Source organism: Enoplosus armatus, chromosome 11 (assembly GCF_043641665.1).
Source record: "Enoplosus armatus isolate fEnoArm2 chromosome 11, fEnoArm2.hap1, whole genome shotgun sequence".
Classification (NCBI taxonomy): Eukaryota; Metazoa; Chordata; class Actinopteri; order Centrarchiformes; family Enoplosidae; genus Enoplosus; species Enoplosus armatus.
Window position 1 is genome coordinate 10,596,198 of NC_092190.1, and position 124,405 is coordinate 10,720,602.

Genomic DNA, 124,405 nt, shown 5'->3' on the forward strand with positions numbered 1-124,405 from the left:
AGTATATATAGTATTTTGAATATATATAGTATATACCTTAACCTTAGAAAGTTTTGCTACACTTTATATATTTACATTTTCTCTTTCAGGGGATTCTGCACCAGCTGGTCGAAGCCGCACAGATAATAAGGTAGACCTGCCAATATCAATGTTTAGTCTATTTTTATTGAGCATGAATCTTCATAGTTATCAGTTCCAGCTTATCATGGGACTGCTTCAGTCAGTCAGAGGTGCTGCCTCATTCGATTTGCATACTGGGTGAACATTCATGCATGGCCTCTGTTGTAAAAGAAACTTTGGGGCAGTTTATTTCATCTGCAGGAAGTTATAACCACTTACCACATCAAAAACATGCTGGTTGCAGTAGCACTGTATGAAAAAATTATGTGTAACATATGTTCAGGACTGAGGAAAGACCATCTCACTCTGTGCATTATCTCATGACAGCCTAACGAGGATGTAACGTATGCCTCTATTGACCACAGCACCGTCAAAGGATCAAGAAGAGCTAGAGCTACCACTGACGATGATTGTGACTATGCAACAGTTTATATCCCAGAAGCACTTCAACCTAAACGTGTGTCTGAGTGCTCATCTAAAGACGAATGTGAAGACGATTATGTGCTCATGGGGTAAAAAGAAACAAGAGGAAAAGTTCATTCAGTCTATTGCAAGACGCAGGATTGGTAGGTAATATCAAGAGAGTGTCTAATATTTTGTAATGGCATCCAAGAAGTTGTTTCCAGTTGAACTGTTAATCAAATCTTCAGATCTTCAATCAAGAAACTGTGGCAAAATTAAAACAACAAAGCCTCCAAGGTCAACACCAGCTGGTGGTGGAAAAGCCAAGATGTTTCTCTTTACTGTTGAGGAAACCTCAAGACTGAACACAACTCTGGTGTTCCTTCCTCAAGATTTGACCTCTTTACAGAAGAAACTCAACCTCAGGAGGAGAATCTGCAGCACTTGATCTGATTTGCCTGGATTCCTGAAACATCATGGCATCAGCGCATTATTTGGACTCAAAGGAAACTGGACTGTGTGTTTGTCTTGAAGAATTTTTGCCAATCATACAAAAGGTGTGAAACATCCTGAACATCTTCAAGAATAGGAACGGCGCCCAATCCAGTAGCTTCTGACATACACCATACTAGTTACACCATGTGTGTCAAACCTTTATGTGATTATAGCATTTTCTAAATAACTCTGATTGCATACATTTTTATTTGCAGAAAAACTTGTCACATGGTGTAGTCAGTGTGTGTACGCAGAGAATTTAAATTTTACTCTCTTTGTGAAGTTTAATTGGCTAAATAGCTTTCCAAAGTCAATGTTTAATTGGAATTTAATGTTGCATGTATTGTGTCCTTTCCTGTTAGTATACAATGGTAAAGTATGTTTATATTTTTGTATATTAACTGCTTAACAGTATACTATGATGATTGGTATGTAGTACGCACTGTATAGAATTAGTATGTAGTATGGATTTTGGACATAGCTTTGGTGTTTGGAATCTTTACCCATCATGTAAGAGGTTATATCCGTTATGAACATCTCCAAGATCCAAACCCAGTAGCTTCTGACAAACTCCAGTTTGTTACAGCATGACCTGGTTGACTGAGAATGTTAAATCTTTAAATCATTTTGATATAGAAAGATTAGGCTCCAAAATTGTTGTATTTACTTTCAGCTTTCAAGGGGTGTGTGTACTACAAAAGTGGAAGAGATGTTGTACTCATGTTGTTTTTTCACCATGAAAGGAAAAGAAGTGACTTCATGAGCAGGTTGACTAATGTGTGTACAAGTTTGATCTTTATCTATAGTCTGTTTTTGTTGAAACAGAGTCAAAACTTTGTTCCACCATTTTGCAACATAGTGCTCCTGAGAACTGCTGCACACCACCCAAATATACTACAAATAGATATTTAAGACTTGAGAATTTATATTTTTTATGTTTTGTATGTGTATGCAGAAAACGTTTTTGTCTGTGCCCTTATTTATTTATATATTTGACTGGATGCATATGAATTGGTAGAGCAGTGTAATTGCCTTTGTTTCATTGATCTTTTTTTGTTGACTAAATGTTTACAGAATACCACTTTTGTTCATTATTCTGTCGTATTAATCCACTGCATCACTGAAAACATTTGACAGTCATAGCAATAATCCCTTTGATTTAAGACCAACCCTTCAGTATGGTTCTTTGCTACATTTCAGAGGGGAAATCATTAATGGGCTCGCCAGAAATGGACACATGAAGAACTAAGAGAGTAAGTGTACAGAAAAAAGGTCTTTTCTGTTCAACTAACTAATCAATGTGAGGGTAAGACAATTTTTACTTGCTTCAGTGTACGATTTAATAGCAGAATTCAAACAGAAAGTTTAGACCCTGGCTGTGGATTTGGTCCCCAATCACTTACACTGGAAGTGCATTAGGAAGGCATCTCTTAAAGGCCAGTATGAACAGGAGGAATTATTACAGCAAGGAAAACCTGTTTCAGTGTAAATGTGGGTACCTGACCATTGTTTTAATAGTTAATCTTGAGAGATTGTGAACCCAACCTTTCAGCAGTTCTAGATTTGAGTGTGTATTAACATGGACTGTGATACAGCTCATGATCATGACGATGGACTATGTTCCAATCTCCACCAGTAGATGGCAGAACAGTTCTAGTTTCCATTTCCTATTCACCTAATCAGTTTCTTCAAGAATGGGTTCACACTCATTACGAGAGTATTGAACCAAATTCTAATACTCACCATTTATTTGGATGGTCCAGAGCTGATAATCATCAAACAGGTGGGTGTTCAACCAAGTATCGGTTACTTTTTTGCAGCACATTGCAAAACAATGTAATGTAAACAACTGACTGCTTTTCACACTTTGTGTCACTCTATTGTAACGACTGACACATTGTCACGGAACATTTTGGGAAGAGATGTATTTTTAATACACGCAGTTACATAATTATACATTAAGGCAAAACATGAATACTTCACATGATATTGTCCATATTATCTTGTGGCAATCACTGAATTACACCTGTCCTTCTCTACTTGGCACCTTTACTGGATTGACAGGAGCAAGAGGTGAACATCTCTTCACAGTTAATCTATAAATATGTGTAATAATACCAATACTATTAATCATCCTCATCTTTATATACTTGCAGCTCATGTATTTGTACATGTATTTCATGAGAGCATGAAAAGTCTTTAGTTCTGTGTGCTGCGTCCGGCTGAAGGCGGTGTTCTTTCCAAATCAGCACTTCATTTGCAGTTATTGTTAATGTACTCCATGAGACCCACACACAGAGTAGTGGGCTGCATTTACTGTGAAAGGGTGCCAGTGTGTGTCATTAGGTACATTCCCTGTTCCATCAGTCAAGAGCACAGAATTAAACTGAGAGGCTTCCCTCTCTTATCGGAAGTCTTTCATCTCACACTCATAACTCTTTACTATTTCCCCCGTTCTCAGTTTCACAGCCTTCAGTTTCTCACAAAGAGCGGAGTGTGTGTGATGCATATAATGTGTATGATTTTATGTGAACAAATCTGCAGATGAGTTGTAGATAGAGTTCACACGTTGAACATAGCTGGCGTAGGGCTCCACTTCCTCCACATCCTCTGTCTGAAAAGGAGGTGTCATGAACAATACTTAACAGTGTGCACTGAAACACACAGAACTATGAACTGCAGAGTTACAGAAAGATTACCTACCGGTGGAGATTTGGATGGTGAGATGTCGCACTGCTGGCATTGCCTGGCAAAAAAGTGGATACACAAACCAGCTCAGTGACTCAACAAAACTAGTAGTTTATACTACTGGTATGCAAGTAGACGATGTAAAACATTTTTCATCAAATGACAATTCATACCTCAATGTTATTAGTTTCTTTTGTGCAAAAGATAAACCTCCTGCCAAAAACCCAATGATCACCACAATAATAAGGACACACAGCCAAGGAACATAACCTGCAAAGTGAAGATTAAAGGTTTGTTAATCTGCTGGACATCAATACAATACATTACATCAATTTACAAAGTTATTAATTTAGTTAGTAATTTACCACTATAATATAAAACATCTTGTCAATGTTGACCCAAAAAACATAAAACAAAATAATCATTTAAAAGTATTGCTTCTGCTCTAAACCCAGAGTTAAATCTTTTCTCTTGTGTTATCCACTCTGCTAAAGCCTGACCTTTTTTGTGTTCTGGTACCAAAGTCTTTTCCTCTTTCCAGTACAGGTGACTGAAAGCACAGCTCAGGTTTGTTGGATCCATTCCCTCTGGAAGCTCCAGGCGACTCTCGACAGTCCAAAATCCATGTGAGTCGAGCAGTGTTTCCACAGATGATGAGTTTCCCAAATTACTCCAGCTGATGCTGGCAGCAGGTTTTCCTCTTTCCGCTTTGCACACTGCCACCATCTTGTTGTCCTTATGCTCTAACCAGGCTGATATACTGGGAGGAACTGAGCCACGGAAGACAAAACAGGAGAAATGAGACTTGCTGAGAACTTCCGCTTGCTGTATTAAAAGGTAAGTTCAACCAAATCCATCCAAAGATGCATTTGCCCTTACACCAAATAATACCTAACCATGCAGATAAAGTAGTTTTAATTTGCTTGCCTTTGCACAAAGTTTTACTTTTTCACTATTTCGTACATTGAGTATAAAATAGTTTAAGATGAAAATCTTCAACAGTGAGGTTGGTGCATTATACAGATTAACAGGGAAATTGTGTCAAGAAAGGCATATTGCTATTGGGGTTTTCAAATGTCACTTTTCAGTGATTTTCACAGCAGTAACACATGTCACTAGAGGTAAGCTGAATTCACTGTTACATTTGGGTGAAGTTACCCTTTAAGAAGTTAACCTTATTGATTACATGTTTTTTTTAAATCATCCATCTTTGAGTCCTACCTGTGATAGCCACGTTGATCTGATAATCTTCACTCCCTCCTCTGTAAACCGACTCACACTTGTAGACTCCCACGTCATAATTTGAAAAGTTTGGGATGTGCAGGTATGACTGAGCGCTGGATGTGTTTCGGAGCGACTTGCCATCATTACAGGAGTCTTTAATTCGGCCATCATTGTCAAAGCCTATCTTACAGACGCTGTATTTCAGGGTTATTTCCCAGATAACATACATCATCTCATTCCATGTTTTATTGCTGCATGTCAGGTTAACATCACTCCCCACGTTGAAAGCTGAATTTCTGACAACTGAAAAAAAAAGAAAAGAATAGTTTCATTATTTTTGCACATACTGGTGCAATGATTGTGCTGAAACAAAAAGATGATAGCATGAATAGTAACACAGATATAACTTGAGGCATGAAGAATGACACAGGATAAAACAGTGATAAAATAAATCATGTAGTTGTTTTATGTTTGTTACAACAAAATATGCCCATATAGAAAGGTGTTATTTGAGGATATGAGGAAACCTTCTTATCAATTATTTTGGATTAAACAGTGGATAAATATCAGTCAGAAATTGTTAAATTTCATTTAAACTCAACTGAAACCCAATAAACTGGGATCTTTAAGATCAACGATGCAATGCTAGCAAAATCCAAACATTATATTTTTTAAGATCTACTGAATGAAAACAAGTGGCAAACATTTGGTATAGCCTCTTAATGTTTTATAATTACATTCCAAAATAAAATAAAAAATAAAGACTAAACATTTCTTATTCAGAAATAACTTGTTTTTTTAATTCTTTAAATTTATTTCAACAAAAAAGTGCTTAATGTCTGCAATGAGGATTAACAAGGAAAGGAGGGATAAAAACATTGGCTTCAACTTCCTGTGCCTTCACTAGTCTTACTTAATATTAATAATCTAATATTTTACTCATACTGTAAAATAGCTGGAGAGAAAAGGGGGGAAATTAGTTTACCATAAACTTTAGGAGGAGAAGTGGTAGAGTTCACAGGGGTGCTTTGATTAGTTCCTGAGAGAGGTGGATGTAAAAACATTAGTAAAACAGTCTGTTTTCAGTCAGAAAGCAGCAGTTAGAGATTCATTCTGAAGTGTTCAATCAGCAGAGCAACAAGCAAGGTGGTTTATCTGTTATTTAGTTTAGTTAGTTTTAAGGTGTGAAGCGATACAATTAAAGCTGTTCAGACATGTCCAACTGCAGCAGGGCTAAATCACAGACAATTGTGACAATATACAGCATTATTTGCTGAAGGAAATTGTTTCTTGAGCTTTTGTAAAACAAAAAACTTATCTGGAGTAAGGAAATCATTGACAGTAAAACATATATAACAGGCAAATGTTATTGTCATAATATCCCCCATTTACTTGTCTACACTGTAGAAGAAGCTCACGACTTTAGCATTGTTATTTCAAAGAAATGAATCGGAAAATTCAGGATTCATTGGCCGAAGTTTTCGCTGCTGAGTGTTATGGGGGTCTGAGACTTGTTTACTTCTGGATGTAAGCAAAGCACAATGCATGACATGGAGTAGTAAAACCACAGACCTCAGGCAGAAGTTTCTCTATTACATTTCAGAGACCCCACAGTGGAAAAAAGTTGCATCAAAGTGTGAACCTGATTTGAAATCATGATTTCCACTGTAGAAACAAGTGGCAGTGTGCCGCTTGTTCATTCAGAAAACAGGCCACAACCTTTTCATACACCTGTTATGGAACAATTGTCTTGCTTGTCAGCTTCTGCATTACCCCACTTCCATGAATGTTCTTTCCACTGACTGTCTACACTGCGAGTCACAAAGATGTAACAGAAATCTCACAAGTACGAACCACCAGATTTACACTTTACTAGTTTACTTGTTGTTAATTTCTTCTTCATTCCCCAGATGTAGGCGATGATCCGATGATGGAAGGAAACTCCGCTGATACTGACTTTTCACATAATATTCTTTATTTGCATCAAAGATCAGGATCAACAGGCATGTGCATCTTGACCTGTACAGCACCCGTAGCCGAATCAGTACTGCTGCCTCGAACACTGTTCAAACTCATCTTTTATACATTTAGGCATACATGGGATCCTACTATAACACGAGTCTGTAAACTTATGTCTCCCTAGGGTCCCTCAGTACCCCAAAACCGATGATAGACAAGTTATTTGCACAGCAGCCAAGGGGTTAGGAAAAGAGACCTCCATAACTCCTACATACCAAGGAGACCTCATCCAAACAATAATGAAGTATGGGGCCCCAACATCTGTTTAGTTGTTCACCTGGAACATTTGCATACGTGGCAACTTTGTACTGTATATAATTTTATGAAAAGACTACTTTTATGAGTAGTGTCAAATAATACACATCATACTCATCCAAATATCACCCACGTCACAGATCACACAGTAATGAACTGTATACTGCATGATATTTGAGGTACATTTCATGCTAATGACAATACATTCACACAACATATTTACATATAGTGTAAAGTACCGCAAATTCGTACAGTATATAAATGACTCCATTCATTTGTAGTTGTAATAAGATGTACCATACAATGTACAAAAGTCCTTACGAGGTCATCATTGTGGAGGTTTTGTGCCCCTCTAAAAAAAAAAGTTTGTATCTAAAAACTGTATCTTCAACCACGTGCAAGTAAAATGTGTTAATGTCCAAACCTGTATTCGTGCTCCATGCTTCAGACGACAAGAGGATAATGGCTGCATAAATCCACATCATGTCCCTCATCTCCAGCTGTCCTCAGGTTGCTCTGTAAACTGGCTACCCCAGTGCCTCTCACACCAGTAAGAAATACATCAAATCTAGTCTTTAACTAAATCCTCAGTCCTGAACGCTGTCTACAGTAACATCAAAACTTTAGAGTTTGGCCTGGGCTACCATGTCAGAAATATAAAAGACATGTGACTAATACGTCCCTCCCTTCTTCTTTCTCTTCCCGTCTCCAAACCGCTTTCCACCCAAACATCTGCCTCTTTCTCCCACACACGATGATGTCTGATAAGTCAAGACACAAGTTTCCTTTCTTGCTAGTCACATGATCACCCTCTTTCAAAGCAGTGTGAACACTCTGAGATAGACACATATACACATAGTATAAAGCAGACACATTAGACATATTCACAGTATGGATTTGTATTATATCATTCATAAAATCTTACATGGGTTTTGCTTCCTAGGTATAGCCTTACTCTATATGAATGCCTTGCTACCTGGGGTACACATATAGCTAAAACTAATGTAGTGTAATACAACAACCCTGCAATAAACCCTGTCTTCTTTAAGGTAAAAATGTTCAGGTTTTGTTGAAACTAAGACAGAGGTGTTGATTCTTTACAGACATTTTGGTGGCTGTAGTTTGTGGTGCTGTTGGCATTATACTGAGAGGTGTTTCTAATATTTAGTCTATCCTCATTGATATGAATGGTGTGGACAAAATATCAGAAACACCTTTCAATATGACACCATAAAATGTAACAGCAGCACAAACTATACAGCCTCCAAAATTACCATACGGTTGAATCACAACTTAAAAAAGAAAGGTTTTATCAAAACACCAACAACGTTGCCAGAAATCCTAAACTAAAGTTATTATAACTTTAGTAGGATTTCTGGCAACGTTGTTGTATTAGACTGCTTTAGTTTTAGCTAGTTTTTAGATAATAAACTGGTCTCTAAGTTTACAGTTATTATAGATTTAAGAAGAAATTTTTCATGCTGTATAAGGATAATTAATGACAAAAGTGATTGTTTGTGGTCTCATATCTACTGGTGCAAGAACAAGCCATTTAAAGGTTACACATTCGCTTTTTATGAAGTGTTAATGTGGTTGTAGGCGTTATTACTGATTCCATCCCGTTTGCAGATCACAGATCAACAGACAGCTATGCATTTGGTAGTTATCACTTGTGTATGTGGTTATGATCTGCATTCTCAATGCGGAGTTTGTGGTTCATGAGTACATCTTGCAATGAGACATCTTGTTATTAACCAAGATGTATCTCATAAAATCTACAGTTGATGGTTTAAGGCTGTCAAAAACAAAACTGGCACTAATGTGAGGACGTAGTACTTGCAATAATCTAGGCTTTAACCAGGCACAAGGCTGTTCTTCTTTTTTTGAGATCTAACATTAGACAGTGCTTATTTAACATATAGGCAGCAGAAGTTCAGCTGACAGTGAGCTGGCACACTTGGCACTAAAACTAGCTTTTCCACAGAATTGCAACACCTTCCAGCTGTGAAGTAATGTTGCTTTGGTCAGCTGTGTTCCTCAAATCCAAAAGACTAAGAAAACCTGACATGCAATTTTTAAAAAAAACTTTGAGAAGGAGAAAAATACTGTGTGTGTGTGTGTGTGTGTGTGTGTGTGTGTGTGTTCTGTTTCCTTTTGATAATGCAGACTTCCTGTTGATGACAAAATCAACTTTTTTGGCTACCCAAAAATGTGCTCTGAGGAGTAAAGAAAAAAGTGAGATGTATGAAGTGAAACACTTAAGATGTCTTCTGGAAATTAAAAATAGCCCCCAAAACATAAAGATCTACATTTGTACTTAGCGGAGCAATGACATTTTAAACACTGACATTGAAAATGTGTGCAAATAAATGTTATTTTACTATTAAAACCGACACCGGATTAGTACTTTGATGAAAGCATGATTTATTTTCACATAAATAAAGTCACATACTATACTGCTCCCTGGTTTAACGGAAAAAATGTGTTGTATCAACACATTTCAGAATGTGTATGCAGTTTTTAATTTTGAGGTATTGTACTCTCAACAATGCAACAAATACTTGACATTATCGTTTATTGCACAAGGGTTATAATTATAATAACATATCAACTCTAAAACGTAAGGCGAGTTGCGAAGGGAGAGGAACCATCCAGGAACCGCTGTTTCCGGAAATATATTTCCCCACTTGAAAGTTTTCTCGTCCTTAGCGTTAAAACACGAGAGTCTTGTATATATTATATTGTGGTTATAGGTTTATGTTAAGACCATTAGTTTTAATAATCCCCTCTTTGTGTTTGAGGAATACATGTTTTTTTCAGTCAGTTTGGTACGGAGAATGCCTTCGAGACCCATAAGCCTCAGCCACCGTCTCTATGGAGAAGAAGTCTGTCAGGGACACACGCGAATCAGAGCTGTAACAAAGGACGCTTCGTCGTTGAAGTTGGAAACAGAACATCGTGAAATAGATGCTGCCGAAGCCGAAAGTAGACTGATTTATACCAACTGATGAACGTGTTATCAAGTTCCTAGTACAAAACGTAGATTTTAGCGTCAGCATGCAGTTAGCGACGCACGCGCCTGAATTGTATGTTCAGTGATTGGATGATTCTTACCGAGCTGTTTCTTGGGAGACGTAATTGTATTCTCCCCTTACGTTGTTCGGTACATAGCGTGTAACTTTTACTCTTTTCTTTTTAACAAGGAACCACATATGTTCAAACACAGTAGGTCATCGGTTGTTTCATATCCACAAAGCCTAGATTTTCCAACTGCCAGTCACGTGACTTCTATGCAGGAAATGAAATGAGTAGACCCCTCCCACTTTCAAACAGTTACCGTCTCCATGGCTACGTTGTTAAATACCACATAGGCCCTTGATATCGCTGTCTGCGAGAGAAATTCATTGGAATATTTATTTTAACTGAAATAAATAAAATGAGCATATATGTCACTCGCACAATTCCTAAGAAAAATGATGCTAATAAAGTTGTTCAGCGGCAGCGGGTTTATGACTACTTGTATGGTAAGTAAACTTAACTTACTGCCAGCCGACGCGAGCTAACGCTACCATTTGAAATCTTGCTAGCTCTTGGTGGACTTTAGCTAACTAGCTGAATTGTTTTGAACCGCAGATCCAGTTTACACCGTGTCATCGCAGGTAGACCATGTCAGGTCCAGCGTCAAGGCCTATGCATCTAAAGACCGAATTGTAAGTTGTGTCCATATTTGTCATACAGCAAAATATTGATTGTGTTGCTAACATTAAAGAAAGGTCATGTCATCAGATAACGTTAACTAATAATTAGGTTAAGCCCTGGCAAAGTGTTATATCTCTTTAATTAAAAGAAGGGTAACTTTACCATAATTAACTATTTACTATTTACTATACTATAAGTACCAAGTCAAAGGCAACAGTCTCTTTGGCTCAATAATTCTTAAACACAAGATATTATCTTGGGATAAACTCTAATGTTATTAGCATGGGGTTTGTTTTGTTGAGTTTTGTTGCTTATAGCTCTTAAGAATGCACAGAGAGTTTTTTTTTAAATGACAAGGTGTTGTCTTCAGTTGTTTACAGGTAAATCCACCTAGATCCACCAATATTGTTTCTCAGTTGTTACTTTTGACACGTTAGAGCAAAGAAACGGACTGAATTAAACACACTCGCTGACAGTATTTCTCTTTGCCTGTATCAGAGAAGAGTGCCTGAGTTTGGGTCTATGTTCAGTAACCTGTCCCACCACCCACGGTATACTGTTCAAATGGATCCTGCAGACCCAGTACCGGCCTCTATTGATCGTCGCTGGCGAGGCCACTCAGAACAGCGCAGAGAGGCACTGCAGCAATTGGCTGGGTAACACGAACAGACACTATTTAATGAGCAGCAGCAGTTACTGAGTTGTATAATCTCTGTTAATCATTACAAATATAAACTGTGTCTGTTTTTTTTTGTGATTTTTTATTATCTTCTTGACAGGGTTATCCCAAATGTTCAGCCATGGCTGAAAAGGGAGGAGTGCCATGTGACGGGAGCTGATCGGTGGAAATACTTTAAACGGTTTGATTAGCCAGCCTAATCTCTATGAATATGGTGGAATACAATCATACTGTTCATTTTGCAGCAGTTACCTCTGCCTGATACTATGACAGTTTACAAAAGATAATAGCCAAGCTGCCCCGCTTTCTACATTAATTATTGACATAGGCTCTGACGTGGTGTTCCATTTTGTTTCCTTTAGCCCTCTGATTCCCTTTGCACAGCAGGTTCCCCCAGATGTGATTTTTGCTTTGCCAAAGTAAGTTCAACAGGTTCCTCGCATTTCTTCATTTGCCAGCCATTTCTGTTGAGACCTTTTGCTGGTAGAGGGTACATTCTCTCTTTTTGTCTCCTCAGAGAGGACTTTGTATTCACTGGTGGAAACAATCTTGAGCAACAGCCCACCCACTTCACTGTGGGGGTCCAGACAGACTACAGGGAAAGTGAAGCTCAGACAGATCCATACAGCCCTGATTATGTGGTACAACCTGGGACAACTCCCTCAGAGCTCCTGCAACTGGCAGCTTTTACTTGGGGTACTTGATTAACTGTTCAAATCTTAACCATTTATAGACTATAATGTATAATTACCTTATATCTCCAGCCTTCCCACTGGTGATCTCAACTGAACAGTCTACCTATACCTTTAGTGTCTTATAATTAGCTTTCCAATGCCTCGCCTCACCTTGGCAAATTACATTTAAACCCTCTCTGATGACAATTCCCCTCAGGTCGTGGACTGCCTGCAGGCATGGCAGAAGTGGAAATGATAGAGCGGGCACGTGCCAAACGAGCTTGGGAGGCCATCCTTCCTCCACTGGATGACCTCAGTCAGCTGGACAAAAGGAGACGTATGATGGAGGAGATGGAGGCTAAAGAGTGGGCTTTCAGAGAAGGAGAAATCCAGAAGTGAGTGGTGCTTCGCCTCAAACGCTATTATTTTTATCCCTAACTGAAAAAAACAGAAAACCACCACTTACCTAAAATGTTGTTGGTGCAGTGTTTGCCACAGATTTAAACCACCTATTAGCACATACTTCTTGGCCAAGTAGTAATATATCTGCCATCACAAGTACCCCACAGCAAACTATAAAGTCCCCGAACTTGTGTTGCAGCGTGCATTGTTGTCTTTTATGGTACTACCACGGAGGACTCTGAAGTTGGACATTTTCAAATTGTACACACACTGGCTTTAAAGCAGCTATAATCAGTACTATTTATATTTACAGTGGATCAAATTATTATGTGTACATGTGAAAGGGGTCACTTGTAATGAACTCACAGAGAATGACACTGTTTGGGTTTTCCAGCTGCAGCCAACATCACTCTTTTGGTTCTTTCTCACCGCTCTCGTCAGTGTCATTTACTGTACACCCAGTGCCAGTGTTGTGGTCATAGCTTGTTTCTGCTGCCCCCAAGTGGACAAACAATTTGCTATTGGAGGTTTAAGCAAAGTGAGTGCATGCTGACACATGGGTTCTTCCATTATAAAGGCAGTTTTTCTCATCAAAATGCCACAACCATAATACGACTTGGGGTAATATACGTCTAACGAAGAACGGTGTATAGGATATATCCAGTTCTTAGCTTTTTAGGGAATCTTGTTCCTGCTGTGTTTCTCATGCAAAACCTGCCCTTCTGCACTGCTCTCTGTTTTTGTGGATGGTGGACAGGTTGCAAGAGACTCGTCTTGCTGTACTGGAGGGCCTCTTGAAGCAGAGGGACGAGGCCCAGAAAGAAGTCACAAGAGAGAGACTGAACCAGATATATTCTAAGCGTCAAAAAGACAAGGAGACCAAGCTACACAAGATTCACAATGACTACATCAGGTGTAAGGCAACCACTGCCTCAAACATAATATTCGGATCATAAATGTATTAGTCAAGGCTTCGTTTCACTCTTTCTCATCTATCTCTTCTTTTTCATTTCTGTAGCACTGAGAAAACTGGAAGCTAAGTGGAGAAATGTGGAGGGGAAGCGAGAGCGACGTGGCATTGTCAAAGACTATACAGATCCTCAGACATATGCCACTCGCAGTGACACATTCATCAGCAGGAACAATGAGTTAAAAAGCCACTACTTAGACACATATGAAGGTCTGAATCTAAATGCTTTTGGACAAATAGAATTTTGCGGGTAATTTCCATAATAACACCTCAGAGACAACAGTATCTCTTTATTGTTAAGGTAACTTTTTTGTCAATCACAGGCTTGCTAGAGCTAGAGGCTGGACTCTCTGCCTCAGTCCTCAAGCCACGGGTGAAAAGAATCAAACCCAAAGTCAACATCATGAAGGATGCCATCAAGCCCCCTGTGAACAGAGCAGTCGAACTGATGAAGACATACAAGGTAAAACAAAAAGAAATATGTTCAGTAAACATATCACTTGAGTTCTAGATACACATGGATGACCAACTGTGGCTCCACAGGCGCTGAGGGAGGAGGAGAACGAGCAATTGACAAAGAAGTCCTTGCGTTTTCTTGTCAAGAAGGAGAAGCCTGTTCCTCGTCCTGTCACTCCCAGAGTGGAGGAGCCACCAGAGGTCAGCTGATGTCTCTGACTCTAATGAACACTGACCTTGTTCATCCTACATGTATTTGAGATGCTATTTGTTAATTAATTTATATGTCCCTCATTAGGGGGATGAGGAGATGGAGCTCGCAGTCATCCACTTGCAGAAACTATTGAGAGGAAGAAGTATCCAGTACGAGGTCTGAACATTCCTACATGCATGTGTGTGTGTGTGTGTGTGTGTGTGTGTGTGTGTGTGTGTGTGTGTGTGTGTGTGTGTGTGTTTACCTGCATATCTGTGACTTTTTCTTATGCCTAAAGTGCCCACAGAAATTTTTGCATGTGTTTCAAGTTGTAAGGACATCTCTATTCATTTCTGTCTATGTTGTTGTACAGATGTTTAAGGGCAAGGAGAACCATCTAGAGCTCATCCAGGAACTGAGAACTGTAAATGCCCTGCAACGAGAGGAGCAGGAGCTACAGAAAGCTGACAAAGGGATCGTAATAACCCTGAAAAAACAGAGAGACAAACATAGACACCAGGTGAAACACAGACAGATTCACATGTGAAACTTGACAAATTCCAAACAATCTCATTACGCCTTCTCTCTCCCCACCCAGAGCACTCAAGAGGAGGCATCTCGGGCCAGAGTGGTAGGTGCAGAGCTTGAGCACTTGTTCGACATCTTGTCCAAGGAGCTGATTCATCTCCAGGAAGAGCACAGGATCCATGCCTTTACACTACTGGCTGAGAGAGACCGTCGCCTACGAGAGGCTGAGGAGAGTGGGAGGAGACAGGTGGAGGAGCGCAGACGCAGAGAAGAAGATGAGATCTTCAGACAAGTGCGTACATGTGTACATGTTTAGCTATGAATGTGTTATTGAGGTAATTCTAAAAGTAAGATGTGTGATTGTCTGTACATGTTTTAATGTCCTTAACACTGTGTCACAGGTGGTGCAGGTACACCAGGAAACGGTGGATTTGTATTTGGAGGACATCATCCTTGAGACCTTGGAGCAGACAGCTGACCAGCAGGCCAGAGAGGAGATCCACAGGAGGGCAAAGGAGGTCAACGACATCGCTTATGCCATGGAGGACAGGTAATGGATTCCTTAGCGTGTCTGCTGATGCTTTGTATTCAGAAGTAATTCAAACCCAAGCATAATAAACAAATCATTTGTATGTGTGTGTGTGTGAGTAGCCGCAACAATCTTCAGTCGGAGGAGATTGTGTCAGAGTTGGTGTACAGTTTCCTTATCCCAGAGGTCGAGAAGATCAGCGTCAGACAAAGAGGTTTGGGAGATTTTTCTGTTTTACACTGTATTCACACATTAAATTATGAGTAGACAGTATTTGTAGCAATAATTAAAAACACACTCTTAAAAGTAAGAGATAAATGCCCTTTCTAAGCAAAAACAAACAGAAAATGACTCTTGAATGATGAAGTTGTGGTTTCTCTCTCCCAGTGCACCAGAGGCAGCATAGACACTTGCAGGCAGCTCGGAGTATCATTCAGGGGTCTGCAGAGCCTTCTAGGATCCTTCGTAGTACTCTGGGGGCCTCACAGTCGACCTGTCTCTCTTTAAGAGCCTCAAACCGAGTCCTGGAGGAGATGTTCAACCAAGTGGAGCAGGGGAAGGAAGCAGAGCAGCACCACACTTAAACTGAGTGAAGGACTACAAATATAAAAAGTGTATTGAGTTGCAGTCTGATGTCTAAACTTGTTGTTTGCTCATATTAGTAAAGTATAAGTTTCATAATCATCATTGTGGGTTTATGGGTTAATTATTGCCTTTTGATTATTACTACTTACATATGTTATCTAGAATCTACACTATATTCCCATCTTGTCTGACAGGATCCAATATGGATATAGGTATTGAAGATACAGGGTTCTCAGTTACTCATTTTGATGACTTCTCTCTTATTTTAACAATTTACATTTAAAATTTTAAATGTTAAACCTAGTATCACTTTTAGAAATGTCATGATGTTTTGCAGTTCTCTTAAACAATTTCATTGATTTTTTTGTGTTGTGTTACAATGCATGTTAACTTTCTCAGCAAATCTATTAAGCAAACAGTTAAGTATATATATATATATTTTAATACATATCACATACAGTAGGTATCACATTCTCAGAAAACATATTTCATCAAATTATATGTAATACAATATCATGTCAGGTATGTTAAATGCAAGAACTTATTGCAGTTTGCTTTAAACGTCCTTTTTGGCCACTCCCAGCACCGGTACAGTAATTACTTGAATAGACTCGCAACTAAATCCAAACGGCGGGTGGCTTCATCTGGATTTTGCTAACAACGGTTCACTTGACCGCAGTAAAAACCTTCCTGCCACAGTTAGTCAACAGACCTACTAATGACTACAGGACAGTATTCAAAATATTAGAGGAAACAGTCAGGACAGAATTACAAGAAAAGATGATTGGTGACAGGGAGGTTGGGGTTAACGCGACATAAATAAAAAACAGCCTACACATAATATACCTCACCCACCTGTGGGTGGGGGTTGCTGCAGCACCCTCAGCACCTCTCCTTCCCGTGGCTGTGTCAGTTGCGCCTCACGTTCATTAATCAACAGTGGTCAGTGAAAACTTTCCTCAATACTCAATACATTTTCACACATTGCAGTTTAAGTTTTAATCAGTCCCATTTGTTTCTTTATGCTTTCATACCAAGGCGATGCGCCTTACGCGGGCATTGTATCCCAATGGTACCCCCCCCCCCCCCCCCCCCCCCCCGGTCGCGTCCAGCGGGCTGCAGCCAGAAATACTTGTAGCAACGAGCCCGGTATCTAACAGCAAACAACACGTCAAGCAGGAAGAGCAAATGCGATACTCGTTCTCACCTGTTGACTGTTCAGTAAATCCAGAATCCACCGGGATTAACTGCTGCGAGGAGAAACCTTGTGGACTACAGACAGCTGTTTGGACATCTGGAATCACCAAATCAGTGAGTTGAATGATCTCGATCACTGTTGTTTGATTAAAACATGACCTTTAATCAGCTAAAGGAGAGGTAGGAAAAGTAGGTTTCACACTATTTTAGGGGCGACAGAGTCTCTTACATGTTTGTAACTGATTGAAAATGACACTTTGCTGTGTCACAGCTGCTGCCGGCCAAGTCAAAGACATGATTGAAGATGTGCGTTACCCAAACAAGAATTGGTTTTACGAGCTACTTATTGAGAATGTGCTTTCTTAAGTGAAAGTAATGGGTTACTCGTGGTGTTTGTGCACGGTTTAAAGACACAACACATCACACTTGGTTTACACTTACAGTCCATACAATACACAGTATGCCTGGTTTCAAAGTAATGTCATAGATGGCTTGCAGTGTACAGGATTCATGATAGGGTGATTTGATTGATGTATTTATTGACACGGAAAATACATGTTTTTTTAGATAAGAAAATCTTTCTTTAGGTCTGTTTCAGTTCATTTGCATTCAACAAGACCTCAAAACCCTTTTAACCCATTAGTCTTGTTGCCATTTGTCATAGCTATTCACTGTCCTGCGACACTTCATGTGTTGTATGAAATGGTTCCCAGTGGTGATCATTTAGCCTCAGGGAATGGATTGAGATTAAAGGCGTTTAATAGACTTAAATGTCTCCACTAAGCCCTTATTCATACATGTTTATGCCTCATTGCACCTTTATTCAAAAATGTAATGGAGAAAGAATATTCAGTCATAAAATTGTTGTCTTATGTTTATATTTGAAGGCAAGAGCATCACGGCACAGCCTTGCAGATCATATGTCTTCTGTAAATTAGTAGTGATATGGTTAAAAAGTTAAGCTTGATCTCACAGTGTTGTTTGTGCGTGTGGCTGTCAACACTAACACCTCACTTACCACAAACCCTGGCACTTCTTACAAAAGCTAATGCTGCATTTGGAATGCATTTATATGAAGTTAGTGATGCCAGAATCGTCTAACCGTCCCTTAGGTGAGAATGAGTAAGAAGGCCACTGGTGTGGAGACCATCCGAGAAGCGCTCACAAGGCAAAAAGAAGATGAGGATGAGGGAGGAAAGGAGACAGAAGATGAGGAGCCCAGAGCCTGCGGTGTGTGTGGAGATCTGGCTAAGGGTTACCACTTCAATGCCCTGACATGCGAAGGCTGCAAGGGCTTCTTCAGGTGAGGCTGGACACTCACTCTTTTCCTCTCTCACACATGCTGCAGCTTCTCCCTCATAGCTGCTGTTGATGCTCCATTCTGTGTTCTTACTTCCTAATTGTTACAATATTTATAACAACGAGAGAGGTGACGAAATGCTTCTCACTTTCTGTAAATATAATAAAACATAGAAATAATAGTTTTCTCAGTTGCTTAAGCACATTTTCTGAAACACTGTTACCAAAAAGAAAGTACGATCATCACATGAATTTAAATTTATACTGCGCCGCACAACATGTCATCCCGCTCCAAGTGCTCATTCATGTTTGAAAAGTACATAAATTAATTATGATTGTCTATATTATGAATATTTTTGGGTTTTAGACTGTCAGCCGTATAAAACAAACAATGTGTAGACGGCACTTTGTTTGACATGTTTATAGACAAAACAGTTAATTAAGTAATGAGCAGATGAATCGACAGATTAATCCTGTCCTACTGTACCTCACATCTGATATGTGCCTTTACAACACACATGACACAGCTATCCCCTCTTTGTCCCTGCTGTGACGTCCTCACATGTTGCATGTACACGTCTGTCTCTTCCTGTGTGACCTCCTCCTCCTCTTACCAAACCACCACATATACACATCTACCCTGCATGAGTGTTGTCCTGACTGTTGGCTGCTCCATATTCAGGTGCATAAAACTCTAACTAAGAAACTAACAAAAAAAAGTTTTCCCCCTATAATGTTTGAGGTTTCCTCAGTTGTTGCGATGTATTGATTTGTATCTGACAGTTGTGAGAATAGGGTTAAACAAACGCCAAAACTGCTTTTCATGCAATCAACAAAATCACATAATGGAGTCGCTGTAACAAAAAAGTCTTCAGTCAAAGCAGCAAAAAGAGGAAAAAAATGTCCTTTCTTACAGTCATTAGTGGTAAACAAACCTGAAAACAAAGCTTTCCATTTATATCAGGACATAGATTTTCATTCACGTCATATATGTAGTATATTGTGTATATTCTCCCTGGTCAGACATCTTGGATAAAAAGTGAGTGACAAATGCAACCTTAACACGACTTCAGTCAAAGGTCAAGTCCATGACTTCAGTGAGTGTGACCTGGACACGAGTGTGTAAACTTCCCATAAACATGCCGGAAGAATTCTCTCATTTAGTGAGAAATGGGAAGTATTGTATTTTGGAAGACAAAACACATTGATACTATTGATATTGCATTTTACATGACACGCATCCCTACCATCAGCTGACCAACGCAATGTGCCCCATTACATGCACCTTTATACTGATTATGAAATCAAACGTTTTGTATCTTTGTATATTCAGCAACAGTGAATGATCCTACACAGCAGTTCAACACTTCTCGTCATTTTCATGTGTATCTGATAGTTGAAAAGTAAAGAAAAGAACCAGAAATCAACAGTTAAGTGAATGCATTTGAAGTTTTGACCTCTGCATCACTGCTTTGACACAATGGAGAAGAGCTGTAACAAAATGTGACTACATGACTGACTACATGTAGTATTGGCATCATGACATTATCAGATTACTGGAAATATGAGACAATTATGAATCTGAGTCTGAGAGTAATTCAGTTCAGTAGAACAGCAGTGTAATCCAAGTCTTACCCAGTGCATCACTAAGTCAGCAGAAGATATATACATATGAAGAAATGCATATTGTTACACACTGATGTGTTTTGAGAAAGATAATTTTAATGTAGCAAGGCAACTGTACTACATTTGTTTATTTTCGACACAGATGTTGGAGGTTATTATAACATATAAAAGTTATAATGGCTTGGATGTTCCAGTTAAAAGTGTTAATCTACAAGAACATGTTGAATATTTATGCATCTAAAGCTGCATGCGGTCTGAACCAGTAAATTTGAGGGACGTGAAATGAAAACAATGAGCTGAAAGAGGCCAAAAATCTCCGTAGAGCTGCAGCGTTTGGTTTGTCACTACAAACAGCCCCTCTCACATTATCTGGTTTGGGTAAATATGTTTCATTCCATAATTCTCAGTTGTGTTTTAATGCATGTGATTTCTAACTTCAGATCGATGTTTGTAAGCTGTTACTTGGTGGATTTTTAAATCATTTCAGACGTGCCATAAAGAGGACATCGCCGCTCTGCTGTCCGTTCCTAAATAAATGCAGTATAACCAAAAACAACCGGCGGTCCTGTCAAGCCTGCCGCTTCCGTAAATGCCAGGCCATAGGCATGCGCAAAGAAAGTAAGTAGCATCCAGATACAACAAATGATCCCTTATTATTTTACGGCAAACCTTTATTTGTGACTTTAAAATGTATATTTTTACATAAAAGTGACAGCACTGCAGGAGTGATTTACAGGTACAGGTATGTTTTTGTGTCCTTGCAGTGGTCATGTCTGAGAAGGAGGTATTAGAGAGGAGGGTCCGAATCAAGAAGAAGAAGATGCTCGACACTCCAATACAGCTTTCATCTCAACAAGAGGAAACCATTCAGGAGCTACTCTGCAGCCACCACAGCACATTTGACTCAGCATTTTACCGCTTCAGTGGCTTTAGGGTGTGTGAATAACAGCAGGCTTGTTTGAGGTGTTGTCATTATCATTGTTTTAACTTGCCTGGCTGGTGTTTTCCTTTTTTCAGCCTATGGACAGAAACATCCTTCCTGTGAGTGAGTACAAGCAGTCTGCAAGCGAGCCCTCGTATGCCTGCTCCCTCTCCTCCTCTTCCTCCTTCTCGTCCTTCACCTCCTCCTCCAGTCTCTGTGGTTCCTCTGGAAAACAAGAGAACCAGGAGGGCGAACAGGTCAAAAAAAGTGTTTTCACTGCTCTTCCACACGTGACTGACCTCACAACTTACATGATCCAGGACATCATTAGTTTCTCCAAAAGTCTTCAGGACTTCAGGTAAATTTGTGCCTCAACGCATATTCAAATATGTCTCAGTGGGTATGTTTGTTATGACTAGTGTCTCATTCACCATTAAGTGTGTGTCACACTGGTTTCTCACAGGTCTCTAACCATTGGGGACCAAATTGCTCTGTTGAAGGGAGCCACATTTGAAGTTATGCAGATCCGCTTTAACATGGTGTTCAATGCAAAAACAAGCAACTGGGAATGTGGCCATATTACATACTGCATAGATGATGCTGTACGAGGTGAGGTTACTTACATAAACAAAAGCCAAATCACGCTTTTATATATTCAGAGGGGTAGGCTTGGCTATTTCTACTGTACAGATGAGTGCATGCACATTACCAATAACACTTCACAATTTGCACAGATGCAGATTTGCACTGCATAACATTCTGTGCAAATGTTTTAAATATCCACTAACCTTTGAGGGAAGATTGCAAGATTCTCATTTTATGAGAATGACAGACAAGTCATATTGAAACGTGTGGGCAGCACAAGCTGTAAACACAACATTGACATATTATCACCTCATAAAGTGTATATGGTGAACGTTTTGACAAACAGCTGCCTATTAACACATCTAGCACACACAGAGCATCATCATCATTCACTTGGAGTTGTGTCTTCGGCCACCTGGTGAATATAAGTCCAATATTTACTCTCCTTTTAGCTCTGTTTTTGGTCTCCACCAACCCCTGAGGGAAATATCTGGTTCTTTAGCTGCTAAATGCTCCGCTTTGTTCACCAGCTAGTTGCTAATTGTGTCTGTCTGCTGTTTGGTTCTGAGTACAGGTGAGTTTATCAGAGCTTTTTTGCTAAAAAAATAGCTGCCTGCTGCATCTGTAAACAGCGCTGATGAGAGCCGTGAGACTGAACCATAACGGTAAAGTTGGGAGCTGAAAGAGACTCCATAGAGCTGAGGGGTACTGCAGAGTCAGGTGGTAAATCTCTGGATTTGTCAATATGAGCAACTAATTTCACATAGAAGAAGAAATTTGATCCATTGTTAATATAAAAATATTGATTATTGCAGCTTTAAGGAAAGGGTTGAAATTATATGGAGGCAGAAGTGCCACTGGATTTGTCAGTGCATAATTATAATCAAGTCTTCAGAACTGTACTTAATTCATACAAAATACATTCAGTGATGGTTGTAGCTTAACCAGTATGTATTGGAAATACAAAAGCATTGGATAGATGGGACAGATAAGTGTTTTAAAGGCACAAATATGATCTGATGCTTCTTAAAGATTCAGCAGCTCGGAGGTATGTACTGTATGTGAGGAATCTAGGTTATAGTTGAAACCAAAACAAAAGTAGCCTAAGACATGTTAAGTGCCTCTGATTTACAGATGTAGTACATTAGTACCGTGAGTGTAAATGTCATACTCTGGACATGTTCATGTTCATGTATGATGTATGTTGTATTTCTTATTTGTGAGTTGTCAGACATGTAGTAAAATGTGTGTGCACCTCTTATCTCATGTTCTCAGAGGCGTAATGTGACTCCTGACGCGACTCGCCAGAATGTTGTCAAACTGGTGTTGTCTGAAGAAATGTAGTTGGCATTCATTCATTGTCTTCTAGCTTTATACTCACTGTCTTTGGCTGGCAGACAGTCTTTAAAATGTCTCTCAAAGTGCTAATGGAATATTTACAGTAGGAGTAGGAAATAATTTAGGCCACACAGAATATTATTCTGATTTCTGGGTGTCTGTTCAAAATTCATGTTAGGACACTTTCTTAATTACCAATTACCAATGAACTCACTGGTCAAAAAGACCTAACCATGGGATAAACTGACAACAAACAAACTCTTCAAATGGGTGATGATGTAAAGACAGCATCTCATTTTGTCTTTTTGTAAAAAGTCCTGGTATAAGGATGATGGGGCACTCCAAGATATCCTGCCATATGAAGTAAGTGACTGGCAGATGATACAAGTATTCAGTGATATTAGGACAACAGGGCATCTTGTTCAGAGGAGCTTACTTACCACTTACAATTTGTTCTCCATGAAAACTTATTTTATCGGGACAAAGCCTGCATTCACATAATGGCTGAGGCTGCAGACTGTTGGAACATATATTGGTTGGTGCCCAAAAAAACCCAAAATGACCTGTAATAGCTGCATGATGTACATTTCCACAGAATTATTTCCCAAAGTACAACATTACAGTCATGCCAGAATTAATCATTGAGTGAGAACAGCCTTTCTGTTCTCACTGGCAGAGGATGGTTCAAGGCTATATTAGCTGCTACTAGCATAACACACCTTAATCTCCTACCAAACTGTCAGTGGTCAAGTTGCATTGTGGGTAATGTAGTCACAGGACAAGGAAGAAGAATGCATTGAATGAATATCTCTGGTTCTGCTGCACCAATTTTTGTTTTCCTAGTCTTCTCTAGTCCATCTCTTTCGTGTCATTGACCTCTGTTCACCTGTGTTTTGTAGCGGGCTTCCAGCCGCTCCTGCTGGAGCCTCTGCTCAAATTGCACCACACACTGCGCAAACTGGGCCTGCAGGAGGAAGAGTATGTTCTCATGCAAGCCATGTCCCTGTTTTCTCCAGGTAGCAGCAGGTCTTCATCAGTTCATCCCAGTCCTTGCTAATCAATCATTTATAAACCCTGTTAATATTCAAACCCTAGAAAACAGTGTGTGCATTTGTACACAGCCAAATAATAAAACTGTATTTTCAGAAGTTCTCAGGTTCAGGTTGCTTCGGATCAGTCGAGATTTGTTTTTATTCAATCTATCAGACCGTCCAGGTGTGCAGCAACACAGCGTGATTGACGAGCTTCATGAAAACTTGGCGCTGACACTAAAAACCTGGATTGACTGCAAGAGAACAGGACCAGAAAAACAGTGAGTGAAATACCAAGTGCCACTCTCAGTCGAGTCCGTCTGAAACCTTCCTCAGATTGAACCTCCTTTGTTTTCTCTGTGCCTCCAGTCTGCTGTACCCCAAAGTGATGGCCTGTCTCACCGAGATGAGAACAATGACTGAGGAGTACAGCAAACAGGTTCTGCAGATCCAGGACATCCAGCCTGACATTCTCTCTCCTCTCATAATGGAGGTGGTCAGTAAAAACCCGTTATGACTTCTAATACTGACTGTACAAACTGAAAACCCGCTGAATGTGCTCATTGATTCAAATGTATTTCTGTCGTGTAATAGTCTTGAGCATAGCCCGCACAAAATCCTGAACAGATGAAGATGATCGTAAACCTCACAGTCTGAGTCAGTCAAGTCCTGCTGAAATGAGGAAAGAGCTGTAGTCGCAAAGATAATCTTTGCTTTTTGTATTTGTTACCACAGGTTGTGTTTAGTTTTGTGTTTTGATGCCATCATGTGCAACAGAAATGCTCTTTTTTTTATTCTGGTGAATAAAACTTACTAAAGGTACTCCTCAGACTGAAGTGTGTGCTGGTGCTCCTAGAGTCATTAACAGCATAATAGGACAAACACTGCCCCACTGTGGTCATACTAAGACAAAGACTGATCTGTTGGTGCAACAGCAAAAATCTTGTCTGGATAAGACGTTTAATAAGTGTGATTCTTAGGAGCAGACTGTTGTGACTTCTAAGTTTAAAATGTAAAATAATAATAATCCTATTAATTCCATAATAGGATATATCGTAATAACTATGGTCATCCCTTGACTTTTCATTAGGTCAAAATCTATTTTTTTCCCAATAATTTGGTACCAAAAACCTGCAAAAGTTATGGCATTTTCATCAGTCTCATCTGTACTTTGTTTTTAGAGCCATTTAGCAAATGAGAGCATGCTAAGATGCTTAACTAAAATGGTGAACATGGTAAACACTGAACTTCAGTCATGTTAGCACTGTCATTTGAGCATGTTAGCATGTTGATGTTAGCATTTAGCTCAAAGCACAGAGCTGCTAGCATGGCTGTAGACTCCCAGTCTTGTTATAATATATAATAATAATATAATAATAACTTTATTTATATAGCACCTTTCAAAACAAAGTTACAAAGTGCATTACAATAGAAACAAATAATAAAAGTAAATAAAATCCAAAACACAAGATATAAAACAAAATAAAATAATTTAAATAAGTACAACAAATAAAATCAGTTGAGAAAAAGCCAGTTTTAAGTTTTAAGAAGAGATTTAAAAGAAAATACTGAGTTTGCCTGACAGAGATCCCCAGGCAAATACATTTTAATGTAATTTTAACATTTGGAGGAATCACACTCATGCTGTAGACATCATCTCATGAACTTTTTCATGTTGTATAAGTACTGAGAGTATTTCCTAAATATGCTAAGTGTGTAGCGGCAGCCTCTGCATTTGGCAGCTGAGACCAAGTCTTAACACTCATTTATGCATCACATTCCTTTATGCACATATCCCTGAAATTACATTATTCTTAAATTATTGATGTATTTAAGACCAAAACTCGGAGCAGCTTCATACATATTGGCTCTCACATCCATTTTGCTTTCCAAAGTTAAAAAAGTTTCCCAAAAGTTTTTGGCTATGTGAAGAGACAACAGCACACTTACTAAAAGAAGACGGAACAGACAAAGAGCTTGATCATTTCCAGGCTATCCTACTCTTTATTTAATGCAAATTACAGTACCAGGGAACTATTCCTCAGAGCACGCAGAGGGAATATTTACAGAGGTGCACATTTAGCATACCTTCACAGAACAAAAGAAAACCAACAAACAAAAACAAACAAACAAATGAAATAAAAATTTCAGTCACAAACAGAGGCATTCAAGTAGTAGTACTGTTATACAGGATGTTTTTGTAGTATTTTCTATGATTTTTCTTTTCTTTAACCCCAGTTAGCATAGTAAGCTAGGATATATACTAGTATAATATATCATACTAGCATATATACTTGCTACTCTTCTTTTTTGGTAACCTTTGTGGTGCTTTTATTGAACTGGAGTTAGGGGTAGGGTGAGGTGGTTAAACTTTCTGGTGGTAGCAACACGTTCATGAATGCAAAATTACAGCAAGCAGAAGACAGGAGAGAGGCTACATGACTCGACCCCTTAGGTGCTACTGAATCCCCCCCCCCCGAATATGCAGACAGAGAGAGGAGAACGAGCAAGAGGACAGAGGAACAACAAAATATCCAGAGAGAGAAGAAGAGAGACAGAATACATGACTGCCTCTGAGGATGGCTCATCACAACTACATCTTAGTTTGGCTTTGGTAACAGAACCAACACTGAGTAATACAGACACTGTACTGTATATATACAGTATACGAGGGCTTTTTGAACCCCTGCTGCCATCCACAACCCCCCCCCCCCCCCCGCACCCACTTCATGCACCGGAGTCCGTGCCAGGACTGTGGTTTGTGCGTGCATGTGTGTCCAAGATAAAACATCTATTAAAATAAACACTTGCCTACTGTATCTTCAGTTAAGGAAAATATCCTTACAATTAACCATGTCTGTATATTACAGTAAGTGTGCAATGAAAAAGGGAAAGAGGTGCGAGTGGAGGGGACTGAAAATCAGGTGGAAGAGTGTGAATGTGTGTGTGTGTGTGCATGTGTTGCAGGATAGCAGGACATTCAACAGCACCAAAGGGAGAGTCACAATATCAGGGGGGAAAGGGGTGATGGCAGGGGGGCTGGGTGAGGGGGGGGCAAGGCGAAGGTGTATGAAAGCAAAGGCACTCCAAACTATAGTTACACTATACATGACTAGTTCTTGTTACAATAATACAGCTGTCATCTACTGTACTGTACAGGTAAGATTGAACATATGGCTGGATAAAGCTGATCATCATCTACAATATCCATAAACAACATCAGTTTTGCCCTGATTCTGTTTTTTATTTATTTTTTATCTTTTTAATTTCTTCCCTACCCTTCGTCATCTTTGTTTTTGCTCATAAACAGTACATGGGTCTGCATATATACATACCTTGAACACAACATGGGAAAAAAAAAACCAACATAACATAAAAAACAACATACAAGTCATACAAGTCAGAATTTTGGTGAGGAGCATTTATACTGTATATACAAATTCTGCTTTTTTCTTTTCTTTCTTTTTGTTTTTATTTTTTTTAAATGTAGTGAGTATTCTCTGTAAATAAGACGCTTTCGACAGACTGTACCGAGTGGCTCTATGTGCGGCAGGTGGAGGAGAGAGAGAACCCTAGGCTAACACTTCAGTCAGTGGTCACAACACAGGAGACAAGTCGGCGGTGAGCCAGAGAGAGACCACCGCAGAGGCTTCTCGAGGAGTTGAGGAAAGAAAAGTGTTAAGAAACATCTTGAATTCTTCACGGAGACGGAGAGAAAGAGGAAGAGCTAGACAGGGGACGATGTTTGTCTAGACACTGCACTGTCACAGAAACACTGTTACAGACAGAGTCGGTACAAAGACAGGGAATAGAGCAATGCCCTAAATCCACCTACAGCCTTAATACAGACAATACAGGAGAACAGGGAAGTGACTGCTGGAATCTAACCACACTCCAGCAAAAGAAACAAAACACCACCTTATCTAAATCTATTGTCTTTAGGCAGCAGCAAATATTGCCGCTGCTCTGCCAGATATGAGCTCACCATAAATGATTTCTGAACCATTGTAGTTAATATACATATATCTATATATACTTTTTATACATAAGGAAAAGTAATATATAAACTGTGTATGTATGCATGTTTGTTTTGTATTTGTATGTATATATTTTACAAGCACACAGGACCAGATACATGTCACATCCATCGCACATGGCAATCCAAAAACATCTGCCCAGGAGTACGAAACAAAAATTAAAAACAAGGTCGAGTAAAACAGCTTGCTAACCATTTAAAAACAACCCCAGGCAAAGAAACAAAAACAACCTGTCCAAACGTTACGCCCGCAAGTGGACTGCTTCTTTCCACATACATCAGGATCATCATGCATCCATGTGTGTGCGTGAGGATGTGGGTGTGTGTTTATGAGTGTGTATGTGTGTATACCCGTGCGCGAGCCTCATGCCTTGTCTGCGGAAGTGGAGGTGAGAAGTGAGCGGGCGGGGTGACCCCACAGGTGATCCTAACCATACTCAGGCCATGCACTACAGGAGGAACCAAAGGGGGGGAGGAAGTGGGCCAGGGGACACAGGGGTCAGAGGTCAAAGGAGGAGGATGCAGAAAAACGGAACGATGTGGTGGAGGACAGAGTGGGAGAGGGCCGAGGGGAACAGCTTAGGACTTTTTCTACAGATTGTCCTCTTACAAACATTAGCAGGCTAGCATTGTGTATACATGTACAGTGTACTTTTATCAATAGTACAGTCGACAACACCTCTGGCCCTGCGCTTTGCTTCCCCGTTGAAAGGGAACGGAGAGATTTCTTTGACGGAGGATGGAGTAGAGTTCAAACAGCTGACTGAGGGGCCAAGTCAGGGATAAAAGAGGCAGATTAGGGATGCTTGGTTTGTGGTTGTGGCACGGGGCTGTGGGCTAGCTGTTGAATCCGGACTGCGTCAGCATCGCTCTGCTGTTGTCAAGGAGGAGAGCAGAGCAGAGCTGAGCTGAGCGGAGCTCACCCCCTGGCCGGGGCAATGGAGAGGCCGTGGGCTGGGGTTGAGACCGGGGCAGGGCGGGTGGTCTGTGGGCTCAGGAGGTGGAGTTGGAGGCCGAGGCAGAGGCGGTGGTGGTGCTGGGACCTCGCTCTGTGCTGCTGCCATCTTTGGACAGGAAGGAGAGATGATCATTTACAGTCCATGAATTTATGTACAAGTATAAAGTTATATAAAGTTTGTTAGGAGATTGGCAGAGAAAGAGTGACAGAGACAGTAATGGTAAATCCCCCCTCCTCAGCTACTGCTATGAGTCCAAGAAAAACCCAACTCGACCAACTGGAGCAGCTCAGTGACCAACAGTTACAGGTTGTACTGGGAAGCTCCCGGGTGTGAAACTGAGCCAGTATGTTGCAATATTGTGGAAAAGGTACAAGTGCTCACAGTGCTTTTCAGTGCGAGGTTTAATATATATTTAATAATATCAACCTTTAATATTAACTTAGTTCAAATCTACAGAACTTATTTACCATCAGAGCTAAACACTGTTTTGAAAGTTAGCAGCAACAGAAGTCACAACCAGTTTAATTTAACAGATAACATACATAAAAGAAGCGCCTGTTGAAGGAGGCGTGGCTCTAACCTGTGGTGGCAGAGGCGTTGGTTGGGGTAGAGGCGGCGGCCTGGCTCCGGGCGTGGGCAGGGATGAGTATGGAGGCCAAAGAGGGATTACTGGATAACTCTGAAAGAGAAAGAACAAGTTACCAGGTCATGTTTTTACAAAGTTGTTCTGCAACTCCTGGATGGATAGCAGACATGTCAGCCACCAATGGAAACTTCCCAGAGGTGATATGTACTAATGAGAGACGAAGAGGTGAGATGAAGAGGTAAATGGAGGCAAGAACATTTTTAAATACTTATGTGTAAATACAACAAGTAGGATATTAAATACTTTGTGCTTAAATCATATATAAGCTACCTATTCATAGAAAAAGGCTGAAGAAACAGCAGAAGTTTTGGTTCTAAGTGTGAACAGTTGCTGGTTTACTTAATCTTCTATAATTAACATAATATCTTTGAGTTTTGAGCTTTTTCCACTATTTTCAGACAGTCACCTGTTAAACACAAGACTTAAATGTACAGACATTAGAATCTATTTAACCTAAGGGCTTCCCATATACAACCAATCCATAGTTGACAAATGATTTGAGCTAGCTGTAGTCAGGGAGGGGGTGAGAGGCATCTACATGAGGTAGATGATGTGACAAGTTGATGTGTTTTTCATTAAAGGCCAGCAAATATATATTGGACGCTGCATACCTCAAAACCTGCACAATCCCCAATTTGTTATTTTAAGAACTGTTATTCAATTATATTTGCAACTCAAACAGGACATGCTATCGCCTCTGAGCATGTGTTAATGGTTTCTCTTTTGAGCAACACTTGTGTGTGCATACCCTGGGTGGTGAAATTGAAGAGGGAGGGCTTCTCTCTCCCGTTGGGCAGTTTGACGTTGGGGTCACGCAGCTCGTCAAAGAAGGAGTGTGCACAGGCCTCTAGAGGGGTGAGGCGGGCCGTGGGCGTGTACTCCAGCAGGCGAGAACACAGGGCGATGGCCTCCGGAGGTGTACGCGGCCGGAACACCTGACACAAAGGAAGACGTCAACGGTGATAACATGAAGCATAGTTAAACAAAACAAGACATTCCAATGTTTTTTTACACACACACACACACACACACACACACACACACACACACACACACACACACACACACACACACACACACACACACACACACACACACACACACACACACACACACTGAACTTGTGTCCTCCAAATGAGCTTCAGTGTATGTTATGAAACCTGCTGTACACAGTCAAAAGCAACAGTTTGTATGTAGGGGTATGAATCAATGAATGAATGTCTTTGACTGCTGCAGGAGTGAACAGTAGTACTGACTGAGTTGCAGAGAGCGACCACAGCAGGGCGCCTGAGAGGCCACTAAAAGGACCTGCTGCTGCTGCTGCTGCTGCCTGCTGATTGGATCACCCTGTTATGCAAGAGCTGCGAGTGGGACTGCTGAGGGGAAGTCAGGAAGAGAGAATGTCCCTTTACCGTTTCCCACCTGTTTTATTTTCACTATGACGTAAAACATGCACCAAGATGAGAGCACAAAGTGGAGAACTAATGTGACAGTTTATTAGACAGGTTGACCCGTCAATATCAGGCTGACTGATACAACAGAGCAGAGACGCTGTGCTGTAACTGAGATGACACAGGTTCAACATACTCAACCAACCCGCAAAACATGTTGAACAACCAGTCAAAAGCATCTGCCAAATAAATGTAAAGTTATGTAATGTATTTGCCCCTAGCTGCGTTTAAACTCACTCTGAAATGTAAGACAAAAATTCCTATAGAATGCTACTGTTGAGGGGTGCCACAAATTGTAAAGAACTAAGGTAAAGTTGCTACCTTTGCATTCTCAGAGCTATTGCAAAAACTACAATGGAGCCATATTTCATGGGTAAACACTCCTCAGATTATTTTACAGCAAGTTTAGAATAATTCACATGCAACAGCAAAAAACTACTAAAGATATGAGTTTTATGACAACTGTGGAAGGTTGAGCCTTTGTAGGGTCTAAAAAGCTCAGAGCAGGTGTGGGGCTATTACGGCCCCACGCAGCTCTGTTGGGTGGATGTGATGAGGTCGGATGGCTGTGGAGCGGCATGTTGGCAACACAAGCATGAGACAAAAGATGTGAAGTAGTAAAAGGGCTCCTGTACCTGTTGACTCACCTTAGTCCATGGATGTGCCTTGATCTGGGGGAATTTGAACTCAGTGTAGTTGGGGTTCATCTCACGGATCTGCTCTCGGGTCGGGGTGCCGAGAACCTGGAGAGAACAGGACAGATGGGAAGCAACATTACGATTTTAACTTCATCTTATTATTATTCACTTGTGAAAAAGAAACAGACCCCTCAGTATCGTAGACTTTGAAGACTTTTACACCCTGTGGGTCACCCCGGTCGTTACCTTGATAATTTCAACCAACTGATCCACTCCACTGTCACCGGGGAAGATTGGTTGTCCTAGCAACAGCTCTGCCAGCACGCAGCCGGCTGACCACACATCTAAAGGAAAAGGAAGGTCACCAAAGGGAAAAAGAAGTCAGACACAAGCAAAAGGGGCAGAGATGACTATGATCCACTGGTCTAATGCTACAAATGCACAGTCTGGAGGAGCAGCAAATAATACACATCTGATAATATTCTCTTTGTCGATATGTGTTTATCTTTCACAATCAAATGAATCATGAGGAGACCTCTACCTATGCTGGAAGTGTAGTCAGTGGCACCAAAGATGAGCTCCGGGGCTCGATAGTAGCGAGAGCAGATGTAGGACACATTAGGCTCTCCGCGGACCAGCTGCTTAGCACTACGCACAAAATCAAAGCACATAATTATTATCACCACCATACTCGGCTCCAAAAGGAGGAAAATATGAACCTAAAGAAAGGCCTTGTGATTAGGATTCAACACTAGGATGAACACTTTATAGGGTCCATATGTCTCAAACTCTTTAAAGTTCGACATTTTGGGAAAGACGCTTTTTCGCTTTCTTGCTGAGGGTCATGTCTGTACGCTAAACATGAAGCTACAAAAAAGATTATTAGCATAGCTTAGCATAAAGACTGGAAACAGAGGGAAAAAGCTAGCCTGGCTCTGTCCAAAGGTAAAGAAATTCACCTACCAGCACCTCTAAAGTGCACTAATTCCACATTTAATCCGTAAAAAGACATGTGGCCAGTACCAGTTTTATCGTCATCTCGAGGTTGCCAGGCAACCAGCGAAGACTCCAGGAAGAAACCAGATTCCTGGATAATGTGTTGAGAGGAGCTGGTAGGCAGATTGTTACCTTCAGACAGAGCTAGGTTAGCTTTCTCACTTGTTTCCAGTCTTTATGCTATGCTAAGCTAAGCTAACCAGCTGCTTACTGTAGCTTCATATTCTCAACGAGAAAGCACAATAAGCAAATAAATAAGCACATTCAACAAAAATTAAATTCACTATTCCTTTAAATGGCCACTGCAATCAAAACTTGGATAAAACACGGTTCCTGTGTCTCACCTGCCAAAGTCACAGAGCTTGAGCACGGCGGTCTCTGGATCCAGCAGCAGATTCTGGGGCTTGATGTCCCGATGACAGATCCCAAACGAATGGATGTAGGCCAGGCTCCTGAACAGCTGGTACATGTACAACTACACAAAGAAACACACGCACAGGTTACGACTACACAAATAGCGAGCTCAGTTTTCATTAAAGGGTTTAAGTCTGGAAACAACCACTCAAGAATCTACTTCAGACCCGTCAAGTATACATCTCATCAGTAAATGTTTAGACTACAGCGTCTCACATTGCCTCTTCAACCTCCTCAACCTTGTTAACAACAGGCCTCGTAAAGATAAAATGAAACATGTTTCTCCAACAGCAAGGCCTGTGCCGCCCCTCAGATTCAATCAGAAACTGGTGATTTTGGTGGATGATGCATGGAGATGTATCTATACAAAAACGTATTATTATTATGTTCTTTGTGCAACAAATGTTTAGCCATCATTTACCTATTGTATACCAGCACATCATTTCCTGTACTAATGAAAGAATATTTATATTGGTGCGAGTTAAAAAGGTAATTGAGTGCTTCTTCTGCTCAGTGGGAAGTGGGACTCATTAACTGTAGGTGTTTTTTTCAGTTATTTCACTGAGAGAGGAAAATCATTTAGACTGGTGATGCAATGCGGGGTTTTTTGCCTTCGCAAATTATTCTCACATTTGTTGCACGTGTCTGTCACAGCCAGAGAAATACTTGAAAAGTAACAACTGATCTGAGCGCACGGCATGCAACAAAAACGGACCAGTTTTACAGTGTGGAACAGAGAAGTCATATTAGAGGCCGAGATGGGTTATATACAGTGCTGTGTAAAGGTCTGGTCACCCCTTTACTTATTTGCACTTTGCATATTTTGTTGTGCAGATGTCAGATAAAAAAGTTACAATATCATCATTTGTACAATATTTTCTTTTACATGAAGCACAAATGACACACTTCTGTTTAGTATATACTTAGTATGTAACATTTTAACATACTTTTATTTTTTAATTTTATTAAGTTTATAACTATTTACAGAATGATCTTCTTACTTTAGTGTAAATAACTCATTAGAAAAATCTCAGACAGAAAACAGTTTGTTGGACCAAAACTTGAGGGGTGTCCAGACATTTTCATGGCACTCTACTGAGAGATAGTGTTGATGCTATAAAAAGATACTGAATACATTGTGTGGGAGTTTGATTAAATATCGTCTTTCCCCGGTCTTCTTAATAAAGTGGAGCGCACCGCCTTGACATGGTGATTAGGGACACAAACACACACACTTATATACCTTGACATAAACCATGGGCAGCGTCTGTTTGGCTCGGCTGTAGTGTCTGGCCACTCTGTAGACCGTCTCAGGAACATAATCCAGAACCAAATTCAGATACACTTCATCTTTCTGTTAGAGAGAAGCAAAGACAAGAATATAGAGGTCACACAAGCACACACACAGGAGAATAGTATAACAAAAAATGTCAAACAAAACAGTTACCCTTACAAGACGTGGAGTATGACTAGAAAATTCCTGCAATTCCCAACAATAAAATTAAGTATCACATATAAATACACATTCATGCACATGCCAGATGCCAGATGCCTGATATGTCAATTTATTTTGGAGAATGTTTTCTTCTTTCGTCTCTGCCTGCATTTTCTCTCGTTAGCTGAAAGAAGCTATTTGTGAGCTGATGTAACTGATGTTTTTTTTCGCAGTCTAACTGGGGATCCATTGTATAGGACTCTTCCTCTCGAGGGCAGGAAACACACAACCATGTGTCATAATAGCCTGTACTCCAACAGTGGCCGCAGACAATGACATCATTTCCTCATTTCCTGGTTGGACTAGGCCCGCGTTGGAGGGTGGGGTTGTGCACGTTCAGCTCTGGAGCACTCCGACCCTGAAAAGGATGCTGTATCTGAGGCTTCTCCACCCAATTATTCTGGGACTTCCTTTTTCCTTTGATTCTGACCAGAGTTAGCAAGCACTGAGTCATCGGGTGTTTCCCGTGAATCTATTGTTTGAGACCTACAAGTCATGACTGCAAATCACACTCATAGCTCGTACTGAAAGGAAATAGTTCTAGATACAAAGCACCTTATAGATTCACAAATGAACTTACGTACTCATTCATGCATTCACAGCTAGCCTGTCTGTCCCTGATGGTTTGTAAGGAGGAACAGCCGGGCCTTCAGATGACACAATTTGACCTGTTTAAAGGTTGGGTGATGGGACAGCAACATGCTGAATCTATGGACAGTAGTAGTAGTAGTAGTAGTAGTAGTAGTAGTAGAGTTCTTTGGGCTGATTTGATCACCAGAATAGGTCCCTCTATATATTTCCCTCATCAGCATTCAAAGGATAAGTCTGGGATTATTATAGATTTGACCTCCCTACTCTGACACTCTTCAAGCCCGTTGGTTCCACCTGAGGACAACATTTTGTATTTAAAGTGCAGTCATTTCCTAAAACTGGGCACTGCACTGTAGTGTTTACTTTAATAGTAGTAAACACTGCATTGTCGGGGACTATTTTCAGCTGTGGATGAATACACAGCTCGTGATTATTTACAGCAGCAGGACACTGTATGTGGAATTGACTCAAAATAAACTGCAGTGCCCACGTTCATGGTAATGAAGGAACATGTCACCCAGTGATGTGGCTCATTGATTAGAAGAGGTAAAACACTGCCAGCTTTAAGGCTTCAAACGTTCAATCTGCTCAAATGTCCAAAAGCAGCTCACCTGCAGTGCTTTATGCTGGCTTTTTACTGGTGGGTATTTGCTCTATTTAAGTGATTTTTAATCCAGTCTTAAACTGTACTTTTGTAACACCAGAGTGTTAACTGGCTTCGAGTCATACTGGCACATAGATCTGTAACATAATGTGTTTTGTGGTCACTAAATGTTTGAGAGGATATCACTAGAGAGCTGAACATCACCAGTGGGGAAGTGAACACCTAGTGCCTCATGTAATAGTGTCATTGACCAGTTGGCCAGAGACAAAACATTAAACACACACCTGTGAGACATACAGGGCAAGGCTTCTAACTTAAATTAAATGATTCTCCATATCCTTTTGCCTCTTTCCCTCCTAACATGCAGCTTAGGTGGCGGACAGCTCCCTCCCTGCGGCTCTGCAATGCACAACGAGTGAGCTAGGCCCGTGATGAGCTTCCAGACAGACTGCGTGGTACACTTCTGTCAGCTCAATGCCGTGCTTTGTACCGACTGCTCTCTCCCGCTCACGCTGAGACGATTAGACACACATACGGTGACTGAGTGAAACACAGGGCCGGGGAGGACTGGGAGACAGGCCAACACAAACGGGTGCAGATAACAGTGACGATGAGCAGCATTTCCTAAACAGCTCTCAGACATAGGTAGTTTCGTTTACACACTCGTCTGTCACTGGCATCACCCTCCCTGCTAACACTCTTCCTTTGTGTGCCTCTCTCCTCTAACCATGTGTGTATGTGTGCGCCCATTTTTTCTCCACTAGCAAAACTCCCATTGATAACATTTGTGACGACTAGAGGGCCCACTCCGCCTCCTACTAGCACCACCAAAGCTATATTTAGCCTAGCAACAGGGATGACTCACTTCCTGCCTCACTACAAAGTCACTTCCTTGGCTTGTTCCCAGATGGTTAGCCATGCGGCGATCTGATTTGCCCCTTGCTCACTCCCGGCTAAATAATTCAGCCTCTAATTTGCTGAGAAAAACGCTTGCACCTGAACAACTGGCTCGGCTATCTATCAACAACAATCACCACGAATGGGATTGATGGAATCTGTGCAGTATGTAATATAAATTATGCATGTCAGTTTCCACAAGTGTAGCATATATTAGCATGTGGGTTTGTGCTTCCTGGTCATTTGCCACTTCTCGAGTATAGCAATCTCTCGACACATAAGTCAGCGCTTGACATAATGCATGTGTAAATCCATATGATAAGAGAAAGCTACACAACAGTCAGTGTTAATGAACTTGTGAAATCAAGGAACACAGGCACAGAAAGCGGTAGAGGGACATACGGTGAGTGAATTGGCCTTATTTTGACACACACTAATGAAGACAGTTGCAACCTGGCAGTACAGATCTAAGAATAAGTCTAGAAATATGTGCAGGGGCCACAGCCAGATATATGTCAGGCATTAGCATTACCATCAACTCCTGTGGCTCTACCGACTACACACCAGACCTGGCTCATTACTCAGAAGCAGTGCTGTTCAACCACAGTCTGTCTATCAACAGCGGTATATGTATGTGTGTGTGTGTGTGTGTGTTGGAGTAGTGGCCACTAGAGAGCTACATTGGGATGGTGAGGGGCAGATTAACAAGCTAGGGGGGCCTGGGGCAAAAATAAACTGTTGGCCCACCCAACCACTTTTGCCCCTACTCTCTGTGCATGTGTATGTACCCTGTCATCTTCAAGTGACCGCCATGTAAAATGCAACAAGCAGACTAAACATGGAAGCTTAAGTATCTTTGCTGAGAGCCCCAGAAATTAACCAGTACAGCTAGTCTGCAATACAATTCTGCCCCAGGCAAAATGAAGTGTGAGGTACTTTGAGTAAACCTATATTTATTTATGCACCATGTAAATACAACGGAAATGATTTGAGATTATATTTTATTAGGGCATTAGAGCCCTTATAATTTCATTTTATATTCTGCTTTAGCAATCAACCAATCAAATTACAACAAAGTAATCGCTACCCTGTGAACCTGGTGGCAGTGAACCCTGAAGGTTTGGGGCTCTGGGGCAGTTGTCCACTTTGCCTGGTTGGTTTTCCAGCCTAAACATGAGAGCTCAGTGGATCAAACATAAAAAAATATGTCAGTTGATGTGTCAGTTCTGCTCAAAGGCTGACAAAACGTTGTCAGCACAGAAAAGCAGCTCAGGCAGTTTCTCCCTCCACTGAAGGTTTGATTACCGTACCTATAAGGGCCCCAAAAGCCCCAAGTTGCACATACTGTAATTTGATTAATTGCAGATGTTTAAAGAAAACAGTAAGGTGAAATACCAGCATTAGTGGGTTTGGTATTATTACATAATCTTGTGTGTCAACAAGTAGACTTAAGAGCTTTTGTTTTATATTGCGATTTATATTGTTGCATATTCCTAAATAAAAGGTGTATTTAATACAAATTACAACGCAAGGCAGCATTATTTCAGCGTAGGAGGACTGGTTGGTTTCTGGGTCTCTAAGCAAATAATTAAGCTTCAAATAGTAGTAGTTATAGGGAACCTGACGACAGGTAGGGGTCAACAATTTTTTTCCCCCACAAGGTCCCCTCGTAGGTCAGTCCTGCCATGCCTCCAATGGTTTATGAATTTTGTAATTCATATTGGTAATTTATGTCAATTAACTGATTTTTTGTTTTTTTATATTGTTACAACTGGAAAAAAAAGCCTGTAACTTCATACCATGCTGGCAAGAATGTTGATGTTATGTATGTTGTAGAATAAAGTGAAAGCACTTGTGTGTGTACACAGATGTGATTTTAAGAAGCAACCCCAGCGGAGGGCAACTCTTTGTCAGCTGAACATCTTACATGAAATATCTTTGCGACTACGTATTTTTAAGAGGAAAGAGTCAAACCACTATTTGCCTCCCTGCCTACGCTGTTTGGACCTGTGGCCTTCTGTTTGAACAGTATTATACAAGTGGTTAAAGGGTAAAAGCACACTGTGTGTGTCAAGCACACCACATGCCAGCAGTTACATAAGGCTACCTGTGCACATGCTGACAGCTACAGTAGTGGTAGTCCTAGCCTGGCTCACAGCTGCACTCAGCATGACCCCTCCCATCAGGACACCAATAGCTCCTACCCACACCTGACCTCATATTATCTCTGTCTGACCCTCTGCTTTTATACACATCTGTCATCTATCCATCAACTTGTCTGCAACTCTCACTCCATCCATCCACTAACCTCCCTTGACATTACCTTTTGACTACTTCACTAGCCCACTCCCCCCTCTCTTTTCTCCCTCTGGGCTCTATGGGTGGTAAATCCCCACACCAACAACATGGTGCCAGTCTCCACAATTAGCCTAGAGTAATACAGTGAATGGGGGGGGGGGGGGGGGGTGGATACACAGGAGATGGGGGGGGGGTTTAAAAGGTATAAAGGTGAAAAGCAATAAAAGATAAAAATAACAGTTGAGGATGATCAAAATAACAAAATCCTGTGATTGAGAAAGTCAAGGTGGGAAGGTGACAAGTCACTGCTGTCAGTGTGTCAGTATACCAAGAATTAGCAGTGGTTCCCAGAGTTCAGTGAGCACATGGCATGAGACAAGGGGTGGGAATATGGGTGGAGCTTACAACACGGAGGGGAGGGCTCAGCTGAGTCTATAATTAACAGATACCCTCTGGTATGGCAAATAAATGCCCCCTATCCATCTCTCAGTTGTCTCTCCTCCCACCCACCCTCACCATCACCACCTCATCCCTATAATCCCCCACAGCTTTCCTTGGCCTCAATAGGTGTGCAACATGGAAGCATTCCTAACTGCAGTGTCATGGGTATAGTCCCGACAGCGAGTTTGCAAAGTTCACGTGTGTCTATATTTGACACATGGGCCTCTGCCTGCTTGTCAGCCAGCTGAATGACATAGCCCAGCCTTGTAGTCTCCAGGGGATGTCCAATGGTCGCCACAGACAGACAGCAGGGCCGGGCCACATTCAGAGAGAGGGACTTCCCTGTCACAATGTACTGTATGTAATAATGAATTTATTGAGGCCAAACAGGCCAGGAGTGAGACATATGACAGGAGATGGTACAGCTGACTGGCAGAGAGTTCAAAAGGCAACAAAGGCAGCATTAAAAACTAAAAGGGGCAGAAAAGGCGCAGGAAAAACGAAAGAACACAATTATTTTACTACTCTAATTGAGCCAAGTGCTCAATCATTTAAACACACTGTAAGCCCCGGGAACCTTCAGGTGCTCTTGAAGATGAAAAAAGCGAGTACTAAAAGGAAATATTCTTTAAGCACCCTTAGGCAGACTAAGGACAGGTATTCCTTTCCTGCCTCTTCTCAGGAAATCAGTAAGAGTTTCGTGAGTTTCACAGCTATTTAAACAGTAGAAACTGTAATGTGCAAAAAGAGTGGATTAATTGTTTAGATTTGACAATATATACAGAGGAGAGGAAAACGATCTCCACCCCACTTTTTATTGTGAGCCTACTAAATGCAACCATTTGATTTGGTTTGATATGATTAATATCACCCTTTTTATAGTTTGATAACAATTGTGGAGCGGGTCGTTCACTCATCACAGGGTTGTCAACACATACAAGTGTCCTTGAGCAAGACACTGAACCCCAAATTGCTCAAGACGGTCAGGTCAGCACTTTGCATGGTAGCTCACTGCCATCGGTGTGTGTTTGTTTGAGTGTGTGTGTGAGTGAATGGGTGAATCGGGCAAATTGTAACAGACTGGGTGACATGTTAGCATTATGTCATGAGTGTCACGGTGTTCAGAGATAGGAGTTCAGCCAAGTTATAAAAAAGGACTGTTTACTGCAGTTAATGAGATTTCCAGGGTGTCAGTGAACATGTTATAAGCTCAGAAGCTGTGGCGCCTGTCAGTTATTTCAGCGGCCTATGACAGTGATTGTTGTGAGATAGCGTACCTGTGATTGGCAGAGAGTTAGAGGGGATATTTGTTGTTCTTCCTCTTAGTGTGGGGTTGAGAGTCAGTCTATGAGCGATAGTCGCAGTGAGATGCTAGTTCCGAGACCACAAAGTAAAGATGACTGTTCTGTTGTTTTGGTGTTGGCTACAGCCCTCTGTAGCCTGTGCACTGTTTGCTAACAAATTGCTAGCAGAGCCACCTAACATCTCGTAGCCTTCTTACAGAGGGACGCTACAATATTTCTAAATTTCTAGATCAACAAATTAATAACATCAATCCAACTGGTATATTCTCAGAAGGGACCACATGCTTAGGACAGTTTTTTTTCTGAACCTCCCATAATGTCTTCCCACAGTTACCTTCCACCTAAAAGATAAAACAAATGCTTGAAAGACCAATAGACACCTATGAGTGAGGAATCCAGCCCTATTATATTACCAAAGATTTATGCCTCTTTTCTTCTGTTCTTGAATATGTTTACTGAGCGACATGAAATTACAGTCTTTCGAGGGTGGAAGGAATAGAATATGTTGAACAGCCAAATTAGAGGAGATGACCATTTGAAAAAACTGTTGAAGAGGGAACAGGATTTAAAAAAATAAAAGTCTTCTTTGGATCTGTGGCCATTACTGTACATGATGAAATAATGTTTACTTCCAGTAATGTCTGCACTAGGTGTAATACATCTGTTTATCACTGCCCTGATGAAGACCCAGTGAAGTTAAACATGTCTGTGCTTTAAACTATTTCTGTGCACATTTCAAGACTTTTAACGTACACTTTTCCATGTTCTGCTTTAGAGTGCCTGAAGAACGTTTCATTTTGGTGCAGTCAAATTCTACAAGGAAATGCCCCAAACTCTCCACTAACATCCTACTTGTTGAAACTAAAATTGCAGCGCGACATTAAGCACAATTAGTCATGCAGACAAACTTCAGACAAGCAGAGGAAGAATAAGAAGAAGCTCACTCAGCCTACTGACCTTGTCTCCACTGGAGTAGAAGAAGTAGCGCAGGCGGACTATGTTGCAGTGGTCCAACTTCCTCATGATCTGCAGCTCGCGGTTCTGAACAAAACAAAAACATGAATGAAACATTACATTTGAGTTTCATGCTCATGGTTAAAGACTGTGGACCTTTTGGAGACTGTGAAAGGTTGCTATTGGACTCACAGCATAGTTAGGGACAGTTTAATCAAAGTGTTATTAGCATGGTTCAACATAACATAATGGCCATAAAGAATAGTGCTTAAAAACCATAATATCGCTGTGTCTTGTGATAGGAAATGCATAGGCCACTAATCATCTTGGGAAACAATCATGTTGTTGTCAGCCACGTCACTGTCACAAGCTCAATGTGCCAGTTTTTCAGGAATTAAGATTTGAGAAAATTGGATGTGCTAGCAGCAAAAGAATGCTAATAAACAGAAAAAAAACAGACATTCACTCCTTCACTGAGGGATAAATCCCACAGGCTAAAACATGACGACACAATTATGTATTGTGTGGCATGTTTTCTGTTCCCATGCGCCAATAGTTACAGAAAAGGGCCCCTGGAAAGCAAAAAGAGATCACAAAACAGACCTCCAGCAGAAACACTAAATGTGTTAAAAACTGCCTTGGGGCCTGTAGTGTGACGATCCACAGGCTTTCACAAGGCCACTAGAACAAAATGCGAGCATTGAACCCTAGTAGAGCACTCCATCTATATTCATATACAGTGTGTCCATGCAGAAAATGGTTGTGCATATGGACTTCAAAACTCTCAAGGGTGGGCAAGAATTCAAGCATTGCATAAAGCTTTAACAGCTCCATTATGGTTCATATTTTCTCTCCAGTTTTCCTTCCCTCCCTCCTCCTCTTTATCACAGTGCTTTGTCTTGACTTGATCTAAAGTCCTTCTGTAACATTCGGAGAGTGTGGACTCCATTCTGGAGAATCCAGAAAACAAAAATAAAGCCAAATACAGGGAGAAAAGCTAAAATCAGACTGTGGCAGAGTAGTGGATTCATTACATAATAATCTTACTTTTGTTTGCTGTTGTGAGCAGCTTAAATAGTAGAATAAGGGTTTTCTACTATTTATTGTTGTACAATAACAACATAGGGCACCCATACTGACTGCAATGACATGCATACTAATATTCTGAATATGAGATGTATTACAGTGCGTCAGGTTTTAGTCAGGATGTGGGATTTACATGAAATGAACACTTGTTTTTCTTCATATTTGCATAAATGGAAATAACTATCAGCATAATATACAAGCTAACTTTTTCAATTTTTTGGGATTTGGTATTTCGGATTATCCGTTCCTGCAAACAGAAAGGTATTTACGTGTAGAAACTCAATGGAGTGCAGAATATAAATAATGAATATAAACAGAATGTAATCAGCTTACAGCCTAGAGTTCGAGATACATTTCAGCTGAATATTTCAGCTGACAGTGACTAACCAGCAGAATAGCTTGTTGACTACTTCCCTAGTTGACAGACTAAATACCAAGCTAAAATGATAACAAACAGGCAACTGTGTGATTGACTAGCTGACTAATAATCTTACTGACCAACTGTGTTGCCTCTTCTACACCAACATCTCAACCTGGGACAGCGTGTGGGCTTCTGGGTGGAAAAGAGTCGATGGGGCTCTTGCAGCATCTGACCCGCATTTTGTGTAAACTCAGGCTTCTGGTTTGGTGTAAAACAATAGCACACAGGTCAGCCCTGTACTGTTTAACATGGCTTCAACACAGGACCCTGGTGTAAAAGGAGACTAGCTCATGAGCTGCCTTGACTGACTCAAGAGAAGCCAATGACAAGCTAGCTGAATGACAAGCTAACTTTGCTTCTGACCAAATGTGCTTTTACTTTTGTGATATATTCTGCTTGTATAGTAATAAATATTTAAATGCTACACAACCCATTCAGTATCTGAACAAATAAAATAGACTGAAAGTGGAAAATACAAGTCATCGTTTGATATCAGCTATAACACAGTTTTTAGCTTTGGGTCAAAGAGTAAAACAGTTTTAGAATCAGTACTTAAGTTATATGATTAATTATGTGGTGCTGACACTCTATAGCTATGAGACTGATAGACAAGCTGCCTGGTGAGCCGGCTAGCTGGATGTCTGAATGTGGTTGACAAAATAGTGACAAACTGTGCAAGCTGACTGACTGATTGGGTGACTAATGAGATCCCCTGTTATGTGGGTCAGGATCATGCTGGCTGGCGCAGGGAGATATGCTGCTGTCCTTCCACACTTTTCTGCCACTTTATGAGGATTTAATCCCCTTTCATTCAGTTTTTTTTTACAAGAGCACAATAAGCTGTCCATTAAACAAGACCTCATCATCTCAGCAGCAGCATCTTGTAGCTCCATAGCCTGGTACAGTCTAATTCACTTACAGGCAGACACAAATGGTTCCCACAGTCCTCCCACTGCTTTTTCACCCTTTACACAACTACTACCAACACAACACACACACACACACACAATCCCCTACATCATAGCGTGCGGGTCACAGACCAGCCATCGAACCAGCGTGCACTGCAGGCAATGCCCTTGTCCTCTTGCAGTGCCTTCGTGGGAGTGTTTTAGGGTGTGTCTGTGTGCGTTATGTGTGAGAAAGATGGTACCATATGGAGGAGGAGCAGACAGGCTGTTCAGTAAAGCCCTGCCCAGCTCCAGTTATACTGCAGTCATTCCTGCTGACCTGTCATCCTCCAGTGTGTCAGCAGCCCAGCCAGCAGAGACAGAGAGAGACAGATGGAGAGAAAAGGAGAGAGAGAGAGAGAATACCTAAATTGTAGGCTGCTAGAAGTGCTACACTGTCATGGTGCTGATGTATACTATCAGACAAAACCACATCCAGCTTCCAAAAAGATTAAGAGCATAGAGCAATCACTTACCTACCTACACAAAGACACGCACACTGTTTTACTGTTCTGTTTAGGTGATAGCTTATGATGATATTGACTGTAGACAGTGGATAAAACTTTAAGAATAAGGCCAACGTAATTCTATATTTTTCTTATTGTCAATATATCACAGAAAAACACAAAACAACAATGTAGAAAGCCCTGGTCACAACAGAAATACACAAAATATGTGATTCTAGAGGCTTAGTTATGCAGTGGCTACTCACAGAGTATGGGAACCTGCTAGCACTAGACAGTCACAATGAGCTTTTTACATTTTCTCTGCACTGGCTGTTTACTCCCCTCTGGCATTTTGTTTGCATGATTGTACATTATTTAATTCAATAAAGATTTATTGAAGAGGGGGAAAAGCTCTCCTAGCTAGCTAGCTTTCTGTCACTTAGCATGTTTACTAGCTCAGTTACAGCAGCATCTCCATCGTAATGACACAACATATCACCCAGTGAAACGATGTGGCTCACTGATGCGTTTGTAATGGTTTTTGGGCAACAATACAGCGCAGAGGGATACACCTTTGATTACACAAACAATACTTGTTAGTCAGATAAATGTATTTGTGGTTTCAGTCTTTTCATTGAATTTGTCAACAATAAGAAAATCATCAGACTTACCCTTAAACAACGTTGTGTAAGCATCTCTACCACCAGACATGCCCTCACAGTGTGTGTGTGTGTGTGTGTGTGTGCGCGTGTGTGTGTGTGTGTGTGTGTGTGTGCGTGAATGAGTGTTGATTCTAAAGTGAGCATCCATTTTCCAATAGGCTGATATGTGATCCCTCTGATGGGAGTGGAGGAGGACCTATCCCATAATGCACCAGGAGCAAGTTGTAAGCCCACCAGAGATTGTCTCACACATTCATCAGCTACACCTCAACACAGAGCCAATTCACATGATTACTCTGTTTGACTCGTGTGTGTGTGTGTGTGAGATAGTGAGAGAAAATAAAGCCCTCACACATGTTGGACTCGCATGGTTCAGCTCACCCAGGCTCACTTCACAGATGAACACCAAATCAGACAGAAAAAACAGAAGTGTAGAAGAAAAAGGCTTTTGAAGAGGAGGAGAAGGAACAAGAGGAAAATAGAGCGCAGGTGTTTGGGTATGTTTGCGTGTGTGGGGGGGAGGGGGGTACACACACTTAACGGTGCGTGCTTGGCAGTCATGTGAGGAGTCTTAGCGCTCATTTGCTTAATTTTTCGTAACAAGCTGTTCACAAGGAAGAACAGGCCGGGCAAGTAGAAGCAGTGAGACAGAAAAGCAGACAGACAGAGCGAAAGAGAGGTCTGGTATAAAGAGGACACTGAACACCAGGAGAAGAAAACAGTATGTGTGATCCTCATCTGACCACTGTTTCAAAGATGCAACCTGCTGGCGAGTCATGCTAACCACAGGCTAACAGGAAGGGCGGGATATGACATCATCATGGCCAGCACGCAGAGTCACAAAGAATGTGCGTGTCCCGAACAATCATTGTGTATTTTGTGACAGATGGTCGACTCCCACACCATTAAGGGACATCATTCATCTTGTCTGGTTTTGGATACCAAAGGACTAGCACCTGCTGAAAAACTGTGCTGAACCGCCAAAAAGGTTAAACATCGGGCACTGAATTGCTGAAGTGTTTAGCTGAACCGGTTCAGCACAACAGTCCAAGGGCAAAAACGCTACAGGCACTGGCAACACATCTGACTAAACTTTGACTAAACTTTAGTGACTCTCACGATGAGACGGAGCTGGAGGTTTGCAGTCCAGGAGACAACTGGGGACACCTAGGCTTATCCTGCCATCAATCTTCTCGTCCTCTCTTGCTAACACACCCTGACTCTCCTGAGAGGAACAAAGTAGACATAAAATAATGAGCAAGAGAAAATGACTAGCCTCATAGTGGAGAGCTAGTGAATCAATTAACAAGCTCTGTCTTATGTATTAAAATCAAGAATAATCCAGTGATGGACTTAGTACACACTACATACCCAAATTACTTTATTTCTTTCTTTATTTAATGTTTATTCTAAGTACATAACATGTACCAATGCAACATATCACAGCATTTACAGCCTAAGCTAGTTTACAATGACTGAGAAGATTGATACCACTCTTGTGTCTATTCGGTAAATATTAAGCTACCACCAGCCGGTTAGCTTAGCTTAGCACAAAGACTGGAAACGTGGTGCTTTTATGGGGAGATATATCCCCCTGTAGCACCGCAACATGTATTTTTTACCCTTCAGTTTTTGTAGGGGGCAAACAAACAAGACATAACCTGTTAATTTGTGAGATTTAGAGGTGCTGGTAGGTGTATTTTGTTACAATGGGACAGAGCCAGGCTAGCCGTTTCCTCCTGTTTCCAGTCATTGTGCTAAGCGCAGCTGTTGGCTGTAGCCATATTTACTGTACAGACACGAGAGTGGTATCAATCCTCTCATCTAAGTCTCAGCAAGAAAGCGAGAAAGCCTACTTCACAAACTTCCTTTAAGGGGGCCTCTTATTAATTTCTAACCTCTTCCATTATAATCACAAGATGTTTAAATGAGCCGAAATCCTGGGTAGAACAGAGTCATGGTGTTTAAGTTTTTCAGCACACGTGGAAAACATTATAGTCACACGTTGTATTGCATCATCATAACTGTGCACTCTGGCTGTATATATATATGCTGTAAAAGCCACGGAATGCATGATATAGACACAACAAACTAAAGTGTAGCGTGTAAAAAGGTGATCAGCGTAACCCTGGGCATAACACTCACGGAAATCTTTGTTCTTGCTTTTCTTTCTACAGCAGGTGATTCCTTAAAAGCATTTTCTGAACAAAGGTTGACTGACACACTGCAAAAAATTTTTTTGTCAGTATCAAAAAAGGGGAAATCTGCTTCCTTTAATAACTAGTTTTTAGAAATACATAGAAAGTGAGATACATCAGCATTCATTAGGAATTGGCTAGTAATTGTGTTACATGTTTCACACTCAGTTGTCAGTGTATTCGGTACAGGTGTCTAAAACTAATACAGCCCAATACAAGAGTCCTGCAGTAAATCTTACCTTTATGAAAGTTATAATGTTCAGTTTTTGTTGAAACCATTAGTGAGTGGTTGATTCAACTTTATGGCCACTTTGGAGGCTGCAGTTTGTGGTGCTGTTGAATTATACTGTGTTAAACTGAGAGGTGTTAGTAATGATTCGTCCATCCCATTCAAATAGATGAAGGCTTAATACAACTTTCATTAAGGTAGGATTTGTGTATGGCTGTTGTATTCGACTGCATTAGTTTAAGCTATGTGTACCTAATAAATGTATATGTCCAAAATATCCAGCATCATTTTGACACTGTTCCCAGTTTGACAACGTGTTGAGCACTTTCCCTGTATTACCCAAGACCAATAATACGACTGTTACACTGTGTACCCTTCACCCTCAACTCCGAAGACTATAAACTTAATGAGAATCTTAACAGCTGTCCTGCAGGCTTGGCAGTCTCAGCTCTTTTATCTGCGAGTTGTGAGCTGGCAGAGACAACGTCGCCCCAGCCGAGGAACAACAAGCCATCAGTCAAATGTATTCAAAGCACAGGAGGAAGAGTCCAGCAGAGCTTTGCTTGGAAGGAAATATGACGTCTCCACGGTGACAACTGAACTAAACTCAACAGGTGACTGAGTATTAATGTGTTCCAGCTTGTTTGTGGGAGAAAAGACCTCCCCACCACTTCCACACACACACACACACACACACACACACACAAACGCACACTTCCTGCTAGAAAACACACACATTAAAGGGATGTGTCAAAAGCAAAATGCTAAGAAGTTTTGCCTTTGTTTTCTCTTTTTTCGCAGCTTCGCTGATCTCACTGTTCTTGTGAAAGATCACTCCATTCATGTCTCTTTCACAGTTACTCAGTCACATTCGCATTCATTGATGCAACAAATCTCTACTGTGGTTACAAAAAAAAGGATGACAAGGAGAAAAGAGTATGAGTTTGTGCGCATCATAATCATTTATACATTCTGCTTTTCTATGTCCTTTTAGTTTCTAGCTTTCAGTTGAGAGTGAGAGAGTTGAGACAGACGCTGTTTGTGTGTGCGTATGAGTTACCTTAAACCTCTTGTCTTGCAGGACCTTCTTGATGGCCACCAGCTCTCCGGAGTCACAGAGTTTAGCCTGGTAGACCACGCCGAACGAGCCGTTGCCGATGACCTTAGTGTCCGTGTAGCTCACCTCCTGTGGTCGGTCGGGGCCTTGGCCTGGAGTGGCCACGACTGTTGTTACCTTGCTGCCATCTTTATCCCCTTCAGAAACAGATAATAGAGAAATGCAGATGCTCAAAACAAAGTAATGATATGTTTACAGGTATGGAAGAGAGAACAAAACGACATTAGAGAGGACATGATAGATAAGGTCATGTCAAATAAAAGCCAAACAAGGCGGCAGTTTTAAATTGCTTGTAGTTACACATTTATTATTTGACATGTCAAAATGTCTTCAGTGAAAAAGGTCTATGTGTCCAAACATGCCCTAACTCATCATTTGCTCATCTCTCTTGGTAATCCCCTTGTTAGACAAGCCAATTTGTGACTGACAGGTTGCAGGTTTGAATGATGCTGCTGACAACTTTCTTGACTGAGAGAAACAGAACAATATGGCCGCCTTCTTTAGCTACAGCCAGTTTAACCCCCATTTGTTCCAGCAGTGCTTCTTACTGGTTAACAGTTGTGGCTGTACTGATCAGCTCCCAGCTGACTGAGTGTGAATGATGGCTGAGCTGAAACAGAGCGTCCAAGTTAAAAAAAACAAAAAACTGTCCATATTATTAACAAACACTGCAACTGTTTGAAAAGCCCCATGAAATATGTTTGTAGTGTTCAGGTCTGTTTTGAGTGGTAGGAAACTTAAATATCTAGAGGAAACAATCACATTCTTGCGACTATTATTCTATAGACAGAAGGACACTCTGCATTGTCAGTTTAAATGCTATGGATCATTATTTATATATCAGGAAGCATAGGTGCTTTTATCCAACTCAATGCATCAAATAGGGATCAGCATAAAGCAGGCCTAGCTTTCTGAGACTATCCCCAGTGGATAAGACTCATTACCTTGGACAGACTCACCAACCGTGGTGTACAGACAGACCAATTCAATACATAAGATTATAATCAGTGAAAAGTCATGAGCTAATAAGTTGTATTTGATGCTAATGCACTATAGATCGGAATCTGCTTTCACATGCCCCTCCTCCCCTTTATGCCTTCCTCTGTAGTCAGTCAGGAGCTGCCTCTGCTCCCCTGAGATCACAACGTGGAGGCTTTTTCCTGTTTAAGTGGCTTCTCTGCCTCACACTGCCTCCCCCTCCTCCCCCCAGAAGTGTCAAGGGGCAAAATTCACATTAGCTGACAGTAACAGGACAACCAGGCAACAGTGTGTGTCGCTTGCCACAAATGTGCGCCTGCTCCTTCCTCTCTGACATGCTCTCAAATAAACGTCCAAACTTATACACATATGAGACTAAATGCTATCACAACACCTGCTCTCCCCTCTAAATCTACAGTCTTATTAGTATATTCCTCTTTCACAAAAACTGCAGCAGGAAAAAGGCTGCATATGAGCCAAAAGACTCACATGCCTAAAATAATCAAAATACCTTTATTAAATTTGTCTAATTTTAGGGGAGTTGCTGAGACAGTTGGCTGCAAACACATTTGTCAACAGCTTACAGTGGGTACAAAATCATGTCGATGGGTGGATTAGTGCTGCTTAATAACCGTGACTGTTCCAGATCATGGTGTTATTTAATAGAGACTTCACTGCCACAGCATCCTATCCATATGAGGAGGAAGTGGCCATCTAATGCAGACTTCTGGCAAACTACCAGCGTGTGACTAGTCAGTGTGCGAGTTTTGAATGAACAAAGGGATTAGATTAATTAACCCTGCATGGCTTTGAATTGTTTTAACACCAGAAAGTCGACGTTTTGACTGAGACAGTAACACAGGGTGCAGAGGTTCACCGGTCCTATCCATTTTCATTGGCTCGCTGGGCTTATTTTCCAGCAGGGTTATTGATTTTGACGCAAATAGTGCCTGCGTAGACACTCACTGTGAGTGTGCATGAGCAAAAAAAAGAGAGCTACCCCTCCATGGTCCAACCCAGACATAAAATCATCATTTTATATATGTGTGTTCCTGTTCATGTGCGTTTCCTGTTGCCAATGTGTGACCAGTGAGTGGTTCAATTATTGATGATGTGATTACGATCAAAGAATAAGGGAAAAGCGGGGAGTCTGAGAAACCAACAGGCCTTCACTCTCCAAGACCAAGTCTAGAAAGAGAAACTGAAAACTGATTCTGTAACGACAGAAATAGACTTTCCAAGAGAGTGTGTATGTGTGTTTGAGCGAGAGAGAAAGAGAGAGGAATATGACTCTGCCTACATATTCCAGCAGGGCCACTTCTATGACGCCTCTGCACTTCCTCATACCGTGAGAAAAGTCTGTGTTCACTCACACACACACACACACAACTCACAGTGAGATCTCACACTGGTGCAAATAAGGAATGATCAGGCAATCAGATCGCAATTGAAATAACTTTTTTTTTGCATTTTAAATGACTGATTGGAAGCATGACACAGATTTCCCATTTCTCCATTTTATTTTGGTATATGACAAGTTAAAGATAACAAGTTTCATTTGCTTTCAAGCTGGAAGCACGTTTCCATTAAAATAAATTCTCCCAAAGTGAACTATCAGAAGTGTTAAAAATGTCCCTTGGCCCCCATTGAAAACATAATGAAACAAAAATGAAAATCACAACCTCTACAGAGAAAATAGCGGAGGCACAAAGACCTTGCAACATCTGCTTGCATCATTGCCATAGTTACTTAGTCAATCAGCCTACCACAAGAATTTAATTAGTGTGACAAATCACAGAGCATGATTTCATGTACATATGCTGTTTTACTCAGCTACAAAGCGACACAGAGGAGACAGCTGCTGCAATTTTTAGCCAAAGGCGTCAATAGTCAATTCAGGTCACCAGACTAGTTCAGACTACAACTGAATATGGCCGACATGTGTACACAATGGGGCCAAAACAAAACTAGTGTTGAGCAGTTGCAGGATACATGTGGGGCTGGGTAGTATTGGTAGACATGATGTTGGTAGGCAAAAGTGGGAGCATTTTTTCTGACTGTAATCGAATGCACTGATGATGGTGTTAATGAAGGTCATGACAACACAAAGCCAGATAACAGATAAGCTGCTGTGCTTTTATGAAGCTTATTAAGGGTAAATACAATGTTGAACTTTTTAAAATGATCAAAAATCATGTGCATGTGTAACTTCAGTGTCACACACAGTGGGAACTTTGAGTTCCGAGTCTCACTCTCACAAGTGTGATATGCAATCACAGGCTTTGAAGTTACTACTGATTCATTTCACAAGCTCAAATTTTGATTGAGCCTAATTTGAACCGATAAATCTTCTGTTACTAAAAGTACAAGTAACAAGCTGACATTCTGGCATGCATCATGTATGCCCACTGTTGAAGGCGTATGTGCAAATAATCCAACATTATTAGGAAGTTTGATAGGGTGTTCAAGCAAACTACAGTATATTAAAAAACTGCCTTGAGATTGGTACCCGATATGATAGGATCTCTTAATACTGAGGCAAACAGTTTGCAGCAACTCAAAGTCAGATACTCTGCACTCTGTCAAATCACTTTTCATTTCCCCTGACATAAGCCACCCACCTTCGAGGTACTACAGGGGTAAAAGTTTGCAGTGTAAATCTACTGAATTTCATATCAGAATTTCTGATTATGAAAAAAAAAAAGTGTAATTTCCCCCGGGGATCAATAAAGTATTTCTGATTCTGATTGTTACGGTAATCTACTGTTAAAGGAATGTGGACACAAGCGGCCCAGACCACCTCTGACTGTGGCCTGAGTGATCAGATCTCAATGCATCTGTAGTGGGAAAATACAACACATCCCTTCTAACACCCTTACAAGGTGACGACTGTCAAAGAGAGTGACGTATGTCTTACAAGTGTTCACATTCTTTGCTGTATATTCTGTATAAAAGCAGACCACTCTGACATGCAGTACGGTCAGCCGGGCAGGGACAATTGAGTTGCTGTCGGAACCGTCCGTCTGCAGACGTGAATAAAACCACAAGAACTACTCCCTTGTTGCCAGTCTTCTGTTTTTCCTGAAATTCCCACGACAGCATCTAGGGTGCATTCACACCTAGTATTAGAGCTGTCCACTTGTGATCTAAACACCCAGGACGCATGTTAATACCAAGTCTGTACACTATCAGGTTGTAGTAGTAACATCATTCATGTATTTACTGCAAGATGAGGGATGATTTTCACACCATTCATGTCGGGTTGCTACGAGTGAATGTCACAGAATGTGCACCTGCCAAACTGTCCATGTGTTTATTCCTCTCTGTAATTTGGCAAACACATATAGGCTAATCATATGCATATATGCAGAATGTATTAACTGTTTGGCTATCCCAGTTAAATGATTATATCACACATACTGTTACTTCAAACACTGAGGCTGATTACTATATAACTTTCTATCACTTCACACTGTCAAAAGCACCCACTTACTTGGGTTAAGACAGTGTCAGTATGCCTGACATATTAATATCTCTCAAAATACAAAATGCACAAAATGTAGGTGAAATGGTTCCAGCACATGGTAGCTGTGGACTACAGGGCAACGTGACATTTGTGAGGAATGTATGAAGACATTTGCTAAATTCCTGGACAACAAAACGCTCCACAAGCAAAGGCGTGCATGTACTGTTTTAACGTGCAACTCGTGCAAAAAGCGTTCCACCACTGTTGCAAAGCTGATGAGATAACTCACTACATTATTGGAACATCCAGTCACAAGAATGCCACCGCTGACACAGAGACATTTGGCTAAGCAGTGCTTAGATCAAGACATCAAGGCATCAGTGAGTTTTTGACCAGACACAATGTGGGTGCATAGATTTCAGATATCAGACTGGTGTGAAGCCTGCAAAATCATGGCTGCCCAGTCCTGCCACCACACTGACTACACCCAATGGACTGCCCGCAGAATGATCATCACGTCTCTTTACCTCAAAACCCAGCTCTCCTTTTAAATCCTGTGAGTGATTCTGATGGTTCTTATCTGCAAGTCCTTTCTGTTTCATTTGGAATCAAAGAGTATAATTAGTTCATTTTGTTCCCATCATCACTTGCAAAATGTGAGAGAGGGACAAAAAGGAAAGGGGTGAAAAGAGGGAAAGAGGAAGAGAGAGAGAGAGAGGGCTGCAGCTTTGAAATGCTTAACAGGCCGCTCGTTGTTCTTGGCCAGCTGCCTCACCCCCAAAAACAAAACCAGAGTGCTCATGTGGGTGTGTGAATGTATGTATGTATACGTGTGTGCGTGTGTGTGTGTGTGTGTGTGTGTGTGTGTGTGTGTGTGTGTGTGTGGGAGGGGCAAGAGCGTTCTCTCCAGGATCATACACAATGGCTACAGCTGCTTGAGATAATCAGCAAAGTTATTCACATACAAATGTAAGTGTGTGAGTGTATTGGGATGGTGGAGGTCAGGGTAATGGTAGGTGACATACTGGAGAGGAACTCTATAACTGGTCTAGGTAGACACTAACGAGGTGTTATATAAATACAGTCCAAAGTACATTCATGACAAAGCTGACGTCGCAAATTGTGTGCCTCTGAATGACGAATCTGATTTTAAATAAAGGGTCTATATACGTTTCTGTAGTCACTCGTTAATATGAATTATATTATACTGATATTTTTACCAAAGCAATCCTTACACTTCATTTGAGTAGCTTATTAAATGTGTTTCCCTGAACTTAAAATCTTTGGGACAGAACAATCAAAATGAAAACGTCACCTTTGGGCTTTAGGAATTTGTGGATGGCACTTTTTACTTTTTGATTTTTGGATGAAAATAAATCTGAGGATTAGCTAATATTTGAGCTAGGCAACAACCTTAAGACAAACTCAGGGCTCACATTACTTTTTTTAAAGTAATACTTCAACAGTGACAATAAGACAATATTTATATGGGTGTGACGATTGGTGCATTTATGCTGCATTTAGTGGTGGTGATATATAATATGTGAAAAAGATCTTTTGTTCTATGAATGATTGCAAGGAAAGAAAAAGGCAGTCATTGTCATTTCACTCCAAATTGCAAATATGCCAGAAAAACTGCATATTTAAGTGTAATTCAGCCTTTATGACCACGAAAGGATAAAATTTAAAGTACAGACTCGTATGTTATTGTTCATATTAGATCAAGGTGTTCTCTGCAGGTCTGGTTTAAGCCAGCAGGTACAATTATTACAATAATAAAATAACTATTCTGCACATCTATATGTTCTCAACCCCTGAGGATCTGTACCGGCCAGCATGGGAGGCATCAAGCCAGTTCCTGAAACCTGTGCCTCTGCTGGAAGCAGAGTATTTCAACAAGTACCTTTTAACCCAATTCTTACCATGGTGACAATGGATTGTGTTAAAACATGATACTTAGTCACTTCACTCCATGGATGTGTTAAGAGAACTGAGTAATGTACTATGCCACACAATTCAATCCAATGAAAGTTGCTCACCAGGCAACGTTGTTCTGGTTTCCTTGTTTTTGGGCTCATAGAGAATCCAGTAATCTCTGGCTGAACCTGATGACTTCTTGCTAACTCCAGGCACGTGAATGGCACAAAATAGTACAGCTCTTTGAGACTTTTTTATTTTTCTAGGTTCTAATGGTTCAAATTGTGAAGATCAAATGAAGACGCATGATAAAAACAGCAAGGAACCCACCACTGTCATTAGCATAAGGTATTAACTCTTGGAACACAATTATGATGGCAAAAAAATGCCACAGTTGAAAGTTAGCAGACTTGTCCTTGAAAATGTCCAATCTTTGAGAGTTTAACCAACTTCTTGTCCTCTGTTATATTCTCTCAATGCCTCCTATGTGAAATACAGTCGGAGAGATCATTCTATAAATGCTTCACGTATTGGCAGATTATCACTGGGGACATCTGCGCAATCAAATAGTTTCCTCTATGGGACTAAACACCACTTGCAAGTACAAATCAAATTGTTTAACAACCAATTAATTGGGTGACTCCAGCTTCAGCCTTTAATGACTGATAGTTTTGTACTGGCTTACCAGATGAGTCCCTTGGGAAACAACTATTTTCAGGTGGAGAAACCACAGAGAAATACTGGTGTAAAACTCATGTAACGTTAAGTCCACACGGTCAGCCTCGCATTTGGTGCTAATTCAGTAGCTTATGTCTGAACAACAATTAGGCCAAAGACTTAGAGTCCTCTAGTTCTTTATTTAGCCAACTTATTGACTAGCACAAGATTTCTTGAATTGCATAGCATCTATCTCTTAACAGCAACATAACCATGAATGTTACACACTGACAGCAACACACCAATGCTTCAACACCCATATCTGGGGCAAGATAAGTATTAGATTTGGGATGGGAGTGCATCTCCCAGTGTGTGTGTGTGTGTGTGTGTGTGTGTGTGTGTGTGTGTGTGTGTGTGTCCTAGTCCACTGAGTGGTTTCCAGTGCCAAGGCCCAGAGGAGAGCCTCAGCCTCAGGCCTCACCCCACTAACACACATCATGAGCACATCACAGCCCTGAAGCACCACCGACAAGCCTTGACAGCCTCGTTTTTTTCCCCTCACACACACCCAAATGTGTGTCTGCATGCAAGATAAGAAAGGGGTGTAGCTAGGTACAGTGGATGTCTCCAGCCAGGACAGTCATTAGTCATTAATAATGTGGATAATATCATCTAAAAAAGCATTTCACTAAGCTAGAAAAGTGTAATAAACTCCTTTTAGATTTGTTTAACCAATATTATTTTAAGCTAAACTCCCATATTTAGTATATAGACATCCAGATTCATATCACCATATCAGTAACAGATTGCCATATGGTCAGGCTCTAATAGGGACACTTGAATACTTGAACTAGTAGTATCTGCAATCTATGACACATTCACACTGATAAAAATGCCAGTTTGTAAAGAGGCAATTTGACATAAAACAGGCAGTGGAAAGGTGAGTGAGTGTGACATCCCTTGAAATAGAAGCAGAGATCATATGAAGCAGAAATTAAAAGAGATGTGTGTATGGGCCGACATTGCCATCTCTGCAGCCAGTCTATAACCAGCCTCCGGCACGGTGCCACTGAGGCTTCATGACCAGGATACTCTGTGTCACAGTCCCTCCTGTCCTGTCCAGTCTGATTTCGACACTCCAGGATCACGTCAGTTTCGCCCGAGTCAACTATGGGCGCACCTTCCGCTTTGACAGTTGCGTAATAGACCGGCCCTATTGCCTTGACTCTATTACGCATACGGTTGGTGCCATGTAGTAATAACTCTATGAGATCTAATCTACATTCAAATGGACAATAATGAGACCGGATCTGCGGTAAAAGGAGAAGGCTTGTTTTTTGACCTGGGCCGGTGCCAATACTACCTTCCTCTGGCCCGGCCCTGCCCGGCGCGGCCTGCTAACCCTGGTCAGGCTGACCGGACCGGGGGAGGCGCGTCAGAGCGCAGCGGTGTGTGCTCTCACCGATGCGAGCAATGTGCGTGTGTCACTCAGCACCGGCCAAATCTCAGTCAGTGGCACAGATATATGACAGGGCTAAGCTATCCGGAGCTAACGCCATGCTCGCTTGACACATTTTCAGCCTGGATAGTAGGGAGACATTTTGCGAGAATATGTAGCCCCACACTGGGCCTGGTGCATGCAGAAAAGGTAGGCTACTTTGGCATTACAAGGGTGTACTTACTGCTGACTTTCATGCTGCCGAAAGCCGAGGGCTGCGGCACTGGTTTGCAGCTCTCCGCGAAGGATGTGGTCCTGGGCCGACCCGACATGATCCAATCCCTTTGATTCTCTCTCGACTCGGAGACTGTGACTTGCTAAACGGCGGGGCTGATCGCTTCGCCGAACCTTCTCATCCAAAAAAAGGATGACAGTAAAAGAATAACACTATAATTCACAGGGAAGACAGGCAGAAAGCGACCCCTTTATCCCACAATCCTTCACTCTAGTTCGTATCACCTTATAAACTGCCCTTTCTTTCCCACCAACGGTCAATCAAGCAGCATTTCTTCCTTATATTCCAGGTTTTCTTTCAGCGGGCCTTTGAAGACACGTCTCCGACTAAAATAGTCATGAATCTGGCCTCTCCCAGTGGCCCCCCGATTAAAACCAACTGAGATTTCTTTCTGGATGAAGAATCAATTTCACAAAGATGAAGAAGGCTGAGATCAGATGTTAAGAGTGCCGATCCGGTGCGGATCAAATGTAAATGCAGCGTTTTCTTGTCAGTTCGGGACACATGCAGTTCCTCTTCATATCCCGATGTGGAGGCTCAATGATCCGACTGCCATGGCGGCTCCCTCGCTATACCCTAGCCTACAGACAGTCCAACGGAAAATCTGCGAGTTACCACAGTCTTCCTCAACGAATTCAATGGCTCTGCGCTGCCTCAAAATCCGCCCTCGTCGCCGTCAAATTTCGGTGTCTTCACCGAGGCTACGGGGCAGCGACCTCCTCAGAAAACGTTGGTCTTTAGGTACAGAGTGCGACGATACTGAATTTCTTTTTTTATTCCTTCCCCATAGGTTTCAGGCTCGCTGTCTTTGTCGCTGCGCACGTTAGCCACGCTATTTCCGTAAAGGGTTACAGGGATTGCTCTGCTGCCATGGAAGAAGGTTCACGCTGTTGACGTAACCCGCGACGAAGAATAGGAAATCTGTGCACGCGCACACGGCGAATCTGGGGTGGCCGATTTAGCCAATCAGAGAGGGTATCCTTCAGAAATGGGTGTTAACCGTGTCCCTGTGGTCCAATGAGAACGCGACTATTGAGCACCACATGGCAAAATTTGCTTGGCACCGCCCTCACGACTTCAAAGGCTTTTCCCATGCCGCGACAGGGACAATGGGCGTATCTGCTCCCAAGATTGATGACTTTCTCGGCCAATGGAGCTCCAAAACCAGACTGTCAGTTCAAATGGGCCCAGCTGTCACAGAGCACCGGTGGTCACAGAGCGCTGTTGCTATGTTAGTTACAAAAGCCCATACTTTAGCCCTCTTCTTACACTTTTTTAGACACGCAGCCCTCTGGCACATATATTTAATTAGTGTCATAATGCTTAGTAATTGTGATAATGTGTGTGTGCATATGTGCATGGCTGCTTTGTCACTACAGCTCTTCATTCAGGTTCATTTCCACTCTACGTCTTTACTGTTTATGCGGTGGCCTACTACTTTCTAATAAGGCGTCCTTTATAAAGAACTTATACATTGTAACTAATTGTTTTATGAATGGTAAATACATTTAATACACTTAAATAAAATAAATGCATGTTTATGCTTTATTTTTTCTTCCTGGTCTTTTGCACATCACCATATCACTCCCTCTGCACTACCCTCATTCCCTCTATTACCTCAATTCTTTGCACCACAACATTGTACATATACATAGTATACATATGTATGTATATACATAACTGTATATTTTTCCTTTCTAAATAAAGTGCAGCTTCTTCTTTCAGTGCTACTATTACTCTTCTTATACTACCATGTTCTATTTTATTACCTATTTTTTGTATTTTTATTTAATATATTTGACTTATTTATACATTGTATGTGTGTGCATGGAGGGGGCTACAACTTCATACAGTTTCATCGTGCATTGCTGTATTGTGTAATGACAATAAAGCTGAACCTTGAACCTTTACTCATGCATTATAGATTAGTTACAAGTCGTTAATATGAACACGTTTTGGGTTGCCAGGTTCTGAAAAATCCCTTCGGCTGGTGTTTGTAACTTATGTAATAATGCTGTCATAAATGAACACTTTTTGCGAGGTAAGTGGTCTACAGTCCAATTAGTTAAAGGGATTTTTCACAATCTGGCAACCCCCAGTTTTAACTGAACAACAAAGCATTAGTAAATAATTTATTAACCATTAATAGAGCCATTAGTTACAATTTATAAGCCCATTAAAGTGGTACCCTTTATGTTTCTCTAGTGACCTAAAACCACTTGAGGTCAGGTCTATCAGAATTAATCCTCTCAGATTAATTCTATTATTCATTTTGTAATAAATGCTCCACAATGTAGCAGATTGCCGCAGACTGTTGTGTTATTTTGAGAAAGAAATGTGTGTTGATTGATTGACAACTATTTTTATTCCACAATTCCTCAACTTGTCAGCATTCCTCATCTTGAACAGAATACAGGTCACTCGTCTTAGTTTGGCAGGAAAGTCTTTCCTGCTGCACAGTGATGCTGGTAGTCAGTCTTTTGTGTGGTTTATTTATATTCTGTTATGCTCTACATCAAAGGGAATTTCTCCCAGGCTGTCCTTCAATGGTTCATATGCAGAATAGAGAGTAGTAGCGTCTCAAAAACAAGCAGCAGAGCAGAAGTTATGCAAGACGCACACTACTTTCCCTTCATATAGCAACACCTCCCCAGGCAAACACACATTTTCCCATTAGCGGAGGAAAGAAACAGAGAGACAGAGAGCAGATAGTGGGAGGGAGGGAGGGAGAGAGAGATGCCAAGGCAGGAAAGAGAAATATAAAAAGGAGGGGGAGAGAGTGATGCTCTGTTTTTGTCTGTGTTGCAGGAATATCATGAAAACTCTTGAATCTACTCAACTATCTCTACTATTTTAGTCAAGTCACATGTTTATTTTTTTAAGAATGGACAATGCACATTAATTAACATGAGGTCCATAATTTAGCCATATACAGACTCATTTTCATCTTCAATCCCTGGCAGGTTGATGGCATGGAGGCTGGAAAATATTCTAATCCTGGGAGGATGTTGCTTTTACCATGGAAACACAAATGAGGTCTTTAACATCAAGTCAAGGCCTGATTACCAGCCGGAACAACTACCCCATCCATGTTCTTTATACTTACACAAAGGAGACACACACTCCAGATAACCGCAACCTTTGCACATTAAATACTCTTGTGTTTGGACAATAGTACAAAGAAGTGTATAAAAGTGATAGCAGTGGCCTGTGTGGGCGCTGTCTCATAAAACAGCTGTAGATGTGAAGCATCTGAAAACAAATGTAAAACGTTGTATAGACAATGTAGGAGATTTGAAAATTAAAGCAAAACTCAAACGACACAATGCAGACGATACAATAAAATAACATTTTAAGGAATGTCTATGACGATGTAAAACAGTAAAAAGGAGACCAAAAGTAATTCTGTACACCAAAACATCTACTAATAAATATCAAAATAAATACAGCATTTTCCTCCATAGCTAATACAGTGTTTCAACTGTTCTGTCCCCTTGCTAGACATTTTAGGAATGTAAGGGTTTTTAATCTGACAATAGAAATGTACAAATAATGCCATAAGTAATATTACAAAGTAAACAGCATTGTGTGCTTTTGAGCTACAAGTCTAAGAGTCTCATGAGTAAAAGAACAATTCTGTCCCACAATGCAAGATTCAAGAATACCATACAGAATGCAAAACACATTCCTATTGAAAGCTACAGTCAGATTATCTCCCATTATAGATGCACAATGAACGTTTGGCCTGCTTCATCCTCAAAGCTAATTTTGTACGAGGTTTCTGGGGACATGAATACAAGTGGTGGAAATGGATGAACATGTAAAGTGCAGAAAACCCGTGCTCATACAAAGGTGGGTTTGAGGTCTTCTTTGAACACCACAGGGTGTGGGGAGCGATACAGGCTGGTGTAGCCTTCGTACTCGCTGTCGGAGGAGTCTGAGGAGCTGTCTGAGGACAGGAGGGAGCCTTGCTGCTGGCAGGCATCACAGTAGGGACGGTGGTAGTAACAGTAGTCTGTTGAGCTGCTAGAGTCAGAGTCCCAGTACCCACAGGAGTCTCTAATGTGTCTGTGGTGCTGCGCATTATCACCACCCGCTTCCACATCAGGTGGAGCTGTGTGCTTGTGTTGCGCACAGGGCAACACTGAACTTCTGTGGGACCTTGAAACACACCTCCGACATTTTCTTATCGCTTCATTTCCTTCTGCATCCTCCTCCTCCTCCTCCAGCTCAAGGTCAGTGTTACCATCCACAGTGACCCCGTCAGAGAGCTCGCCTGGATTTTGCCGTTGACAGTTGTTCCTTATCCTCCCACAGCCAGCAGCCTCTGAACCTGCGTAGAAGCAGGGAGGGGCCAGACCTCTTCTGGAGGAATGGAAGGGTGGCCGGCGTTTCCTCATCGAATAAGGGGAGATGCTGGGGTAGCGGAAGAGGACGGGTGGATGAGGGGAGTGTGGTGTCCGCAGGGAGAGAGGGGAAAGTATGGAGGCAGCTTCTGTAAATTTTAGCTGAGAAGGCGCTCTGGACGTCTGACCAGGAGATCGAAGTGTGCTTTCCATGACTGCATCCACACTCAGCTCCTGGAGGATCTCCTGCAACTGCTCGCTGCTAATAAAACCAGTCGGTCTGGCATTTAGTCCCAGCTGGGATGTTAGGCTGCTCTGATTGTTAAACTCTGATTGTAGGGAAGTGACAAAGTGAACTGTCTCTTCTGCTGTCCTGAGAAAGCCAGGGGACAGCAGGGACACGGGCTGTTTGAGATCCTCTCCTGTTCTGGACTCAGCTGTGTCTCTGCCTGTAGGGCCAGAGGTAGAGAAACCTCTCTGGTTTTCACTTGCGGTAATATCATCAGGGAGAGGAGAGGAAGCAGCAATGGGGATTGAGGAGTTTGGAGCAGAGGGGGGCTCGGAGGATGGTGGAACAGCAGATGAGGAAACACCAGTGAGGTGAGGGGAGAAATGTGGCGACGAGAGTCGGGATTTAGTGTCTCTCTGAGGTAGAGAAGAAGAAGAAGAAGAGGGGCCGTCAGACTGAAGCTCTGTGGTCTGAGTGGAGGAGGAGTTGAGGATGGTGTTGGAGGAGTCCATGTCCTGGTCCTCGGGGGGCCGGCTGGCCGACATGAGTCGCAGGAGTTTATCCTTGGCGTTGTTCACCTGCTCCTGCAGACTGTCGATCACAGCGTTCTTCTGAAAATTGTAACACAAAATACAAGCTTAATCACTCCGACACATGGAGAGAAGTGTCTCCTGCCTTTGGATATTTTAAATCGACACAAACAGTCGAGCTCTGGGAGAAAACTGTCAACATATTGTTAAACAGCCGGTGTCATTTCAAGTTAGTTTTTGACTTTATTACAATTTTCTCAGCCAATTTCCAATGTAGGCTATTGCAAGTTGGTGGTTAAGTGCATGTCCCAGCTAACAGCTAACAGCTGACACCCTTAATAAAAAGAGTGAAAGTAATGTCTGTCTGGGAACATGTTTAGAAGAGATTATTGCCAGTTGGAGACCATGTTGGCTTCACTTGAAAAGGCATCACGTCTAAATGAATGATCTAGCTCTAGTCTGGAGAAGTTGATTGATTGATTGAATATATTTAATGATTAAAAATACAGAATAACTCTGAACAGCATGACATGCAATCATTAAGGATTAAAACATAACTAAGCTTAAAAGTCTTATTTCCATCGTGTTCCTCCAACATACAAAAAACGGCACAACATAATCAAAGAAAACAAGTGCTGTTATTTCCAACGATGCTTTCTCTGTGCAGAAAACACCAGAAAAAGTGTAACCTAGATCAGTGACGACTAAATAAAACAAATATCTGTATCATCACATTATAACACCTTGGTCTGTAAGGCAGGCTCATATGGATATTCTAAAATATTTTCTTTTGTAAAAAAAAAACAGAACAATGCAGTACCTCATTAAGGAGTTTTTTCATGGAGTTGTTCTCCCCCAGCAGGTAGTAGATCTCATCCTGGCTGTACACCGAGGGCTGGCTCTTACTGGGGCTGCTGAAATACTTGGCCATCTGACTCGGGTTGTTCTGATCCTCTTCAAACTGCCGCCACTGGGTCAGCTGCACGATGGTGATTTGTGATATTTAGAGGGAGTTAAAAAACACACACTGTGTTAGGCTAACTTTCATCTACGGATACATGACACACACCAGTAGTAAATGTTACCAGGACCATTTGACATGGGGCCTTTTGACCAGGTGTGTTTGAGCGTGTTGCTCATTGTTCCGATATTTCCTTCCTCTCCACTAAAGATGCATTCCTTTATTGTAACATAAACCCACTGCCAGACACTTAGAGAGTCATAAATCTGTTTGCACCAGCCTACGTAGTTTTGACTCATAAACACCTTCTGTGGTGAGTCACACTCCACTGATAGACATGGCAAACTGACACGCATATGGAAAACGGAGGTGTGGGAAACACAATCACTCATAGACTTACATATACTACTTTTTTCAAAACAAAAAGAGAAAGTCATCTCTCATTCATGTGTCTATCTGTCATACGTCTGTGTATCCAGACATAGTATCCGATGATTAGATGACAGTTCTGCTTGAAAAATAAAAAACCCTCCCCAGTGGTTTCTGCTTTAGAGATACTACAAAAGAGCCAGTGTCATCACCAGAAACAAGGACATGTCGCAGGTATTTTTCCAAGGATAAAGAAGAAACTTACACTTTCTCCAAAGCTTGCTACTAGACACTTTTTCCATGCATCTTGTATGTGCATCTTGAGCTGCTTTGTTTCTCACCTGAGGCACAAACAGCATGCAGTTGGTAGCCAGCGTGCAGATAAAAATGGCTCCAGCCACAGTGCTGTAGACCAGGTTGGGCCAGGCCTGCAGGAAGGTGGACACGGGGACGGCCACAGCCGAAAAGAGGGTGACCAAAGTGACGGCTGTTATGATGGTGGGAGACTGGTTGACTGGAGGGTGACTGACATTGCTGGTCAGCCCGGCTAGATAAATCCCGTAGAGGAGAAGACAACCCTGAGGAGAAAGAAAATCCATTTTTTTATTAAAATGTTGCGTTCTGTTTCTGTCTCTAGTAAGCGTTGGAGATATCTTTTGTCTTTAGACTATGGATTAAGTAATAGTCCAGTACCACAAAATAACAGCTCTTTGGTTGTAAGACTTCAAACAATCACAGTGGTCCAAAAATGTTTATTTCAACCATTGTCATTTCCAGTGGTGGAAAGTAGCCAAGGGTTTGAGGTACTTATACTTCTCTTGAGTAATTCCATTTCATTACTACATTTCAGAGGGAAATATTATAATTTATACTCCGCTACATTTGTTTGACAGCTACAGCTACTAGTTTTCAGAGAAAGATTTTTCATTAAAAAACATTTGATAGGCTTCTAAAATACAAATATTACTTATTCATTAATGTTAGTATTAAAGATTGAACCAGTGGTCCCCAACCCTTTGTGTGTCCATGAGTTCAGATGTTAGCAGTTCCACCAAAGAAATATTTCCCCTCTAAACTTTTCAGATGGTTTCATTCAAATAAATGTTTGAGCTCCACTTCGACCAGCTACAAGAGTAAACTGTTGCATTGTTGCATCAGTATTAACACACTAATAATGTCATATATAATACTATATGAGTCACAGGGGCAAAGTACTTTAAGTACATTTGTAGTACTTACTGTACTTTTACTTGAGTAGGATATTAAATGCAAGATCTTTACTTGTAGTGTAATGAGCACTTTTAAATTGTAGTAATTGTACTTTTACTTAAGCACAGGATCTAAGAATTTCTGCCACTACTAGTCATTTCAGAAGTTATTCATTCAATGCAAGAGATTTGAGTCTACATATTGTTTTTGTTTTTTGATCTGGGGCATGCAGCAGTTCATCTCACACATTGAATTAACCATCTGAAATCCTAGTAATAATATATGTTATGAAATGTGAATATAATGAAATATGTAATGTAATATTATGAATATTTCACTACAGAGACTGACTCTGACTTGAAACAAAGCACTTTTGCATAAAGAGATCACATGTAGTAAAATGTAAATTGATAAATCATGTCAATATAAAAATGAAGGACTCAAGAGTAGTCATTTATTCTATCATTACATTTCAATAAAACAGAGATTACGCACCTTCTGAACTGCAATAATGATAACCCACAGATCCGAGTATGCAGAGGAACAGGTGTCCAGCTGAGACAAAGAGTAGGAAATGTCTCTCTCCACCACCTGGACCAGGAAAAAACATATAGTATCAGTGAGTTGAAACCCAAATAAATTTGGCTATAATTAATTCCATTAAGGAAGGGGGATGAGGGAGTTTGTGATTTTGCTGTCACAAAATCCAACTTTATTGCAATTTTAATCATAATTTGACAACAATAAACATTCAGATGAAAAAATGCTTCAGCAGTTAAGTGCTATGTCATAATCCTCACACACAACTTGTTTTACAACTTGCTTTTCAAACCCCACAAAATCACCGTAAATTTCTACCTTGACACCGGCTCCAACAGATCGTGAACACCTGATGGGGTCTGTGAGGTTCCAGGCAGTGAGAACCAGCATGTCCACCAGGATCAACAGAGCCACCATGCCCATCAGCTGGATGTCTCGGATGATCTGAGACAGACAATCGCATCAGTGTCATACAGTTACAAAACAAATGTAGTTTGTATTAATTTTCTGCCATTTTTATTAAAATCTTACTCCTCTCAAAACATGTCTATAAATTATCAGCTGCAATTTAAGACTGTTCATCGTACAAACATAAAACTTGCCCATCTGAAAACCCATTTAGGATGAAATGAATGCATCCTGGAGCGACTAGAAAACAAAAATGAACACAATACAAGATCGTCGATCCTAGAAACAGACCCGACCACCAGGAGGCCGGTGTAGCATGCCTACCACTCTCTTGTCAGGTACTCGCTGGGTGAACACTCTGTAAAGTCTCCACGTCTTCCCCAAAATTGGGCCAAACACCAGGGTACTGCCGACACAAAGAGTCCACATCCGAGCCTGTGGGAGAGAGCGCTGTGTAATTATCCAACAACGATTTATCCAACAATATAATGGAGGATTTAGGGCGGCTGTGGGCCTTACTTGTAGCACAGCTGCAGATGCTCCACCTTGTGAGTGTGTTCGTTCATCAACGGCAAACAGGAAGCCGCTGCTGTAGGTGAGGACACTTCCAAAGAGAGTCAGGACGTTCAGGTTGGGACTGGACATCTTCACTATCCTGATAATACAGCATGTGCAAACATACACGCAGTTGATCAATTCATTCCTGCAAATATCCCTTTAATGTTTATATGTGTGTTTCACATTGTGGTCTACCTGTTGTTTTTGAAGCGCAGCGTGAAGAGGAGGAAGCAGAAAGCCAGCAGGATGCCACAGGAGAGTAGCGTCCACATCACAGCACTTAAGACTGGGGAGAGAGGCCGCCGTGGGAGCTCTACTGCCATCTGCACACACACATGCAAACACCTTAAAATCAAGCCTAAAATGTTACAGATGTAGCTCACATACATGTGCATTATTTGACTATTGTTTCTATGTGTTCTAAACTCTCGGTTTTGTAAATAATGGATGTAAAAGCAGAAAAAAGAAGCACACAGGATTCAGGCGAGTAGACAAACTTTATTTAGACAAACAAGCAACAAACATCACAATAGGCCTTTGCTAACTTTCAGCTGAAAATTATTAAAAAAAAATAGTTGACAGCATTCAAGAAACAGGAAGAAATTTCAGACAGGCGAGATGATCAGAGGAGCAGAGTTAGTCCCGCCGTGATTACGCCGGGGGTTAAAGTAGGGGAAAAGTCTTTCATTGAATGAGTACCCAGTGAATGAGTAGATATGAGAAGCAGAGTCCACGCTGTAAAAGGAAACCTGTCCCCACTCCAGATCCACATACACCCCGACTCTCTGGAGCTTCTCGACCAGCGGCACGCGGATAGGAGTGCTGCTGAGGGCCCAGTAGCTCTTGTCTTTCCTCATCCCCAGTGTCCAGTAGCCTCTTTCAGGGTTTAGTATATTCCCTCCTTTTCTATTGACGGATTGAAGGCCGACTCCGATATCCCACTCTGTCTTCCCTTTCACCTGGACCTCATAGTAGAACCTGCCCGAGGAGAAACCCTCCTTCCCCAAAACGCTGACACCAGGGTAAAATCTCTCTGAGTTGTCTGGGAGGCTCAGCACTATCTCACCGTGATGGACCTGTTTCTTGTTTTCAGACAGCACCAGTTTGGGATGAGCTGTATCAGGGTCCAGAGTCACATCCACAGCACACTGCTGAGCCCTCTGACATTCGGTCTCACATAGCCTCTTCACCTCCGCCTTTGCCGTCTCCTCCAGCTGACATGCTACTCTCCTGACTGCTCTCCTCACCGTGCCCACATATACAGCACTCTTTACGCGGGTGTCAGACCAGTCCTTGGTGGCTGGCAGTGTGGAGAACGCTGGAAAGCTCTGGAGAAGGGAGAGGTCGTCTTCAGTGTGTGAGAGCTGCTCCAGCTCAGCGTTTCTCCGCCTCAGCTCATCGATCTCCTGCTCCAACTCCATGATGAGTCTGCCAGCCCTGCTTTCAACTTGCCTCTGCTTTTCACCAATCACCTCCACCACTTCAGCTTTGCCTCTCTGGACAAAGTGGAGCAGTTTGTTGAAGACTTGCAAACTCTCTTCAATCTCTCTGTCTGAGTTTCCTCTGCTGAGCTGAACGGTTTGATTGATTTCACTTATTTTCTGCAGTCTGCTGTGGATCATTCCCTCCACCTCTGCACTTGTCCTTCCAATTTGAGCTCTCCTGTCTCTGCTTTCATCCTCTATCGACACAGTGTGATGAGCTTTGTGGTCTTTCTTAATGCAGGTCTGGCACACATACGTCTGGTCAGTGTTGCAGAACAGGTCCAGGAGTTTCTCGTGCTTCTTACACACTCTGTCTTGCATGTTCATCAAGGGGTTGATCAGGTGGTGTTTCTTGAAGGTGCCTAGAACATGATGGGGCTCCAGGTGAGTCTCGCAGAAGGAGGCCAAACAGTCCAGGCATGATTTAAGAGCCTTGACTCTTTTTCCAACACACACGTCACATGAAACGTCTCCTTTATGGCCTGAATATTGGCCCACAGAACTGGCTTCATTTTCGTCTCTCTTTTCCAGTGACTTCTTGAACTGAGAAGCCACCTCAGATATGAAGATGTTAACTTTGAGCTCAGGCCTCCTGTAGAACTTCTGCTTGCACATGGGGCACTGTGACAGATTAGCGCACTGCCAGTATCCTTGTATGCAGTCCCTGCAGAAGTTGTGCCCACAAGGAGTGGAGACCGGTTGGTTGAACACATCCAGACAGATGGGGCAAAGGAGCTGCTCCTCAGACAGCACACTGCCAGCAGTAGCCATATCTGGGAACACATCCAGAAAGAAAAGCAGGTGGAATTTTATGCAATAAGCTGGCTCTGTCGTGGTATTTTTTTTCTTTCCACTATACTATTAGGTTTAGAAACAGTTGTGCCTGGTGAGCTGTCTGCGTCCACAAATAGTAACAAATGCATGGTGTTACATTTCATTTCAAAGGATATTTCACTTTAGCCGAACAGTTTTCACGTCCACTGAGTTCAACAGACAATAGTAAACATGCATTGTTAGCACATTAAATGAAATAAAACAGTACATTAAAATACATCTTCAGTCACATAATCCATTACCACAACAAAGCAAACACAGTGCCGCTCACTGCTCCCTTCCCCTTGGGTGAAGATGATATTTAAGACTGATGCATGTATAAATTAACATCATAAATCAAAGAGATAACTCACCTCGCTTCTGTGTGGTGTAGCATGGAGAAGAAAGGAGTCAGTAGGAGAGTGTTTGTGTTCCCTGACACAGTCTCTCTACTACTTTAGTTTATATTTGGAAAGTAACGTTAGACTTGCTTATGCCTGCCTCGTGTTGCCGGGCTCCGCTCACTCTTCTCTTAAAGGCACCAGTGACGAAGACGATACTAAACATAGCTTTACTAGTTCATCAGCAATGCCTTTCCAGGTCCCTGCTATTGAAATGGTTTCTCCAGTGGTGAATAACGCGTTTCTAGTATTTGATTTGTATTTGTTTTCATTTGATGTAATGTATGCATGGGTGTTTTCAGTGATGTAAAACAGATATTCACCGAATTTTAAGTCATGGACGCAAGTTTATCATCAGCAGTAGATGTATTGACAAAAACTACAAACGATTACTTTGAAAGTCAATTATCATTGTAAATGATTAGTCTTGTGTCATTATTGTGATTAGTTTGTTACAAGCACTGTCTACATGTAAACAAATAAAATCAATCTTCATGTAGACTATATGGGATATTCTGGAGGGCCAAAAATAGTCTGTTAGTCAGCCTGCTGGATTACATTAAGCTATGCCTGCCAACATGTGTGGATGTATGAGCCTGGACATGTGTCAGCACTGTGTGGAACTGCCATTAGTGTGTGTGTGTGTGTGTGTGTGTGTGTGTGTGTGTGTGTGTGTGTGTGTTTGTGTGTGTGTGTGTGTGTGTGTGTGTGTATATGTATACGCATCCACGAGTGTGTCCATGTATGTGTGTTTACATGGCATTTGCATACTTAAGATATGTGCACGATATTGTTGGACTAGCATATTTTGAGCATTTGTGTCTCTGTGCATGTGTGTGTGTATGTGATTACCGTGCTGAGACTGCATAGTCTCTGCAGAATGTCGAGGCCCTCCTGCCTGTTGACTCCTGCGTGGATGAAGCAGAGTGGTGGATCACACTGGGAGCTGCAGTTCAGCTCAGGCTCCATGACTGACCCCAGTCTGTCCACGTTCACACACACATCCTGAGAAACAAACAGATATGACAAATATGATGACATATGACATTTAAACACATCATTACTCCTTATAAAATTGACCTACAATCATTCAGAGGGCAAACCCTTTCTTTTTCTTTGCCCCCAGTTTGGTCCAAACATTTTCACTGCACTTTTATATATCTCAAAAATGGCACTGGAGACCACATTTCCCTGCTTCTATTTCCAGTTCTATAATTCACTAAATAGTTGTAAGACTTGTAGCCACCACAGTGTGGTGCTCTGACAGAAACCTCTGAGAGGAGTGATGGGAGCATGGATGTGATTTTGCACTACATTGATATGTACCAAGGAAAAGACTTAAGAAATAAGCATAAATAAACCCAACAGACACTAAAGGTTAGAATAAAAAGGCCCAAATAAAGTGTCAGTTATTTACCACCACAAAACAAACGGAGAAGCCAGGACTCAGCCTGTGTGACAGGAAGCCTGTGTGTTTCTGCTTATCCTCAATCTCCACCAGCACTACGTCACCACTGAGGTGAACCAGCCCACACAGGATCACACTCTGCTGTGACACACATCTGTGCTCAAGGTGAGAGACAGAGCGAAACCAAAGAATGTAACAATTGCAATATACCAAAGCTATCATTTCCAGTTTCACTGAGGGCCACATCATCTGCAATCAGCCCGGTTATTCAAGGCAACTGAGACTGAAGACGTAAACTTTGGAGACTATCACCAAACAACTGTTTGTCACTCTTGCCACAGGCATTTTTACAGTATGAGGCTACACGCGCTGCACTGACATGTTGCAGATTTAATTATGCGGCACGGTATCACCTGATACTCTGAGCTGTAACTAGTACAGACTGAGAGTCTGATTGCCGTAAACGCTGCGCTGACTCAGCTACATGCTGCTGAGAGGATGTAAGACCACTAGTAGGCCTATCGATACAAATTGGCAGACAGGTGAGTGTTGAGCAGCATGTTATATGGAAACACATGTCGTCATTGTCTGTAGAATGACTAAGATACCCAAAGGGCTCTGGGATAGTGAGATTATGGGATTCAATCAAATCAGAACAGAGAGGGAGATCTGTGTTAAAAAAAACTAAACTGGATTTGAGTATTGGAAGGAAACTATATGGTAATCCACCCAACATGAGATGAAGAAAGATTTTTCTAGGTTTAAGTTACTGAGTGACCCATTTCCAGAAATGAATGGTGTCAGCAGAACAATGAAGCCCATTGGGCCACATATCTGGGAAATGTCTGGAGTTCCTGTTCATGTCCTTTCGTCACTTTCCAAGTTTAGATCACAGTTCTGCTGCTTCCCGCAGGAAAGGCTGGGAGAGAGAGGCATTTCCGCCAGTTTTTTCAAAATCCTGCCTCCGTAGGTTTCAGTTTGGGAGAAAACCCGCCACCCTGCAGAGGCCAACAAAGGTCAGCCAACATCCAGCCGCAGGGGTCACTGTGTAAGCAGCGAGAACAGGGCCCTTCCCCAGGCTGAGTGAGGTTTTATGGACATGTTTTGACAGTTCAGAATAGTCATGAGGAGTGTCTTTTGAAGTCCTGAAGGCTAAACCACAAGTAATACCTGAGCTACCTGTGGCCTTGGATGTCTTACTTAAATGTAGGGCGGGCCTAACCTGTGTGCAGCAATTTCACTTGTTCATTTGCCCATGGGCCTTTCTTTAAGCCCTATTTCTCTAATTTATTGAACTATCAGGAATCTTACAAACCATTCCTGACAGGACTCTGGGCTCAGAGAGACAGTTTGAGTTTTGCATGGCCTTTACCGTAAAACTTTTCAATAAAAAATGAAATAAAGCCCATTCATTGTCCTGTCAATCTCTCTGTTTCTCTTTTAAGATTAGGGCGCTGTAATCACGGGCGCAGCCAGACGTAAAGCCCGGTTCAGGGGCCAATATTGAAACATTCCTCCTCAGTCGGTAATCCGTTTATAAGTTTATTCTTTAAGCTGAGTTAGAATGCAATTACTGGCACCGAAATCCCGCCTCAGGCCCGGCACACGTCACACCTGGGCACATGGTGCATTTTACAGCCTAAATTAGTCACCTCAATTTGTCAAGATATTATCAGAAGTCATCAACGATCTCAGCTAAGGAGCCTGTATGAAAACATGTGACCATCTCAAGCATAACAGCTGACGAGATGCACCACAGCTGGGGTGTAACTTTTCGGTTGGTGTACATAAAATATTAGTTAATAGTTCATTAGCGAGAAAGGACACGTTATAGGGAAAACAGGAATAATATTATAACGGATAGATCACGAGGTTATATTGTTAACTTAATGGTGTTTTGATGGATTAAATTGTTATGTGACATCTTTATACAAGCGGGATCTCCATCATCAACTGTTGATTCAGTCGATCCTGTTTGGTCAAAGAGACGCGTAAAAAGCATGTGCTCACCCACAGCTGCGTCAATGCATTTGCAGCGTAAAACAGCAAACCTGTCCATCAAACCGCTTGTGAAGAATTTAAGACAAAGAAACCATAAAAAGGAAAAGTTTAAAAAAGCAAACCTCGGTCTACAAAGCGCATGGAGAATCCCGTCACCTCGTCCCGCTCCAGGCTCCATCGCGCCAGACTCAGAAACGTTATAATAAAAATGGCAAATAAGCAACTAGATAATATGTTATCTAACATAGCTACAAATGTCCCATAGCTGCAGACTTGTAAGGAATCCCGCGACTTAACCTGCCCGTCAAACCGTCTGTCCACAGCCAGAGAAGATCCAGTCTGTCACTCAGGAAAAGTTCACCAGACTGCCGGAGTTTTCATTTGAGCATAGAGGGAGGGAGGCGTGTGTGTCAGGGAGAGGAGGTGTGTTTGTGTGTGTGTGTGCGCGCTCTCTCTCTCTTTCTTTTGTAAGCTTTCCAGCTCCAACTGCCCACCAAATGGGTTTCAGAGTGTGATGTGACCCATGTGGAGCAGGAGGGTCGTGGCAGTGTGGGTGCAGCATGTTGCAAGAGCCCCGGGGGACTGGGTGGCATATGGGACAGGGCGGCACACTCTGTGTCCACAGTGCAAATAAATACACTGAATAACAGCACTTGTTTTAATGGAAAGAGAAACACACACATCATCTCTATTTTTTTTTCTCCACTAGGCAATGCAGAGAGATTGGCAAAAATACTTCTGTGCTGGCTGGTAAATCACATCAAAAGAGAGCAGTGAGCCAGCAGAAATATTTCTGCATTTGTTCCGCCAGCCATAAAGGTGTTATTAAGACGTCACTGAGATTTACAGTGTGAGCATACATACAGGGTCATTCCTGATGAGGGAGTGTCACCTCCACTGACAGCTGTAAGGAGCAGAAACACAAAGACAGATTATTAAAGAAGAGGAGAAAATGCCGATATTCATTCAGCCAGTCATCAGCCGCCCCCATTCAGTCACTCACACATACACAGTTTTCTTTCACCTTTCAGTTCACACTGTACTAAAATGTTGTTTCCTCTCTTTTAAATGTTTGGTTTTGAAAAAAAATATGGAGCTTCTCGCGGCCTGGGCTTAAACCCAAAATCCTCCAGGCATTAAAACAGTATAATGAATCTCATTTTCAAAAACAGGAGGTTCACATTATAGTCAACCATACGTTTCACCTATAAAGAGTCACCAGTCATGCTTTGTATCAGGATGGAGTTTTGCACAAATTCCAAGTCTGACAATCCTGTGAGCTCTCTGTTCTCTGAAAAAAGATTTATCACATTATGTGTAACTACGTTTAATTGTGGTTAAACCCAGAGAGAAGACCCAGCAGAATGCAATTTTTTTTTTTAACTAAAGTAGCTTTATGCAGGATTTCACTGTATAAAAATATTTTTCGTTTAAAAACCTGTAAAGAGCTAGAAACATGTAAACATTAGGCAGATTGTGCCAACAGGTCACACATCACCATCAGTCAAATATACACTATATTCAGGTTAGTGAAAGTGCTGTTCTGTACCACACTGTACTCTATATATGGAGATGTTTGCATGTTGGCAGGCCGCATACAGCTGAAAACAATTGGTAGCACTGTTAAACAGCATCAAGTCCAGAGAGAATGACTTGCTGAGACGTTACTGACAGCACTTGGGCAGATAGGTTACCTTACTTCAACATCAGGTGTCTCAAAAAGGACATGTAAATGTTCAGTAGCAACCCGACAACAAGTCCCTCTGTTAACTAAAGCTGCTGTTACTGCTGGGGTACTCTGTAAATGTGGACTGTGACTTCTACAATCATGTTATGAGGTTAAAACCCACCAAAAAGCCAGAACAAATACTGAACTAATCAGCAGATGAAAAGCTCTGATGCTCAGAAATAGTGAACTCTGGAAGAAAATGAGACAACAGCCTGTAAACTGAACATTTTCACTTGTGCATTCAGATCGTATGACACCACGTTAGCACCCCATTGAGGGACTGAAACAGCTCTGTTACACCCAAAGCGTGGCAATCACTCTCAGGTTTCCCTCAAGATCAGGTTCAAGAGAGACCGCACCAGTGGCAGGTGGACTGCACTGGAGCTCAGATTACTAGGAGCTTGAATATTTCATCTGGGGACACGAGGCTGTTACTCAAAAAGCAGGAGTCAAAGAGGAGAAGCTGGCATGGAGGGCGAACTGGATGAAACAGGACACACGTCGTCGTACTGAGGTTACCAGGGAGCAATTCTTACATTAACATGCTCAGAAAGACCAAACACAGGTGCCACAAACAGTCGGCATCTGTTTCTGGGCCACCATGTTGTGCCCATGTATCAGCTGGAAGTCCACCAACCAAAACAAATAACAAGCAAAGCTTTTAAGCCGTGTGACACACTGTTTCCTGTTGAACCACTCCTGACAGGCAGCACCACCGTTTCCTGACGTGGAAGCATCTGCAGCTGTGATTCAACATCTGAACACAGCGAGTGCCAGCGAGCCCCACCGTTCTGAAGAATGTGAGACTGTGTGGGTGTAAATGCATTGTTCTGTGTGTGTGAAGCATCAGCAACCCCTTCCAGCCCTACACTGTCCATGCCCGAGCCTGGACGCTCCCCTGTGACATGCCCAGGTTTGCCCACTAACATACCCGGAGACAAATCCCTCTCTAGAACGCTGCAGCTCCTCCTGCAGTGTTGCTATGGACCTGGATTAGCAGCGCTGGATCAAAGCTCCACAGCAGGCTCCAGTCATGGTGTTTCTACTGAAGGTGGTGATTATGATAAACACAGCGGGAAAACATCTACATCTACTTACTCTATTTTCAAAAATGATTTTCCAGTTAAAGAGCAGCATGGCAACTGATGATGCAATAACTGCCAGATAATGTGATAGGTGAATGAGTCGAATGTGGAAATAAGCTCATGTGCAGTTAACAAATTATATGAAAATGTATGACATATAACAATAATTTACTTAAACCTGCATTCGTTGATATTTTGGCCACTTGGAGGCAATGCAACAAGCTGTAGGCACAACATTGACATCATCCAAAATACACAGAGCAACATTAGCATTTATTTGGAATTCACTGTCACTTTAGCTCTGTTCTGATCTCCACCAACATCTGAGGGAAATGTCTGTTTCTTTAGCAGCTAAATGCTAAAAATATTTAAACATATTTAAATTGAAGTTGTAATAACAAGCTAATACTGTGACAGTGCGCCTTTGCATTCTTCAGTTTGTCAAAAGTTTAACAATGAATTTACTTCACGTTGGACCACCTGAACAAACACTGACTAGTTTCTACTGGAACTCTCCACAGTAGTTGAGCTTTCAATAGTAGTTTGACATAAACAAAGGCCACTTACTAGCTTTGTCCAGAGATTTCAACAGTAGTTAAGACAACTTAATCTTAACTTCAACTTAATCTTAATATATTTTTCAGGACTTTCAAGAGTAAAGTGACAAGAAAAATTACCTCAAGGCCCACTTACTAGCTTTTTTAGTATAGTATAGTATTTAAGTATAGGGGCAAAGCCATATGTATACTGTTACTGTATAAACAGCAACATCACAGATGCAGTTCCAGCTGATCATCCCCCTCTTCCTCTTTACTGTCACTATACATCAAATGTAAAAAATGTCCAATAAATAATCTTAAAAAAAGTTACACCCTTCATGAAGACATCATTACAGGTTCATGTGATAATTTGATGCCAATACACTATTACACCATGGTTTCTTTGCATATTCTGCACAGCTGGGGGAACATATTCTTACATTGTGACTTTATTCAAATGTCAGCTGCTACAAAGAGTCTGTGGAGATGAATGAATTAGGGAATGTTGTGGAGTCAAGAGTGACTGTGACAGTATGAATGAATGAAGAGTGGAGATTATTCACCGTAGCAATCAAACATTGTTACACAGCAGTGGATGATTATTCACCCACCACTTCTTTTTCTTTCCCCTGTAACCACCTCCACCACCTCCTCCTCCTCGCTGGGGGCTCCAGCCAGACGTCCTCTACGTAGGATCAGCACTGTGACTCTGAAGACAACGTCTGATTGTTCTGAGGGCGTCTGCAGTGTGTGGCTGTCGTGTGTAAAGGCTCAGCCGAGTATAAATTTGAAACTCATGTCATGTGTGAGGTCTGGCATGCATGTCAATGCACACTGGCTATACTGTGAGCTGATATGAGCTGGCGTGCCTCTGACTGAGGGCGATAAGAGGCTTAGAGTATCAAACGCCCCGTATGTCAAAGCACTTTACTCTTTGATCTGCTGATCACCTGCAATACTGTATGTATTGTTCACAGTCACTGAAGGTCAAGAGACTGGTGCCCCCTATGAAATTCAGCAACCAAAAAATTATAATTTAGATGGAATTAATCGTCAAATACCACAGAGAAGCCAACAAGACTTGAGAATATGGCCACACAGAGACACACATTTACCTTGCAAAGTTGCCGTCAGCTAACAGAGGCAGCATCTTCCTTCTTTGAGACCTATCCCACTTCAAATCCTAGTCTTCAACACTCAGTTTATTTTGTACGACTGATTTGACTTCTTAGAGTTGGTGACAGTTACTCTCCTCATCTGCCAGTCACCACTCATTGCTTCCAGTTCATCAGTTCATCATGGTTGCGTCACAGTTGCATCTCAGGTTGCATTTGTGACAGCATCCTCTTCTCTAACATACAAAGCATGCAGAGTGTGAGCGCATGTGCACACAAGCTTTAGGTGTAACTTTACTCTACACAATGTGCTAGAGAGTTTCCTAAATGCCTGCTGTTGGTAGACAGGTCCACTGTGCACACGTGTTTTTTAAAGACAGTGGGGTGCAAAAACACTGGAGCCCAACTGTGACTTGGTCAAAGACCATTCAAAACAAACAAAATATGTGAAACTCAAAAACATCACTCTTGCCAGCCAGGCTGAAAGAAACAGTGAGGTGAAAAGAAATTAAATGAGACGCTCAGATAGGAACAGAAAGTGTGAAAAGAGACGAGAGAGGAGCAAACAAAGCAGTTAGTGGCTCTTGGCAGGTGATGTTAAAGGATTAGCAAATTGTGCGACGCAGAATGCACTCGCCCTGGCATCTCTTGGTTCTGGGTTACAGAGAAGGTCTCTCAGTATTCAGCCTCGAGAATGAACTCACCTTCATATGCAAATGAAACCTGGACACATTCAAACTACAAAACGGTTGTATTGGTTCGCGCAAAACACACACAAACACACACTTCAAACTGTCTAAATAGATGTTGTGCATCTTTTGTGCACAAAACAATTTCTTGCATAAATATCTTGCCTTTTAGCAACTGGCATTAAAAAACGTCTGATAGGATGAATGGTAAAATGGAAATGTTTTCTACATTCTCAAAGCCGTTGTTCTATCACAAACGGTGACAATACAAACATATTTGAAAGATATTACAATCAGTCTTTATTATTGTTATCATATACTGTACAGTCTACTTACATTATCTAAATAGGGTACAAGTAAATACAATTAATATATCTCAATATATTTTCTGTTTAAGTGCCATCTATTCTGCAGGTAATTAAATATGTAGTGTGTTTAAACATTTGAAAAAGGATTTCTATAAAAGCAGTTCATTTTGTTATAAAAAAAAAAGGTTACTTCTCTTTACTGTTGTTAAGCTGATGAGTACAAAATCACTCAAAAAAAAGGAGTTTATAATTCATGTTAATCTTGTCACATTTCAGGGTGCATATGTCACATTTCTTCATACTCTTTCACTGTGTTAGAAGTCACCAGTATAAAACGCTCTAGTATAGGTGTTACTGTAACATAGAAAAGCAGGGTTCTGTTTTCTAAACACTAAAGTCTAATGTGAAGCCAGTTTTTCCTCCTCACTTATGGACACGAACCGTCAGGGAGGCAATGAAATCTCCCAGCTCTCCAAACAAGCAGGAAGATGAAGCAGAGATGTAACCAGGAACGGAAACTGTCACTTCCTGTTAGAAATGAAGTGAGTTTCTGTCTCAAAAAGAATGAGTTCAGAAAATAACTACCTCTGACTGCAGGCTCCTTCATGCACATCTGTATTCTTATACCCAGAGAAAACAGACGGCCCTCAACATAAACATGAAGGCTGCCACTGTGTTTTGCTGAATAGCCATTGTTTCTGTGCTAGCACAGTGAATAGTGTTCCCTGGTCCACCCCACATCCACTTCCTGTGAGTAAGCCTGGACAAGCCTTCTTCCACATTCTCACATAACCCATATTCTGGGTTAATTTAAAACAACTATGACATCAAGGCAGAAATTCGTCAAGGCTGGTGTGCAATGACCACAGTGCTGACAAAAACAGATAAACCTTGATCTTTCAATATTGTGTGGGGCAGCTTTACTGCACGAAACCTTGGCCCAGCAGGACCACACTGTGTAAATAAGGCCATCTCACACATCGTGCTACTTTAAAAGTACTGTAGTGTAAATCTTATTGGCGAAGCAGCTTTGATGCTCACCTGGTCAGACAAATTTAAATGAAAGCTGGCTGTGTGTCTCTAGCAGTTGGACAAAACCACATTGTTCATATCCAAACTTTCAGAAAATGCAGAATAATGTGCTGTAGCTACTGAAAAGCACCACGTGTCGTATGAAAGATAAAGTATGCTGCCCTGAAAAGGAAAAGAATCCTGCCGCTCCTTCAGTCTTTAACTGTCCTCGTATGCCCGACCATGAGACCCGCATTTTGATGGAGTCATGACTGACAGACTGTGGATTTGCATGGCTGCATGGGAAATATGAGGTTTCCTTGACTCATGTTATGTAGAGTGATGTGTGGTGAGAGAGAGGGAACAGATTCCTTTCCAAACAAATGTTTTCAGGGCCATAGTAGAAAAAAAACGCTGTCTCACATTCTGTATCTTACATACAGCCGCTCAGGCTGTATGGAAAATGGTATCAGTGTGTGTGTGTGTGTGTGTGTGTGTGTGTAGTAAAATCTGACAGCCAGGTTCATCTCAGTATAAATGTTGAACACAGTGACAGACTGATAAGGCTGGGCTTGGCCAGAGGGTCAGAGGCTCCTCCATGTCGTACTATCCCAGAAGCACCCTCTGCAGGCGGTAAGCAGGCACGCTGCTCTCGTCCTCCGACTCTGCGTCACTTTGCGGGTTGGAGCTGCAGGGAGAGGTGCACTCTGGGGAGCACAGGTAGTGCATGAGGGGCAGCCGGTACTTTCCACAGAAGTCCACAAATTTGATCTGGCGCACACATGAATCAAAGTAGACGCCTGGAGAAGGTCGAGAGTGACAAGGAAAACAAAGCTAGGTTCAAGTGCAGGTAAGTGACTGGTATTATTCTGTGAAACAATATTCATACATTAAATCACCCTAATAACCCTAACCAGGCAGGAAACAAAAAAGGAAAAACAAACACGGGATATGTTTATCAAAGTGGTTCTCAACCTGGGGATTTGGACCCCTACACAGGGGTCGCTAGCTCATCAAAAAAAATTTGATGTTACACAAAGTTATACTAATTTATATAATCAGATTTTCCTCTAATCTTTACCTTTTTCTCTGGTAAATTACTACTATTTTTACTTCTTCAGGTTTCTAAAAGGTATTCAAATAAAAAGGTAAAAATCATTTTTTGTTTGAATTGGTCACAACTGGTAGACATGTGCAACCGGTAACGAGGGGTCATTCCTCACACATGTGTTATCACATATTGGTGGGAAAATGACAGAGCTGCATCTAAAAAAATTCATGCATTTTCTTCAAATACAGTGAAAAGTGTTTTACCGGCACACTTGGGGTTGGGGCACTTGCTGGCCAAGTCCAGGTAGCGCAGCAGGTTTGAGGGCAGGTCGCAGGGATAGTAGGGAATATTTCGGCTCTTAACGGTACGTCCTGCCAACTCCAGCAGTGACGGGGGGTCGTAGGTCATCTCCTTGACAAAGCGCACCACCAGTGGATTGCCACGGAGACTGAGCTCTTGCAGGTGCACGAGGCAGAGGATCTCCCTTGGCAGGTAAGTGAGCAAATTGTTGTGGAGACTTAAAGATCTCAGCGAGTGGAGCCTAAAGGGAGACAGAGAGGCACTTTAAAATGTTGTCACCTACAAAACATGACTACAGGAGTGCAAATTATCAGAGCCATGCAGGGCAATCGTACATACACATCTAGCTTTTATGTTATCTCTGAGGATACTGTTTACTGCAGGTTACACAGGTGAGATGCTGGTGGTGTACGTGCAGTTACCTGGTGAGCTGCGGGGGGACGCTTTGGATGCGGTTGTCACATAGAACCAGGTAGCTGAGGTGGGGCAGGTTAGCCACTTCTGGAGGAATGGCTGAGATGAGGTTTCCACCCAGATACAACAGCTCCAGGCTAAACAGAAAAAAAGAGAGGAAGAGAGTCAATTTTGAATTTGCTATGTTTAACTCAAATACTGTATAATATCACATAGTACAGTACAAAAAATAACACTATTTTTAGGGGGTTGTTTTTGCTTCTAGATGCTTTTTTATGGTATCCCAATATTAAAAAGGGAAGACATACTTATTTTCCATGTTTTTCTCAAACACAAACTCAGTTGTATTGACAAAACGTTGAGCATGCAGGTCAGGGGTCCCACATCTATTGTGCTTAATGCAGCTAAATTAAAATAAGCCTTTTTTAGACTGTAATACTGTGGTTTGGCTGTATAGCGATTTAAACAGATGCCAAGACATTGAGTTTGTTTCAACGTAAACTAGAGTGAAAAAAGAAAAACACATAACTAAAATATTTTGCAAGGAAGATATTTTACTGTGAGACTTGAGGTTGACAACAGTTAGCGGATAATTTATACAACTGACATCTTGGTGAGTCTTGAAGGATGGGTCACGGCCAACACAGTACTTTACAGTATAAAATTTTATATTATTTAATACAAAAAGTTGTGGCCATAATTCACCAATGCATGGGTTTTAGAGATTCAGCTTTTTTGAAGGTTTTTGCAGTTTTTTCAAATTTGTGATATGTTCAAGTCAAGGTAGCCATGTTTATACATGAAAGGTAACAATGCCACAGAAGGGAATTTCTCTGGTCAACAAAGTTGAGTGTTAAAACTGGTACACACCACAAGGGGGAGCTAAACATGCATGGTTTCATGCTGAAGTGTGTGCATGCGCTGGTGTTTCTGTATGTTGAAATTTCTTTGGGTGGGCCATGCTTATAAATCATCAAAAAGACAGAAGTTAAAAGGTATAACAAGAAGTCCAAAATGATCTCTGATCAGGACATTTTTTGTACACACATTTATACAGCACCCACATACAGGGGTCAAGTGTGAAAAGATAATACATGGAATAAATTTACATCTGTATTTATTTTCTTAACAAACACAAGCTTTACATATGTGATGATCAGAAAACCTCTGCTTCCAACTTTAGTAGACAACTAAATTGATATGTACATGTATTAAGACAACAAAGGACCCTGGTAGGTTAATGGAGGTATGAAGTACACAGGGGGGGTAATTGGGAGCGAAACAGAGAGACAGGGAGAGAGTAATGGATGGCTGATCAGCGAAAGTAAGCCGTCAGGCCATCTGCCTGCTGGAACTGATGACACAGCGACTGCGAGACAGGAAGCCATTATACTGTCCTTGGTGGCTGAGCACTGAGCTAGCACCCTGTGTGACGGGAACTGAGACATTCAGGGTCTGCTCACTGCCCTCACCGACACAGTGACACAAATCATCCACCAGATATAGAGAATGGTTACTTATGGTGCGTATCAAGGACAATATACAAAGCTCAAAATGCAGTAAGCTACACTGAAGTCTTTTTTCTGGGTCATTCTACCCAAGAAACACAGGGTTGAGATTTCTTTTCTACACACATCACAACATATTATCATATAGATATTATACAGTTATATAGTATTTACCTATGCTTAGACTGTACGTTTCAGTGTTTGCTGACTCACAAGTAAGTATGCTTTTTGACTTTTTATTATTTACACCTGTGCTTTTCCTACGTTGACCTGTCAAAATGTCTCCTGTGGAAAAAGGCCAATTTTACAAAGACTGCGTTTAAAAAGTGTTGCATGGAGATTATCATGACATCTTATCGTGTGCACAATATTCCAGTCAACAAATCTGCTTCCTAACACACCAGTTAATAGCTTTGGCTACTTGACTACTTGAATATTTTAAGTTGAATAAAGCTAATATATACTTTGACCCACTGTAGCCTCATTGTGAAAGAAACAATATCAACATTTGGCCTCACTTTAAATGAATGTAAATAAAACTACAGGAAATTAAACATGGGTGCTTGTTTATTTAACTATTCATTGAAATCCTTTTATAGGAAAATCAAGCCAGACAACCAATCTAAAGGGTATTTAAATAGTATTTCCATTATATGGAGGTTGTTGGCATAATCAAACTAATAGGGAACTTCAATTTAGAGAAAAAGTATCTTGTTGACTTGAAATAACTTGTCTATGGTTTTGTTTGATGCCTAAAAGATGTTTAATGTCATGTTGATGCAGAGATACATTTCATACCTGAACACAAGATGACTTGATTACGCTGTCTTAGTCTGCTTGATAAACACCCCTCTGGAGTGGCCTGGGGGGGGTGAATGCTTATGCAATCAATTATTTTGTGTTTTATATTTGTACTTAATGTGTATTGATTTGTGGAGATTTTTGTGCTGACAACTGGCCAGTTCCAGGCAGAAAAAAAACATAGACTATGTAGAGAATCAAGATATCCTCGTATTAATAAGGGCCGGCTACATGTGACATTTTAAGTTTAGTGGCCCTTTTTTCATCCTCTGCCTCTTACTCACTTGTGTGTGTGAAAAAGAGGCTTGAATGTTTGATCTTTGGCCTGGCAGTGGGTCACTGTGACTTGCTACTGTTAAACTAAATGATAAGATAGGAATAATCTCATAGCTCCTCCTTTTCTGTCAATTTCTTCGACTCTAACAGCAAACATAAATCTTGCGAAAGCTAAACTGACTGCTGCTGCTAAATGCACACAATAACAAAATTAGGGCCCATTGTCTAAATTCTCTTGTCTGTTTTGTCATGAGTTTTGTCTGTCTCCATACTTCTTTTCTACTGTGAAATATACTGACAGACTATTTTTCTCTCCTGTGAGGCCACATGTAATTATAGCAGCGTCTCCGCCTTTATTTACTCTCATTTGTTGTTTAATCGCTTTGAATACATTTTACTATAATAATGATTGTGTCTGTATTCCATGACACTAATGTCAATCAATCAATAAAGTATTTCTGATTCTGATTCTAATACTTCTCTGCCCCCCATTAGTAACTATTAGTTTGTATATCTCCAAAACCAGTCCGCGAAAGTTACTGGAACAGCATTAGTACACAATTATCCTGCCCACACTATGAATCATGATGTTTACAGGATAAACTGACAGGAAATGGACATGACGCAGAGGAAAAGTGGAAAATACCATTTTTACATATTTATTAATGACATTTTCAAACATGCTGGAGGTTATTGTTAATGCCATATGTTTGTGAAAGACGCCAATAACAGCATCCTTAAGCCCAAGGGGACGTCTTCAAATTTTATATTTTGTACAACTTGCATGGTAATTTTTGCTTGAGAAAATTTTGAAACGATGAATCACTTACCATAATACTTTGTTTATCGACTTATCAATTAATCAACTGATCATTTCAACTGTTCAGTGTTTGTCATATAATACAATTACTTATCAAAACCTCACATTCACGTTCTGTCAATTATTTAACCGACCAATCATTTCAGATCTAATCTGATGTTAATTTCTGATTGGCTGGTAAATTGCCTGTTAGATGTTCCAGTCAACAGTTTCAACACCATCGTAAATTAGTGCGTAAAGTTAAGTCATATAGTAATAATCTGAATAACGGTAAATGACTCGATAATATACTCCGAGGTGTCCTTATACTGAAAGATATTCGACTTGGAAGGAAGCTCAGTTGCCCTCTTCATCTCCATTATCTATTTATCAGTATATCTAGTTATGGAATATGGTCGATTAAATGGCAAACTAGCTAGCTAGCTAGCTAGCAAGCAGTTAGTTAGCTACAAAGAGAGTGTCTGTGAGTAACTTAAAAGTTAACGTTGCTTGACAGTGGCCTCTTGCTGGATACCCGGCCTTGCTACTTGCGACTGGACCTTTAGCAATGGTGTTAAGTTAGCTAAGCATTACCGTTTGTGGTATTGACCCCCATGACCTACCTGGTTAGATTCTCTATCTCTGCTGGTATACTTTTCAGTCTGTTTCCGCCGAGTGAAAGCGACTGCAGACGCAGCAGTTTCATACACTGAAGTGGGATCTCCTCAAATCGGTTCCCACTAAAGTTCAACACCTCCAGCTGCAGAGAGCCGAACTCTTTGGGCAGCGAAAACTCGTCCAGGCGGTTGTTCTTGGCTATCAGTGTTTTCAGCCTGGTCAGTCGAGTAATGCCCTCACAGATGGCCGACAGTCCGTTGTTGCTGATGTCCAAAAACTCGAGGTTGCAGAAAAGGCTGACTGACGAGGGGAGCGAGGCTAGCCGGTTGTAGTTCAGGTAGAGCTGTCTGGTGTCCTTTTTCCTCTCGTCGCTGATACTGTCAGCGCTAAAAGTGTTCAGACTCAAATGGGAAAAGTCCAGTACACTGTCGCCTGCAGCCGCTGCCCCTTCGTGAATCTCCATTTTGGCAATTTTAGCGTGAATTTTAAACTCTGAACAAAGTCCTTGCAGAAGTTTTGCTGTAGGCTGAACGCCCCCGTGAACCGCGAGTTAGCTCCAGGACTTGCTGTCTGTTTTTGACAAGGAGAAGGGAGATATTTCTATACACCCGCCCGCAACATTTAACCACATCTCTAGAGAAAATCTAGGTCACTAACTTAGTACTGAGGGCGAGCTACTGTGGCTACTGTGGCTACATGTAACAGGCGGTGCACTGTCGCTGTCCTACAATGCAGCCGTGAAATGTTTGCTTCCATGTTGAGAGATTGGCTAATTTTTGAGACAAACCCCGCCCACGCATTTGTTGATTGGTTAGTGTCCCAATCTGTCATATTACAAAAGTATTAATTAAGGGACTTGTAACAGGTTTATTGCACAGTTTATTGACATTTCTATAGCTGCACACTACCGTGTTGTTGTGTGTAATTTCGCTGATTAAGTTTTTAAGTCTTGCAACAACGGGAGAATGGTGGCCGATGATCCATCATGCCCAAATGCCCAGCTCGGTCTGCCATTATGCAACACCCCTCTTCTGTTACATTATGCAATACTCTGCTGACTTAGATGTGCACAGAATGAGAAATAGGTACAGGATAATTGGGATAAATGTATTCAGATCTATCCATATGACTGCCACAGCTCTATTCTGTTCATATTACATTATGAGGAGAAGTAGGGGAAATTCTAGAGGTGGGAAGTGAGATTGACTGCACAGTTTTGAAGAAGTGATTCTGACTGCTGTAGTTACTTGCTACTGTGTTTTAAAATAAAAACATGACACACACACATTGGCCCTTACATTACCTATTACATGATCTATTTTGCACTTTTCCAAACAAATTTCAAAGTGCTTCACAATAAAAAGCATTTAGCACAATATCAAACGGGAAGGCTAGTAAGCTAATGCACACAAGAGCAACAAAATAGAATTACGAAACAACAGAATAACCCAACAAAATTGTAAAGACATTTGCCAAGAAAAGCAAGGGAATATAAGTTAGTCTTGATAAGTTTTGTTTAAAAATGTCAATTCATTTGAATAATCTATTATTGAGTGTTTAAGTTTAGAAGCAAAGACAGCAAATGAGCTGTCCTGTTAAGCCGGGCCTGGGAGCATCCTGTAGACACTGATTCACTGACCCGAGAGTCTAAAAGTTACTATATGGGCGCAACCATTCAGAAATGTACTCAGTTGCTTCACCGTGTAGTGCCTGATAGGTAATAACAAAAAAATATATTGGATTACCACACTGGCAGCCCGAGGAGAGAGTCCAACAGTGAAGGAACAGGTTCCTTGTGCTTTGTATTTGTTAGAGAACGGACTAGCTTTATGTAATACTTTTTTAAGTCAGACAGTTATTTATTATTCGCCATGGGTTACTCACAATATTTGACACTGATAAAAAGCACACGCACATACAAAGTGACAAAGCTGTGTTGTGGTTTATGGGCTTTATTGGCACACATACCTATTCCTTACAGTCTCTGTACTCTTAGTGGAATATAAAGATTTAGCTTGAACTTAGTAATGCAACTTTCACACAGACCATTTATCAGGGATGGAGTCACAAAGCACTAGTTCTCTGCTAAACTACAGCAAAGCACACTCATTCTTGCTATGCCACGTGGCATGATAGCCAACGCGCAGGCAAAGGTAGAGACCTATAATGTTTGCAGGTCTAAGGCACTGATTTTTATTGTCAAACCTCACAATTTAGATACAGGATTTTAACAAATAAACATTTAACAAACCAAACTACTCTCAGCATCACACTTTAATAACACACGCAATCACGCACACACACACACACACACGCACGCACAATTTATATGCACCCAGTTAGTGATGCGTCTAAGCTACTTTAGCTGACAGTGAGGCTAGTCCTTCTGTTAGAGTGATTTTGAAAGCACAGGTATAGTGTTGTTGCTGGGTCCAGAGTAATGTTTTACCTGGAGAATCATCATTCAAACATTCCATCAAGACTTTGGTTTCAGTTTTCACCGTGCTATATTCAGGTCAGGTCTCACCTGGGTGCAGTTGTGCTGCTCCACACTGTAAGCTGGACCACTATGTCTTTGTCTCATAAATGTGAGACACAGACAGAGAAATGTTTAACCAAAAAGCACCAGAGAGACTTGCCTGAGCATAACACGGGAACAAGATGAGTTTCAACTCAAGCCAATAACATACTGTACATAGAAGCAAACTTTTTTTTGCAGCAAAATTATTACTTTTTAGCAGTAAGATACTAACAAATTTCAGGCTTGTGATAAACTAAAGCCTAAGAAAGCTAGGGAGAAAGAAAGAGAAGTGCATTGGTCAAGTAGTGGCCTACTGTGGCGGTTCTAAATGGCAACAAAATCAAAATCACTAGTAGCTTTACCCTCTTATCCCAGCTTCTTTAACCAACCTGCTGACTGTAAAACCTATGAGGGTGGGGAGGAACATGCTGCACCACCTGTCAAGTAGTCAGCTTTCTCTGTACTGAGACAGCTCCCTCATTTCAACAGGTGGATTCTCTAAGCTCTTAACCTTCTCTAACAATGACTTCCATATTCCAAAACAGTGACAACTTGACAGTTTTTTTTTTTCATAATAACTGTAAAAATATAAGTATTGTAGTAAAAATAGCCCCAGGGCTAGTGTTGAGGCGCAGTAATACAATCAAATATGACAGTACAGAACACGAGGGAATCCTATAATACTCTTTGATTGCCCCTGAATCTAACAAACATCAACACAAACACTTAAACATTGTAAAAAATGTATAATAATTAACATAGCAGAGAAACATGAAAAAGTCAGTTTAATAACAACACATGGCCACAAGGTAAATCAAGTATGGAGGAAGGGCGATGACGTGCATCCTCTCCTTCATTGCATCCTTATTTAGGCCTCCTTTGTGCTGGTCTTCAGCTTTTCAACTGTTTCCTGCATTTAAAACAATGAAAAGACAGAGACAGAAAAGTGAGATATAGTGTATCATTTAATATGATGTATAAATAATAAATGATGATGATGAATAAATAATGATGTGAGTACATATTTGCATAAGCATCTATAAGCTTTTTTGGGATTTGTTTCTCAACAATTTTGGAAGCAGACATCATCAAGCATCACTTGAATGCTTTATCCCTTAAAAGCAACATTATATTTTGAAGCAAGGTCCTTGTGATTGAATTTAGCAACCAGCTGGTCACAACAAACTTGTACCCACAGAGCCACATTTGTTTACAGTGGCATTATAAGCTGCCCTTCTGGAGTACAGAGTACATGACCTTGCTGACTCAGCCATGGCCTCAAGCCAGAGCCCTAGTCCTACCTTGTGAGCCTCATGCTCTCATATGCATTATGTTCTAAGTGAACAGACAGTCATACCAAGCCCTTTTGTTGTCTTCTGTCATTGTTCCACCTCATAATAGAATCATTAAAGGAGTACTTCACGGATTTAGCACTGCATTCCTTTCACATTGTCGAACTAGAGATATCTTTTGTATCATTCTTCTTCCTACATTATCCACAATGCAACTCGACCGCCAACAGTTCAGCTCAGAGATTTGGCTGTGTTATGCTAGTGGCAACTAATGTAGCCTTGAGCCGCTAACCTCAAGCCGAGATGAGGAGGACTGGCAAGATTTTTTTCATTTTCAGACTTGTAGTCTTCAGCCCCAAATAACACTGACTCAAGTGACATCACTTGAGGCAATTTATCAGACTTGATACAACTTTTCTTCACATATGCTGTAGTACCCCCCTAGACCTGTAAAAAGGCTTTGATGTGTAAAATCTGTGCAGATCTGCTCCAGACTACTGGCTACTACTTGGTATTCACTCTTAGGAATAACTAACTATATAACTTGATGATTCTGAATCACCCACACCCCTACCCTTCTACAATCTATAATAAAAAGGAAAATGTTGGTGATCATTTGACTCTTTTTTTTTTTCCTGCCATCTGCCCCTCTTTCATATCCACAGCCATTTCATAGTTTTATGGACCCAATTTAGAAAACATTTCTTTATTTCACAGCTTAGATTTATTGTTTCACTTTTCATGCCAGGAGTCATAAAGCTGCTGATACCCTGGCTCACTGAGCTGTGTTAGGTTGGTAGACAAAACGTACACCTACCAATTCCTCTGTGAATTGTTTTGCGCTGGCTGAGCAGTTTGATTTCAAATGCTCTTTGTCCAGAAACACACTGCAAGTAATCAAAGGTTGTATCCTGCAGGAATCTAAAGCAGACACTTGGCTTATGGCTTATGTCAGTGATATTTCATGAACCTTATAGCCAAGTGGGATCCTATGAGCTGTGGGCAGTGATGGAGCTTTGAAATAAACTTGTTGTGACTATAGCCAGGTGATCTGTCCTGTTCTGTAGAGAAATTCTGGGACGCACTTCTGATTCTGATTCATCTTGACACTGATATGACTGATTACATTACATTTACATTACATTTTTTTTATTGTTTACAGGGGTTTTTCAGATTGCAAAGACAGACCTGGTGCTTGTTGAGCTCAGCCACACGGAGGTTCCACTCCTCCTCAGTCATCTCTGCCCCAGCATCTGCTGACTCATCCACAGCTGCTGTTTTGTCTGGACAGACAACAAAATAGTCAGAAAATGGTCACGAAGCATTTGCCTTCATGTGTGAGTTGATTCAAATGATCAGAAGTATAAATAGAATGAAGGTAAGCTCCAGTATTTGAACTTACCAGTGCAGGTCATAGCAGTGCAGACCCAGTTGCCGCATGCACAAACACAGCGGTTACACTCTACCTGGGTCTCTGCTCCGTCCTCATATGTCTCATCCTCCAAGGCACATTCTGCAGAATGACAAACTATTCAGCCAAGACCACAGATAATAGGCTGTAGCACAACGATAACAGAAACAGCATTACACTGTAATCAATTTCCATGTCAGCATTTCAAAATGCCACATAATTCATCCAGTATCTTCATTTTAAAAGTCACATGCCTTTGGCTAGTTTTAGCGTACTAATGAAAAGTCAGCAAATGTGCCAACACTCATGCTAAGCAGAAATTGCGTGGCAAGGATGTGTTTGTCAGAGATTTAAAAAAAAAAGGAACCAAAAGAACCCTGTATATGTGGGCTACCTGGAATTTCTAAAAGCAAATACACAAAGCCAGCCAAATGTGTGAGAGTGTGTGTCCTTGAGTCTGGTGAATCTCCAGGGTTCAGTGCGCCATTCTAAATGTTTTCTCTCCATTTCCTGTGAACTTTATCCTAGATATATGGGCATCACATGACTGAGCAGAAGTGACTACCACAAAACTCTGACTGTGTCTCAAACTATTCAGAAAAGAGCTGCAATTTGAGGCTTTCTGGGTGTCAAGACTGCCTGACTGGGCTTATTTAAATGCATCCATACACTGTATCCACCGGTGTGTAACTTTATGTTACATTATGTCACAGTATACAAATCACTTTAGGCTCACTCTTCTCTGGTGGATTGAATCCAGGCTTCAGGCAGTTGAGGAACTCATCAAAGCTCAGCTTCCAGTCGGCGTTCTCATCAGAGAGCTCAATGAGGGCATCAACACACAGGCTCCTGGGAAGCACAAACATATGTACACACACAGAATAAATATTAGCTGCTCCATACAGTGACAACAGAACATTACAGAAAAAAATACTGTAGAAATGCTAATTAGTTTAGAGTGTTTTACTCCATAGAGCACAGATGTTTATGCCAGTGATGACTCCCACAGGAGACCTCCAGTAAAGTTTGCACTGGCTGAATAGGGTTCAATGGCTTACACTGCATAGCTTAAAATAGCAACGCAGCACACAGATATGGATCTGTGTGTGCAAGCATTACCACAGAAGAAAATGTTCACTGAGTTTGAAGGAAAGTGAAATTGGGACAGAACATGAAAGAATGCAAACAGTAGCCATTTTTTTCCCTCCATCCTGACCTCGCACAAGCATGCAAACCTACAAACAGACACACGGACCTGAGCAGCTTGTTGCTCTCCTGGTCTGCATAGGACTGCAACTCCACCACCGAGTCATTTTGCTGGATGAATTTGAGCAGCTCTGAGGAATCCAGCTGAGAATCGCCATTGTCATACGACTGCAGAAACATGGACAGACAAGGTTAACACTTGTGTACGGTAGAATATGACCAATAAAAATTCACACTGAACTCTTAGACTATCTGATACAAACATTACATCTTCAGGGGTCACACTGTATTTACAATCAATCTGTGTCATGTGTATGTGGGTGCTGAAAATATTACTAAGTGATTTCAATTTGACGTGAGCACCGGCTCTACCTAACAGCATGTATTTATTTTGTCATATTGTAAAATGGGAAATGGATGTAAGAGCATGAAAAAATATTTTCATATAATAATTTCTGGCATACATCTTAATGAATGCATATTCATTACTCACACTGAATGAACATCAGAGCTGCTTGTTAACATACAGGCTCTGTAATACTGTCCCTGCATGCCTAAAAAGTCCCATTATATGACTGTGTGGATGACAGTTGAACTGAAAACATTCAAGACATGCTATATAAAGTTAGAGGTAAGAGTACATATTTTTTATGATGAGAAAGACCAGACATATAATACTGCTGTTTAAACAAACTGTTCAAAGAACCATCTGCGCTTGCTTAAATGTCATTCATGTCAGCCTATAGAGTGGTAGCGGTCCTCCTCTCCTCAATAAACTCAATTATAATCATCAGCAAACACACTTGAAAGGACTGTCACATTAATAAATAGACACAGTCTGAGGCGGCTCTAAAGGTGGTTGGAGGAGGTCCCACACAGATAAATAAACTGGGGTATTCTGTACAAAGAATGGTGTAGGAGCAATTGTGTGCACTAATAGAGACAGAGGTCCATTCTGAAGCCCACCTTGAAGTATTTGAGCAGAATGTCAGAGAAGTTGGATCCCTTGACAAACCAGCCATCTGGGACAACCTCAGTCTGCAGCCACTGGATCACACGACCCCTCAGCTCATTGCGGTCAGCAGCATAGCACACCACTGCAAGGGTGGGAACATTTCCATAGGTCAACAGCATTGATAAATAATCCAAAGGGCAAAATCTATCTTGAAAGCTATTTCATGATTGACCCCTGTCCTTTTGTGCATACGTCAGTATGTTCATTATGTCCTTTCCATTAGACCATAAAATACAGCACAGATATAATAGTCACCTCTTAACATCGTACTTGACCTAAACTTAACCCATCACCATGACCTTAATCCAAAAATAACCCTGAATTTATGTGGTTAAAGTGAACACCAATAAAAACAACTAAATTAAGAGTTTTTTTCTTTAGTAGTCTACACTTGCCTCAGAACACACACACACACACACACACACACACACACACACACACACACATATATATACATATATACACACACATATATATGACCAAGCATGCACACACATAAACTCACCTGGGCTGGCAGCTGCTTGCTCTGTTTTCTTCTCTAAAGGTGATTAAAAAAGAGACAAAGAATATAACATTTGAGGCAAAAAAAAAAATCAATTGAACAGCATTGACTTGATTAAGATTAATGGAGATAAACTTGGCTGTCAATGAGCCCTTGGCCAAAGGTCTGTTAGGAGGACAGTGTGACATAACTATCACATCTCTGATCAATGTTCAGGCCAGCGGGGACACAAAGAGTGCGACATCGCCAAGTGTGAGCAGTAAAAGTTCACTCAAGATAAGACGCTAATATTAGATGCATTAATAGATAAGTCAAGGCCAGGAGTGTGAATGGCAGATTGTCTCAGTGACGTGAAGGTTGCCTTATATGACTATCAACCCGGTCACCTCACGTATCAGTTCCATGAATATAGCTCAGAGATCACACACTAATCAGTTCAATTAACTGTAGTATTATCAGCAAATGCCATCCCACAAAGGGCGCAAAACTAGCTTTTTGCCTCTCAACCTCACACCTATTAAAAATCAAAGTCTAGTCAGAATTTGAGACTCTCAATCCAATGTAAAAATGCTTGCACTATGGTTTAGGGTCAGTGGAAAGTCCTGCTGGGACAATAAACTTGAGCTTATTGTCCATATTGGGCAAACAATGAAATAACAAAGCAATAATAAAGTTAGACTATAATATTTGAGCTTCCACCCTACACTCGACACCTGACTCTCCACAACACTCAGGAAAAGGGGTGCACAATCTGATTTCCGTATTGGCTGTCAATATTGGCCTTATTATACTGACCCATCTACAGTACAGTACAGATTATTGGTCAACAGCATTAAAAATGTATTGTTTCCTCTACCAGTTACATTAATTTAGTCGTGGCAGCCTCCCCCCAACTTCAGTTTTTATTGCTACAGCAGTCCCTCGTCTCATATCACCTTACAATTACTCCATTGAGAGTAAAGTATTTTAAATTTATTTCAAAAAGGGTAAAGGGTTATTTCTAACCCCTCATCACATTCAAATGTTTAAAGTATTAATGTAAAATTGTAGACACATGGTTTCTGAAGGAGGCCCTCTAGTCCTCCACTCTGTTCAGATTTGGCACCTCCTCTAGACAAAGTACCTCTGACTATCAGAATACCTTATTGCCCTTGATAAGAACATCTCTTTAATTATTAATGATCACATTATTATGGTCTTAACCACACTTGGGGGTGTAACTTACTGGGATTGTAAAAGTCACCTTGGAAACAGCAGTGGACAATACTATGACCAAGGTTAATAAGGTACTTCTCAACTTTTAAGCCAACGCTGACGAGAAGTCATTAAAGGAAAAGGAAACCTCTAAACACCTGGAACATCTGCTGAGGGAGACTGTGTGACATAATAGCGAGCTTCAAACAGCTACTAATGCACCCTGTGGTGAGATCTTGTGTTGTGGTGCCATGCCCTGCTGCTCGTACCCTGACAGTGTCCATCGTGGGCCACCTGGATCTTCAAGCCGGTCAGACAAGCATCCCTGTGGAGCTCACAGTGATTCCTGTAGGTCTTCCCATTGCTGCCACACACTGACCTCTTGTGGGGCTTACAGCTCTGGAAAGGAAGAGAATGACAATGGAGTGACAGCTAGGGGAACATTTTATCGCACTAGTCTCTTTTTCTTCCTTCTCCTTTCTTGTGTGAAAGTAATGTCACTTGAATGTCACCTCTGCAGAGCCACACACCGAACACTCACCTCTATACACAGACAGCTGGGCTCCCCCTTCTCGGTAACAGCACACTCCCTGCCGGCCCCACAGAACACATTGGCACACACTTTGCTCTTGCTCTGCAGCTCCTGAAAGAAAGGAAAACACATTGTTAGCTCTTCAGAAATACTATTGGTTTCTACAGGTTTCACACACAGGGCGGCGCTGTTGCCCTGTTAACAGGCCCATTTGAAAGCCCTGTGAAGGTTGTTGACCATATTTTAAAACACATACCAAACACAAATGTGCCATGGGATCCAAATCACAAGACTCACACTTTAAGATGTTTAATCAAGTTGCCTGACCTTAAGATACTGTTTGCTCTTCACTGCATTGACAGAACAGAATCTCTTCCCTGATGACATCCAAAATAAAGGCGCACTGATTTAGCACTTCCTTTTTCTATTTGTTAGTCAGCAAGATATCTTTAGGGGAAAGTTAGGCCAAGGACAAAGGACGAATGATTAGCCTAGTTTTTAGTTGCAACCACTCCTTCAAATTTCAATTTAATCTTCACCAAATTTGGTACATCATTTACTGAACACACAGTTTAGTTTCAGCCAAATTGAAAATACACATGCACATATAAACTCTGAGCTATCCTTCAATGTTTGATAGCATTTCCCCTCTAGGTGGCGCTACCTCGCCAACATGATCAATTCAAACGGCCATAAATTTGGAGTCATGAATCTGACTCACTTGAAATTTTGCACATTTCTTCCATGTCCTAATATTCCTGGGAATTTACATATTCTCCCAAAAATATGGCTGCAATCTCTCAATTAGCAGGATTACCTGCCATTAGGTATTTTGATTCAGACCTGGATCAAAAATCTAAACATTTCTGTTGTTAAAATAATACATTTAGGTTATTATGCTTCCTAGCCTTATCCCTGTTCTTTTTAGTTCATGTTTTAGTGTCTGCACTTTTATTGAGGTCTCTGGTCACTTATGTTTGCCAGTATACTCTAGTTGCCATGTCAACGATGGCCAGACTCAAGAGCTGACAGCTGACCATACTCCACTTATAATAGAAGCTGATGTGTTTTTTAGTGCAGATTAAACACAATGCTGGAGATTAAAACAGCAAAGATGTTAACAACAGTACTATCTGTGTGTGTGCGTGTGTGTGTGTGTGTGTGAACAATGAATGAAGACCATATAGGTTAAGCAGGATAAGACCGTACTTGACTACAACCAAACTGTCAGCTCAAAAAAATCCTTCCTTAAAATCAAATGTTTCTAGTGTTTCTGTCAATTAAACATTCTCCTCTAGTACATTTAGTCAGTCTTATGTTCCCTTGTTTACACTTTCATGCCTTTGTTTCTTTATCTTTTGCTTGTTTGTTGTAGAAGATTGCCGGTGGACTTGCCAAAAAATGAGTTCACTGGAGCTACAAACCAACCAATCACAAGATGCCAAGCGGAGCTCCAAGAGCTGCTTTATGACCCTCATTACCTCCTCCTTTCCCTATCTGTGTGTCTTTGTATATATATATATATATATATATGTGTGTGTGTGTGTGTGTGTGTGTGTGTGTGTGTGTGTGTGTGTGTGTGTACAGGGTGTTTCCACATCTGGAGTCTGAGCTGTGTTTTCCTTTGGGCCCATTCCCATGCTCTGTGAAATCTAGTTTCTCTAGACTCCCCTCCTCCTCCTTAAGCTGCTGTTTCCTGTAAGAGCGAGACAGAAAGTTGGCCTCTTGTGTGTGAGTGCACGTGAGCTGGCTTCCAAGCCGCTGTGTATGCGTCCAGGTTCTGGTATGTAGGTTAAAATGAAGCTGGATTCTTGTGACCAAACTCTCATATGCTCACTAATTATTATTAGTCATCATTAGAATATAACAAAATGGATGCAATGAGGGAAGGGCTGGGGGGCAGTCACATGCATGCATTGCAATGCAGCAGCTTTAACCCCAAAGTGGTGAAAGGAGAGGGATTGTGGGTTTTTGGTTCATTTCTATACACATTTTAAAGACACACACACACACACACACACACACACACACACACACTCGAAAGTTGAGGTCATGGAAAATCTTCAAAGCAATCCCTGTGGCTTTGAGCATGTTGGACAATTCAGTTTGTTAGACACAGATGGGCTCGAAGCCTGTTGAAACCTGTAGAAACCTCCAATGAGAACATGAATAATGGATGGTATCCTTAGATGAATCTGGTATAAACGTAGAGCTCTGTCTGTCCATCTCTCTCCCAGTGAAATCAGCAGAGGATCCCTGACATTTAGCTAATGAATACAGAGCACAAGGCCCTTTTTTTTTCTCCATCTGATTCAAGAGGATTGTTGCTATGGTGAGATCATGTACAGGCTCCTGTTGTGGCAAGATCACTGAAGTGCCAATCAAAAGAGGCAAAGGGAACCAAGGACCATAATGAAATCGCAGCAGAGCGTGTTGATTTTATGATTGAGACAGACGGTAGAAAACTATGGACAAAGTGATTGTAATGTCACCCAATCAACGCCCAACAAACCAGGGAAGGGAGCCTGCCTTATGTGGTCATAAATCATGTCTGCATGTAGCCTTCATTGTTGCCATGAACAAGAGTGGGAAAACGTGATACATGTACCATCATTTAGTACATTTACATGTACACTAGTATCCTGGTTTGCATAGTTCATGACTCTAACTATATCCAGGTTTCTGGTCATCTTACTCTGCCATATACTTGATCTTCATTCCTAGAGCTAGACCTATAAACTGGCCAAGCTGATATATTAGCAGATATTAGCTACTAAATCTTAGCTACTGGTATCTGTGTATGGCTAAAAAGTAACAAAGAATTGTGGTACAGAAATATGAAAGGCATGTATGTATGTGATTAACCACTATATAGTTTATCCAACAGAGAGCACTGACAAGTTTCACAGTTTTTAAAGGAATTTAAAAAAAAACCAACATTGACATTTTGGGGAAAAATGCTTATCACCTTTCTGTCTGAGAGTTAGATGACAAGACTTATAACATTATCATGTCTGTACGCTAAATATGAAGCTAAAGTCAATAATCAGTTAGGTTAGCTTAGCATAAAGACTGGAAATAAGGGGAAACAGCCAGCTTGGCTCTTTCCAAAGGTTAAAAAAAATCTCTAAAGGTCACTTATTATATCTTCTTTGTTTAGTCCATTAAAAAAAACAATGGTTTATGTGTTGCACCATTTCTTGGCGGGAGTGCCTGGTGTCTAGGCTGGTTGCCTGGTAACCTCACAGTGACGTCAAAACTCTACGAGATGTGATGTAAAGTGTTGATTAGTAAGTTTTAGGAGGTGCAGGTAGGCAGATCATACTAATAGGTAGCATATTCAGGTTTCTCAAAACCAAGATATGGAGTTACTCACATAACCAGGATTCTCCACAAACCCTACCAATACTGGGATCCTAGAGTGCATGTAAACACCATCAGACACCCAATCATCATCAGAACAGACATTAGAAAAATGTACAAATTCAGCAAAAACAAACACACCCACTGTGGGCGTCCCACTTAAATGACATCAATCTTTCATTGCAGCCAACAAATGCTGCCTTATTTCCTTCTCTCCCATCTAAAACCAATCATAGGAGCCGGAGCTCTAATAAGTGACTGGTGAATCATAACAGATTAAGCGGAGGCCTTCATACAGAAAGCTGCCTCAAGCCTAAAACTGATTGTATGTGTACACATTTCACAGCTCATTTTCCTCGACTCCAGCCCCCTTTTTCTTCCATTTCTTTCTCTTTCAGTGGGTTAAAATTATCTAAAGGTTTTAAGAAGATTAAAAGATTTAAGTGACATTTCTCAAAAACCCTCAGTGCATAATTTTCTCCCTCTCTGAGTGGTGCCTCTCAATTCAAGTCAAGTGTACTTTAATTTCCCCTCTGCTGTAATTCTCTCTGTCTTGTCTTCTTATTCCCAGTGACATGCCCTTTTACGGCTGCAAAGAGACACACCAGTGAGCCGAGACCCGCTTTGCAGAGCTAGATGGAAGTGCAGGTGGAAAATAAGTGAGCAGAGAGAGGAGGAATAAAAGGAGGAAGCTGTGCAGAGAGTCTGACTATTGAGAAACAGGTAGATGGTGAAGATACAAGAGGAGAGGCGGGGTTGTGCGCACTCTGAAGTCAATTTCTCCCTTGCCACATGTTGAATGGCTCCATGCTGAGGCAGACTGGAGTTAAAGGGCAATGTATTCTCGCTTCAGTTAAAAAAAATGTAAAAGCCTCCTTTATTTTCCACTGCTGATAAGGATGCAGCAGTACAACAGCAGCAAGGCTAAACCTACCCTCACTAACACATAAAAAACACATTAGTGACCACACACACAACAGTATGAGTAATGGAGCCTATCCGCCTTTAACTGCATGTTTTGTGTTTTGTGCATACATGTGTTTGTGTGTATGTCTGTGTGTGTATCTCTGTGATGCTGCATTGATCTAGCAGGCCAATCAATGCTTCTCTCCTGTGGGTGTCACTTTACAGCCACCGTGAATCCATTCCCACAATGCACTCTGCCCTCCATTAGCATAGAAAACATTGATTCACAGATTGTAAACACCCTGCCGTGGATATACTTTACAGTGAGAAACACCATAATGGAAATTACATGAAAAAATAGACTGTATTAGATACTGAATTTAACCTTTTCCGTTAACGAATTACAGTTCAGATCAATTTAATCAGCTTGATCAGTTTATTGGGCACGCAGAGCTTCATTTAATGCAATCCAATACAACAACCCGACATTAAATCCTTTTCATATTGAGCTTTTCTTGAGACCGTGTCAGAGTGATGTTGATTCAGCACTATGCTCATCGTGGAGGTTGAAGTTTCCAGTGCTGATGAGTTGTGCTGCATTACAAGAAGGTGAAAGGTGGTTCAGCTTGAGTTGCACCACTTTCAACAATAACTGAATATGATAAGCTTTGTAAAGATAGGATTTGTTGCAGGGCTGTTGTATTGGATTTATTGGATGTAGCTAGATGTAGATATGTTGTAAGCTGGCACCTCATTGTAAAAGATACAAACATTTGACAAAACATTTTCCTCTTTTTCCTAAGGTACAGTAAGTCTGGTGACTGTTTTTATGAATAAAATATGAAATATCATTCCACAAGGGTGCAAGAAGATGGTTAAATAATAATGTTTCTATTTCTTCTGGTCACTCCTATACATTTCCCACCCAAGAAAAAAGGCTCTCAATTTTATTCTCAGACCTGCTTTTCAAAGTTCTAGCTGTGACAAATCTGAATAAAAAACAAAAATCTGAATGGAAGCAGTTAATCAGGTTTTAATTCTAAACTACTGGAAACACACTGCCAAAATAATGACTGTTGAACTGTGAAAAACAAAAAAGGGCACAGGATTCAAGATCTAAAAACTGCTCAGATGTTTTATTTGACAGCTTACTCCCCAAAACCCACTCGGGTTATTCATCAAAGAAATTATATTTCAGAACTCATTAGGGAGTTATAACAATGATGCTGACATGAACAGATGAGGCAGTCAAGTCAAGGCAGGCATTAAAGCCTCCAGCTGTGTCCTAAAGGCATCAATCTGTCTCCATTTGGAGACTTTTTAGCCGTCATTTATAATGAGCAAAACTTTGTGCTTAAAACAGAATTATAATACTACTATTTTGCTGTCTTTACAACTGTTGGGATGTTATGTACATATGAAGGCAATTTTTGGGAAATACACTTTCTTGCAAAGTGAAGAGAAGATCAATACCACTCTCATGTATGTAAATATGAAGCTACAGCTTGCAGCAGGTTAGCTTAGCTTAGCATAAAGACTGGAAACAGGGGAAAACAGCTAGTCTGTCTTTGTACAAAGGTACTGCACAAAAACCAAATAGTAAACACAACAAGTTGTAGTTTTACGTGGCATTATGTGGCACATAAAACGGCCTGTGAAATCACAAGTTTTTACACTTTGGAAGTGAACTTGCAGATTTTGTTACCTTTGCTTGCTGTTTTCTATTGTTTCCAGTCTTTATGCTAAGCTATTTTAACCTGCTGATAGCTGTAGCTTCATATTTAGCAAACAGACTGTGGTCTCATCTAACACTCGGCAAGAAAGTGGATAAGCATGTTTCTCCTTTCAGTTGTGTACAGTCTGTGTTTTGGAGTTATGTGTGTGAAACATCATGTGATTCAAAGCAGAATACTAATAGTTTCTTACCTACATCACGTACTTCACTAATGCAGCAGAGAGACTCAGACTGACAGATGGACGGACAAATGCGCTCACAGCACGGAAACTTCTCCCTCGTAAACCTCAAAATGCAACCCAGCATGTTTTTAATCACAAGGAGGTGAAATAATGGAGGGAGAAAAAGATGTGAAAATGAGGGATGTAGACAAGAGGCAGAATCAGGCGGTAGGGGGGGAACATTCCTGAGCTATGTTGTGCCTCAGCTGGGGTCTGACAGAGTTCGTCTTGAGCCAAAATCTCCTCAGTATTTAGGTCAGAGAGGTGCCCCTGCTCTCCCCCTCTCCAGCATTTCCCGCTTCCCCCGTGTTGTCTCTCCAGCTCGAGGTTGTCCGACACTCATCAGCTTCGTGAGATGTGGCCTCACGCCAGGACAGTGACGGCTCAAAGTGAACATCTCGTCTCCTTCTGCCCATAACGACCTCCCTCTCACTTCTCATTCCCTCTAACCAGGCCTTACCAGAAGAGAAGTGGAGCACAGCCAAAGAAGAATGAGAACCACTCTTACGCCACACGCTAACTATGAACCAGTTTCCTCCTTTAAGGAATTTATTTCACAGGGGAGAAACATAACAGACTACCATCGGCTCTGGTTTTCTGTAGCATTTGCCCTCAATAATTAAAGTGCCTCCATTCTCAAATCTCTAGCATTTTCTTCCTTCTGAATCTATCCAACTGTATCTTCTTACATATCAAATCAGGTTCAGTCTCATTTCTTTTCTGCTTGATGGCCTCTTGAGATCAGCCTCCACTGAGAATGTACTAGTTAGTATTTCATGGATTTATATGAGAATGAGTTGAATGAGTTGATAGTGGAACCGGCAGGATGTGTCCTTGCAATAATGAGGCCAAAGTAAGACTAATTTGAGTGTGTTATAAAGATATGAGCTCTACGGGTGGTCTCAAACACTCTCTAGGGGTACCAGGTCTGAGATTAGACCTGCAGAAACAAAGGGAACCTTGGTAACGACCAGTTTACACTGATCTGCCTGTTAGTCTTCTCCCTGTTTCTTATTCAGTGTGAAAGGAATGCACCAACGGATGGGATGATGTCACCCCAGTCTGCAGCCTCTTATTTTACACCCACCAGCCCCGTCGTTCAAGAGCTGAAATGTAACGACTACACCCTGACAAACACAAGAAGAAGAAGAAGAAACAAAATGGAGAAAGCTAGACAGAAAGAACGGAAGGAAGGAAGAGAGAGAAAGAAGAACAGAAAGAAAGTAAGAGAGAGAGAGACTAAAGAAAGTCAGGAAACAAGTCATGGTCTGGGCAGAGCCACATCTGTTAGCAGTTAAAATGTCACCAGAGAACATAAAATGCTATGAACGCAGCACCACTCTTGGCCTCTCCTCCCCTATCGCACCCTGTTGACACTGCTGGGACAAAAGTGTCCCCTGATCCACAAACTATCCCACCTTTATCCTCCAATCCTCTATTCTACATTTCTCTCTTGTCATCCTTTTCTGTATAATGTACAGATTCTGTCATCTCTTTCAACTTTGATGCCCGTCTTTCTCTTATATTAGATCCAATAATGTTACCTAATTTTCCCCAAATCCTTTGCTCTCTTTTTGTCTCCATCCATTTTGTCACCTTTCTCTTCCCTCTCTCCCACCCCTGCTCTGTTCTGGGCATTTTTCCACTGCCAGGAGAGGCGGGAGGAAGGGAGGGAGGAAGGAAGGGAGGGAGGGCCCATGCTAGGCTCAGGCCAGGGGAATGAGTAGACTCCCTGCCCTTTTCTCTGCTCCCTCTTTGAGGCCAGTATTGGGGCTAACGGCTGGAACGTGTTTGTAGAAGGAAAAAGGACAATTTTCAGGCTGCAGGATGTGTTTGCAGAGTGTGAGAAGCCATTTAAAATCTGTTCTGAGACCACAACCTTTATCATCGTCAGACGGTCAGTGGGACTGTCTTGATACAACCATACAATTTAATATGGGACACAGACCAGGTCTCTTGTCTTATTTTTTCCCATAGTTCATAGAAAACGTATGAGATTTTTCGCCTGGTTCATCTTTGACAAATAAACACAGCCATTAGCCGTTTAACAGAAAATGAAATCAGCAACTATTTTGATTATCGATTAATTGTTTTTCAAACAGAAATACTCAGAAAACTCTTTTACATCAAACCTGCTGACCTGCAAACCTAAACCTATTCATTATTACCACCCAACTGTATATAAAGTAGTTAAAAGTAGCTCCACCTCAACCACAGTAAAATGCTACGTACACATTAATGCATCAGTAACAATAATACAATATCATATTTTAACAGTGTAACACTCACAGGGGCCATCTTAATAATTTTGATACTTTCAGTACAGCTTGTACTGGTACTAGTGTACTTTTACTTTTCAGTTCAATACTTTTTCTTACGTAATGGAGTGTTTTTACAGTGTGGCATTGCGACTTTGACTTAGTAATTCTCCCACCACTATCAAACAAGACAAAGAAAAGCAGCAAATCCTCACAGTTTATAGACTGAAACAAGGGTATGCTGGACATCTTTACTTGAAAAATCACTTTAACGATTATCAATTAGTAGTTATACACAAAATAGTATATCTACTAATTGTTTCAGCTCTAAAATAGTATGAAATGGGATCCAACATTATTAAATCCCTCACAAACTGAAACAGTATATGAAGTGTAACCTAGTTCTTTTGTTGCCATGAAAATCTGTTCAGGTTTCGGTGGTTGGGTAACACAGCACACAAATGTATTATAGCGCACATCTCAGATCACACACATCACAAGAAAATAAAATCTGTCACATAAAGTTAAAACTGTGTAAAATAAGCCACTTTTAAAGTTGCAGCAGTTGTCAAAGCCTTTTGGTTAGTGGTCTAACCGTCAATCTAACAGTCACAATTGGAGAGAACAATGCCTGCCAGTTAATCACTCATCCCACAGTGACCCCCTTTTCAGACACGGGGCCTGATCTCAAGGTGCGTCCTCTTGACAGGTCGCTGGATAGAGGACGATGTTTGGCGGATGTACATGGGTAGTATGTAGTATGACATTTGAGAAAACGATTTACTGTGTTATTATTGTAAGATAGAAAGAGGAAAACAATGGGAAGTTGTTGCCCTTTATAACCTGCATTCAGGATGCATCACTGAGTCCTCTCCTCCTGAGTGAACTGAGTTAAGCCGTGCCACTTGTACGCATTTTTTACTTTCGCTATGCATGAGTAAGTCAGTATGTTACGTACTCATTACCTCTTACTCACAAACCCTTTGAGTAGACTTTAGTGCTGCTCTTTGTCATTTGTGTGGGTGCGTTAATTCATGTGTGTGGTGCCTTTGAGTGCAGAGTGCCGGTAATGATAAGACACCAGTACAGCTGCTAAGCTAAATGAGGACTCCTTTTAAGCCAAGCCAAGAGTGAAGAGAACACACTGCGGGGACATGAAACACAGCACACACCCCTCTTTCTACCCCCTCACTACACAACCGAGTCTTACCTCACCCCCAATCTCCCCTGCTATAATTGCATGACTGTAGCTCTATCTCCTTTCTGTTTTACATCACTCTATCTCACCGCCCTCCACAATCCCTGCGCAGGATCCATGACTGGATGTTGGGCTACAGTAATTAGAGCAGGCTGATACAGACAGAGGACACAGCGTCCCCTCTCCACCTGGGCAGATATTTTTAGCCCACCTTGAATGAGAGAGAACAGGCATCAACATGGCAACATGGCGGGGTGCCCGAGAGGCTGTGGCTCAATCAGAGTCCGGTACAGATCCAGGGCCTCAACAAGGGAACCAGCTTCTTCTTCTTGGTCTTCTCTGCGACCTGTCTTCTTAAGCCTCTCAACTCTGAGAGGAGAGCTTGTTTGGTTGTGTTATTAGGCTGACCTCCTCTTGACGTCTGTGTTTTTCAAGATCCGGAGCCCGCGCTAGATAACTAAATAAAACCAGTGTCATTCCCCCCGTCACCGCAGATGATGCAGGATAATACAATAACACTGCATGCCATAAAAACATAAATATAAACACTCCTTTCTCTCTGTTTATATGAGAGTGTGTGTGTGTGTGTGTGTGTGTGTGTGTGTGTACATGTCCCCCGAGGCTGCAAACTCTTATGACTTTCAGTATGCCTGCATCTCGACCTCCTTTGCATACCAAGCTTGCGGTGTGTTTGAGTAAGACTTCAACATTTTATTCACAAGATGCATATCTCGTTTTCCAGCCTCCACACACACACACACACACACAAACACACACACACACACACACAGTTTTCCACACAGAGTCCCAACCCAGGCCGCCCGGCCAGACTACATCTCTGAGCTGCTTGTCTTCAAACGCTGCAATTTCTCACCCCAGGAAGCACACGGGCGCTCTCCTTCATAATAAATCAGGTCGTGTGCAGATTTTAATCCCCTGCACTCATGCCAGAAAATAAACACTTAAATTCACACACTGTTTTATCAGTCTTACTGTATACACTATGTATACACACATCCCCTCACCTAAACATAACCTTTGAATACACACCATGCAGGCTCATCAGATCCACTCCTGATGGCTTTGCTGCAACTTGTTGACCTCCTTCAGACAGCACACTGGAATGCCAGTTCAGGCCCTTCCCACGGCCAGTCAACAGGCCATATATTATCAGGGTAATTACATTTGGAGAATAGATGCCTTTCTAATGCCTCCCCATTAACTTTGTGGGTACTCAACACATTCTGCTGTGTGCTCTGTCTTCACCATGCCATACCTCACAGATCACGGCCATGAATCCAATAAAGGCGCAAACAATGGCACATTTTTACAGCCAGCAGGCAAAGGTAGGGGCAGCAGTGGAAGGTCAGCGGGGAGGGGCACACGTCAGGCTATGAGTGATGTTTAGACAATAATGCCCATCTGCGTGAAGCTATAAAGATAGACTAGGCAGCAGACAATAGGTGTATCTTTGTGTTTCACATTGGCAGCAACTGTTTGAAAAAAACTCTAGCCTCTAATTAGGTATACAGCTATTCCCCTGTTTACTTCCTCAGCCTGCAACTGTTGTGCAGGTCAACAGAGGAGTCAACACAAAGCCAGGTGTTCAACAGCTGTGTCCGATGAGGGTGAGGTCATCAACCACCACCTGGTGTGTGTATATCTGTTTCTTAAAGGAATAGGGTTTTTTTGTGGGGGCGGGGGGGGGGCACGCTTCCCTCACCGAGCGTTAGATGAGAAGATGGTCGTCCCTCTGTGCCATCACCACATTATCTCTGTGTTTACTCAGAGGTTGGACTACTTAGCGCCACAGTGCGAGACCCATAAAGGTGAGTATTCTCACAACCCTTGGGCACACTCACCACCCATGAGTACACAGACAAACACACATGCTCTCTGACTGACCACCCAAACACGGTGTTTGTATGCCATTAGGGCAGCTGCCAGCCGATGGAGCACTTCGCACCGAAGCATCCAACAATATTGATGATGAGGGCCATCAAACTCCAAGGGCAGCAGGGCTTGTGAGATATACGCAAACACCAGCCCTCCCTTCTTTTCTTTTCACAGCTGTCTGTCACTCTGGCAGCTTTTGCTGTGTTGTTAACTTCACAACTCCGAAAAAACACTAGAAGGAGTATTGTGTGTGTGTGTGTGTGTGTGTGTGTGTGGTCCAGCAGGATGCAAAATGTTTGTTTCAGGTTCCAAGAAAACATACACAAGCCTATCAAACTGCCTTATGTGTGCAATCATTTATAGGAGTAAGAATGATGTCCCTGTTGAGAGAAACTGTCCCAGAAGCAATTTAGTTAAACTGTGAGGCAGATTGCAGCAACAATGAAGCTCATAATTGCGCAGAGAGCCAACAATAATTGCATAATTGGTTCTCCTTAAGAACACAAAAACTATAACAAGCTATGGGCTCAGTACAGTCTTGCAAACCCAGCTGTGAATGTATAATTTTCACCACAACAGACTGACCCCTTTCCCAGATGTTTTCTAGCTCGTCTTTGTGAACAAAGCTGCTGTGTTCATGTAACTCCAGACGGACAGCTTCGAGTGGAAATATCACAAAGCTTCTGAAACCATACAAAGAAAATGACCTTAGTTTCAGAGCCAAACTTACCTCAGCGTTACAGCCAGCCACGGCCAGCAGAAGGAGCACAGCGACACTTCGCGACATCTAGACATTAAAAAGAAAAGAGAGAAAAGTACCGTTTAGCGAAGAGAGGAAGGTGAGAAGAGTTTAACATTTCCACCCGCTTCCCCGCACCAGTCCCTCAGCAGGTTGAGGGAAAACTTGAGGAAAATGCTACTTTCGATGTTACCATTTTGTTCAAAAGCTGCTCCGCTCGGTAATGTGCTCGGAGGAGGGGAGCTGGCCTGGGTGTTTGTCGGGACGGAGGTGAGCAGGAGGTCCGTGATTTGAAGAAATCTGAGGAGCGCTGAGGAATTCGTGCCAGTCCGTGAGTCTCTCCTCCTCCTCCTCCTCCTCTCTCACCGCCACGGCCAATGAAAATGTCTGGAGTCCTCGTTTCCAGAGGAGTAGAGGAGGGGGAGGAACCGAGGGGAGTGTGTACTGTGTGGGTAACCATGGTCTCCTAAAAAATTACGTTATGTACGTTTGTAATTGCTGCTGGTGGATTACATTCACTGGCAGTGTGTGTGAGGGTCCATCTCTGCCACATTATCATCCTGATCCCGTAGATCATTTCAGATTATGTATTATGTTGTAGGCCTATGACCCAATAGCAGATGTCAGATCATCAGGTATTTTTTAAAGGTTTGTTTTCTAGTTAAAGTCACCAGTTAGTTAAAGCTGTATTAGTTGAGTTATGGACACTAGGGGGCAGAAGAGCTCCAAAGCTGAGACATGCACATTCTCAAATGGGTAAAGTATAAATATGTCATTATTTTATTAGATTTGTGTACCTGACAAATGTAAGTGCAGCATTCACCCTCCTCCTAAGTCTTGAGAAAAATATTTGGGCCTTGTAGATGTTCAGATTTCTTCCCCAGCTAGGTGTTGACTTTGTCCGCTGTACTAGACAAGTAGTGTGCAATGGGTTAATCTGATCATTTGTATTTGCTGAAAATGGCTACCTGCTGCTGCTGCTGCTGCTGCTGGAAATGGGGTTAATGAGGGCTGGATTGAATCATGTGGTTAATGTGCAGGCCATAAAAGCAAAAGAGCTAAAAAAAAATTTAAAAACACATACACACACAGCAAAGGCCATGTTCATTAGATCTACCATATTTATGTATGTGTGTATATAATGAGTCTTCTGCAATACTTTCTTTTTGACAGACATTTGGAAATTGTGTCATAATCCTTATTATGCTTGTAAATATCTATTCTTGTCTGGTGGAAACTAGTATAATACCATTGTTAATCCATGTTTACTTTTATAATTTACAGTAAGAGAGCTTTTATCAACTGAGAGGTTCAGCAAACTTTATTTGATGTACATATTGAGATCCCAATATAATGACTTTGTGATATGAGTCGTCATGACTTATATCAAAAATAGATATTCATCAGACATCTGTGTCTAAAGGCTAATGCTAAATCTTTGAGTGTTTCTATGGAAGTTTAATTGAGTTTATAATTTGTAAACTATATGTATTGCTGACAAAACAAAACAAAACTCGTACTGAAACCGAAACTGAATCGCAGCCTGGACAATAATATAATCAACAGATATTCCTGCTATGAAACAGTTATAGCAATTAAAATGGTTGCAGTTGGTTGGTATTATAAAGTGATACAAAATGGGTTTTTGTTTGAGTTTAAGCACAGCGATTCTTTTCCGATTTTCCTTCCCCAGGACCCGTTAACCACGGAAATGTAATAAATATAAACAAAAAAGGTCAGGAGGATCAGGTTTGTGATTTTAGTTGTCAGTTCACTGCCCTTCACGTTTCTTAATATGTGATTTCAGCTGTAAATAGGCAGTTAAATCATTGATCTACAAGGCTATTTCTAGCAGTGTCCGTCAGTCAGATCCTACATCCATAGCTGCCCTGTGCAGCCCCATGCACTGAAAGATTAATGTTCAGAGGTTCTTATGATTTAAGTTTCGCAGGATTACAAACCACCATTGGTGTGCATGCTCCAGTGAGGAGTAATTAAAGAGTGATTAAGAAGGACAGGCTGAGACATTGTACACCGCGGCACGCTGAATTTTGAATAGAAAGGAGAGGATGAATGAATTTCTCCCACTGCAAGCCATCAATTATATATAAGTTCATCCCCTCTGAGGAGATCTACTGGTTTAAATAGATGCTGCGATCATTTGACACCCCCAGGTCTTTTTGTTTGAGTGTGTATATTTGAGAGTGCATGCATGTCTGTGTGTGTTGTAGTGTTTCTCTCTGTACCTGCATTGATGTTGAATAACTAGCAGTGAAACACATGCTGCATGCTTGTCTATTTTTCCATATGATCTAATTTATTCAATGACCTCTGTTTGACCTCCTGTTTTGCTGGCATGCAGGAAGCTGTGTGAAAGGAGAACATTTTTTTTGGGGGGGGGGGGTTACAAAAACAAAACTTCAACAATGCAACAATGACAAACTTAATTTTGTTGGTGAGAAGACTAAACTGTTGCCATTTACTTTCCTGGAGAAATGCTATAACCAAGTCTGCTAGAAATTGTGTTTAGATACCAGGAAGGATTTGTAAAGAAATGTATTTGCCAAGATGCAAAATGTCAACACTCTGCACGTTGCATTGTGGGTAATATAGAAGCCAGGTTTTTGAGGAAGAATGCGTGGAAGAAAAAACATGATATATCGATTGTGATGATTTTTCTAAACTGGCCATCGTGAGTGTGACAATGTTTTAAGAGTGCAATGCTAAATCTGTGTACTCGAAATATTTGCAAAGTGCTCACTGACAATGTATTTTATGCACTTTCCCTCCAGCCTCCACTCTTGCAATACAATATCTGCTTGTAGCAGCTAAAGCATAGTGTTTTTTTATGGTTTAGATACTCACAGCACATGGTTATGGAAAGGGCAAGGTATTGTCGTCTTGGTTAAATTGAGAAGAAGAAGTCAAAAGAAAACTGATGCATGTGAAACTGTGGTTTGGTTAGCATTTAACTGACTCTAACCTAACCACACGTGGGACTCAGAGAGCGAACCACCGGTGCGCTGCACTTTGTACGTGTCCTTCAAAACATATTTGTCAGCAGAAATTTGTAGTATATAAAGATCCCTTCAGGCACCATAATAATAACATTTTTTCGTATGAAGATTAATTGAATTCACCAGTAGATTTACCTGTTCCTTTGTGTCCACCTCCTACCAAAACAAATCAATGTTTCTAAGAGCAGCTCGACTGATATGTAATGTAGAAGCTGTTAGACAGTTCATCCTGTCATCTGCTCTCAGTTTTTGCCACCTGTTTAGCTTTCTTCTTATCTTTGACTGTGCACATATGCACACACACACACACACACACACACACATACAGATAAGTGTGAAATATTAAACAGACTCAGAAAAAGACATACATTTACAGCAGATATGCTTTCATCATGTTCTGCAACCAGCTGGGACAATTTGAATACTTAATCAGACAAACTGTTTAATCTCTCTTGTTGCTGCAAAGTCCAACAAACAATACACATTCCCTCCCCAAGCCGTCACAGGAAGAGCTATTCTCTGCTACTACTGATTTAAATTCATGCTCTGTGCAAGTACATACCAGCGAATCATACAGTATTCAGGATGGAGAACAGAGGTATTAGCTTGTCTGATGTCTCTCTGTGTTCTGCCAGGGGCTTTCCAAGAGGCATCTCAAATATTCACAAACATCCATCAATGCCTCAAAGGGTCAGAGACTAGCCACGGTCACACTGAATCACACTCACTCACACACACACACATACTCGCAGGCAATAAAACACACACACACACACACACACACACACACACACACACAAACAAAACAAAACACATTCAATTAGGTTCTTTTTTTGCTCCTGGAGTTTTCTTTAATCAGGGTTTTTCTCTTTCTGAGGCCTGCAGAAGAAGTGTGACGGTGTGTGTGTGTGTGTGTGTGTGTGTGTGTGTGTGTGTGTGTGTGTGTGCACCTCAAGGGCTCCAAGTGTCTTGACAAGAAAAGTATTCTTGATTCTGCAAGTGTGAGACGACAACATACATGTGTTTGAAAGTGTGTGGCTAAGATTTGAGGTTTGAGGCTTCCCATAGTAGATGCATTTGTGTGTGGTAGGGCCCTGCAGAATTTTATAATATGATCATGCTTAAGGACTCCTGTTTCACTTCAGTGCTCACAATATTGCTCTGCCCTCATAATTTCCCAGTTGTAAATCTCGAAGAGAAGGAAAGAGGGATAATGAATGCAGCTAATCATGGCTGCATGAAGACGGACGGTTTGGAGAGGGTTTGTCTTACGTTAATGGAAACAAATGAGATGACGCTGAAGGGTTTCTGTTGTTGTTGGTGGTGAAAAGCAACGCTCTCTTTTCTTGCTTGTTAGCCCGGCCTCTCCTCACTCAGTCTCTGGTGAATATGGCCAAGGGCACCTGCTGACTGCTATTACCGAAGACCTCATTCATTAACCTGGCATTTGGACAAAAAAAAAAGCACATGTACACACAAACACACACCGTAAGGACAAACAAATATGCTCAACAAGGTATAGAGAGTGGGACAAGCGTAGGTATTACGTCAGACGTATAACATCTATAAGCACAGATGCCCCTTCACGCACACACGTTAAATAAATTGAAGAAGCTTGCTTTTTTTTTTCGTCTGGCAGCCCTCTGCAGACTTTTGTCAACCTGTACCCTTTAAATAGATCTTCAGCCTATAATCAAATTCTGCAGCATCCACCCTGCATTAAAAGAGAGAGCGAGACAGAGAGGAAGACCTATGACAGTGAAGAAGCTCGGACGGTAACACTTAATAATACATCCCAAGATTTACAGTCTAATTTCATTGTATGAGTCAAGTACCAAAAAAATACTTACTGGTTTTTACAGGTGCTTAAATGTAGGTACAGTGGATTATGGGGAACAAGGGAGTAACAATTGGGCATTTTAGGTACAAGGAGAAATAAATCATATTCTGTCTAAGAATACTATGGAACGTATGTCACAATTGCAATATGCTACCAAAATGAAAGGCCCTCTAGGGAAAAAAAGAACGTAGATGGAGGGGTTATTGAAGAACATTTAAATTATATGGGGTACTCACCAATGCTGGTGTAAAGCAATGTAGTTTTGGGGTAGAAACCTTGAAGAAATATGGGTACAAATCCTGGAATAATGAGGGATTTGTCATTTATGGAGTACAGCAATGCACTTGCAAATGCTAGCCCACTGCGTAGTGCAGTATGCAAGACTTAAGGGGACTAAGTTTTTGCTGTTAGGGAACCTCAACTATGGAATGACCTGCGTGACGACTTGCAAAATCACTATCCTCTTTTAAATCGCTTTTGAAAATGTTTCGTTTTTCTGTTTTTATTCTATATAAATAAACTTATTATTATTATTGTCATTATTGTTATTGTAGGCAATTTAAGCTACCAGCTTATGTTCTTTGGACTGACTACAGTGTAGGTGCAGTGCCATAGTATAGTAATAGATGAAGTACAATAAAACTAAAGGCTTTTGCTGTTTGCTCATGGCAGTTACTAGGTAAGTTTGCTCCAATCTGACAAAAACCGTCACAGAGATATTGTAGAAAAGGCTGTGGCAGTGTGCTTGTTAAGGAGCCAAATAAATCACCACAGAAATCCCCTGCGCCACACAGCAGACAGCCATGAAATGACTATATCCAAGTAAACCTTACCTGTTGTGTGTGTAGATGACAGAAAGCCACACACATAGACACCATTGTGCTACTGTACCTGATGCCTTGAACCCTTCAGTAAAGTTTTATAAATCCAAGTCCAGTCTCCTTGTCCTGACCCAACACCCTCCGTATTGGTGAAAAACTTCGGAGTCAGCTAAATCCCTCAGTGCAGATGTAGTTGTTATAGAGGAGAACACTCACCAGCTTTCATGACAGGTCACAATATAGCTACAATAAACAATAACAAGCACAAAATACACGCTAAAATACCACAAATTGTCAAGTGTGGGCTGTATTGAAGTGTAGTGTAAATTGGCAGCAGAGCACCTACCAGCCTTTGTAGAACTACAGGGAAGACTGAAGCTTCATTAAGTGACTTTATCGCCTGCTTGACAGAACTCTATGCTTCTTTAGCAATGCAAATGTCATTATACCAAAAATTTAATCACACACACACATGTACACACACTTTCTTTGCATATGCTGACCCACTGCTTTGCTGTTGTGAGGGGTAGTAGGAAGTAGGAAGAAGGTGATTGCAGCAGCCCCTGCTGGTGTACAGTGCAATTAAATCTCTCTCCTCGTACGTAATCAACCCTGCTTTGAAAAGCCTGGAAAATGCATGGCCTGGCCTCTTTTATGCTATACATACACGTCAAATATATATATACACATATATATATACAAATATGTATATATATACACACACACACACACACACACACACACACACACATACACACACACGTTCTGATCTATATGTATATATATATATATATATATTTGACGTGTATTGTTAATCACCTGTTTGCTTCTGCTACTAAGTGTGCATTTCCTGTTCCTGTTCTTCTTTGACAGTTGAGTCTGTGGCCACTGAGTGTCTTTGTGGGCAGAAATAAAGGAAATGAGAGTCATCTTGTGTGACGGTGAAGCCTTTCTGTGTGTAGGTGGTGGACATATACATCGATATAGGTATTATTGTTTGTCACCAATAGCCTACTGCAACTCATCTACATATTTTCTTATTTGTTAAACACATGAATCCTAATAGAATAATTTCATCTGTCTATGCCTCTTGGGTACCATCTCTTAGCTGGTTCCAGCACCTGGTGCATTGGAGCTTTCTCCCTGCTCATATCACATCACATCACATTATTAAGCATAGCCAATTAATAAAAGGATGTCATTTTTGATAAATGTTCTGACCTTAATCTCTTTGAGCCAAACATGTCAACGTGTCATTTGCAATAAGGTAACTACAGAGAAGGTATGTTTTTACTATGTAGTGCAATATGTTTTTTTTTACTATGCAGCAGAAAAAAATATTTTTTTTGTAAAGCAAAGAGATATTCAACGTTCACAAAACATAGAGTTCACCAGAACAGGTTTAGCCTTTAATCAGTGCATGATTTTTCACATTTCAGAGGCAATAAGAGGAGGCACAATTGGACCACTGATGGCTTTGGCTTATCTAATTGATATTAATATATTTAACCAATTAATCAACTGGCTTTAACTGGACATCTGTGGCCATCTAGGGTTGTGTGAAGGAATTAAGTTTACTAAAATGACTGTAAATCACTGTGAAAACATACTGATAAAATGTTTAACGTGCAGGAGTTGTTCTGACCTTATCTAGACGGTTGATTTATCTGTTTGGGTTGAGTCAGTGAGTTGTCAGTCAAGCACAGTCTGTTCATACCCACACAGTCCTGAGAAGATGTCTAATCAGCCAAAATGTTTAAAATCACCTGTGGGTAATCAATCAGGTCAATTCACAAGGTTAATTTATTAACGATATATGTTGTAGAGGGAACCCCAGTATTTGTGAACAATGTCAGTGCCTTCAGTGAATAAAGAATGAACGTGGGCCTTTTTCACAGCAGACATTTTGACTTGTCATAAAAACACAGGTGGCTCTGCTCTGTTCAAGTGTGCCAGTAAGACATGACAGTGCGACAGTAAGCCAGCATGCACAGTACCAGGACCCTGAAACTGATGCAGCTAAATGGAATTCACACTATGTGGGTAAAGTGTGTGGAGCACTATGCTGAAGTGCATGGTTTTCTTGCAGTTGAACATGGCATATTTATGTACATTTATATTTCAGTTTATTACATGACTGAGTAAAATGAAATGGGGCTACTAATGCAATCATTTTTACAGTTTATTTTCAAGAAAGAGCAGGGTTCGCTTCTCAGTATTCCAAGTTAAATTGAATAATTGTATGATTCCCACGTGACTTAAGTTTATGTTCCATGAGGGGTGGGTACACTAGTTTTAAGCAGACATACAGCAGCTAACCACTTCCTTTTCTCTGAGCCTCCTCCACAAGTACATTTATAAGATGATAGTGAAGTTCCAGTTCCACTTTCTCTGTCTGAATGTCATCATGTTTTGCTTAAACCAGGCAGCTCTGCTCTCCATTCAACTATTAGTTACATGCCAAGTCTTTGCAGGTACAGTGGAGATTTGTGTTTGTGACACATGTTTTCATCTACATTTAATTACAGATTACATTTTATATTGATTGATTGTTTCCTTCAATGTTAGGGACTCATCAAGTTGACCACAGGGATGTACTGGTGTCCAGGGGAGACTCCGTCATGTTCACTTGCAACATTTCCAACGCAAATACAACGCAAATCAACTGGACCAAAGACAGTTCTGTTTTTTCTTATTCATTCTTACAAAATTTGTCTTTTTCAAATTTCACCTCTCACAGACTGAAAATAGACCTCAACTTACCTACAAATCTGAATATTTCTAATGCTCAGCATGATGACGCAGGACTTTTTGGATGTAATGTAAGTGGTACAGATGGTGTAAGGAGTACTGAGTGGAATTTAACAGTGTCTGAGAAACCTGAAGGTAGGTAGAGCACAAAGCAGGGTTAATCATCTCTGCACCAGACATAGTGCATTTTAAAGCTCAAACTGCATGCTACTTAAATTGATTCACATCTGATTTTATGCAGAAACCAGTCCATCGTGGTATTTTCTATACATACTCACACCTGTGGTTGGATTTCTTCTATGTGGCTTCACCTCAGCTGTCTTCCTCTGCAGGTGAGTAAAACCTTTTAGCTTTCACATTTGTAAGTATGTACAAATGAATTCACTCTTCTCTGCTCTGGTGCTGAGCAGTTGTCTGCGCTGGGAAGTAAGTTTGATTTGAGTATACAGCTTAATCACAGACTTTATGTCTCTCCACATTTGAAGTGTCAGTTTACAAACAAATGATCACTTCTGACTCAGACCTAGCGGTATCTTTCCGTGCAATTAGTTTTGGTTTTATATGTCCAGGACGCTGAGCTCATGTCTTTTGTATTCTTCTACAGTTCAAAACATGTACACACTATGGTTATTTTACAGACTGATGCAATTATGTTTAAACTCAATATACTTGAATCTTTCTATCAGAGTTTTGACCTTTTTTTTCAAGAAATATATCAAACTCCTCAATGCATCAGTGTGAAATGAAATCTTTGCCAACATAAAATATACTGTAAAGTTACAAACATCTCATGAAATAAATTGGGAAATATCTAATCAAATAATAAGACCCCAAAAATCCCAAACATCTGACAAAATATTCAATATGGACTTTTGATACCTGACACTTTTCTATGTTTTGTGCTGTGGACACATTTTGACCAGTGCTGAAGGATTGAGGTTTGATACCCAGCCCTGAAAATATCCAGAGTTCTCCACCATAACTTTTTTACCTGGCACTGTGAAAGTCTTTGAAACAGCTTTTAGACGAAAAACAAAAAAGACAAATCTAAAGGCTCAAAACATTTTGAATACCTTTTTTTTTGGCACTGGTGGACGCGGCACTCATGACCAAAAATCCTGGCCACGGCCCTGGTTGCTGCAGAGTTTAAATTACACTGTAGTTACATGCATACGCTTTGATGCATATAGCTATAGCGTAGTCTTAGCAAAAGCATCATTGTCATAAGTAAGCATAACCAAATGTGAGTAAATGCCACCCCATAACTGTAATCACTGCATTAAAACAAGATTTACAAAACAAACAAACAAAAAAGTACTTTATAAAGATTACAGGATTCAGTCACTGCACATAAAATTACTTCTGTGGACCTTTGTTGCAAACATAAAGACCAAAATGTCTCCACAAAATTAAATTCACTTTGAAATGGCTCATCATTTGCTGGCCAGCTGGTATTTGTGTGCAGTTCTATTTAGGGGTACAGTGTGTTATGATACAGAGTGACACCCGTAACAGTAGCCTCTTTGTGTTTTGTGCAATCTAATAATGTCATACTGTATAATGATATGTCACTCACGGGGGCTCATTTTCAAGAATGAGTGCTGTTACTTTTGACACTTTAACTACGTTTTGCTGATAATGCTTCTGTTCTTTTACTTTAGCATTTTGAATGAAAGACTTTTACTTGCAATGGAGTATTTTAACATTGTGGTATAAGTACTTGGACTTAAGTAAAGGATCTCCTTCCACAACTGCTTGTGAATAAATTGTAGTCTATTGTCATTATAAGACTGACAGTCTTTTATGTGTTTAACTTTTCAACAGTTTATTTGGGTTTATTCTTCACTGTCCCATGTGTGAAATCAGTATCTTACAGTAAAGTACCTGAAACTTCTGGAAAGTGCTATGAAGTTGTGTTTCATTATTGGTCTTTATCTCTGCAGGAAACTCAGGACCAGAACACCAGACCAGAACCCAGTCCAGGACCAGTTTCATCTTCAGTCAGAAGGAGAGGTCAGAGGAACTTTGTCATCTTTGACGCTATCACGTTTCTCTGCTTTTCTTTTCTTTCTCGGAGAAAGCATTGACGTTTATTTTCACTTTCTATCTCTATAGGTGGTCCTCCGTCAAGTGCAAGGTGGCACAGGCAGTAGAACAAATAACGAGCAGAGGAGTCAGTACATGGAGAGGCTCAATTCAATCTATGGTCTCTACTGAGCTGACGGTTCATTCAGAATTTTGTTAAACAAGAGACATGGACAGAGTGTACAAGAGAGAGATCCCATTTGATGGACATTACATTTTTCATTGTCAAACCAGGTGCTTCAAAGGAAGGCGATCAGAGGGAGGACAACTGGATCACTGATGCCTTTCGTTAATCAATACATTAAAACCAGTGCCTTCACTTTAAGAGGTTTTGTTTTAGTATATATTTTATATTTATGGTACTCTGTGTATTTTAATATGTTCTCATGTATATGATGGTTTTATTATTAGTATACTGTGTTGAATGTTTTCCTGTCATGCACTTTGAGCTCACCAAGGCAAGTTCAATTAGGGGTCTGTGCCCCCTAGTGTTCCGTGAGAGAATTACAGGAGGTGTTTTCAATTGAAATCAATTCTGCGTACTGCTGAAGCAGAAAACCACTTCTGCTTACTGCTGAACCCACAGTAAGAAGAAGTGGTTCTTCTGCAGTTCAACATTGCACATTAATGTGCATTTTATATTTAAGTTTATCATATGATTACTAATGAAATCATTTTTACGGTTTATTTTCAAGCTTGAATTCTCAAGATTCTGATTTGAAATAAATGATTGTGTGTTGGACTCTCACGTGACTTAACTGTATTTTCACAAAAGGTGACATACCTTAGTTTTGAGAAGCTAAACAGCAGCTAACCACTTCCTTTTCTCTGCGCCTCCTCCACAAGTACATGAGCTGATAGTGAAGTTCCAGTTCTTTCTCTGTCTGATGGTCCTCATGTTCAGCCTAAACCAAACAGCTCTGCTCTCCATTCAACTATTAGTTATGTGCCAAGTCTTTGCAGGTAAAGTGGAGATTTGTTTGATGCATGTTTTTATCTACATTTAATTAATAATTTAATAATAAAAAAAACAGATTCAGTTCTTTATTGATTGATTGTTTCCTTCAATATTAGGGACTCATCAAGTTGACCACAGGGATGTACTGGTGTCCAGGGGAGACTCCGTCATGTTCACTTGCAACATTTCCAACGCAAATACAACGCAAATCAACTGGACCAAAGACAGTTCTGTTTTTTCTTATTCATTCTTTCAAAATTTGTCTTTTTCAAATTTCACCTCTCACAGACTGAAAATAGACCTCAACTTACCTACAAATCTGAATATTTTTAATGCTCAGCATGATGACGCAGGACTTTTTGGATGTAATGTAAGTGGTCCAGATGGTGCAAGGAGTACTGAGTGGAATTTAACAGTGTCTGAGAAACCTGAAGGTAGGTAGAGCACAAAGCAGGGTTAATCATCTCTGCACCAGACGTAGTGCATTTTAAAGCTCAAACTGCATGCTACTTAAATTGATTCACATCTGATTTTATGCAGAAACCAGTCCATCGTGGTATTTTCTATACATACTCACACCTGTGGTTGGAGTTCTTCTATGTGGCTTCACCTCAGCTGTCTTCCTCTGCAGGTGAGTTTTAGATTTCATTCAGTAGCCTATTGTCATTACAAAAGTGAATACTAAATAACTAATAAAACTTGTATGTGCTTCATTTTTAAAAAGTTCAAACAAATTCATGAGCTTTTTCTTCATCTTTGCGCTGGAACTGGCCCATTTTCCGCATTTTGTAATAACGGTGCATTTTGTAATAAACGCCCAAAATGTAATAACTTTGTCATTTCATTTTGTGTTAAAGCCGCATTTTGTAATAAACTGTCCCAACGCATTTTGTAATAAATTTTGCCGCATTACGTAATAAGTTATTACATTTTGAGAAGATTATTACAAAATGCACTTGCAACTTTTTTATTTTCTTGAAAATGTAGTAACATGGTGCATTATGTAATAACAATTTTAAAGCATAGTTTATTTGTTTGTTAATTGTATTTTATTTTACTTTCAAGTATTTGTAAAAAGCTAGGCCTATTATTAGTATCACTGTATTAGCCTAGTAGCAGTACTTAGCAATTACTATCAGTACACTATTCAAAGGTTGCATAAACAGAGAATATACTGTAAATTCCAGATTTTTTTTTGTTTTGTTTTGTTTGATGGAAATTTTCCTATTTTGTTTATTGGATACCAAAACCACATCAAGAATAGTTAAAAACGTCCAACAAACCTTATTGTGCTTCTTATAATACAGAACAAAACTCTGGCCATCAAAATTTAATCCATTCGTAAACATTAACACATGCACATACAAAATAGAAATGCTGATGAATAGGTAAAGAACAGCTTTATTTATGCATTAACAGAACCTTTCAACAACAATACATGCGACCAACACATGCAGGCTTTTAATGGCCAATTTAAAATAATAATGAACCAATGAATATAAGTTCTACCTTAAACAACGTAAGTGTCTTCTGTACATGTTTAGAGAGCTGCAGTGACCAGCAAATTTCTCCACTAGGATTAATTTATGAAATTGTCTCAATAGGCTAAACAAACAACAAAATTTCTATTTCCAAAATATATCTGTAATTTCAAATTGTCCATGTCTAATATGTTTAATTACCAGCCAAGCCATAAACCACTTGGAATGTTTTCCGAACTTATTACGTAATGCGGCAAAATTTATTACATAATGCGTTGGGGCAGTTTATTACGAAATGCGGCAGTTTATTACAAAATGCGGCTTTATTACAAAATGAAATAACAAAGTTATTACATTTTGGACGTTTATTACAAAATGCACCGTTATTACAAAATGCGGCTCAACACACCTGTATGGAATGCAGCCATCATTAATGTTATTACTTCCACCTGTGCTCTTCCTGCTTTGACAAGTCAAAATGTCTGCTGTGATCTATTGCTGTCACCATGACAAAAAATATTTAATACAACGTAAAAAGTTTCTGGTTTTAACAAGATCCTTTACAAGTTATTACACGGTATTTTTCTGTTATAATGACATATTTTCTCTTGTTGAATCACAAAACCTTCCAGTTAAAATCAACATATCTCGTTGAAACAAGATGTTTCTTCTTATTGGGACAAACAGACTTGTCTCATTAAAATAAGATGTCTTTCTTGTTATAACATGATAAGTTGCTGTGTCATAACAAGAAACTTACATGTGTTGTTAAAACGAGAAAAACATCCAGTCAATGCCTTAATATCAAAGAGTGTCAAACAAACGATAACGTTTAGGGAATGTTGAACTTCACAGTTCATATATTTAACCTCAACCAGCCACAACAGTATAATGCTACATGCACAATGTTGCATCAGTGTGAGCAATCTAATAATTAGAGTTGGAGCGGTCAATTAATCAGTTAGTCGATCACCAGAAACTTTTTTGATAATCAATTATTCGTCATCTTTCAAGCCAAAATGATGAATTTGTCAGTAACAGCTTTTCACTTGTGAGTATCTTCTGCATTTCCATGTCATGATAGTGAGCTTTTGTGTTTTTAGGCTGTTGGTCAGACAAACTTGAGATTCAGGAAATTGTGATGATTATTTTTCATTATTTTTATACACCAAACGAAAATAATTGGCAGATTAACTGACAGTAATCGTTAGTTGCAGCCCTTAATTTTCTGTGGAACAAGTATTTTTACTTTTGATACTTCAAGTACATTTAGCTAATAATATTTCTGTTCTTTGACTTGAGTAGGATTTTAAAGGCAATTAAAATTTACTTAACTGAAAGGACCTGACAAAAGCTGCCACTGACTCCCGGTAAACAGTATCTTTATAATAATGTGTCTGAAACAACTGGAAAGTGCTGTGTGGTCTCATTACTGGCCACAATGTTTTCTTTCCGGAAAAAGCTGGACCAGGACCACAAACCAGGACTTTTTCAAGGACAGGACCCTGAGTCATGCCCATTTTCATGTTCAGTTGGGAGGAGAGGTCAGAAGAACTTTATCTCTACTCCCCCAAAGCATTTTCAACAATATTTTTTATATCCTGCCAATGTGTTTCTTTGTTTGTCTTTTCTTTCTTGGAGTTGATGCAAGTTTATTTCCACTTTCAGTCCCTGCAGGTGGCTCCCCTTCAAACCCACAGCTGTGCAGAATACAGGATGAATCACAAGCAGAGGGAGTCAGTTCTTTGAGAGGCTCAATTCAATCTTTGGCCTTCAGTTCAGATTAAAGCTGAATAAAAAACACGAGATATGTTGAACAGAAAGTACAGGAGGAGGGTACATTTGATGATGTATAAAAATGAAATTAATCCAGTCCGGAGAACAATGGCCTTGTGAAAACTAAACATTCAGTTTTTATGCACCATTTATCTGGAACAAACTCCCAGAAAACTTGAGGTTTGCTCCAACAAATCAGGGCTGAAGACTTCTTTTCTATCTCATCTGCTGTAAGAGAGATGCATTAAAGCATTAACCGCTTTGGGAACCGTGATGGTTGAAAAGTGCTTTATAAGTGAGATCATTTGCCATTTACCATTCATTTATTGGTGCACGACTATCTCTACCCAGCTGTAATGGAAATGTGGATTAGAAATGTTTTCTTTTTTCTTCAATTTTTTAGAGAGAATACATTTCTTTGTAGGTGTTTTCTGCGACTTCTGTATCTCAAAATGATAACTTACTATCTTACAATAATGAGAAAATATTTTATAATTAGGTGTTGAACTGTATTCTGTGACTCATCAGATTCTGTGCTTTATTTTGATGGCTGGTATTGAACATGGTGCCACCATAGTATTCAGACAAGGTCACACATTTTTATAGCTGTGATTTTGATGTAGTTTGTGTGTTTGTTAGTGCTCCACAGACACAATTATAAACTAAAGTTTGTGCTATCGCAGCTATCACAATTTCCACATTTAATATTTGAATATGTAGGGTAACAATTTTTTTTATCCCTGATTTGTGTACAAATATGATAGTGACACCAACAACGACGTTTCATTCTGTGTCTCAAGAGCAGTTATTTATGAGCTATATGGAATGCAGCCATCATTAATGTTATTAATTCCACTTCCTGCTTTGACAAGTCAAATGTCATAAACGATTCTTAAAACCTACTCAACATACAGTACATGTACAGTACACCTCCACCACCATCTACACTGTCACAGAGAAAAGTGTGTTAAGCTCTGGACTTTCTATGCACTTATTATTAAACTGTGCTATGATATAATATATGTAAGTGTACCAAGTGGCCAGCAGATGGTGCAAAAGGTTTGTTAGAAATAAAAAAGTACTTACAGTATCAAAAGTAAAAGAACTCATTCTGCAGACAAATGTCACTGACAGTGTTTTACTATTGTAAAGGATGTTTTTGGATTAATAGTTCTGGTGCATTAATGTGTATGTTGCATTTTACTGCTGTAGATGTTTAAGGTTGCACTTATTTCAATACAGTTGGGTAGTTTAATCTACAGCAATGCATCATATTCTATTAGATCATCATATGTTTGTTTGAACCATGCATCTCTAAAAGGTCAACTTTTCATGAGCTCAGAGAAACAGCCTGAAAACAGTTTTCAGCTTTGTGACAATTCATTTTCCAGCTAATGCAAAGGTGGTTGAAATATTTTACTTATCTTAAAAAGTAAGAGAATTTTTTTCAACAGATAAAGGAACATTTCATCCTTCTGTTTATCAGAAACATTCAAAATCAAGCCAGCAAATGATGCAAAAGGTTTGTTATCAATTTTCCACAGTGCCACCGTTATGCCACATTAGAGCCAAGAAGATAACTCGTAAAGCTTTAATTGGTTAAAAGGAAAAGCCCCATTTCCATAGATAAGCAGAGGAGAGGAGCTGGTGTCGCTGGAAGGATGGGTCAAAAGGATGGGATACCAACTTAAATTACTGGCTCAGTTAAAGCACAACTTGTAGAGAAGCACGGTTCTATTCATACAGTATGTTTATGAAGAATATTGCTTTTTAATTTTCTGATATATGTTTAATATATGTCTGACTTCAATGGTTAAAAAACCTTTCCTCTCTCCTTTTGTAGACAAAAAGCCAAAACAGAAACAGAAAAAAATAGTTACATTCATTAAATTAACTAACTGAATTTGTTATATTTCTTCACTCATTTATTCAGATTTCTTTCCATTAATTTATCACCCATATGTATAGTCTATGTAAAATTAGACCCAGAGGACTGAACGTATGTTTACTTTGTGATCTTTACAGTAAGATGGGTATTCTGCCCCTGCTTTGTTGTAGTAGCCTATTCAAATTCCAAATTCATGTTTTTGAATCTGAGAACAAAGAAATCTTTCCAGAATATGATTAGATTCACGCAATGCCAACATATTGTGAGTCATGTTTTCTAGATGGTTATTGCAGAAAGAACAGTTCGTATCAACAAAGTTTTGGTAAAGTATTGAATAGGAAAGGTTAGGCTGTTTATAAGCATTACCAAAACAGGGGGCATTGCAATAAGAAAAGTGGCAAACTATTTTGGGCTCACAGTTATGTTATGGTGAGCAATAAACTTCAAAAAGAATAAATAAGAAACCCTTTTTTTGATATAGCCTATGCACCTAATGAGTTATTATTATTATAATTACCTATTGAACCACCGATCAAAGAATGACGGTTTATTTGTTATTTTTAAATACAATCTTATTCCAAATTATTCAGCAAGTGTGTGGGGGGAAAGTTGTGTTTATGGCAATTTTGTTGGAAAGTCGAAAACTCGACTTAACTGCAATGCATTGTGGGTGATGTTACGGCTGGTGCTCTTGCGCTGGCTCACCATGCCTGGAGAATAGCGGCTCTTTGAAGGGAGCCGGATCTTGTGGATCCGTTACTTTCAAATAGCCGTTCAAAAGACTGGCTCATTTTTATATCTA

At 40.8% G+C, this 124,405-nt stretch overlaps 8 protein-coding genes and 1 long non-coding RNA gene across 14 annotated transcripts; 3 read left to right on the forward strand and 6 right to left on the reverse strand.

The window, feature by feature from the left end:
• Nucleotides 1–2,936: 2,936 nt before the first annotated feature.
• Nucleotides 2,937–7,730, reverse strand: LOC139292817 (cell surface glycoprotein CD200 receptor 1). The gene is made up of 7 exons (XM_070915208.1): nt 7,628–7,730; nt 5,915–5,968; nt 4,927–5,232; nt 4,206–4,475; nt 3,879–3,975; nt 3,721–3,763; nt 2,937–3,631 (listed from the first exon to the last, which is right to left on the reverse strand). The coding sequence occupies exons 1-7, from the start codon at nt 7,695–7,697 to the stop codon at nt 3,542–3,544; spliced, it is 930 nt and encodes a 309-aa protein (XP_070771309.1). The 5' UTR covers nt 7,698–7,730; the 3' UTR covers nt 2,937–3,541.
• A 2,909-nt stretch (nt 7,731–10,639) lies between these two features.
• cfap91 (cilia and flagella associated protein 91) lies at nt 10,640–15,955 on the forward strand. The gene is made up of 17 exons (XM_070915093.1): nt 10,640–10,727; nt 10,837–10,913; nt 11,401–11,558; nt 11,682–11,762; nt 11,944–12,000; nt 12,099–12,277; nt 12,473–12,650; nt 13,415–13,572; nt 13,676–13,837; nt 13,951–14,090; nt 14,171–14,284; nt 14,382–14,453; nt 14,650–14,796; nt 14,875–15,096; nt 15,206–15,354; nt 15,456–15,547; nt 15,721–15,955. The coding sequence occupies exons 1-17, from the start codon at nt 10,640–10,642 to the stop codon at nt 15,915–15,917; spliced, it is 2,271 nt and encodes a 756-aa protein (XP_070771194.1). The 3' UTR covers nt 15,918–15,955.
• Nucleotides 15,956–17,123: 1,168 nt separating this feature from the next.
• Nucleotides 17,124–24,738, forward strand: nr1i2 (nuclear receptor subfamily 1, group I, member 2). Of its 3 annotated transcripts, none has more exons than XM_070914296.1 (9): nt 17,124–17,229; nt 18,228–18,418; nt 20,528–20,658; nt 20,805–20,974; nt 21,058–21,320; nt 21,426–21,571; nt 23,785–23,901; nt 24,032–24,197; nt 24,286–24,738. In XM_070914296.1, the coding sequence occupies exons 2-9, from the start codon at nt 18,234–18,236 to the stop codon at nt 24,431–24,433; spliced, it is 1,326 nt and encodes a 441-aa protein (XP_070770397.1). In that variant the 5' UTR covers nt 17,124–17,229; nt 18,228–18,233; the 3' UTR covers nt 24,434–24,738. The 3 variants fall into 3 exon arrangements, with proteins under 3 accessions (XP_070770397.1, XP_070770398.1, XP_070770399.1); XM_070914297.1 differs by having other exon boundaries at nt 24,035–24,197; XM_070914298.1 differs by having other exon boundaries at nt 24,092–24,197.
• A 3,900-nt stretch (nt 24,739–28,638) lies between these two features.
• On the reverse strand, nt 28,639–57,534 carry gsk3ba (glycogen synthase kinase 3 beta, genome duplicate a). Of its 4 annotated transcripts, none has more exons than XM_070914150.1 (11): nt 57,447–57,534; nt 48,690–48,883; nt 41,644–41,727; nt 34,300–34,410; nt 32,987–33,117; nt 32,188–32,294; nt 31,893–31,990; nt 31,656–31,751; nt 30,306–30,492; nt 29,492–29,590; nt 28,639–29,016 (listed from the first exon to the last, which is right to left on the reverse strand). In XM_070914150.1, exons 1-11 carry the CDS (start codon nt 57,532–57,534, stop codon nt 28,946–28,948), a joined length of 1,266 nt encoding a protein of 421 aa, XP_070770251.1. In that variant the 3' UTR covers nt 28,639–28,945. The 4 variants fall into 4 exon arrangements, with proteins under 4 accessions (XP_070770251.1, XP_070770250.1, XP_070770248.1 ...); XM_070914149.1 differs by having other exon boundaries at nt 31,644–31,751; XM_070914147.1 differs by having other exon boundaries at nt 31,611–31,751.
• Nucleotides 57,535–61,339: 3,805 nt separating this feature from the next.
• On the reverse strand, nt 61,340–70,329 carry gpr156 (G protein-coupled receptor 156). The gene is made up of 9 exons (XM_070915224.1): nt 70,198–70,329; nt 66,843–66,970; nt 66,609–66,744; nt 66,414–66,524; nt 66,000–66,125; nt 65,637–65,732; nt 64,274–64,510; nt 63,423–63,581; nt 61,340–62,683 (listed from the first exon to the last, which is right to left on the reverse strand). The coding sequence occupies exons 1-9, from the start codon at nt 70,312–70,314 to the stop codon at nt 61,340–61,342; spliced, it is 2,454 nt and encodes an 817-aa protein (XP_070771325.1). The 5' UTR covers nt 70,315–70,329.
• Nucleotides 67,143–68,902, reverse strand: LOC139292165 (E3 ubiquitin-protein ligase TRIM68-like). Its single transcript, XM_070914367.1, has one exon. It carries the CDS (start codon nt 68,900–68,902, stop codon nt 67,253–67,255), a length of 1,650 nt encoding a protein of 549 aa, XP_070770468.1. The 3' UTR covers nt 67,143–67,252.
• A 7,989-nt stretch (nt 70,330–78,318) lies between the features above and the next one.
• Nucleotides 78,319–85,530, reverse strand: LOC139292618 (leucine-rich repeat-containing protein 58-like). The gene is made up of 4 exons (XM_070914980.1): nt 85,003–85,530; nt 81,004–81,132; nt 80,545–80,822; nt 78,319–80,030 (listed from the first exon to the last, which is right to left on the reverse strand). Exons 1-4 carry the CDS (start codon nt 85,458–85,460, stop codon nt 79,837–79,839), a joined length of 1,059 nt encoding a protein of 352 aa, XP_070771081.1. The 5' UTR covers nt 85,461–85,530; the 3' UTR covers nt 78,319–79,836.
• A 1,403-nt stretch (nt 85,531–86,933) lies between these two features.
• LOC139292530 (follistatin-related protein 1-like) lies at nt 86,934–107,312 on the reverse strand. The gene is made up of 11 exons (XM_070914888.1): nt 107,180–107,312; nt 106,978–107,034; nt 94,680–94,781; nt 94,408–94,537; nt 92,948–92,980; nt 92,394–92,524; nt 91,477–91,595; nt 90,958–91,070; nt 90,213–90,323; nt 89,999–90,093; nt 86,934–88,428 (listed from the first exon to the last, which is right to left on the reverse strand). The coding sequence occupies exons 1-11, from the start codon at nt 107,180–107,182 to the stop codon at nt 88,387–88,389; spliced, it is 936 nt and encodes a 311-aa protein (XP_070770989.1). The 5' UTR covers nt 107,183–107,312; the 3' UTR covers nt 86,934–88,386.
• An 11,354-nt stretch (nt 107,313–118,666) lies between these two features.
• LOC139292769 (uncharacterized) lies at nt 118,667–121,972 on the forward strand. Its single transcript, XR_011597624.1, has 4 exons — nt 118,667–118,892; nt 118,999–119,089; nt 121,402–121,483; nt 121,608–121,972. It is a non-coding gene; the product is annotated as an uncharacterized lncRNA (long non-coding RNA).
• Nucleotides 121,973–124,405: the final 2,433 nt, after the last annotated feature.

Excerpts from the sequence above, each read along its gene's own strand:
- LOC139292817 (XM_070915208.1), bottom strand. The coding sequence starts at position 7,697 with ATGAGGGACATGATGTGGATTTATGCAGCCATTATCCTCTTGTCGTCT. Across the intron at positions 3,976-4,205 it reads GGTACCAGAACACAAAAAAG|GTTATGTTCCTTGGCTGTGT; the intron begins GTCAGGCTTTAG and ends TTCACTTTGCAG. Across the intron at positions 3,764-3,878 it reads AAGAAACTAATAACATTGAG|GCAATGCCAGCAGTGCGACA; the intron begins GTATGAATTGTC and ends CTTTTTTGCCAG.
- cfap91 (XM_070915093.1), top strand. The coding sequence starts at position 10,640 with ATGAGCATATATGTCACTCGCACAATTCCTAAGAAAAATGATGCTAAT. Across the intron at positions 10,914-11,400 it reads ATGCATCTAAAGACCGAATT|AGAAGAGTGCCTGAGTTTGG; the intron begins GTAAGTTGTGTC and ends TGCCTGTATCAG. Across the intron at positions 12,651-13,414 it reads AGAGAAGGAGAAATCCAGAA|GTTGCAAGAGACTCGTCTTG; the intron begins GTGAGTGGTGCT and ends GATGGTGGACAG.
- nr1i2 (XM_070914296.1), top strand. The coding sequence starts at position 18,234 with ATGAGTAAGAAGGCCACTGGTGTGGAGACCATCCGAGAAGCGCTCACA. Across the intron at positions 20,659-20,804 it reads CATAGGCATGCGCAAAGAAA|TGGTCATGTCTGAGAAGGAG; the intron begins GTAAGTAGCATC and ends GTGTCCTTGCAG. Across the intron at positions 24,198-24,285 it reads AGAACAGGACCAGAAAAACA|TCTGCTGTACCCCAAAGTGA; the intron begins GTGAGTGAAATA and ends CTGTGCCTCCAG.
- gsk3ba (XM_070914147.1), bottom strand. The coding sequence starts at position 57,534 with ATGTCGGGTCGGCCCAGGACCACATCCTTCGCGGAGAGCTGCAAACCA. Across the intron at positions 33,118-34,299 it reads TGCCCATGGTTTATGTCAAG|TTGTACATGTACCAGCTGTT; the intron begins GTATATAAGTGT and ends TTCTTTGTGTAG. Across the intron at positions 31,752-31,892 it reads AGTTGGTTGAAATTATCAAG|GTTCTCGGCACCCCGACCCG; the intron begins GTAACGACCGGG and ends TGTTCTCTCCAG.
- LOC139292165 (XM_070914367.1), bottom strand. The coding sequence starts at position 68,902 with ATGGCTACTGCTGGCAGTGTGCTGTCTGAGGAGCAGCTCCTTTGCCCC.
- gpr156 (XM_070915224.1), bottom strand. The coding sequence starts at position 70,314 with ATGGAGCCTGAGCTGAACTGCAGCTCCCAGTGTGATCCACCACTCTGC. Across the intron at positions 66,971-70,197 it reads GACTATGCAGTCTCAGCACG|ATGGCAGTAGAGCTCCCACG; the intron begins GTAATCACATAC and ends GTGTGTGTGCAG. Across the intron at positions 66,126-66,413 it reads GAGTACCTGACAAGAGAGTG|ATCATCCGAGACATCCAGCT; the intron begins GTAGGCATGCTA and ends TGTCTGTCTCAG.
- LOC139292618 (XM_070914980.1), bottom strand. The coding sequence starts at position 85,460 with ATGGAGATTCACGAAGGGGCAGCGGCTGCAGGCGACAGTGTACTGGAC. Across the intron at positions 81,133-85,002 it reads GAGATAGAGAATCTAACCAG|CCTGGAGCTGTTGTATCTGG; the intron begins GTAGGTCATGGG and ends TTTTCTGTTTAG. Across the intron at positions 80,823-81,003 it reads GTCCCCCCGCAGCTCACCAG|GCTCCACTCGCTGAGATCTT; the intron begins GTAACTGCACGT and ends GTCTCCCTTTAG.
- LOC139292530 (XM_070914888.1), bottom strand. Across the intron at positions 94,782-106,977 it reads TGGCTGGCTGTAACGCTGAG|GAGCTGCAGAGCAAGAGCAA; the intron begins GTAAGTTTGGCT and ends CCTTTCTTTCAG. Across the intron at positions 90,324-90,957 it reads ATTCAATCCACCAGAGAAGA|AATGTGCCTTGGAGGATGAG; the intron begins GTGAGCCTAAAG and ends GTCATTCTGCAG.